This window comes from Haemaphysalis longicornis, unplaced genomic scaffold, assembly GCF_048455015.1.
Source record: "Haemaphysalis longicornis isolate Haplotype H1 unplaced genomic scaffold, Haemaphysalis longicornis Haplotype H1 scaffold_3, whole genome shotgun sequence".
Classification (NCBI taxonomy): Eukaryota; Metazoa; Arthropoda; class Arachnida; order Ixodida; family Ixodidae; genus Haemaphysalis; species Haemaphysalis longicornis.
The window spans coordinates 46,878,906-46,986,258 of NW_027526335.1; the positions used below are offsets into that span (position 1 = coordinate 46,878,906).

A 107,353-nucleotide genomic window follows, 5' to 3' on the forward strand; every position below is an offset into this window, starting at 1 on the left:
TAACACCCCTGATTTAGAATACAGCAGCATCTGGTACGCTGTTTAGGCGTTATAAGTAGACAACAAAGCTCCGGTGTAATATACTCAGTGCAATGAAGAATAAATGATTTCTTTTAGGCATGCATGGTAGTACTACTAGAAGCACAAAATATTAACCAGCTCAGCCGCTAGAATATATATGTACGTATAGTTACCAGTAACATGTTCTTATCGATGTTTATCAACCTGTCAAATTTAATGGGAAAGCAGCGAAAAGGGCGTGGGTTCAATGCTACGAAGAGGTGATTTAATTTCTCATTGACTAAAATATGCGGGTCAAGAACGGATCCGGAGACTATGCCCGTATTACAACAGTCATGTTAAAAAAAAATGCGAGAAGCGAACCTACAGCGGCCCGGAACCCCACTACTTTTCAGCAAGCCACGGGACTCATACGAACCGCGGGCTTTGCGGGAGAACTTATCGCACGTGCAGTCGCTGTACTGGACGCTTCATTTCAGTTCCGTCTCGACGGCGCTATACCACTGATTATAATTCCGTCTTAACGAAACGCTAAAGAACCAAAAAATTCCATATCTGTAATTGGACCAGGGACTGCTGTATACTGAATCGCATACATGCCAGGTTCGCCGGGGTGGCATTAGGGTGACCGGGGGCGTGAGGGAGAGAAAAATTCAGAGGCGCTCTGCGGGATGTGCTTCAGCAAGAAATCTGTGAGCTGCAGGCATTCCACTGGGATGAAGTCGCTGTAGGTGTCTTCTCTACCGAAAAATTCTTGAAGGCGATGTTGCTCTCTTTGCAGTGCAGGTTGTTGGCGTGCTTCTTCGATGCAACGTGCGTATACCCACGTCGGTTCTCCCGCTGAGTGAGATGAGAACACCCCATTTGCATTCAGTGCAGAACACATAACGCTCCCCTTTTTCCGACACCAAAATGCATCCGAACGCTGTGGTACAATGTGGAGGTATTTTATACGCTCTTTGCTCAACGCCATGGCTACGCCATGCACGGGACTCGCCGAAGTCAACAAAGCACAGAAAACTCCCGGGATGAGGGTGGAGGAAGCCTATTGCTGCTAGTGCTGCCTGCAGCAAAATCAGGGACAAGAGAGTGGAGAAAAACTGCGGTAAAATAGTCGGACTCCAGCGCCACCCCAAGCAGCTGCGTAGACGCCTCCTTAACACGGGCAACGCGGAAGCCGCCTGCACTGCCCCGGGTGTGCCGCCTGCCCTTCCCCGCCTCGTCCCCCACTGCGGAGCTTGCCGGCCTGCACCTGGCTGCGGACCTGCTGCTCGAGCGGGCAGGCCCAGACTGCAAAGCCCTCGTCCTCACGGACTCCCGGCCAGCCCTCCTGCGGCTGCAGTCGGCTGACCAACCGGCCAGCTCCAGTGGACACGTGTAGCGGTCGCTGGCGGCCAAGCTGCACGCGGTGGCCTCTCGCGGCTGCACCGTGCGGCTACACTGGCTGCCGGGGCAATGAAGCGGCCGACGCCCTGGCTAAGGGCGCCCACCAGCCAGGGACCCCCGCGCCTCCCAGGAAGTGACGGCGTTCGACGTCCCACGCCAAACCCTGGCCCGAATGGCCCTGGCCACACACCCGGACCCCCGAGTAGTTTTTGGCCAGGCCCCGCCTGTTCTGCCTGGGCGCCTAACCAGGGACGTCTGGAGCCTGCTACTCCGGATGCGCCTCAACTGTTGTGAGGTGGCTGCCCTGCTGCACCACCAACGACGCCGCGCCTCCCACGCCTGTGCCGACTGCCCCGAACCCGAGACGCTGGAGCACCTGCTCCTGTACTGCCCCCAGCACGCAGCACACAGAGCAGTGCTGCAGACTGCACTCCAGCGTCTCGGACGGCCCAGACACAACCTGCAGGACCTGCTGTTGGCGACGGGTCCTGCCAGCTCCCGTCGGGAAGTAGCCACTACCTCGCATACCTCTAAGCCACCGGATCAACCCAGCGCCTGTAGCTGAGGCTACTGAGAAAACACTCGCGCCGAACACTCGTGCCGCTGTATCCTATGTAACCCCCCCCCCCCTTTAAATGCGAATGCATTTCTTAGTCGGGGGTTGTCGTGCGTTGGCCGGCGTGCGCCTAGCAACAGCTGTGCCGCGCCTAGCAACCGGAGCATGTGGTAGCTCGGGCGGGAGTAGCGGAGGGCAAGGGGAGAGGAGGAGCGCGCTCGCGTCGCGGAGCTCGGGCGGAGTAGCGGAGAGTGAGTGGAGAGGAGGAGCGCGCTCGGGCGTGTGAGGGCGCTCGCATCGCGGAGCTCGGCGGAGAGAGCTCGCGCGCGGGGCGGGCGTGTTGCGCGGGTCTCTCTCTCCTCTCCGCGTACCCTCTCTCCGCTCGCTGCGCTCGGAAAAATATATATAAATGCAGTGGAGCGCGCGCCTCTCTCCGTGACTGCTAGCCGCAGCGCACTCATCGGTGCACCCAATGCATTCGCATTTCCGCACGATCCCCTTCGGGGAGGTGGGGGGAGTTTTTTTTTCTTTATTCTCTCTCTCTCTTTACACATCTTTTCTATAACACCCCTAACCTCCTCACTAGTCTTTTATCCCCTCTTCCCCCTCGCACTGGGTTGTGTGCAGGTGAGCTCCCTGCTGAGCTCAATAATATCCCCAGTGCTTTCCTTTCCTCTCTTCCACCAATCACTTCTCTCTCTCTCTATGCGGGCCGGTTCGACTTCTGCGCATGGCCCACTACGATTTTTAAGCTATTTTCTGATAACTATGCCGATTGTCAGGTAGCTCCGGCGCAATGTGAAGAGACTGGGAGGAAGATTTTGCCAAAAACGGGTGCGTTTTCGGGAGATTTTCGTTTCGGCCGTACAATCGTACAAAATCATAAGAATTCGGGAGTCTCCCGGGCAATTCGGATAATCGGATCGGAGGCATTAAGCATGGTGGGGACGTCGACGTTCAGTCAGCCCTGTGGGCTTTCGTGCTGTCTGGACGAAACGCTACAGTTGGATTTTGATTCCGTCTGGACGGCACTTTCGCGCTTGTTATATGGTTCCGTCGACGGAATGCTGAGTTCTTATTTGGTTTTCGTGTGGGCGGAAGGTTACCCGCAGCATTGCGCTCCGACTGGACGGAACTCTAGCATTTGTTATCGTTCCGTCTGGACGGAACTCTACAGCCACAAAAAAATGGCAAAGCTTGCACTAAGCCACGCAAGGCTTGAACCATAGCGAAGCTGGGGGATTTCTTTCTCTATGTAAACACTGCAGGACACACCACCACACATTGCATTAGGTTTTAATTGTTTATTTACATGTTCCTATATCGTCATCTTCTTCATGCATGACTAGTGGGGCCTGGATCGTTTTGTCCGCAGGCTTTCACATTTCTCAAGTGGAACGCGTCAGCATGCGCTAGAACCGGCGGCAACCCGCATCACGAACTAGGCGTCTGTAGCGCAAGCTGTCTTGTGCTCCCCCCTGGAAGTGCAGACGCACGTGAACTGCTTTCTTGGTATTTTTTGCGAACGCCGTGCACAAGACTCGACGACGCCAGGTGCTCATGAAGCGCGTGCCCACATGCGCGGTAAATGTCGAGAGTAACTATGACCGGGTGTTTTGGTGACGCCGCACACATTACGGCCAGCAACAACAGCTCTGCTCGTAATAAAAAAAAAAGTCCTAGGGCTTTCGGATTTTCACATTACGGCTTATATTTCCCCTGGCACATTCTGGCCTGATGGGAAATGAGAGAGCCAATGAGACTGCTCGAGATATGGCTCGCCGAGAGCCTCATAGGACCTCTGAAGATAGCCCGCAACCTTTCGGTTATAAGGACCGCCTCCATACTTTCGGCAATATTCTTGACCATTCCCGCCAGGATCGGGCAGTTTTTCCATCACCGCATCCATCGCTCAGTCGAAGGCATGCAGTCCTTCTCAGGCAGCTCCAAACATTATCATTCCCCACTCCACATCTCATGTCCATCATATATCCTGGCGAATATAAGGACGCTTGCCCCTTCTGTTCTGTGGAACGAGCATCACTTCACCACATCATTTGGTCATGTCCATTAATACCCGCATCACGTAGAAGAAATCATCCCATCCTTCATGCCATATCATCCTTAACAGAGTGGGAGGCTGCCATCTCTAGCCCAGCTCCCCACGTGCAAGAAGCCCTCGCCCAGTTGGCTGAAGACACCGAGCTCCCAAAACACCGGGAGCCCCGCTGTCTAGATGACTGAGTGAACAGCTCAGTGGTGAAATCACCACAACTTTTGAGCAAAATAAAGTTACTACTGCTACTACTACTACTACTACTCCCCTGGCAAGATGTCTTCCAAGCAGTGCATTTGTGTTTAGAGGTAAAGCCAGCTTTAAAGGAATCGTTGCAAGCTTGGTCTTCATAAGATGACTTTCCCACATCGAGTGTTGCACAGTGAAGCACATCCATCTTCGGAGGATCCATCTTCCATTGCACAATGTGGCTCCAACTCTCAACTGTTTAATTGAAACTATGCTAAAACAAATTACATGAGAATTAGCCACTAAGAAGACTTTTATAAAATTACAGCCAGTTTTATTTATTTTTCAAAATTACATAGTTCACAGTGAAGTTGTAATACTGTGAAATTCTCGTCTGCAGTCAATTCATGGGCTCCTACGGGATGGCAACAGACAGCCCTATGTTTGTACAGTGAAAAAAATTCCCCGCATTTCCCCGAGGGGAAGAATGTGAAAGTGCGAATGCACGAGTTGAATTTGCGCGGTTCGGTAATGTTCGCGAAAGAGAGATCACACACACACACACAACTACAAAGAAAGAAAGATGCATTTATTCACAGACACCTATTTGTGTTGTCGTTGTACTTGATTGCTAGAGCGGATCTGAGCTTTGAAATTTCGTGTCAGTACTCCTTTAAGCGGGTGCGTTAGCCCTTCTCACGCCCGATTCCTGGCCAATCCCCCACGTGGGTATGTGCCATGTCAGCGGCCAGGCAGCGCGCGCCCATCTCCCCCCGTTGCCAAGGAAGACGAGGAGATTCCTGGCCAATCCCCCACGTGGGTATGCTATGCGGACATCGCCGGTGGACGCAGGTTCAGGGTCGCTTAAGAAGTGCATCGCACTTAATAAAAGTCTAGTTTGTCAATGTTTCATACAAGTAAATTAACTAGGGAGTATGCTCAATCGCAAATTGCAAACAAACATGTGTTTCGCTTCGTGCACCCATTGGACTACGACCCGGTCAAAGCATATTGTCGCTCACGTTGAGGCTTGGCCCAAAGGTTTGCTGGTCATCCTTCTTCACACAGTGGAAAGGCACTGTATTTTTGTAACAACGCATACGGGTGCTCATCGAACGCACACCTTGTGATGGCCATCGTGTGGGAGTGAGCAATTACTGTATTTACTTGGTTTTACACGCACCTGTTTTCCATGAAAAATATGTACCGGGTGAAAACAGTGCTACCAGTTACTTATCATTATTGATGTTGCAAGGCAACCATAATCGCACGTTAGCACGAGCAATATTGAAAGGCCAACATCAACTTAACATGTGAGTTCAAGCTAGTTGGTAATTCATAGTACAAATTTCAAGAGCAAAAATTCAGACGGGACGAACGGGACAGAGACAAGCACTTGTTTCTGTCCCGTTCGTGCCCAGTCTGAAATTTTGCGCTTGAAATTCGTACGACTTCAACATCACAGCAACAAGACAAATCCAACCTAGGTTCACCGCTTCACGCAGAACAAAGGCACTTACTGCACGCAAAGTATAGCACACTACAGCAGCACATGCAGGCACAAAAACGGTGGGTGCGGGCCCATTACCTGCAAGGTTGTACCCAGGCAGCACAGAATGTCTAGAAAACGTCGTATTTATGGAGGAAACGTCAGAAAGGGATTTCAGACAGGAAAAGATGGCTTCTAGAAGTCAATCATTGCCAGGATAATATCCCTCCGACTATGACGCCTTTAAAACGTATTTCTGATAACTGCTTTTAGCAGTTCTTCCTCTAGCCTTCTTGTAGACGGCCGTAAAGTCCCGCGCTTGGGCGCGCACTGGTTTGAGAGTAATCGGGTTTGGCGCCAACGGTATGGCCTGATGTGACTCCATGGACTGGGATAACAGTGGCTTTCCTCTCTGCCTCTACCTCCTCCGCAGCGTTCGCATAAGCTTGGGCCCGCGCTGGGTTGAGAGTAATCATTTTGGCGCGAACGGTCAGTTTGCGGCTGGGCACCGATCTTCGAGCTTCTTTGTGTAGCCCTCATTTTTGTAAGTATTTGCTATTTCTGCCCTTTTCATAGGTCACATTTTGTTTCGCCCGTTGATACCGCCGCGATGTGACTCGTAAATGTTTCTGGTGCATTTGGGACAGTGATTCTGAAAAAAAACTTTATTTCCAGCCACAAGCGCCCGTTAAGTTCTCTTGATGTGTGCAGTTTCGCGATGTTGTCAAACACGAGTGTTTTATACGTAATACCGTGGTTTGTTTCAAGCGAGAAGTGTTTGGTTAAGCAGCTGCTCCTGGAATATTTTGTTCGCATTGTAACATTATTAAATGTTTTGGTTTACTAGCGCGACAACTTGTGCTCCATCTTGGCATCCTTGGTCGGAAACGCTGAGCTGCGCTTTTACCGTAATTTTTGGGAAAGGCGGCGTCAAAATTTTGCGGCATCTTTTGTGCAGTAACCCAGGAGGGCCGCAGACGAACAAGTGGGTTTGTTTCACTCCTTATGAGAGAATTCTGTCGTCCCATGCCATGACGCAGTGCCTACCTGACAGGGCGTCGTGGGTGAACGTTTAGCCAGCCGCAGCGCCTGAGATATCCGTGTTTTGATGCCGATAAAGCCAATAAACCTCTGCAAACTGCCTCCAGCACGGGTGCCTCTGCTCGAAGCGGCACTGCAATTTTACTGGCGCCTGTTTATTTTTTTTTTTTCGCAGCATGCATTTCCGCTATTAAATCTACGCAGTTTCAAATCGCGATCTGTTTCGGCACCGACCCGACTGTTGCCATCGCGACATGCCGCCCCAGCCACAGATATGATAGACGTGGTAAGCATCGCAAGATGTTAAATCCTGGTTAGAGATAAGGCTCTTCCGGCAATGTTAAATTAAAGTAGTGCAAAAATGTCGCGCGATGGTTAGTTTAGCATATTTTAAGCAAATTTTAAAATATATCAGCTTGAAACGTCAATTCTTCGGAGTAGATATTCGGCCGGCAGCTTTGCCGGCAGTATCCCGGATTAGCTTGCTGCGGTCATATGATTAGTGCCGGCATGCTGTATGAGAACGCGCTTTGCCGGCAGACAGCTGGCCAGTTTTCTTTCGCAAGCTGCCGTGGAGCGAAGAGTGCCGGTCTTCCGCGCTGTAAGCTGTTATTAGCCGGCAGCTTTCCTGACAGTTTTCTGTAGGAGCTGCCTAAATATTTGCCGGCTGCTTGCCTCAGCCGCGGCGCATCAATGTTCCGTCAGGTGAAGGGTGCAGGCATTTTACGCTGCCGGCAGCTTGGTTTAACTAAAGGTCATATTCTAGGCCCAATTTTAACGCGCTGTGGCGGCGCAAATAACCGAAATAAGCCACCCGGCCGTGCTCTCACGGCAAATAATTATTCTGACACGAAATGCCGGCGCTCTTTGCTCGCGAAGGACACTTCCGTGCCAGTACGACCGCGTGGGTTATTTCGGTCGTTTGCGCCTTCACAACGCATTTAAAATGGACCTAGAATAGGACCTTTACTTAAACCAAGGTGCCGGCAAATAATTATCCTAGCGCAAAAGGCCTGCCCCCTTCACCTGACGGAAGATCTCTGTGCCGTGGCTAAGCGAAGCAGCTGGCAAATAATTAGGCAGCTCGCGACAGAAAACTGCCGGTGAGATCGCAACCGGACAGCGGCCGAATATCGACTCCCTTAATTTTTCCAGGCATGCCAGCGTTGACCTTTTCCTTATTGTCTTAACTGTCCCTTTACAGCTGATAAAAATCTTTCATCATTATCACTCACGGGATCGCTTTTGTCTTTAATTTCAAAACTGGAGGCTAGTTCCCGCACAAGTTTGAGTAAACGCCAGTTTACCTAAATGTGAAAAACTTTAAGGCTGCCTGGTTGCAAACGAACTTAGTGCATTGTGCCTGTTTGCAGCCTTTACGATTGTACGATTCGTGAAGAGTAATGAAGTGTAGGCTGTGCCGCCATCGTGGGGAGAGAAGGAAGTGGAAGGGTTGGCTTGTGAGCCCATCTGATGACGATGATATGGGTTAGGGTGCCTGGTTGAGAACAAATTTTACTTTCTAAGGGGTATTTAGTTGGATAAAGGTGGTGCAGCCAGGTCGGGTGAGGGAAAGTGTTTGTGTGAATTCTACTGAGAGTAGTTTATTCGTGTTTGAGTAGGTTAGAATGAAGAGGGGAGGGATTGCCTAAGGGCGCGGTAATGCTGCCTGATTGATGTCTTGGAAGGTGACCAGGGGTGGAGTGTCCAAATCGCCCTCGGTAGCCTTGCAAAAACGGCCGTGGGCCTGCTGGTGGGCATAGTCGCTGCCCACCAGTGAGGAATGAGCTAGAGTCCAAAGAAAACCAATGTTCGAGTGGAGTGACCATGGCTCAGTAGCTGGAGGGCTTTTGGGACCACTTTACCCAACAAGAAGCTACAACAGGCAGCCTGGGAATCCGTGAGTATGATCGGTGACGTAGTTTGGGTGATTGCCAGAGGAACAGTGAGTTCTCGGCGACCCAGGCGGAGGGGGTGTTAAGGAAGGCGCAAGTAATGAGCTTATGTTGTGTAGTCGCCACTTCCAGGTGCCGAGACTGGGTGGGGTACTTACTTGCATCCGTTTACGCGATGTCATGGTGTTTTCCATATGCCCGTTGGTGGGCCTGGCTACGAGCGAGACATTGACCTCAGTGAAGTGTGGGATGCATGCTCTTGAGTAAAGGATAAACTTTAATGCGTTGCCGCCAGTGGTGAGGATTACTGCTCGTTAAAGTACATTAGTGGAATTTTGTTTCATTGCTGAGGCATAGCCTGCACGGTTAAGAGTTCAACTCCCTACGTCTACAGTGGCACTGAATATGCACCACTGTGTCTTTGTTTAGGTCGCGCTGGGGTAGCCGTTTAGGGTAGCCGTGAGCAGAGTTGTGCTGTCATTTATACTGATATGTTTTGACTGTTTCACTGGAGCGAGACCTAGGCCATAAAACATAAAGTAGCTGTCCCTCTCCGTACATCTGCAACTGGTCTGCATTGCGCGTCTTTGTATTGTTTTACCAATGCAGCTGACAGGAAGCTCATCATAAAGGAGCTTGCTTACGTACGGCAGCAAAATGAGCAATCTTCTGAACCGATGGTGCGAGAGGCCTCAACTGAACATGGACGACTGGAGCTTTCCCCTGAAGTGTGCTGAAGATTTAGGAAGACTGGACGACAGCCTTCAGGAAAAGGACCTCGAACGCAGCCTGGCAGGCCGTTCTAAAGGTGTTTGAAGTTCCCGCCTCACTTGCTGTTTATTTTCATATCAAGCGACTTGCAGGCTTAGGTGGCGTATCCGTTGGCCATGCTGTGGGGCTCAGTTGCGGTTCTTATTTGTAGACGAATTGACGGCGAACTTCAGCTACTCGGGCCAGAAAAACAAGGCTTGTGCCGCCTCGTCAGAGGTTAGTCAATAGGTAGTTTGGGCTGTCAAGCCTGCAGTGTTAAATGAAATAGCACCATGCTTGCTGCTTCAGCTTGCCCTGGTCCAACTTTTTATTATCTTATTGCAACTGCTTAGTTTAGTTAAATTTATCTGGTAACGTACAAGAGGCCGTAAAAAAGGGATGTTCTCTGAATTATGCGTGCGTGTACAATTCTTTCTGGGAGGCTGTGAGAGCAACTATGCAAACACGAGGAGCCATGGACGCAGAAATGAAGACTAGTCGTCATGATCCAGCTCAAGAATGCAAAGGCGCGAACGTAAGACTCACATTGACTAACACATAAGACGGTATTTTAAACGGATTACACATCTAGGCGTCTTTATTGGCTTTTTTTCTGCAGTTCATCCAGACAACCTGAACAGCTGGAGGTACGACCAGTACAGCGCAGCTAAGGAAAGTGCAAGAAATGGGAAAGGCGTCGTCGACAGAAAGGTCACAGAGGATTTGCCCCTCATCAGTGCAGAGAAGAGGACCCCATTATCTGTTGTGGTTGTTGAGGGTATTTTTTTTTCAAGCATGTATGAACCATGCCTATTGATGAAAAGTTTTGGCATTTAAGATAGGTTCACTACTACTGGTGATATTTGCTAGTCGTGCTGCACATGGCTTTTTATTTGTTTAGAAAAATTGTGCATTGTTTTCTTTTTTTTTTTTTTCAACCATGTATGAACCATGTGTATTGAAGAAAAGCTTTCGCATTCAAAGATATGTTCACTCCCGCTGGTGATGCTTTGTTAGTCATACTGCACGTGGCTTTTTATTTGGAAGGACGTATTTAACACTGCTGGCTCCAGGTGACCACTGGTATTCTGCCTAGTAATTTCGTGGTACATTTTTACAATGTGATCTATCAGATAAACGCAGTTCAATTGTTTCACTTTCCTAAGTTGGTATCATTTTTTGTAGAACAAGCGCTTGCATCTTATTGTTTCACTTTAAAAACAAGGTTAAGTCTCCTGCCACGCGCGTGGCACGAGCTGCGCCCCCCTGGCAACAGCTGCTGCCACGCAGAAGTGACGTCAAGCTAAAGTAATCACGCGACTTCCTGTGACGTCACAAAACAAACTCATTTGATCATGCCACTTTTTTGTGTTGACGACGGGTGTTCGCGTCTTGTGTCCCGATGTTCTCCGCCCGTGGTTCGAATGGCAGGCCTGACGCATCGTTACGTCCTTATCTCCCTGTACAGCAGCTGCCTCGCGGCGCTTTTTTCTTGTTGGGAGGTGTGCTTATAATTATTTAGATTGGGTATTTTTTGTGAACTTGCTGTTGCACGTCTTGGTAAGCCTAACGCATTGTTTTCTGCACGCCGCTTCGCCCCGCTTTTTACATGCTCCTAGAACTGTACTGTTGTCGTTTAATATTTTGTAAGCTTCACGTTGTTTTGCAGTTCGCGTGCTATTTGCTTTACGCGCCTGCATTTGTTGTCTACTTGTGCCTCGCTTCTTCCATGCCAAGCCTTGTGTTCTGATTCTGGAGTGGTGGCTCAATTATAAAACGTAGGGATCAGTATTTTCCATCGCGTCGCGCCGTAGCGAGCGACGTAGTGTCAGCGTGTGCACGAATCGAGTGTCGTCAGGTAGCGCACGGCATCATCGAACGCAATCCGATCTCGCATGTAGCTTCTGCAATTTTTCCCCCGGGGCAGTAGTACTGTCGCCGAGGAATGTGTCCTGACTATTCCACAGAAACGATCTGTGCACGTAGCGCTGCAGAATCCGTGCAGGGAGCGCAGTTGCACTTCCGTGGGTGGAGCCCAACTGCCCGTCCAAAGATATATCTATTCAAGATACCACTGAAACCATTCGCTGACTGGCTGGCTTCTTGTGCAAGGAGGCTCAAGCTCCAACTGTGCAAGCATGGGAGAAGTGCAGCCGATAAGATCGCCGTGTGAGCCAAGTTTGGAACTTCTGCTAATAGTCCTTTAAAAGTTTGGTGTGCATAAGGTTAACAAGTGACAATTCAGTTATTGTTCATCTATGCTCAGATTTGTTGCTTAGTACCATTGTGCTTTCAACTTAGGAAGTCTTAATGAAATGATAGGCAAGGCTTAAAATTACTGCTTGGCTTTTATTTCCCTTTCCTTCGCTCCAGTACCTTTCGCCTCCTCTAACCTGGTTAGGCAACAGAACTTCCTCCTGCGTCTGCTTTGAGTATGTATTTTGATAGGCTCGTTCCTTCTTTACTCTTGTGTTTGGCTTGGTTGGAATTGAACATAACCAGGCACAATACTTTCATTCACTCTCAGCAGGATGGGCTAATGATGATGAGAGCTTATCTCGGAGGCTTGCAGTCTTTGCACAAATTCCAAGTGGCTGTGACATCTATATGCCCATCCCAAGCACTCTGCGGAGTTCAACTTGACACTAATGCTTGTATTCGCAACTGGTGAAGCGTGCTTAAGCGTCTACTGTCAAAGCCTTTGGGGTAGTGAACAGGAAGAGTTTCCAATTGTGAGGGGACGTTTCACATTCTATTGCTTTTTAACTTCGCACTGTGTAAACTGTTTTGGAAAATTGCTCAAGTGAATTTACTTAGTGGTAAGGGGCTTTATAAAATGTCCCAACAATGATGCAAGTCTCGTCAGAAGCCAGCTGCTAGAAAACACATTCACGGGTTGTGTGTTGTGTGCCCATTAGCTGTTTCTTTTTCTTCCACAAAACGGGCACTTAAACAATCCTTTAAGCCAACAGGCGTAAAAAATAGTTCATCAAGTACAACTTCGGGGTAATGGTTGGTGTCGAGCGTGACATTGCCCACTCCCAAGAGTACTTAATTCCTTGTGCAAGAACTGGAGCCAAGGCCACGTGCGTAGATGTGAATGTCTGTCGGTGTTTGTGAAAGTTGCAGTACAGCTGGAAGGTGTATGGATCATGGGTGGCTTTAACAATAAAATGACTGCTGAACGTACTTTTGCTCTGGTATCAATGAGCAGCATGTGAGCATTGATAAGTGCTTCACTGTTGACATTTTTGTTACACAAAAGCAGGCCATGTTAAGGCCCCCTGGCAAATATTCATGAAAAACACTGGACCAAAAAGCTGCCAACACATGGAAACCATGTTGATCACGGCACCTTTCCTAGTACTTCAGTACCGTTTATCAGTGCTGTGTTTTTTCCCCCCAGCTAGTAAACTATCCCAGCGTTGCACCTTAAGCCAGAAATCAAACACTTGCTTGTCAATGACAAGTGATCTGCCAAACTTCCGTGTCTATGCAAAAAGTGAGTAGCTCTACTTTCTCTGCACTGTTTGTGCTGTGAAGTTCCATTTCTAAACAAAATGCCAGGGTTCTTCTGGAAGATGCACAGCATTAAAACCCCAACAAAAAAGGAATAAGCACGCGATACTTTCTTGCACTACACTAGAGCCCTGCGGGAAAGCCAAACCAGCAAGTGATCTTTTTCTACAAAGCGCTGCAGAGGAGCCAAGAAATGAATGAATGAATGACATTTATTAAGATGGGGGAGGCCACATGGCCGTAGTTGGGGAAGGGGAAGAAGGGAGGAGGGGGAGGTGATCACTCAATCGTTAGAGATGACTTGTTGGAGATAGATGATCAGTGATTTCTTTGTGAGGGGGATTGTAGACCCCATCTCACACTACCCTTGCCAGGCCACTCTTAATAGAAAACACACCTAGAGCATGAAAAAGATTCCTTTTTGCGGACACCAAAGCTACGCTGGAAAGCCAAAATGTGTGGTGTCTGTTAATGCAGATTAGCTGCAAGACGGGCATGTTCACGCAAAGATTTATGAACCAGGCTGGCGGGGTAACAAAATCATTGAATGAGGTTACAACAAAATGTGTTATGAAAGATGATATAATACTGTTTGCTATAAATAGCAATTAAAGGTATAAAATGGTTCTGACACCAATTAAATGACCTGTTGGAAATCATTGGCAAAACCTAGAGAGCAACATTTCATACAGCTGCAATTGAGAAATAGTAAAGCGTGGTTGGGGCCTGAATTCAGCAGGCATGCTCCAGCTGAGAATGTATAATTGCAGAGCAAAACAATTATAAAGGCCTAGGGAAAAGGTGAGCTTAGTTGAGTTTACCACCAAGGTATTTGGTAGAGAGAATAGTTACAAAAATAAAGAAGCAACATGGGAAGCTTTATTTTCCCTGATTTAAGTTTATCAGCACTGAGCTTCATGTTCTGCATGTCCCATTGAAGAATGTTACACCTGCATGCACTCGGCACATCACATTTTACGGTATAACACAGTTTACTTCGAACATAGGTAAATAAGAGAATATTGCATAAGCAGTTCATTTATACGTGAAATAGAAACAGCAGGGTTTTTAAAACGAAGCCCGGAAGTGTGCTGAATGAAAGGGACCAATGATGAGTTTATGTTGTCACTAATAACAAATTTCAACGACCTTGTCAGAAACAAACCCCTTCCATGGAGGGACTGTGTGTAATCAAGATTTTTTTGATAAAAGGTTGTAAATGCCCTGTAAATGTATGTCAAAAGGTATTTTAACGCCCTAGTCGTGGCCTGTGAGTCATCGGCGCTTTTTTCTGGTGTTTAGATGATCAAGGGCTGTTGTACGGGATCCACCTTCTCTTCTCACTTTGGTCACCATCTTTCTTAGTCACTGCATTCATGCGCTTGGTCAGGGAGCTAGCAAGCGAGGACGACAGTCGGCACCAACTATCAGCTGAGTTCCTTCAGGCTGGGACAATTGCTGGAGAGGCTAAACAATGTTTTTAAAATCCCTGAGAGCTTTCACTTTTTGTTTTGTTAAAGAACATTTAGGCAACCCTTCAACTGTCCGAAATAACAAAAATGACTATTGTGCCCGTTAAATAGTTAATCTACGCACAGTGAACGATGGCACAAAATCTATCAATGTGAACCTACCCTTTGAACCTGCTTAATATTTAGCAGAGACTCACTCCATTCATTAGCTGTTTTATGGCGCTGTGGGTGGGCTACTGGTTTCCACCTATGGAGCCTGTGGGCCGCACTAGTTTCCAGTCGTCCTGGCAAATGTTTTTGGAGACTAGCACTACCCTGCAGTGTACGAGCCATGGATTCCTTGGGTTGGCCATGTGAAATTCTAGTGAATCGTTACAAGCCACCAAAGAAAGTGAGCATGTTTATCGACCACTGTTTTGTGGCCATGAAAAGTTTCGTTCATTAATTAAAAAGACTAACAAATGAGATCAATTTTATTGCAAACTTCAAACAAATAACTGGTATTACAGAAAATGTGTAAAGCAGCTGGAGCTCCATAGCCACTTTCCAGCTATTTCTCCATGCCATCAGAGAATCTTGTTTGTGCGACTAACAGATACCGACCTATTCCACTGCAAAGAAACATAACTTGGCGATTGCAGTGGGGCCTCTAGTTCCGTTTGATCATATCACTTGAGTGTTTACGTACAGTTAACATACTGATGACTGTGTTTATAGTGCATGCACATATAACATCAATGTAGTTTGAAATTGGGATCTTTTGCACCATTTCTTTTTGTTAAATTCGCCCCATGATAGCCTTGACGTTTGCCTATCAATTACATTTGCAGCATGCTCGCTGCTTATACCTGTTTACACAAACAATCCGTAGATGCTTTCACGTTCCAGGCACATCTTAAGCTTTGACGTTGCTTATTGAGCCTGTGCAGAACCCATAGGTTTTCATATGCTGGAGTGCATGTAGGTGTATTAGACATGATGGCCGGCCAAGCGTATACCCTTCCTATTGCCGTCTCTACAGCCTCTTCTCTGACCCTATCGTCTGGGTGTGTGTCCTGAATTAACTTCCTTTGCATGAGGGACTCAGTCAAGTCTGGCCAACATAGCGTACACCACGGTACAGTGAGACGTGAAAGTTATACCAGTGCAGTGGCTATGAGATGAAGCATCTAGCTAGTCTACCTTTTGAAGGTCGCAGGTCCTAAACTGTTGTAGAATCATGTATCCTACTACGAAATATTTGGTTTCTACTAGGAAATCTTTTTAAGCGCTGAATATCACGCAATTATGATCCTTGTGGCGCATGCTCACAAGACTTTTCTGCTCATAAAACGTATCGTGGGTGTAAAACAAATTTTAAGCTACAATTTCGCCCACTAGAAAATAAGAACTTCCCGATTTTCGAGTTTTCCTTGCCAATATTTCAGAAGAGGAGATCTACTGTAGTGGTACGTACGTGGTAGATGTGTGGGGACACCAAAGATTACCTTTCCTATTCTCGGCGCAATTGTCTGTAATTGTAATGCGCACATGTGCCTAGTAAAAAACGGTTGCCGCCACTACCCTTCGTCCTCGACACTGTAAATTCTGATTATCTTTTGGCGCTGCTAAGTTGTCTTCATTTCGAGAACACACACCGCGATTTCAGGTCGCCCATTTAAGCATTCTGGACTTGCCGTGGTGGAAACTGTTGAAAGCAGATGCCGCCGCGCCGACATGCGTCGGAAGGTTCACAGAATTACGCTCGGACGGTGTCTTTTCTTGTGTGGAACGTAGCTTGTTCGAACGAGGCCAGTCGGCTGTGCGATGTCGTCTCACGTACGCTGAAACTGTACGCAGGTACCATCGGCGTACACCAAGCATAACCGGTCACAGGTCAACATTACTCGAGAGCGGCTATTTTGCTGCGGTCTGGAAAGGCTGGCTGGGTCCCCACGCAATACATAATCACAAGCAACTTTCTCACGTTTTCAGATAGTGCTTCTAACAATATGAACTCCGGTTTATCTACGTTGTCGGCCCGAGAAAATCGGAGCTTCGTCACGCTAGAGTGACTCCATGTGCGCGATACGGCAGCTGGCAGCAGCAGCAGCATCGCCGGCTGCTCCCGCAAGAACAAAAATTGTTTGTTTAGAAAAGTTTTAGCAGTTCAATGGTGCGTTATTTTGTACTGCAAATAAAAAAAATGTGTATTTCGGACTACACTACACAAAATAATGACAATTATTAATGTTATGACGTCATTATGACGTCACGCGTGGCAGCAGCCGTTGCCAGGGGGGCGTGGCTGCTGCCACGCGCGTGGCAGGAGACGCTGCCTAAAAACAAATGTACAAAGTTGTGGACCTGGTGGTACAATTTTCTTCTATTTATATTTTTTCGTGAAAGTTTTATTTGTGCTGCATACTTGCTTTAAAATAATCATACACAACTGTACAAGTTATGGACGTGATGGTGAGAGTTTCTTGCGTGTGCCTTTTTTGTGGTGTTTTATTTGTGCTTCATTCGCACCTTCCAATATCCATAAGCAAGTTCACACAGTTATGGACTTGATTTTACAAGTTTCTTTCATTGATTTCTTTTGTTTTTGTTTTCAGAGTTATGTTTGCCCTCCATTCTTTCTTTAAAAATAAGAAAGTGTAGAGTTCTGGACTTGTTGCTACAAGTTTCTTGCATTGATCTTTTTTTGTTCAATGTTTTATTTGCACAGAATTCTTTATTTCGTATGACCACTGTAATGTTTTCATATAAGATGCTTCTGGCAGCTGGAAAGGACGCTTTCACCGCATTGTGTTCTGAATTGTAACGGTATTTTTCTCCTCAGCACATTAACCCCATGGCTTGGTCTCAATAAAATGTTTGCTCGAGCCAAATGGCTTTTAATTGCGAATGCATGCAGCAAAGCCGCTGCATTCGCCCCCAGCATCACCTCCGGGGGAGGGGGGTATGGGAGGGGGGTTCATAAAGCCGTATTTAATACGTCTAAAAAGCGGCTCTAAATATCCCAAGAAAGGGATTCTTAGCATCTTTCTAAAGCCCTTTTCTAGACCAGAATTATCAGAACGTCTTCTAACCCTCTAAAATGCGGATTGAAAAGTCACACTAACAGACTTATACAGCTCTTGTAAAATCCCACTTCTAAACCGATTTTCGAGGATGTTTTAAAGAAAGTAAATAAATCGTCTAGAAATAGTAATACCCGCTGGACATTAGACGTGATTTAAGACCTTTCGAAAACGTCACGAATGCGTGATCGGATTGTCTGGGATGTTTGCAAGCCGTTTCTTTCGTCCTGAAAAATCGCGGTAGTAGAAGTCTTTAAGCTCTTTTGTGCTACCTGGGTAAGGCCTGTGGTAAGGCCATGTGCAGCCTTCGTGAAGGGCTCCGTGGGGCCTTGCTAAAGCGCTGATAGCAAGCACTCCTTCCTAAATAGCAAGTCCAAGATGGAGAGTCCAAGATGGAGAGCCCACGCTTCTCTACGCTTTCCCCCGACGAAAAAGCAAGAGCAGAAAACGTATGTAGTGCCGTGCAGTGCGCTCCCTTCTAGAGAGGCTAGCCGGCTTGTCGCTCCTCTTGCTGATCATGTTTAAATTATTTTTCCACTTGAGTTTGGAAGGGCAGCGTCCATGTGTGGTTTGCCATGGACTATGTTGTGAGTGGAAGGTGACAAGAGCTGTCCTAACGTGACACTAAATGAAACTCTTCCACCCAACAACAGCTTGTCATGTGAAGAGACAGAATTACTGCGCTTTTCCATTTTCCCGGTCGCCAAAATCTGGTGTGCATTATAATCGAGCACGTGTTAGATTTGAGTAAATATGGTACATGTTGGTTTGCACTACAGGCACAGGTGCTCTTATAAATGAACAACCGTGTTATGACGTATTCCTGGCGGTCATTTTAAGAAGTCAACACTGTGGCATTTTTTCGGAAAACCTTACTTGTATATGCAGATATATGTCCCCCAAAACGTGTAGGCCTCAATAAAGTGACTAGTCTGGTCACTACAGTGTCTCGTCTGCAGAAACGTGAATTGGCTATAGGTCGTCAAAAGTGCTCAAACAGCTGGCATCCGCACAAATTAATGCCTGCAACACCTAGCCTACATAGCCTGCTCAATTTCAAGTGGCTGCGATGCTTTCCATAGCACGTGCATCACTACAAAATAAAGCCCCAAGAAACCCTTGAGGCATGCTCAATTCCCATTAGCTGCAACGCGTTCCTAGGTGCCACATAAAAAAATAAAGCACAAAAAAAAGTGTGTGCATCAGAAATGCTGCCGGCAGTTTCAGTTGGCCTTCAGCTCCTGTGGAGGCAACGTCACAGCAGCATGGAGAGAGATTCCGCAACATGTAGTTGTAGTGAATCTGATGTTGAGGCTGTAGGCTCAGCATCAACATTGACAAAACACTCGTTGACAAACTCAGCCAAAGCGAATGCCATTTGCATAGGCATCTCGTAAAAATGTGGCAATGTATTATCTAAAACTTTTTTTGTACTTTATGGCTCCGAAGCCACAAGTAGCTCGGGCCCTTTCATGACCTGATTTCCGGCTGATGCTCATTCGGGGCCCAACTTTATGCATATGTTTTCGTTCCAAGCGACACAGTGGATGCATCACGAAATATGAGTACATAATATCATTTATTGAAGGCCAACATGCATTTTTGTAACCGCATCCCATGATGGTCAGTGAGTCAGTGCTGTGGACCACAGCAAACCAGCACTACAGCCCTACCCATTTTATGACAAAAACTTATTGTCAGCGCATTTTGCCCATCTTGGCCCCCAGTGGTCAATAAACCTTTTAAATGCAAGTATAGTGAATTTTCCGTGCGTATACAGGTTGTATTCACTGGCGTACCATGCATGCCAACAACCATGTGTGTCACCTTAGGAACCGCTTAGCAAACCGCCAGGTGGCGGGCCGCAGGCCAGTGAGGCGAATGGTGGAGGAGACGATGCAGCGGTGGACATTGAGTCACAGGCAGAGACCACCGAGTGGACGAAGCGTCGTCTCGAAAACTGGTTTGCAGTAGGGAAAAAGAGGTGTGGCGTCGTAGGCTAGGACCCGTGCGGAACATTTTTCCGAACGTTGTGCTCCGCCCGTTTCAAAGGGAACAGCCATCAAGACATCATCAACATCATCATCAACGGGGACGCGTGGCCACTATTATGGTGGCACACACATCAGGCCGTCCCACTGAGATCAGGAGCTATACCTTGTGGAGAAACATGGGGTTATTCCTTTCACTCTAAGCGACGTACCACAAGTGTTCCTCTCGGCGGCGGAATGCGCCCTCAGCTCTAACGTGCTTCCGCCATGCATATTCAATTACAGAGCCAGCGGGTATCGCGTAGTGTTGTTTTTGCCATCGGGCGCTCTCGGAGGGACTTCGTTTCGGATGCCCGTTGTCTACACGGGCTGCCGCCCTGGATTTGGATGTCGCCCGACCTCCCCAGCAACCGTCTGTTGGCCACACTCCCTTCCAGCGAACTCCGAACTGGTTGTAACTGCCGCAGACTTCGCTCGTCGTCACAGCAAGCTCGCTCGCCTCCACGCTTCACCATTCCCTTCAAGGCTTCTCATCTCCTGGATGAAGCGTGACGCCAGCCAGTAGTGTTCAAGGCATGTTGTGTGCGACGGGATCAACCACAGTGGAACTACTCTTCTCTGCTCTTTCCACGCCTTTCTAATCTTTACTTTTCTCTATTATATTCTAGCATCACTTCAAAATGTCGCTGCTGCTATTCATTTCTGCTATTCATGCCACAGCCGAGACAACGGATGCGAAGTGCTCGAGGGCAAGTAGAGCGCCATTAAATAATGCGAGTGCAATTTACTGATGATGCCACCGCCGAGAATCGGGTCGAAACACGGCAGATGATGCACGCCGGTGTTTTTCTTTTTTTTTTTCTGCACGACGCAGGCGTAAAGCGCATGCGCAGACGCACTGGCCACGGTCATGGCGGTTTTCAGTGTTGCCAACTGCAGAAATCGCCCACTAAACTTATCATTGAATGCCACCTATAGCAGTAATCTGCACTTATAGTTGTCTGTTTCATATCCTGAACTGCGCATTGTATTTGGCAACCGAAGAGACACACTTACCTCTGTGGCCTGTGGCAAAGTGAAGTATTTCTTGATTGTGTCTTGGTCAACATTTACAAGAAGACGCACACAAGCGTATAAGCAATGGATAAAACATCGTTTACTTCTGCAAAGTGCCCGTAAACAGTCTAACGACAGCACATGACACGCAAGGACATTTCCAGTGTCATCAGAGCTATGCAGAAAGCACTAAAAAGAAATGACAGGGAATGGCTGAGGGTCTGCTAACGAGGCAAGTGCTCTCAATGACACAGACCGCGTATGGCTCGTCTATTATGGCAAGTGATGGCTACACCGATAAAGCATAGATACAGTGAGCATTTGCAAACAAGTGTGCACCTTTGCTGAGTGACGGTGTTTGACCAAGGACAATGCCTGAGGAAAAGCTATACTTAGGTATTGGAAGAAACAATCGCTACGTATAAATCATTAAGCTTGTGCCAAATGGCTGTTGCTAACGGCAACAACGACACTTCCGCCGGGAGAAATAGCTCTCGCCGTATAAACTTCTCTTCTCTACACACGTAACAAAAAGTGAAAACACGCACTTTCAATCACAGTGTTCACATGTGGAGGGACTAGTGTGTTAGACATAAAGATGACATAATAAATGTGGTAGGCCAGGCCCGCAGAGACGGCGACCATAGCAGAAACCTATGTACAAAATAAAAGCACAGGCTACCACTCATTAACGCACAGTCACACTTAAGCTTGTCCTTTAAGCCCAATGTGCTGGAATATTGTTGGCACCACTCGTGTAACATCACCATTTCAAGTACAACAAATCGGAGGGCATATATTAAAGTTGAGCTTTCTTCGTTATCAGGTGAGATAGTTATTTGTTATTCAATAACAGATGAACACTTATAGGGCTATGTAATATGGTGGCCAAAGCTGGTTGTGCCGAAGTGTTAAAAAAAAAAAAACCATTATTTACTTTCTATTAGTCTCAAAACCAATCGAAATTAATAAACTCTCATAACAACTTATTTCTGATACACTAGTATTGCAAACTCAAAACCAAGGTTTCTCCACTAAAAAAATGTGGTATCAAATAATGCAAGAGAAAAATTATATTCTATGAGTACCTTCAACATTTTAAATGAAGTAAAGCAATTATATAGAACTTCCAATATCCATGTAACTATAAATAATGTTCTTGCAGATCTTAACAAGCTATGTTAGCTTATTTTAATAAACACAGGGCCTCACCCCTTTGAGTATAAAACATTCCAAATGGAGCCGTCCTCATACGCAATACGCGCCTCATTATTACAATCGTACAAGGCTCCTTAACCATCAATACAGAAGGTATTTGTACCTATGTTTGCACCCATAAATATTCTTTTCTAATCACAAGTGTCCTTCCATTCTTAAATACTAGAGGTCTATGACAGCCATGAGTCAGTCGAAGCAAAATTTGTCAGGCATGTTGATAAAAAACAACTCCTCACTACAGCGCACTAAAAACGAGGTAAAAAAAAAACATCTGCACCATCGAAAGTGCAGAGAAAAATGCACACATCTGCGCAAAACTTCGAAAAAAAATAAAGAACATGCGTATTGCACTAAAGTGTTTCTATAAATCTGGTTTGTGCCCACGCCAACCTGGCTTACGGGCACTGTCTGATATCGAAAGTGTATAGCCTTCTCTGCATTAGCCAAGAGGCTGCACTAAGGCTGCACTGTGTCTAAAAACCAGTGCAGTCACCATGTATGAGATTGAAAAGACATTACAACTTGGTGTTCTCGGGTGTGTGTGTCCCCCGAACGTCCCCTTCCCCCCGAATGTTCAACACCGAAGAAACCAAGGGAGAGACGGCTAGGACTGGACGTTGCCGAAAGTTCCTGGTGGGGGACGGTACTGCTTGGGCAGGGCCATCAGCTGCAGGCTGTTGAAGGCGTATTTACGCACGCCCACATTCTTGAATGTGTTGTGCCGTCTCGTGCCCTCACTGCGTTGAAAGCGAGACAGCGGTGAGAACGTTGCGTGCGCCTAAACCGAACACTGCAGCAGCTGCCCTCGTAGAACTGCTTGTTGGAAAACTTTGGCACAGTTCCTCATCTGACGCAACACTGAATTTATTAAAGACGATAGTCTGTCTTGGGCTACTTGAACGGGAAAATTTTGGTCTGTCTGTCTGTCACTCGATTCAGCCAGCAGGCCAAAGTGAAATAGATGCTGCGCAATAGTCTTATATACTCACGGCCAAATCTAAACGTCTAAGTCCGGTGGCAATGTTGATACTTGTCAACATTGTTGAACAAGAACAAGACGTTGTGCAAATATAAGGCAGAAAATGAATACATGAGTGATATTTGCAGTGTTCCTTTATTAAAACATTCATGGATGCTTGTTTTTTGCAATAACAAATGAAATAATACATCAACGACAGAAAACAGTCACCTGCCATTGCCAGCGCTACCTCCTGGCAACATTTAAGAAATCAAACAGCAATAGCAACGAAAGGTTCCTCTAGGTGGGAACCACGTTCCGCTTGGACCACTCGTGCAGTAGGGCAACGTGGTTCTATAAATGTTGTAGTCGGGTGCCTTGATTCACGTGCGTCTCCACTGTACAGCACCGCTGCCATCGAGGCACCCGACTTGGAGCAGTGGAACGTGATAAATTTAAGTTGAACAAACATTTAGCGTGTTATCTTGGAAGGAACGAGATGGGAGAGGAACAGCATGAGAGGTGAGTGGGAATGAGAAGGGATGAATTTACTTGCATGCAGGGGCGTTAGTCAACTATCGCCTTGTGTTGACATTTGCAACGAAAAGAGCAGATACGCGCCAATTTTTTTCCCCGCATGAAACTCTGATGGTCCGTGCACATCATTTCAGCATATTGCCTTTGGCTAAGTGATTAAGTGTGATTCGCTCTTTCTTCTGCACGTACGCTTCGTTTTTATTTTTTAATTTGTGCAGTCTATATGTGGCCTGAGGCATTAGGTTATAGGTTTAAGTTGCGCACTATGCTGTCACACGAGACTGCGTGTGATAGGCATAATTTTTGTTTCAATCATATGACACACCAAAAACATGACTGTCAGGCGTTCCAAGACGGTCATATCACAGTGGTTTCACTGTGTGAAGCTACGTTAGCAAATATAGTATCAAGTTATAAATCAATTTATTTAAAGCTATAAAACATCCTTCAAACCTCCCACAAACAAAATAAGACGAGGCCAGCAGCCTGGGACAGGAGCCGATCCAGGTGCCATCATTGGGAGGTGTCCCATAATGCGGAAGGGAGGGGGGAGAAGGGTGCAACCAACCAAATGTCGTGATTTGTTCTCAGTTGCACACCAAGTGCTTTTTTCACCAACCGTGTGACCAGCTAAAAAAGACACCCTCCTAGGTGCCACACTGATACTTTTTGAAGAAAAAATTGGCTGCGGGGAGAAAGCAATTGGTACGCTCCTACAAAGGTGGCGGTTGTGTTAGCCAAAAGCACCTCTCGCCTCTAACTTTTGTTAAAACTGAGGGGTGCTTTGCTCGCCGTGAACAGCAATGGTCCCCGCCACAGTCTAAAAAACTACACGTGCCGAAAAATCGGTGTTGAGGGGTGTGAGAAGAGGGGGGTGGTTAGTGGCTTTGGGGGGGGAAATCGTCCCCCCCCCCTCAATCCGCCACTGGTCAGGGAGGGGGGAAGAAAGAGCGGGAGCCTACTTGCCTCCGCATGCAGGCCACTGCCCGGGGCACCTCTTTGGCGTCCAGGCCAAAGTCCTGCAGCAGGATCTGGCCCTGCTCCAGGGTCACACTCATGCCCGTCCGGTCCTTGGCACTCTTGCAGCTGGTGAAGCGCAGGCCCCGCATGCGACGGCACGCCTGCAACGGGAGCCGCAGGCACCACCGTCACCCCCGCTACACTACACAGCAGAGGGGTTGCACCAGTGCAACAATGAGGCTGCACTGGCACTACCATGCTTCTGCGGATCTTCATGATGTGCGTGCCAGCAGTGCTTGTACATCGTCTGGCTAATGCTCACAGACAGAGAGAACACTGCCCCTAACTGTAGGCTGTCACTGCGTTTGTAACAAGCCTATACGAAATGCAAGGCACCTTAGGAACAAAACATACTGAAAGGATTACTGAAACTGGAGCCAGGCAAGGTCCAACTGCACGAGCAGCTTTGGTTTCACCAGACTTCCACAGCAGCGTGGAAAGAAAGCCGCAACTACAATGTAAAAGGCTGAAATTCACGCCGTTTGCTTCCAAGCGCAGAAGATTCCAATGCACTACAGAAAACAATGCACAGCAAACAGCAAAGCAATCTTCTCAAATGTCCACAAACGCCTGCACACTTTAACGACTCATCGGGTACCAAAGACCTCCTTTGGATAAACAGGTGGAATGCAGCACAACAAAGGTGTGTTTGCCAGGAATCCAAACACTGAAAATCACCCACGCTTGCTGTTTAATAGCAGCCAGAGGAAGTTTATCTACGATGACTGCAAGAAAGACTGTTATCAGAGCAGCATCAAGACATTTCATGAAGGGCAGGCGTGGTGGAAAAGGGCAGGTAATGCAATCGTACCTCCATGGCCAAGTGGAGCACCTCGACGTCCTTGCTCTTACGAGCGCGGGCATGGCTCTGGAGCTGCTCGATGACATCTGCCAGGGGCACCTCCCGGGGCTGGATGCCTGAGCACGGTGCACAGGCCCCACTTGTTGGTCTCTTGACTTATCGATTCCAACCCAAAGTTTCCAAACAATTTCTAAAGTATGGTTTCTTTGGCAAGTTGGTCAAAAAATAGCACAAAAGAAGCAAAAAACACGCAAAGGTACAGGGGCACAGCGTGACTCATTTAATTCCCAATGTTCTTTGCTACTTCCGCGCTGTTTTTTTAGGGGTGTGCCAACATTCGGAACTTCTGAATACCGAAGCAAACAACATGACGTTCAATTTGGATTTGAATCAAAGAGCACCATTTGAAAATTTATGAAGCATCTTTTAGTTATTAAAGTTAGAAACTGCCTATTTGTGGGCTTTCCCGGGCTTTCCCGCAATGCGGGCTTTCATTGCGGGAAAGCCCGCATTGCGGGCATTGCGGGCTTTCCCACAATGCACCAGGGATGTGCCTCAGAATGGCAACGGGAAAGTGCTTTTTGGAAGCCCCTTGGTATCACCGGTATTGGGCCAACTCCTCACTCCTGCCTTTCCCTGAAGCTGCCCCCGTCAACACTCTCTAGATAAGAAAGCCCAGTTGCGTACTGACGTAGCCTGCAGTTTTTAAATCAAAGGATGTGCAAAGTTGAGCTTTCTTTTTTTACCTGTAATGTTCCTTCTTTTTCTATATAGGCCATTGGAAAGACAGTTATCTAGTCTAGCTTCGCACTCCTAGGAACCACGATAAAGCTTTCTTTACAGAAAGGTGTTGACACTGCGCGCTGGCAAAACTAGCTTGCTGACTGACCATGCACGCTTATGATTATGCACTTGCCTCAATTTCAGTCTAAACTCCTTTTGTAAGTTTACATTAGGCATGACATGCCGTCTGCAGAACTGAAATATAAAATACTTGGCCGCACAACACAAGTGAGTTTTGAAAGTGAAATTAACGAGTTTTTAGTACGTTTAAAGAAAGGAAAATGCGAGCAAAAGGTCGGAAAGTGGGGACGTGCAAGCCTTGAGGGCATGCCTACGAAGGTTTATGAATCGGGCCAATTTTTTTATGCCTTGCGATGCCCCAACGGCGAATATTTTTTTGGAGCTGCCATGAAGGTCCATTACATTTCTTTTTCATAAGAAAATTGTGTTAGTGGTGTAGCTAGTCAGAATATAGGGCGAAACCCTAACTACACAAACACACTAATTACACTAACACGTTACTCTAAGCACACTAACCTCAATTACACTAGCCCATGAGTTGAAAGCTACCCATATAATAAAGCTAAAAGCAACAGCATAGCTTCTGTGTGCTTGTCTTATGCTCCAGGAAAATTTCACAATCCCTTTGAAATGGGCCTTTTATTTTTATTCAGACTACGTACTGAAGCATGCATAAGAATTACAAATCACTAAATATTCGCTATGATTCAAAAATACTTGCTTCGATTCCCAACAACTCAAGAAAAATCAGCATTCACTTCATATTTACTGCGAAAAGAAAAATCACTACTTGCTTACCCCTACTATTTTTTCACCAGGGCCTCTAAATAAAACAACAGCATAAAAATCTCAATTTGTTCGAAGTAGTTGAACATCATTTGCCCAAAAAAACAAATACATGAGCACACCCGCAACAACCTACACAGCACAGTCGTTTTCCCAAACAGGCAAAACATAATGGGATTGTTATACCAATATATAGGCAACATGCAGGCTCTGTACTCATACTGATTACGCTTCCCGCAAAACATCAACTTTCCCAGGCAGCCCGCGTACAATCGTGTACGGTAACGAGGTCCCATTAGGGATGACAGCCCTTGCCACCATGCCATTTTCTCTGTGCAACATCATCCCTCTGGCCAGTGCTCCTTCGACAGAAAGCGTAACTGCCCTGGCAAGCACCGTAGTTCATTCTTAAAATATCAAAAAGGTCTTCTCCACTAATTACATATCAGGTTTAGACAAAAACTTGACCGTTCGAGGCCTACACAGAGTTGCAACATAACTGTGGAACCTTCAAAACATTTTTGGGGAGGAAAACCACATTTTACGCGGAAGTCCCGTTTTATAAGGGTGGAAACTTGGACGAGTTGGTACCGTATTTTCGCGCGTATAACCCGCACCAAAACTGCAAAAATTTCAGCGGCAAAGTAGGGGTGCAGACAATACGTGGGGTTTTTTCTTTAGTGTAGCTTCATGGTAATGCGTGTTGTGCCATGAAGCTCCTACGCAGTAACACTGACTAAGTCTTCCATGGCAGCGATTGCACAAAATGTATGTTTTGAGCAATGTTTTGCGCAAGGACAAGGAAAAAAAACAAGGACGCGCGCACTCTAACAACTGAATTTTATTAGTGAATTGTGACTTTCGCCTTGCAGACTGTGTATTCTACTTGCTGAATATTTTTTATGCCTACATAGTATGTGATATGTTGCTCAAGCAGTAGCTTTGGTGCAGACTTTCCTGTATCAAATATGCAGGTAATACGCAAGGATTTCTTTTTTCTTTTCCGGTGGGCTGAAAGTGCGGGTGCAAATTATATGCAGAGGCAGGTTATTCGCGCGAAAATACGGTATGCCATGGCTGGAAAACAGCGCGAAAAGACGAAAACACAAGAGCAAGATGGACACAAACATGGCACCTTGTTTGCATCTTTCTTCCTCTTGTGTTTCCGTCTTTTCACGCTGTTTTCCAGCCATGGCATTTTAAGGCCTAACTTGTTTAGCAGGAATATTGGTGACGGCCCTTAGGTGGTCTTTTTGCAACTGAATGACGAGTTTTGCTGTGGGAGCGACTTCCACGAAAGCACCAAAAATGTAGCACTAGTGCCACCTCTGCTAACGAACAGGTAGTTTGCCAAGAACAAATTTCCAGTCGTCTTCAGTGGCGTTCACGGAGCAAGAATAAGATAGGAGGCGAAACTAGGCTTCCTAGCGAGGCCAGATAATGTCACAAGCGCTCGTCATACCTTAAGCTAGCAGCATCTGCCGCAGGTAAAGAAACTGCGTGGCCGCCGCAATCGGCATTTCACTGCTCAGCCGCGGAATAAGTGCGGCCACTGTCACTTCGTCCATCAGGTGCCGCTACCCTCTCCTTCGCCATCGCAGCTATGAAGCTTTGCAGTCCGCCTTGCTTTACATTGTGACATTATCTGGTCGCTCGCCCGCGCTTGTTGCAATGGGCCGTTTCGCCTCCTATATATTCTTGCTCCGTGGTGACGTTGCAACGCAGTGCATTTCAAGATCACCCGGCACCTGCAAGATTGCTCCAAGTGCATCCAGTGCTGTGCAAATCAGGTTCACACAGTGCCAACCATGTCGCAGCAATTACCAACTGCTGGGAATTCTAGTTTCTCAAAGCCTCAAGCCTCAAAGTGCGATTTGCATGTGGAATGTACCCCCCATTCGAAGAGCATGCAGCCACCATGCTTTCCTTGTGTAAATTCTTACTGCGAGATCTGCGTTCTTCAGTGATGGCCCAAACGACCGATGCCACTGAAGTTGGGTTCAAAAACATATTTTTAGTTCTCAAACACAGAAACAACAACAAAAAAGAAAAAACCTATCTGAATGAGCACAGAATACAAAAGTAAACACCTGTAAAGTTATATACTACCATGCGGTAACTACATAGTATGCTATGCTGTTGTACTTTATGCCAAAAAAAAGAAAAAAGAAAACAACAATATGAGAAAGAAATAAGACCAATTGAGTGTTACTCAGCAACTGCGCTACTGCAGGAGACGGCATCTCCCATGTCCATGTAAAAAGTGTGGAACAAAAAGCAGTCAAAGATTGCATTCAGCAGGATTAATGAGCACAAGATACTGTATCTGCCCAATTATAATATGCATCTTTGTTTTTTTTTAAATAAGGCTCCAAATTCAAATGCATGTTAAATCACACTCAAAATCTGAAACAAAACCAACTTTATGCCAACAAGATAAACCGTGATGCAATGTGGCTGGCCTATAGCCATCGACACAACTGATCCTTCAAATGGCATATCCAGCAAAGTTATACAGGCGGCATTAGAGTTGGTTTTCATAATTTTGCCATTCTCCACTGATGTAGTGCATGTGGTCTGGTTTTTTCTGAGTCGTCAGAATAAATTAAAAATGGCACAACCACCATTATATGGCATCGCTTGAGGTATTATGAGGTATCAGATAAAACTGAGGTTTATGGTCCGTAGACAGTGACAAAGAGCAGACGATGGGTCTTGGGCGATGGGAAGTACACGTTTTACATCATAGTGCATGAGTTTGTGTATGTTAATTTACATTTTATAAGGCATTACAAAGGACTTAGGTGTGATTAATTACTTCATAAGTGCAGTAGAATTGAAACCAAGTGACTTTTCTTTTTTCTGGATGTCCGTCAAGATCGTGCAAATGCAGTAATAAAATATTTAGTGTAGTGCCGTATTGTCAGCTTCGAGTAGTGGTCAAGGTACAAAACTTCATCACAGTGTGCAACAAGATTGAATTAACCAGTACAGCCACAAAATTACAATAATGCAATTCGAACACACTAGAAATGTTCCATTTTTCTGGAATTTTGATATGAATGCAGCTGCTGCGAACTCAAAAGCAGTTGAAAACAAAGCTGGACAAATTCAAGTTAATCAGGAGGTAACTTAAGAGCTACAAGAGCTACAAAACATTGTAGCACTAGGAGCTGATCAATTAATTACAAAATATAAAGAGCTAACTATTACTGTCAATAAATACTATTATAATATCAGCTGATGTGATTTTTTTGCTATGCAGGCAATTACACAAGACAACTGCCAAGGTTCTGCTGTTCCTACAGTAGCAAGTGGTGTTCAAACGGTCTCACTCACTTCGCATTCTTGGCGCTTCGTTTTTTGGCATTGGAAACTTCTGGAACTGCTTGTGATATTCCTTCAGCGATGCAGCCCCATCAATGTTGATGCGTTCCTGGAAGCTCTGGTCACCGATCCTACACAGTGCAAAGAAAGGCAGGACAGCCGTAAACACGACTAAAGAACTCTTCTTTACAGTTGGGTATGATATATCATCACTAATGCATGCAATAACTAAAAAATACACAGCACCACCAAACAAGATCTCCTGTAGAAGATGGCGAAGAGAAATGTTAATGGCATCACAGAATGTTACAAATCTACAGTGGAACCCTGGTGATCTATCTCCCGGCCTTACAACCCCCCGCTTCTTTGATGGAGTGCCATGGTCCCAGCAAATTCTCCATAGAAACAATGCATTAAAACCCCCGATTATACAACGCTCGGGTGCACGTGGTCCGCTTCATATGACGGACCCTAGCGGTGATAAACTGGCATTTTTCCCACCTTTTGCACCACTTCACTGCCTCATTCCAACCTTTCTTTATACTAAACCCATGTTTGACACTGCTTGATGTGCAAAGGTCCAAAGGAAGGCCAGACCACTCGCTGAACAGGAGTTAACCTTTGATAGCCCCACGCGACAGCTGAACAGCAATGCACCAACCACGACAAGTCCAAGTCCAGGTGGCCGGGGGACCACGACTCTGAAGCTCCCATCGAGCCGATGAACAGAAAACACATACAACGCAATACCACAGCGATGACCGAACACCTGTTTTCCTTGCCCACTCAATCCAAGTTTCTTCCTTTCACGGTGCTCTCTCTCCCCCTTTCTCTGCTCTCAGCTTATCAGTGTCTTTCAAAGCCGTGTTGTTGCTCCGTTCCTTTTTGTCCTGCCTTTTTTTCATGGCCGCCCGGTACCATAGTTCATTTCGCTTGGCCTTGGCAGTTTCACACTCTCGCCTTTCCCCCTCTCAATCTGTTCGGCCGCATCAGACTCCCCAGCTTGCCTTGCGCTTGCAAGGTGCAGGGCTGGCAAGCTAGCGCCAGACGGCATGGTGGCCGCGTGGTGTGCGGCACAAGGCTGGCAGGCGGGTGCACACGCAGTGGATGGGAGTGGGGCACAAAATAGGAGTTCCTTTTTTTAAGAAACTTGGAATAGTAGCTAAAGGTTGGCAAATTATGTGAGAATGCGCTAAATATAGTAGTTATTTTAAATAAGTTCTCAGCCCACCTGCAATTTTGAGACCGCCTACTAGGCCGGCATTTACTCGTGCCCCGATCATACGACACTTTTGCGTGGTCTCTTGAAAGTCGTATTATCAGGGTTCCGCCATATATCGTATTTACTCGCGTAATGATCGCACTTTTTCTTCAAAAAAAAATTGATGCCAATTTAAGGGTGCATTCATTACGCTGGATAATTTTTTTGCAAAAAACTTTTGAGCACAAAAAACGCAAGCAAGTTGCGGGTCAAAATTTTTACAATAATGCTCATGAACATAATAAAAATAATAAATAAAAGCATAATAAAAACTCTGCCCACCGCCGCCAGCCACTTTGCAAAGTAACGCAAAATGCTGTGTTTTCATGAATTATGGAATGCACCAGAACAAGTTGGCTGCGAGGTGACAATAGGTCGACCAATAACTGCCTGCCGCTGTCACAGCGCGGGATATCAAAAGAGACATGGCTGCCGACGCAGAAAGCTGAGCGCATTTTTTTTCTTGGTCTAGAGTACATCATGTGCCTTTAGTGAAAGTTTCTTCCTCATCAATATGGAACGCATGCTTGCCAATATCGTGAATATCGGATAGTCTGCGGCGGTTACGTAGCCATGTCCGCTTTGAAAGGCAAGGAAACCAAGGTAAGCACGACCATCATCAGCTATAGTTGGCACCCATACGACATATTTCTGCGGCAAGTTCAACGTGCGTCCATTGCGCGGGAAATAAAAAAAAAATCGAACTTTGATGATAAACTTCAGGGGTGCGATCATTACGCAAGTGCGATCATTATGGGAGTAAGTATCCTTTTAAAAAAACAACATAACACCTGCAAAACAAATCATGTGCATTTTACACTAACCTCTTTCTCTTTTTTTCCCTTTCCCTTTCGTTCGCTCAGAATTAGAACAGGAATTTTGAAAGTGATTAAACCTGTAATCTTGGTCCCATCAAAATCAAGCCCTGCACAAAATTCATGGCCTCCTTCTAGGCTATAACTACAAAACAATGAGCTGCCACACAAACTATCCTTGTATAAGAAACATTTTGAAGATGCAAGGCAGATCACTACAAGTGCTGCGTACAAAGAGTGCAGCCCCATAAAGCCCAACATTTGTTTGACTGCAGTGAAGACATGTCATTTCAATCAACCCCACCACCTGTAATCCTAATTTTTAGAACCCTTAGCTATCATTATAGACAATCATATTAAGAACGGTTTGGCTTGCCACAGATTCGGTAAAGACCCGAACACAACAGCCCCATCGAACTGTTTGAGATGCACTTATTTATCTAGTTGCACCCGACTTACTTTTCGGCCAGTGTGGCTTGCTCGTTGATGCCCACGTTGAAGAACACGGGAACAACACTGAACTGAAAACGGCCTCTGTGGGGCACTCGGGCCATCACCGTCTCTGGCGTCGGTAAGAGCACCGAGAGGAAGACACTGCAAAACAGAACAGACGTGTCCCCACTGAGGCTTGGTAGGAAACTTGTCCAAGCTACAAAAGATACCCCTCATTCCCAAACCCCATTGGCAAAAGCAGCAGCACCACAGGATGTTTCATGCATTGTCCTCCAGAAATAACGCGAACATAAATTTGCAGCAAGTTTGTTTATTTCAAAGGGCAACATTTAAAAAGACACCTTCTATTTCGTCATCGTCACAAAAATGTGTTGTGGCCTCAAAGGCGGGGCCAAATGTGAAGTACGGTAACTGTCATAATATATTTGTTGCCTTCAACCAAACATTGAACATTCCAGATTTCCAATGCCACCAGGTTTGTTGAAACACCGAACTAAAGAACTCCACAGACAGCTTTAAACGAACCCAGCTAGATCAGATGCAAACTGGTGGAGTAGTGGTATGTCAAATACGCAAACAAGTAATACACCGCTCTTATGGGAATATTGAAATGTAAAAACCGGTCGCTCTACATTGGCATTACAGTGCCGAGAGTACAAATGTCAGAACAAGAAGTTATTTGGATTTTGGAGGACTGTCTTTTCCAATGAACAGCCATTTTAATTTAATCCAGTCTTAACCCTTTCAGCCCTAATTTTTTTATTCAAGCACAAAATATTTTCCTGTGTATTCTAATAAATTTTACGGCTCCTGTAACCCCCACCAAAAAAATACAGCTGGAAGTGCAAGTACCTACTGATTTAATAATGAGGCGATTAAATAGGACATCTGGAAATTAAAAATGTTATGTTGAGCAGAAAAGTGTTTTTTGTATGTTTTCCTAATTTTCTGACCTCACTAGCCTACAGATGAAAGATAAGCTTCGTAGCACGCATATTTACAGCTTTACAAGCTTGGGATTAAAACCAGGACGGGTGCTTTTTTTTTAACCTCGACTCGTAATCTTGTATTCCCTCTAGCTTTTTCTTCTTTGTAGCTTCCAGTTCCTCTAAAACGCAACAATGGCGATGTCTATCGCAAAGGTCATTTTTGAAGGACAATTCCCCAAAAACTAGAAGTTTTGGTTCAGTTCTCTAAAGGAACTTTTATTTGGTGGCGCCAACTGACACCACCGGGGCCGAAAGGTTTAATTAAGTGTCCTTTAAATTCTCCAGTAGCGCACCATGCTGGCTCAGTAAAAAAGTGTGGCCACATACCGGCTCCCCTCAACACGTGGCTTCGGGCTGCACACATTGGTGGCCGGCTCGAGCCAGAAGGCGACGCGGCGGAGGTCGTCCACAGCTACGACCATGTCTTCGAGCATGGCCATCTCGTCGCCGTGGCAACTCAAGAGTCCCGTGAACTGGGCCAGCACCCCAAAGCTGGTCAGGCAGTGCACAAACAGCGGGTCCGCCTGCTGGCACCAGAGCTTGGACATGAGGCCAGCCACCAGGGAGGTCAGCTGCAGTGGCCGAGGGGAACGACGTGCGGCTCACTGGGTGTGTTGGCGGAGCAGTGGAATGCTAGCGGCAATATGATGATACGGTCCCATAAGGGGAGTAGGATAGAACAAAACACTTTTCTAGCATTGGCGGAGCAGTGGTACGCTAGCGACAACAAGATATGGTCTCCTAAAGGGAGTATGATAGAATAAAAAGCTCCAGGGATAAAAAGCTTGCTTGAGAAGTATGTGGGACAGTTAGTTCGGTTCAGTTCACCTAAGGGGGCACATGGGTCTTTGGGACCAAAAAATTGCCCAAAAAAGCATTTTTTAGGTATCACTTTTCTCTTGATTTGCAGATTTTCCTCCAAAAATTCCGTACATGGAACAGGACCAGGTACTTATAAAAGTCATAGGGGCCCGATTTCAACAAAGAAATAATTATTTTCCCATAATTCCCCAATTTTTCCCCACGAGTGGTATTGCAGTGATACAAAATTCTCGAGAGGTACATCCCAGCATGTACTGCAGCTAGGAAGATCATTTTTTTGCACTGTGAAGCTGAACGTTTCAACCTTGCGATATGGGAAGCAGATTTTGCATTTTGTGTCTCCGTAGTTGTTTAATTAGCATTATTTTTAATTGGTTAGCAGGAGTAGTTCAAACCTAGAAGTTAGAATTGATGTAAACGTGTGTGTGATTGCAAAACAAACAAACTGCTTCCCACATTTCATTCTCCACAACTTCTGGTATCTATTGATGTCTTGCTGGTAACCTTTTGTTGAATAGTTTTTCTCCTATTGTTCTCAAGAACAATCAAGGAAAGATTTTAATTAACTTGTAAACTAGTTACCTCACATCAAAACTAACTGGTCATTTGAAATCAGCTAAAAAAACTGAACAAGACTATGAAGGTTTGTGAAAATTGGTTGGAAAGCAAAAAAAGTTTCGAAGACCAGTTCACCAAAGCTAGCTGAAATTCGTTTCATGAAAGAAAAAGTTAGGTGAGCTGGTTAGCTGAAAATTGACTTTTCTTGTCAATGCATTTCTCTTCCTTCTTTCTCTTTTACTACAATAGAAAAGGGGAAAAAAAGGCACACTGACAGATAGCTTCAGAAACAAGCATCAGGGGCGAGGCAGTGACAACCACCCGATACTAAGCAACAGGCCTATCATTTAAAGCACAATGTCTGTTCAAATGTAACAGCTCCTTTATCTAATAGAAGAGAACCTTGCGTGAAGCGGTGATTACATTTTGAGTTGGCATTAGGATGTAGGCTTATAGGAGGCACTCAGATCCGGTTCAGTTCCAGTGTGCACTGTGAAGTGATGGCAGAACAAATGACGGTGGCATTAATGGTCAGGTACCTTGCACATACTTAAAGCCATAATTAATGAGACATAATTAACGAGGCTTAATAACGGCGTCCACAATCAGTACGCACCGCATGAGAGAAGCAGATGTCTCTCCTCTGACGCACTGAGTAGCTCAGAGATGCCGATGGGTGTGGCTCCTGGAAAGACACAACACACACACACACAAAAAAAAAATTGTATGACTTGGGTAACCTGCCCCCCTGTGTTTCAGTGGCATTGCGACACTGCAGTCCTCTTGTGAAAGCACTGAGATCCCCTGAGATGCTTCCATTACTACACTTAATGATGAGAATGTCTGGCCATTTTTTAATACTACATAGTTTGTTGTTTTAATCTTTCATGTAATAATGCATTCCTTGCTATTCATATTGATCAGAGTACAGGTATATTTGAAAACTTCAAAGCATTTGACAGTAACGAATAGTGAAGTTTAGGTTGCTTAAAATGATACAAATAGGGATATGTTTAATGCATGTAAATTTGCGTGAAATTTACCATCACAGGCTTCATTACATTGAAATTACCAAAAATTTCTTTCGTTATATTAAGGCTACACATGCCCGAATTTCAACAGCCATAAAGTTTTGTAAGTTTTATTACTTACTATTATTTCAGGGTTCACGTCATATTGAAGTTCCCTGTATTGAGTTTTAACTGTACACAGTGGCCTCTGTTTAAAACCAACTAAGATGGGAGGCGCTCAGATTTAGGCTCAGGCGAGTTGGTGCACGACGACTATGAAGAGGTCGCCAAAACCCAAGAGAGAGGGAGGGCAACCCTGACGCTGAGGTGCTTCTCCATCCCCTACTCACAACACCCCACGCTTACGATTGGGGCTAGAGAATACTTCCCCAGCACTCCTTCCCTTTTATACTGCTCTCAATAGAACCCACCCAGCAGTAACCATTTAGTTCAAAGTGATGCATGCGAGAGCTATGGCATGGACAAGAGGAACACACCAAGCACTTTACAAGGCACACCCGGCAACATTTATGCTCGAAGTTCAACGCTGTGCACTGCTGCCAACTAGCTCTGCAGACTGGCCACGTGAAAGCTAAAACGTAACTGGACCTGCCCCACAAAAGCACACAGCAGGGGGAGTGGGTTGGGTCGCTGCTCCCTCACCTTGAGCGAGAGCAGGGCATAGCTGAAGCGTGCCACTTTCTGGAGGCAGGCCATGGACTGGCGCAGCTTGCGCACGCTGGGCGCCAGCTCGGCCTGCCAGGGCGAGAGGTCGCCCGGCGTGCTGCATGGGGTCAGGGGGTCCAGGAGAGGCTGCTCCGTGCTGCTGCTGCCGTCCGCCTGCTGCTGGTCGTCGCCCGCGTGTGCCAGGTGCTGCACCCGCCCCGCCATGCACATGATGCTGGCACGGATGTTCAGGTGCGTCAGCTCCTGCAGCACGGGTAGGGGACACAAGCGAAGGCGTCACAGGAGGACAGCACCATTTCATCATCCACTAGCAATATGTGGCTCTCACAGGCCTGCCTCTTCTCCCCTTCAGTGCTGCTCTTTTGAACGTCGACCCCTGGTGCCTTCATATGATTGCATTCGCAACTCTCGTTTATAACTATGCACTGCTACGGTCGCAGACCGAACAAAAAAAATTGGCCGCATGTCTGCTTGCTTAGCTGCTAATGTTGCTGAAGGCGAATACTCTCCCGCCCTCCACGCCGCATAACTGCCTCCCCTCTCTCCCTCACCTCATCATCCTCCCCTGAAAGGATGAATGCGATGGACGTTTGTTAAATTCAATTTTCCTGTGTTCCCGATGCTCCTGTGCTATCTGTTGGGATAGCGCAGTCCTTTTTTTTTCTGCTTCAAATAACACAAGCAGTCATCGTCGGTTTTAGTGTTTTCTTTTAGCTTGCCTCCCTCCGACACCATTTTTTAATGCATAGCCTCTTTTATTATTTTCTATCGAACAAACCAATCCAACATGCACTCTTGGTTAAAAGAATGCTGGCACTATCGGTTGCGTACTTACATTTTGCCTCAATTGTGCCTGAGGTTTCTTTTGCACTGAATAATGTGGGCATGTAAGAGCCATGCCAGCAGCTTTTGTACTAGTTTGGTACAGTGCTACCAATATACAGGGTGGTACGATGACCGTATTTACTCGCGTAATAAACCCACTTTTTTTCCAGAAAATTTGGCATGAAATTGGGGGGAGGGTTCATTATGCGGGAAAAAGTTTAAACAGATTTTTAAAAGTTGAAATTTCAACAATAAAGCTGCTAAATTTCATACAATAAAGCTGCTAAGAGAAGCGCTATCAGAGCCTTACCATTTCTGTAAAAACATGTAGGAAATTATGTAATTAAATTTCTTTTTTATTTACAACATGCTAGTGGCCCACTACTCGCCATGGAGCTGTCCTCAAGTCACTTGCAGCCTCACATTCGTTGTGGGCCCGCAGCGCACCATCTTCCACGCCGTCAAGGCACTCTAAAACTTTTTTTCCCACAACGGGAAACTTCTCTTCTTTGGGGCCACAAAACACACGGGGATCCCTGTTCATCGCCCAAAAACGTCTCGCACGCACTGGGTCAACACTGAAGTGCCTCCCAGTCACGCGGTTTCCATGTGCATAAACGCATGCTCCACTACCTTCAGTTTAAAACCGGCTGTGTAGCTCACGTACTAGCCCATTGAACGGCGTGCTCCAGGAGCACAAAAAAAGTAGGAACACAGCTGAACAACAAAACCACAGAGCGTAATGGCGGCATCACGGAACAGCAAGAGCAGAGGAGTGCGGAGTACGTTTCGCACTTTGTTCGCACGCCGCAACGTTTTCATGGCACAAGAAGGTCCGTTTTGTGTTCAGCAGGTGGCACTACGCAAGCGCGCAATTTTTAAATTGTGAGCCATGGCATTCGCGCCCACGTCTCCGGCTACCGTGGAGATTTATTTTTGTTGGAATGCGCTTTTTGCACTTCTGTGCGTACTCTAGCGTGATATCAGGTTGCTGCAATCGTTTACGCATCAGCAACCATGCTGAGATAAAAGCATATTCTCGCTTCATTTTCTATTCAAAGTGACAAAAAAGTAAATTCTCAAGAAGAAAAGTGGGGAAAGGGTTCCTTACGCAAGTGAATACGGTAATAGGAACACTTTAAACTTTTTTCCTGAGCGAACCACCACTTCGTTCGCACTCAAACTTCACACGTAGGTCGCATTTTGTCGTCTATTCTGTTTGACACCGGGAACAACGACGGTACTTACCTGCTCATTCTGAAAATAAAAACGATTTTCGCCTATAAGAAAACGGCGGCCGATTTGGACGTGCGAGCCAATGCAAGCTGATCTTAGAACGACGGCACCACCTGGGGTATGCAGAGCAAAACAGACGATGGAAATTCACGCTCCTTCCACGGCAGGAAGGAGCCAAATGGGGTAGCAGACGATCAGAAAATCAGAGTTACTTCGAAGAGCAGAATATGTGAAAGCAGGTGAGGAAACAAATTATTGATGATGATGAACAGTGGGAATACTTTATTGTGATTGGTATCAGCAGTTATGCAACTATTTGTGATCATCGTAAACTAGGGACAAGAGATTTTTCTGATCGTCTGCTACCTCAATTGGCTCCTTCCTACCGTGAATTCCCATCGTCCGTTTCGCTCTGCATACCCCAGGTGGCACCGCCATTCCAAGATCAGCTTGCACTGGATGCACGTTCAAATCGGCCGCCATTTTCCAATAGGCGAAAATGGTTTTTGATTATTTTCATAAATAACAGGTAAGCACCGTCGTCGTTCCCAGTGTCAAACAAAATAGACCACAAAATGCAACCTTTGTGTGAAGTTTGAGTGCGAAACGAGCAGCTAAGGAAAAATTTTTGAAGTGTTCCAATTATCGTCTTACCACCCTGTACACTTCGTGTTGAAGCACTCTGTGCCACTGGCCAGGTTGCTGAATCGAGTAATGGACAGACAAACAGACAGATAGACCAAAATATTTGTGTTGAGGCAGCCGAAAATGACTGCCACCTTTGAAAAAAAGGCAACAGGGTCAGCAGACTCACCAGTGGCTCAAACTCTTCCGAGAGACCGGAGAAGCGCGACTCCTCCGTCGAGTACATGGAGTCCGACTTGTGCAGCTGGGTCATGGGCCGGATGGCTGGGCTGCACACGTTCCCATTGATCGACGCCGCATCGTGGGGTGCCGCCTCGTCCCCGGACGATTCATCACTGGGGCAGCCTGGGTGGAAGGGGGCGATTTCTTAAAACCATCGCACGTAAAAGGTCACCAGGACAAACAACATGCAGCTGTGAAAGAAAAATATTTGTTGGGACGCTTAAGTACGCTGATGAGCCTGAATATACTTATCAAAGACTTCCTTACCGCTACATCGCATTCACATTGCCTTCTCTGCTTTCGTTTCTCGGCCGTTTGGTGCGAATTACTTCAACCACGTGACGAAGCACTTCGTCCCGTGGTCTTTCTTGTCCAAGTTTTGTTTTGCGCTGTTCCCATCATGATCCTGTACCAACAAGCCCAACTCGCAGTTCATCTGTTCTACTCACACGCCATCACAGCGCGGTGGTAAAGCACTCGGCTGGAGACCTGGGTTCGATGCCCGTGCACCTTCAATGCGTATCTTATTTACTCTTCCCTTTCAACATTATTTACACTTATCTATAAAAACAACAGCAACGATGCTAATTTGTCGCACAATGGGGCACTTAAAGGGGCTGTGAAGACAAAATACACCTTCATTTCATTTGAAAGAACCCAGCTTCAGTACCTTGCTCATCTTAATTCCAGCCATGAAAGACTGTTTTTGACCGGCAAAATGGAACGAGTATTGAAAATCTTTCAAATTTCGCGCTACCATGATGCTCGTTCATTCATTCATTCATTCATGACGTGCTATGGGCAGGATTGACGTCATATGTTCCAGCACTGAAAACAAAAACTGCACATTAGCATTCAAGTGATGCGACCAAACAGAAAGAGGCCCCACCCCGATCGGCCTAGTCATGTGTCTTAGCGGTGGTTTAGGTCAGCGGCCACCAACCGCACAAACAAGATTCTGTCACGTCATAGAAAAGTCACCAGAAAGTGGCGGCACATGTTCTCTTAAGAAAGGGGCCATGCAGACAAAATACAAGTTTGTTTTACTAAAAAGATTTTGTGTTTTATAGTGCCCCCAGCGCTTGTATGGAAGCAAACTATGCTCCATTCACTGAGAAATCAATCAATTTGAGTTAAAATTTTGATTCTCCAGTCAAATCGTGCGTTTTCGTGAAGTCTGCAATGACGTCACAAGAACCGCCCTGCAGCCGATTGCGGAGCCTTGCTTACCGTTAGTGAGCCTAGATGGTGCCACCATACTGCAAAGGGCCCTTTTCTGCCTTTGCTTCGTCTTTGGCCGTATTTGCACCTGGCTTGTTTTTGTTAAGGTAAAAAATAACTGTTTCGTGAAACATGGCGTTTCCTTGACATATATGGTCACATAAGACCCCGTTGCCTACGCCAATCGGCCAGTGTTTTCTGAGACAACCCCAAAGCGCCGCAGTGCTATGCAGCTAAAACAGGCATAGTGTGCGCAGGACCAACAGCAGTATGCATCGGTACTTTCTATGCTTACGTGTACTTTCGTAACTTCCGTAACTTCCACTGCTTAAACTACCATTCTTACTGCTGTAAGATGAATATGCATTACATTTAAGCGCAAATAGCTTCTTCAGCAAGCTTATGAGCCCTACCTAATTTGCGTTTGCTTTTGCGGGTCTCAGCCAATCACAGAGCTGGGCGTATGACATCATAGGTTCTGTTGCGGTAAATGAGCTCGTGGGTCGTATGGCCATTCCCTTTTTCCTAATTACGTAGCCTATTTGAGCAAAGTGTGCATTAAAAGCGGTGTCGGTATGATTCTAACGAGGCAATCTTTCCAATGAACCAAACTTGTGTTTTGTCTGCATGGCCCCTTTAATATCACCATTACCTGTTTAAAGTGTGCGTGTAAAGTGGTGCTGCTGTTATCGGGGAAAAACCCGCCTCCATAACGAACCCAACTTGCATTTCACCTTCGTGGCGCCTTCAAGTGCCCTTTGCCTTACAAATGGCTCACCGGACGAGGTGCACGGTGGTGCGGGGAACTCCCGTGGCAGGGAGGCCGACTTGAGCCGTGCCAGCGGTGGTGGCCGGTTGATGGGCTCCTTGCCCGTGCTGGGAAACGCGGGGGTCTTGGGGGGCGGGAGGCAGCGGGCCCCTTCCCAGATGGCCAGGGCCTCTTCCACCAGGGAGGCGTGGCACAGGCTGGTCAGCTGCTTGGCCTGCACGGATGGATGGAGAGCACGCCCACAGGTGGAGAATGAAAGAACATAAAGGGCACTCGGGCGGGGCAAAAATAATTTGGGTGGGTTGTTGCAAGGCAATTGTGGAGGATGCGCAAAACGCCCGCAACAGTGCCTGGTTGGTACAGGATGGTGATTATTGACGCAATCAAAGTTTCAAAGTTTATTCCAAAAATACAATGACGTACGATTACACAATGTAAGTATACAAAAGGAGGTCCCAAGGTAAGAAATCGAGGGCAGGAACTCCTATCTTCCCGCACTCTCTTTTTTCTCCTTCTCACCGTCTCTTGATTTTGATCGCCAAGCGCCACTAAATCTTTATTCCTCCTTTTCTTCACCTCTGGAACATACCCGCGCAGCTATGAGCCAGAGGCAAAAAAGAGGTAAAAGTAAGAGGGAGGTGCCCATGCAAGTAGGATTCACCATACCCTTGGTGCCACAGAGGGGAATTGATCCCTTCCGTCACAGTAAAAAAAAAAAACGCCACCATGTCTACAACTGGTCTCAGCTGAACAGGACCTGTTTCATCCCATTGCCCCTCTCAGAAAACACAGGTGTTCCAACTGTGTCTAATAGGTTGCAACATTAAGACATAACTGGGTTCAATTGCACTTGCCTCGGTCCAGTTGGACCTCACTGGCTATACAAGCATTCCTACCATGGCCAATAACCCCACGGCATTGGGACACAATTGGAGTCGATTAAAACTTGGCTGGAACCAACTGGGCCTCACTGATAATGCAGGCATTCTCATTGGTCCGAATTAGAGATATCAGTAGACCCCTGTGCCCCTTAAATACTGATCAAGTCTCATCCCCCGTCATGCCTGAATTTATCACAGGAAAGCTGCCTCATGCCACTAAAACTAAGCAAATTCGAGTCACAGTGAAGTCTGCTTATTTAGCAGTTAAATTATGACTGTGGTTTTACCATGTGCTCACACATACTTCACAACTAGACAGGTTATTGGAGTGTCAATGTTGTGAAAACGTAAGGAATTTTTACACATTTCATGCCCAGTGCAAATGAAGGAAGCCAGACAGGGCCTCAACAGCTGTGAGTAAGACTGTCTCCTCAAAGTTTCACCCTGATTCCATTTTTTAAAGACCTAGAACTATGGCTTCTTAAAAAGAAGCTAATTTTGCTGCAAAGCATGTACATTTGCCTGGCTCTCCCACAAACGTGTGCTTTTAGACTGGCCTTTATGCAGTGCACTAAAGCTTTGAAGCACGTGTAACAAAAGATAAAAGAATAAAACTGGCGTACAAGTGATTTTTTGGTTTGCTCTGGCTATAAGGCACCAATCAAAACCATCCCCTCCTTCACCTCTTGGTAAGGTCTCATCGCTGTCGGCAGCTTGCAAGCAGTCCGCAAAACATGTACGTTTGCGGACCAATGCTTTAGAGCCTACAGTTTTGCCCAGAACAACTCCAGCCTTCAGCAAAGGAGAGCCCCACAGCCATTTTTAAAACTTAACAATCAGTTTTCCTATTGTGCAACCAAGCCGTTCAACTGTGCCGCTGTTTGAGTGAACTCCAAAGCCGGAACCCTCCTCCTGCTCTCGTGCACTGCTGGCCACCCCCCTGCTACCTTGTCGCCGATCCTGGCGGCCGTGGCCACCATGCAGGGGGCGTCCTTGAGGTCGGCCAGCTGCATGAGCTGCTGCACGTCGGCCTCAATGTCCTCCCGGATGTGCTCGATGCTCAGCATGGCCTGCGCCGCCGTCGACAGCCGGTCGGGACCCAGCACGCACGCCTGGCCCTCCCGCCTGCAGCAGCAGCAGCAGTGTGAGCTACCATGCTGAGCCCAAGGGCATAAGCAACAATCGCATACCCAGTGCCACCCTTTATGTGATGGTCAGCCAAGTGTAGCAGGTGTGTGCAATTAATCCACCACACAGACAGAACTCTGGGTTCTAGGGGGCAGGTTAAAGTCATAGAATCAATGGCCATTGGAAATAATAGTCAGCACATTTTTTTATTTCAATCAATAATCAGCTGCACAAGTCATGTGGCCTACAACAGCCAGATTCGATATTTCTACAAAGTGGTGCAGTTCGCTCTCATCGTTAATAAGACATGCTGACCCAAGTTTTGTTATTAGCTGCTGCCGTGCGGTCTTTCAGTATGAAGATCTGTAGCCTGCAACTACTAGTTTAAAAAATTATTCAATAATTTTTCTCCAAAATCAATAGTCACATGCGGTCTAGCACAACTAATATCTGTCTGCCACATAATGGAATAGGACTAGCAAAAGTAGTGCATACGTTTCTACAGTTTCTTTCACAGCCATCTATATAAAATAACTGGAAACTAGCATACATACTGTAAAGACTCATTAAACACACTACACCTCATTATTTCTCCCTGCAACTTGCGTAGCCTTGACGGAAGTGACATGTCAATTTATAAACCACACGATAAACACACTGTTGGCAGAAACTTACATTGCCACCTTCACAACCCTGTGGAACTCGACTAGCTCACTGGGAGAAGTAGCAACTAAAAAGAAGGCTTACAATGCCACTTGAGGAATGTTTCCTTCTCTCGCAATAAGGGTACTGCGAAAATCAAAAACTCACTGCAGCGACGGGTAGGCGTTCTTGAGTTGGTTGAGGAGCCTGTGAAGACCGCCGTGCTGGAACTTCTCGGCATACGCAGTGAACGCCCCCACCGTGACAACGTCGTAGACGCACTCTGTTCCGAGGGAAGAGGCCCAAAGAGACGCAGGAGGATTGTTAGTAGCATTATGACAGCAGCAGTAGGAAATTGTTAAAAATCGGGGTTTGCTCCCCTTTGAAAGTGATTGATAAGACAAAATGTGGTGGCTATAATAAAATCCTCGCTCTCGAGAACAACAGCATGGGGTGTCAACAGTGTGCCATGCTTTTCGGCTTTGGCCATGGCCTCAGCCACAAAGCCGCAACTGCAAAGGCTGTGTCGAGTGGCAGCAAGCTGAGTTGGAGATCTTTGTGACGAACGTACATACGTACGTACAAACTTTTCCACTAGAGCAAGCATCTCATTCTGTAATAAAATATTATTCCGACTCTACCGTCAGCTGTCCTCTCTCTCTCTCTCTTTCTCTCTAATAAGCTAACAGAGTTCTCTTACGATTGTTAATTCCTGTAAACAACAAATGGGGCAAAGGCAAAATGTGCATGTCTGACAGGCAGGAGTGTCGAAACAGGGGAGTGACGAATGGGGTAGCACAGCCCCCCCGTCAAGGGACACCTCAAGACTGCTGCTGATCCCACATGGCTTCAGAAAGGTTAGGTTTATTTGCAGAAGGCAAAGTCAGACGGAAGGATAAGACAATATTCAGATAAAATCCTGGTCGCACTGTTCACTGATTGACCATTTTTCCCTTTTATGAAGGCCCCCTTTCTAAAAAAATAGTGATTTTGACGTTACCCGTCTTCAGCAGATATAAAGTTTAAAGGCCTTCGTATGACACATTTGACAAGCTAATCTTCCATCTCAAATATTCAATGCCTGCGGTATCAATCGAAGGATGGATTTTCCCTTTGTACTGGGCTCGTACACCTGTCACACTGTCCAGCAAAGCCAGCTTCACTGGACAGTGTGACCAATACCTCTTTATCCTAACCAGCTCAGATTTCTTAGGAAGCTCCAGCTCCCTGAGCGGCTTGCACCAATTGTATAATTACTCACACTCCAACAAGTTGACAGCAGAGATATTAGCAGTGTGGCGATACTATATTACAAAATACAAGTGTGTTTGTACCATACCACTGGAATTTTCCTAGTATACTGGCACAGCACACACAGCACAGCACAGGAATAATCGGTACAAAATTTACACAAACAATCCACTATGCATACACAAACTCTAATAATACTATAACACACAAGGTTCGATTTTGAATTCCCGAAGTATTAAACCGGAACACTACAAATTTATTACACTGACCTCACAAGTACATTTTAACAAATAGCATAACTTCCTTTTTTCAACTGATCTGTGTATTTAACCCTTTTGCTTTGTCAATTTTCATTGTGTAAGCCTTCATATGGAAGCATGAAGTATGGAACTATGTCCGCAGTTAGGAGGCAATTTTCATCGTGTAAGCCTTCATATGGAAGCATGAAGTATGGAAGTATGTTCGCAGTTAGGAGGCATGTATATAAATGTGCAGAGAGTGTGTATTGCTGTTGCTAATTTTTATTTTTACATATATTTATTAGTACACTGCTTTTTGCATTAGTAAATAAAAAGGCACAGAACTGTGCGTGTTACCATTGCCTTGTACAGAGGGCAGTCACCTGTGAAGTCACTAAGTGGCCTTTTAAAACTGGAGTATTTTATGCCTCACTGATGGCATCGTTAGTGCACCAAACGCACTGCAGGAGAGCCAACATTATTCAATAGATTTCACATAACAATGATGATGATGATGATAAGTGAAGGCACATCAAGCCCCTCAAGAACAAATCGCTTCCCGTATTTGGAATCGAACCCGAGTCCCTCGTGTTATGAACAAAGTCGACGTCTATCCCACTGCGCCACTGCGACACGGTTGAAGCAACCTTGGCTTTGGATTTTCGTTTTACTTCAGGTAGCATTGGAGAAAGCTTCACACTTTCGCTATCTTTGTCTTGAGAAAGGGACTTTGATTTTTTTACTGTGCTCCCCAGCATCTATGATGTTGAATGAATACTTGAGTGGGCTTGATTTCATTGGGTTTGACTGGGTTGGTGGGTTGACTGTGATTACTTATGTATACTAGTCATTGTAGTGCCACTGCACAGCCAAAAAAAAAAAATGATTATGATAATATTTAAATAATAATTATGATGATTATTGTTATTGTCATGTGCAGAGTAGCATATTTTCCGCTCCCCCAGGGGAAAAATACTTCCGACGCCACTGCTGACAAGGGAATTTTTTTTCCGTAGATGCAGGCTTCTCACAGACCAAGTCCTACATTTCAGATTCACCATTTAGCTAGCTCAAAGGGTAAAATTGCGGACAACAGCACAAAATGGCCACGTTCTCGTTCCTTTTCGTGCGGCTTTGTTTTATTCCGATCCTGCAAGGAGTCAGAAGACTGCTCACTCTTGTGGCTGGTGGTGTTGTGGACCCAGAGCCTCTGCAGGTGCATGTTGACGGGGGCAAACTGGAGGGAGCGCAGGGCCTTGGAGGCGGAGGGCTTGAAGTGGGCCCCCCGCTGCTTGGCCAGGCTCTCCAGGGCCTCCGAGTAGGCGCTGATGCGCAGCAGGTGCCGCTCCACGGCCACCAGCTGCCTCGCCTGCCACTCGGGGCTCATCTGACAAGGAGAGGATAAGAGAGAAGGGAAGGAAGGGGACTGGCATAAACAAATACCAACGCTCTCGCTGGTGCAGCTGGACATCTTAATTGCAAAGCCTTTCCTGTTTGTTAACCTCGGTCATGGAAATTTGCTGCGTGGGGGCGAGAGGAGGAGCCAAACCCAGACACTACTGCTACCCAGAAAAGAACACACACACACAAGGTAAAAATTTGAGAGATGACTACACAGGGGAACCGAGGATTTCGGAGTCAGCTGAAGTTATTATTTGCCAGAAGACCTGTAGAGTTTCATTCCTGTGAATAACTTTCAGAAACATGGTTAATTTTTTTCTGGGTCGTTAGTTGTTGACCAGAAACAAATACGGTTTGTTTTAAGCCAGCCTTCCTTGTTCGAGCTACGGGTGCGAAAACACAACTGCCGGTATGCAAGGGAGAATATAATGCGGCATTATCATGAATTGAAGAAGCAGCCCTTTCACTATTTTTTATACTCAGTACTAAAAAATATCAGGTGTTTGCAACTGGGACCTTTCAGCATTGCTTTTTTTGGATAACAAGGTAAACTCCCACTCTTTCTCAAGAGAAAATAAAGATTTGATTTGAACACCAAGTAGGTGCTGTAAAAGCCCTACACCTGTTTATATCACCTGGACTGGAGGGTTATTACCCAGTGGTTTCCCTTAACATGCACCAAAGGCTTGTACAACTGAGTATTTTTCCCCTCTAACAGAAAAACAGTTGCTGCAGCCATTAAACTCTCTCTCTCTCCCTCTCTCTCTCTCTCTCTCTCTCTCTCTCTCTCTCTCTCTCTCTCTCTCTCTCTCTCTCTCTCTCTCTCTCTCTCTCTCTCTCTCTCTCTCTCTCTCTCTCTCCCCTCCCTCCCTCCCTCCCTCCCTCCCTCCCCCCTCTCTCTCTCTCTCTCTCTCTCTCTCTCTCTCTCTCTCTCTCTCTCTCTCTCTCTCTCTCTCTCTCTCTCTCTCTCTCTCTCCCCTCCCTCCCTCCCTCCCTCCCTCCCTCTCTCCGCTATTTAAACCTCTGTTTTTTTTAATTGGGGCAGCACTTCAGTCTTTTCGGCAAAGGCTAAGATCTAAGGCCGGTATCATGATCATGGGGTGGCATACCTCTCCCAGCTGGCCGACAGTGTCCAAGAGTTGCTTTTCTTCATTTATCCACAGATTTCTGCCACCATGCGTAGAAGACAGCAGAATTCAGAGCAATTACTCCCTTCGAGAGAACAGCAAAAGACATCTGACCTGGTGCTACCTAAGTCCACGTGGAGTAAACTGGGTGCACAACAAAATACTAGCATGCGATGGATACAGTGTGTGAACCTTAGACCATTATTAACTGAAACACACATTGGGATTAAGCAACAAGAAACTTGCTATGTTCTAGTAATTACTGTTTATATTTTTACATGGTGGAAACACAATAAAAAATGTCAGGTTATGATTTTGTATTTAAGCCAGTAAAGCATTAACTTGAACGCAGCCGATAAACAAGTTCCTCCCGTACAATATATGACGCTTACTCCAATCTGGTCTTTCTTTTTGGCACGATGTCCCAATTTATGCGGCAAAATGCCAGCACATCAAATTTTTGCAGCCAGTATACAAAAAAGGAAAAAGACATCTAGTACAAAAAAACATTCAGTTCTTCCAAACATAACATGTTCAACCCATTTACAGCAATAATTTGTTTCCATATCAGACATTTCCATGTCAACAAGGTTCACTGAAATGATTCAGAAATGCAGTAAAGCTTTGTTTAACTGAATCTTATGCTCCCACATATTCACCCGTCTTTGAAAAATTAAAGAATATCAGCACTGCAAGAGAAATTAACTGCCATAAAACTGAACCTATTCAGGTGACTGATTGACAAAAAGGTCTTCTGCAGTATCTCATATCTTACAGAAATGCACATAGGGCAATGTGCATGAACTGGTCAGGTTATAATAACTATTTTCCTTACAACTAGAATAGCTTGTTAGAGGAATTAATCGAAGAAAGATGCAGGCGCTCACAGTAGGAGCTGTGGGAAGGAGAAGGAGAGCTTGCTCTCAGCCATGATCTCGTGGACCCGGAGTTCTGCTCCGAGGCCCGTGTGGAAGCGGTACGTCTTGGAGCTCAGCCCGTCAAAGATGACCCGCAGCTGAGCGTGCAGAGGAGTGCACGTGCGGCGAGGCAAGCAGGCCGGCAGTGAGTATGTTCGGCGGCGGTCGGCCTGCGAGTGCACAAAGATTTCAAATTCTGGGGGCTTCACATGCCGAAACACCTGGGCAACGAGGTGTGCCATAACGGAGTGCTCTAGATTAATTCATACCACCTGGGAATCTTCAACGAGCGTGCACTGAAGTACACAAGCCCACAACCAACTAACTGCCTTTCACAAAGGGAGATGAGGCCTGTCAAACACCTCTCCTCTACAGCGCGCCCTATTACTAAGCTGCATGCGGAGCTTTACGATGATGTGTCGCAAGTAACGGCACCGCTGTAAGGTCAAGAAAACGTTCAGTAAAGCCAGCTTGTATAGTAAACGTTTTTTTAAGCAGCTGCCCCTCAAAAATGTGTTCACCTCTGTGGTACAAAAAGTTTACGTACTCCACGACTGTTACAGCCTGAGACTTGTTCACCCACTTTGGTCGCTTCATCAGTGCAAAAATGACATAAGACATTTACTTTTAGTTTCTCATGCCCAAGTAAGAGCGATATTTGGGCTGCACCTGGTACAGCTCAAAAAATTCACTTTAGCTGCACTCCTGGATAGTCCCGACTGCGTGTGTCGCAGAAAAACACCGTCTCTTCCCTATCCCCTTCTGTTTTCCAGTAGCTGCTGCCATTCAATCCAGTCGAAGTGCTGCCTTCGTCACCTGATAGTCACTCTGTCACCTCCGTCACCCATAGTTACCTTCCTCACTAAAATCATCTTCACTTTAGCTCGACAAAACGTTACTAAAGAATGCGCGCAGCAAGAACACAGCCAGGTTATGCTGGCAGGGGTGCCAAGCGAGAACACTTGGATGAGATGAGCCCCGAAGCCATAAAATGCTGTCCCATGGCGTAAAAAAAAAAAAAAGCTTAAACAACAAAAGTTTCATCACTCCTCAAGAGGCAGAGCCAGATGGGTAGAGAGGAAGGTGTCCACAATTCAAGGCAAACGAGCAAGGAAAAGTTCTGCAGAAATGCAGAGAATTGTCTACTAATCCATAGTATTCTTATGCCATTTGTCTAGAGTGAAAGTTCTTCACAGCCAAATCTTTTTTTTTTTCCAAATTCTGTCTGAAAAATATATGTCCATTTATGCTATTCAAATGATTATACATGGAATTTTTGCCAAATCTGCGTTGTTGTGGAAATGCAGGGCGTTACACGGTTTGCCATTTTCGCTATTTTTTTTATTTTTCTTATTTTTTGGTTCTTTAAAATTCTGTTCAACCAATCGTTTCCATTTATGTTATTATAACGGTTCCAGGTGGAACTTCAGCAAAATCTGCATTATTGTGGAAACGCAGGGCGTTACACGGTCCTGGCTGTGGGGGTACTCTGCAAAGAATGCTACGCATTAAAAGCTAGCTGCAGGCACTAATTGAACCAGAACGAGGGGTGAAACTGGAAGTCACAAAAGGTTAAACTTTGGCCAAAGGGGGCTAGTTTCACCACAACCAATAATGTGGCTGGCTAAAGATTACACGCACACAACCTGGCACACGGAAGGTAGATTTATATGCCCTTACATTAGTAAGCAATTAGGTTCCCGTATAGAATAAGGTGCCGAAGGTGCTGCACTTAGCAGCTGGATACTGACTGCTGACATCCTTAGAACAGGGCAAACCTATGGATATCTGTGCTGGCTTTTTGCTGCAAGACTTGCAGTAATTTCATTGATTTCAACAAGGTGAAGTTTACCAAGGTCAACAACTCCACATGCTTCATGCTCTTAAAGCTATAACTACCCAAAATTCCACCACTGCTAAAGCTTGTGATCTGCTACAGCCTCACATGAAGAAAGTAAGTCCCTGTTATGGATTGATTGGAGCTTGTCATGGGTACAGTGAGAGCTCGCTAATTTGGATCTCAAGGGAGTAAAAAAAAATGCACCAATTATTCGAATGTCAAATTATCGAATAAATGACAAAAGCAGCACATTAGCAATTTTTTTACGGGTATTTTCACTTTGTGAGAAAGTTGGTGATGCTGGTTTGTCTTTTGGCAGATAGCCCAGTGGAAAGAACAAGTTTTCGGACGCGCGACATACCGTGGAAAGCAAGAGCATTGCATGGAGCATCATAGCAGAATTCTACCGGGGCAGCGAATGCATCTACAGCTTTCTGGCTCATCACCGCTTAACTCTTTCGTTACCACGCCTATTCAAATTGATCACCGGTGATTGATGATTTACATTGCCTATTTCGACATGCTGTAGTCATTCCTCGTACACCTAACAGGGTCAGTGGTTAGTCTAGGCACTGTACTTTTAGAATGAGTTGAAATTTTCCCTCTCCAGCGACATTGAGATTTTTGATGGAATTTTTTTCGAGCTGAAGTGCATGTGTTTTTGAGGAAGGGGGTGTGGCTGCTGCACTTGACAAAAAAGGATGCAGACCGTGGTTAGGCTGAATTACCATAATATTTTTTTGTCAAAAGGCTTCTGGCAAGTCAAGTACCAAATAATGTCGTCAGCTTTGTAATTCGACAGCATTGAGAGGTGATAATTACTTTAAAATGACACCAACTATTCACTAGTGATCTTTGGTTCAGAGAAAGGGCAGCTTTATTTTGCCAAAGCTTATTTCTGATGGTCCCCTGCATGTCTAGCAAGTGTGCCTGGCATTTTCAGTCAGTTTCAAGCAGTTTTGGTTTCGTTTTTGTGTTGCGAAATTCATATTTGGCACTACTACACAGTTACCCAACTATAAGCTAATTTGCCAAGGCGCCTCCGTTGCCCGCTACTGTTCCTCGAAACAAGCATGCTGCTCGTGCTTTCACTTTATCTACGCCTTACTTCTGCGATAACAGCTTCCGCTGAAAGTTAACACCAAGTTGTCGGGTATCAGTTCAGACGAGGAGAACGCTTCCAATTGGCCTTGAACACAACCAGCTGTTCACCGGCCAGTTTCATACGAGGGTATTTCCAGAAGTCTAGAAGAAGTCGCTGCTTAGTAGAACTGTCTATTCTGACAAAGTCTCCAACAGCCTTGTATTTGTTTCTTTTCAAAATTGTTAGGTGGCGATGCAATGTAATAGGCCTGTAGTGCTGAACTCGCTTCATAGCACGACAGCGGCTTGGTGAAAGCTTGCTGGGCACGATTCTAGAGCATTGTACCTTATTCCTGCAAGCAGGGCTACCATAGTGAGCCAGAACATGGTAATAAACCGCAAATGAAAGTTCTGACTGATAAGTGATCATCAGAACATCAACAAGCATCCACCAAAGAGTTTGGTTTTCAACTCCAAGCAGATTTTTTCGCATTGCTTGCTAGCATTCAATATTGTGCTGGTCATAATTGTTTGACGAGCTGTTTTTACATCATATGGAGGCTAATTGGAGCCTTTAATAATGTCGAACCACCAGATTTCTTCCAGAGAACCATCCAAAATAGCAAAATTTGAAATAGTGGTTGGGCTTCACCACATGGCACGGGCACCACGCGGGCTGACATTTTCATTTATATCTGATAAATTGTACCGCGCAACTAAATTTTTTTTCTTGGACGGGTTTTCGAAATGTTTACCTACAAAATATGTTCTAAATTTTTTCTACTACTGGTGGTTTATTATACACAACTCACTTTTTTTTTATTTTCTTCGACGCCTGGACAAAAATTTCGAATTTGATAATTTTTTTCGCAATCATTATTTATGAAAACATTATTAAAACTGGTGTCATTGGAAAGCACGTAGAATCATCTGCATTTTATGTCACTGCAATGTGTGCCTAACCAATATGTATAGCACAGAAAAAATGTTTCGTCAGACCCCTCAAAATTGGACAATTTCCCGCGGTAACGAAAGAGTTAACTGGCTGGCGAGCACAACGCCATCATCAATGGCAACATAGTCAGCAAGCTGAACTTCGTAGGGGAGCAGATCAACAAATGTCCTCTCATTGTCCTCCTCTTCTAATCCTGTAGACTCGGGGCTTTCACATGCTTCGGGGCAGACAAATCCACTATACTTGAAACAGAGCACCACAACTTCTGCAGGCACGTTTGCCCACACGTACACCACAATATCTATCGCACTCAAAAGTGTGACATTGCACTCAAGCTTTCGATCCACGCAGAGAAGCATGCACTCCATCGCTCGCTCCAACACGCTCAAACCCGTCCCACCCCAAAAGTGCGAGATGGGTGAGCGAAACTGGGCTCACGTCTCGAGATGGAGTTGGTATAAATTAAAAGTGGTTGGCGAGCAAATTTGCACCGAAATAATGAAGGCCCGAGGCCATGGAGGCAATGCAAATTTTTAAAGGGAGGGGGCAGGAGTGCTGAATTATCTGAACTACCAAATTAACGGGGGCCAAATTAATGAGGTTTTACTGTATATGTTTCCAGCGACAACTTCATAGAAGCTTTTTGCACCTTTCCCATGGCTCCCTCTTTGAAAAACCCTGCCATCACCTTTAGCAGTCTGCGCCCTTACCGTTGGCCAGAAGCAGTCGCCGGTGCCTTTTTTATTCGTCATGTTGAACTCAGGTTCCAGCTCCCTCGCAGTGACAGTTACAAACCCCACATTCTCGTAGGTCGGTGATCTGTTCAGAAGACAGTGAAGGAATAATGATGTGGAAGAAAAACACCCACTACCAACACACAATTCCTCCATAACGGTATATACAACAGAACCCCGTTGATACGTTCTCCGATCATACGATGTCCTGGTTACTTCACCCTCAATTTTGGACGCTAAAAATTCCTCGCAGTACTTTTTTTACCAGGCAGTACGTTTTCCCGGATTGTATGCTTCTCCCTCGCGTTATTTTGTTAAACTTATCAATGACGTTCTATACTGTACAATGCTTGTAAATATAGCACAATGTTACTAGAGTGCCACGCTACGAAATAATGTTGAACATTTTCTGTACTGAAAAAATAAAAAACTGCTACTTCAATTTCAACAGTGCACATGATGCATAAAGAGTTAAGGTAATTTTATGGGTCACATTATCTGACTGAAAATAGCATCCAACAAACATGGAAGCTAATTGTGAAAGTGAGCAAAAAGGACAAATGTGAGCACAGATTAATGTGGATTTAACTTGGTGAGCTTCCACTTACAGCAAACATACTATCCCTGCTTTTAATGAATAAATGCCAGCCCTCAAAACAAGCCACACTTCTGACAAAATAACCCTACCTTATGCCAATAACTATACTTCTAGTGAATCGAGTCAGTAATTAGCCCACTGGACATACATATAAGCATTGATGCAAAAATACTAACATTACGGCTTTGGCAAACAGACTACAAACAGTGGTGCAGCTTCCTTTTAAAGTCGAATGACCTCACCTTGCTTTTATAACAAAGCAATGGCATCATTTGGAATCCATATTCTTTGTTGGCAATTATGTGTGCTACAATGCCCCAACAGTTCAATTTCAAACAAGCACCACTATTCCTCATCTAAATGCTAAATTCACCATTGCTAAAGCTCACTTACCATTGAACTAACTGTCATTCAAAAATGACTGCCGTGCTATAACCAATACCTTATCTGCCACACACCTCTGGCAACTGATTACACAGGCATAATGCAAAATGCTCGAGCTTTTCAGCAAATGTGCCCCCAGAGGTTGCTTGAACGCAAGTGGGACTCACATGAGGGCAAGACGGAGGAAACAGCCGGGCATCTGGACTAGAGTGCCAAGGGCAAAGGTGGCTTCGCCCAGCAAAGTTTTCTGCAAGCCACAAGTACGCACACATGAGCTGCCCATGCCGTACACTTTCAAGTTTTACACGCAAAGCCCCTCCCCACAAGGGGACCATACAGTAGCCAACCGTTTTTTTGGGCTCCGAAAATTCGGACTTGCTAAATGTTTCGGACTTTCCCGAGGAACCGCCAGTTGTCCCATAGGAGTAATGACTCATGAATTTTTCGGACTGCTCTTCTATTCGGACTATTTTTCGTCCCCCTCCACATCCAAAAATATCGGTCGGCTACTGTACATGATAGGGGTGGACCAAAGTAAAATACAAAGTAGTTTTACCTATACTCACAGCACCCTAAAAGCCCCATCATCTAGCCATAAACCGGTGAAATATAAATTACAGACGACAAGAAGTCAAAACCCACAAAAGAAAAAAAGACAGAGTTCATATTCAGGTTCTGGGCTAGGATGTGTCGTACTGAAAAGCTTTGAAATAATTTAAACCATCTGAGCTTTTTGGAATACCCCTAATAATAGGTGTAAGAAGTGGCATAAGAGTCCTTTAATGCTTTAGACTTCTTATTAAATGCTTTTCTGTTGCAGCACATTTTTGTAAATTGTAGCAAACACATTTGTATTCTGCTAACGTAGCTTTCCTTCGAAGCTCTTTTGGCAGGTTTCAAATTAGCTGTGGTTAGTTTCTAAACAAACGTCAGTTGACCCACAAATGAGGACAAGAAATGAGTCAGGCTTTGGGGCAATTCCAAACTCTGTTAGCGCATTTACGAAGACTCTTCTTAACTGGCTTTTTAACATAATGTAGGAGAAAGCATTGGTCTCAAGCACATGTAATAGCACCCAGCAAAAAAAAAAAAAAATCTTTGTAGAACTGTTTGAACTTATCGGGAACTCTGCACATGAACAAAACTACTACTCCCAGAATTAAAACCATGCAATTATTTCATGGTTTAGTTTGTTCCTTCACACATAACACCCCTGCGTCCACACAACTGTTGCTGGCGTACAAAGGTCCTGATGGTTTGCACAGTACTACGGTGTACTAGAATGGACGGGCATTATTTCAAATGACTAGAATGTAGCTGGCTCCCAACACTGCAGCAAGCAATTGTGTTAGAAAGCAACAACAGACAAACCACTCACGGTAGAAGTGACTCGTTCCCTGACATCGTAAACACACAGCTTGACTTCGGTGGTTGCGCAGGCTTGCCTCTTGAGAAAACCAACCGTGGTCAGGAAGCACGGGTTGCTGCTTTTCTGCAAACAACATTCGGGGCATTGAGTGGAATGCTTTTACAATGGTTGGCTCTGTATCTCTTGCTGCCTGACTTGGTGCAACCTTTTTTATTAAACACATGTGACGCGTGTCTAGCTCCAAGTCAAAGAAACTTTTGCCGAAACTCTACTAACTGGGGAATTAACAGCTGCCATTAAACAACCACTGTCATCAGACAACTGCTGCTGCTGCAAGTATGTCTGTGCTCAGTGTACTGCAATCCACTGATGTAAGCCAATTTGTTTATGCTTTTTACTGTCCCTTAAGAAAACAGTTCAGAGGATAAAATAATGTAAAAGTGCTACTACTTACAAAAAACAGTTTTTGTCCCTACCATTCAAAAATTTTTCAAGGCTTCTCACAACAGTTACAAAAGCTTGCAGTCGCATGCTATAAGCGACACATGAAACGGAAGTAAACAAACAAGATTGCAGAAAAACTACACATACAAAAGAAAGCTTAAAAAATAGAAGAAGCAGGAATTCTACTAGGACTGACAATTCTTTTTCTTCGTTCGGGCTAATGTTCCGCAGCAAACCCAGGTTCCAATCGTTAATTGTGTCCCACTGTGGCGTCACTAGTAAAGAGAACTGTGAAGCCTAAAAAAGCCTCATCCTCAGGCATTTGGTACGAAAACAACCGAGGCAAGGGCCATAACTTCAATTACCAAGATCACTAAGACTGCAAAATGGCGTTGAAAAGCGCACGCCGTCGCATACTACACAGAAGCATGCAAAATCTGTGCCCTATTTTTGTACATGCCGAATTTCCACGCTCCCTACAGAAGGAAAAAAAAAATCCATGAGACCACATAGTATACATGCTCACAAGGTCTCCCACCTCATCATAGTGAATTCCCAATTTCTGCTCACAGTCTTCATTCAACAAAAGGTACAGATAATGTACTACTTAAATGTACCAAATAAATATTCATTTTTCGTTCCTGTTTCATACATTTGGAGCGTAATTTTCGCGCAAAAAGAAAAACTTGATTCTTTGTGGACAATACAACAAACAATACATGCCCGAAAACTCGCCCAAGGGCTGCAGAAATGCGCATAAAAAAGTATATTCAGTTAACAAACTGGCACATACCGAAGAAAAGCTGTGCAGAGAAGTACCCAGCCTCCAAGCGCAGCCTGTGCCACACAACACGTCAGCTAACGGCTAGGGGCTACCAGGAGGCGAGTGGCCAGGGGGGAACTCACCTCCACCACCTCCGTCTGAGCAAACTTGCTCCACAGTCCGTGCCGGGGCCTGCCCGTTAGCACGACGACAACCGGATTGGGCGGCTGGCCATCGGCATCACAGTGCAGGTTGTCACACGCTGCGTGCACAGGGGGCGGGGGAAAGAATGCACACGTGAACCACAAGGGCGGCTCTTTTCACATGCAGCGACACTAAGTCGACATTACTGACAAAAGCTGCACAACAATTATTACTTGCACTTTACTTACTCACTAAGCCTAATGGGTGCTTTTTGCAAGAAATGAAGGCCTTAGCTAGAAGTTAACTATGTAACCCTAAGCAGTAACTAATCATCCCTACACGCCAACCATCCAATCAGCTCAGCTGAAATGCAAAAGTGGGTAAACAGTGTTATTTTAAAACCGGACATGGGCACAATTCTCAACCCTCTCGAAGCTTTAGAGTACTATGCTGCAGGACTATTCAAGCTTTTAATGTTGAGTTTCTCACGTTAAAGCCAACACTGATGAGTTTGTCGGTTTTCGTACTTTATGTTGCTGGCCGCAACAAATGATGCCATTTTCGAGCACACAGGAGCATGAAAAATGTCGCAAAGTTAGAGCAAACACAAAAATATGGGTACAAGACTCACCAAGTCCGAGTTCTAGGAATGGCTCGTTTTGAAGAGGGTCTTTCTTGCCTGCAAAAAGCAATAACATGTAGGGGAGCTGTATAATTGCTTTTGTTTGCAGGCTCTTAGTACTTTATGTCAAATTTGTGGCGACTGACATACAGCAAGGACACGACAATATATAATTTGCACACCACACACACTAGCTACTGAATGTTGTGTTGCCCACTTCCTTTGACAACGTGGGTAGGAGATCAGGAATTGTGTAACCAGTTTAGCCCAGTTGCATGAACGCATTCAGGATAAGAGGAGATTCAGTATCAACATAAAAGTATACCAGCCGACTAAGACACTGATTGAAATGAAGCCGGGCCTATTGAAATATACATGGCCCTTGAGCACCGATAACATCACGACAAATACACTGTATGAAGCTTGCTGCATACTTCTGTTTCCAAAACAACATTATTCAAAACTAAATTTCGACTATGCTTGGACTTTGCAATACTCATTTTCATTAGGTTGGTTCTGCATGAAATGAGGAACACCAATACTGTTGCTGTCAGGGCATCCACATTTCACCGCAATTGCTTGCAAGACAGGTGTCTTGCGAACTTTTCGAAAAATAGCTCCGTGCAAAAATTACATCATTAACGGTACATGATCCAATGTCAGAGTTTTTGCAAAGCGAAATGCAGAAGTTCTTCTAACTGATTGACATGAAAGTTTGACCTAATTGGTACTCCACTCAACGAAAAGCTTATAGCACAAAAAAAAGAATGACAGCAGAAAGACACGACACGGACATGCAGAACGGGACATGGACAAGCGTTCGTCCATGTCATGTCTCTCCTTCATTCATTGCTTTTTTTTCCGTGCCACTATAAGTAGTTTTAGTATGGAACCTGTTTTTTTACCAGTGCTTTCCGTTTGTGTGAGCTTCAGGTTCTACACTGTACTTGCTGCCCTACTTTCCCAGCCAAGGGCTTTGGGTACAGACTCCCCGTTTGGGTACAGGTCCATGTAACGTACCTGACGTAGCCTCGCTATTTTCTTGGCGCTTTTCGGAGGAGGAGGAGGAGGTCCCGCGATAGAAGCCGGGGTCGGACTCCCTCTGGCGCGAGAGCAGGCGCGCCCGTAGCATCTGCACTTCCTCCCGCACCCGCTCGTAGCTTGCCTCTCGCAAAGCCCCCGTCCAGGCCTCACGTTCTGATGAACTTGGGGCCGCCATATGCATCGCCAGCTCGTCGCCTTCAAAGGCTGCGCAACGTTTCACAACACCACCTGTAGAAGCAGCAACTGGACGCAACGCCCTAACTGCCCCTTGCTTTTTTTGGTCTGCCCCAGCAAGCAGTCAAGAGACTGTGAAGGTTCCAGAATCTTGAGAAGTTTTTGTCTGCAGATGTGGACCTCACATGCTCCGAGCACTTACAGATCTGCTCTTCGTGCAAGTAAATGGTGCTAACCTTCCTTTGTCAACAGCAATCCTGTGACATGTGTGATCAAAGTAAGCATGACTCTTGTTCGTTTCGTACATTATTATTATTTTCAAGTTGCCGATTTTTTGGCCACCCCCTATCGGCTTCATGCAACTTGGCCCTCTGCCTCAAAAGGTTGGCAATCCCTGCCCTAGAGGATGAACCAGAGGAGGACGATAACAAGGAAGACATCGCAGGGCAGAAAGGTTCGCAGCTGAGGCTGACAAACATGTAACACTAACAGCACTTCAAATGTATCCTAGGTGAACAAGAAGAGCAACAAAAATTAGACGTGACACACAAGCCCGTCCTTGTACGTCGCAATCTTCGTCAAATTTTTGTTGCGCTTTGCGGTCGCCTATGATGGAGTACCAACTAGCTCACTACAGTTTGTTCAAATGCATTGGGAGTAACACGAAGGCTTGCAAAGTGAAATGCTACACCTCCAGAAGTTGGGAAGGAAGCTAATGCAATCTGCAGTCACTAAAATCACTATGAATGACTTTTTTAAACCATCCTGAGCAATTTCCTTTAGACATGCTTAACACTACTTTGATGCTGATGCATATAAAGTTGTCTAGTACTGCCTCCTCTGAGTCTTCAGAATTTTGGTAACAAGAGACCCTGGTTACAGGAGACGTGTTTTTCGAATACCTTGAGTGTCTCTTGCAATGATATTTTACTTCACCGAGCTACTGATAAGTAGAGAGGCAGGCGAAGGTATCCACACACCTGCCAAGGTTGGGTTCAAGCTACAATTGCTGTCACACCGCATTGGCCTTGACACCGAGCACGAAGTTGCATGTTAACAGAAGAGTGCAGCCCAGGCTAAATCACGAGATTTCATATAAATTCTCCTTCACTGTCCATCCTTCACTATGTTCCTTAATTTCCCCTTCCTGTCTACGTATAAATGGCAGGGAAAAAATTATTGATGAAGACTATTTAGGCCCAGAACTAAGATTTGCCCCTTCTCCCCACCTCCGAACCCCTGCTGCAACACGTATGCCTTGCCTCAGGCAAACACTTTGCTGCATCACGATTCACAACTTATCGTTACTATACAAGCATGACAACTTGTTGGTACAGTCACCATCATTCATACCAAAAAAGAATATTGACAATGATAACGACGATGAGTCAAGCATGTAACGTAGACATGAAGAAATGAATGTGCAAAAGAAGGTAAGGATTGGAATGCACAAATTCAGCTATTTGTTTCTGTGTGAGTTGAATCAATATGCAGCCCAGTTACATGTATTTATAACGAAAAATAATTTTAACACTTTCTAAACCTACCCAACCCGTGCAAATATTTTACTGTGTTCCGGTTCATATTCTTTTTGCGTTAATGTGTCATCTGTTCACGAAAGTACATGTCATGAATTTTGATGCGCAAGGACTAACCGCACAAGCAGGCAAGCTAGCACAGGAATATTCTTTTTCTGGGAGTAACAAATTGGGTCTCTGATCCATCATTCCAAGGACCTACCAAAAGGTGTGCTGTGATCAGTGCATGCTCGTCAGATAAAAGTGTTCGAGAGTTTTCCAAACAAAAATGCCAGGAGAAAAAAATCATTTTAACGATGTTATGCACATTCTCCTCCCCCTTCCCAATCACAACAGTAAAACCTCGTTTCGTTACAAGCGACACCGTTACAAGACACACTCGGCTATAAGATACTTTCGATAATAGCTTGGTTGGTTTTACCACGTTCACCATGTCAGCAACATCGCATACTAGAGTGAGAACTGCTCCATGGCAGCTGCGTGTTTTGTCTTTTTTTCGCCATATAATTTTTACAGCAACAGCAGTTCTGGACAACCTCCAAACTGCCCACAAAGTACTCTGGACAGGCGAGTAAGAGAGAGCAAACGTAGAACTGCCCCTCACAGTAGGAATGAGACAAAGAACATACAAAAGGAGTGCCCAACTCCACTCTAAGTGGGCCAAGTTGGGCTGTCACACGGACAGAACTCACCAATCGTGAAACAATAGAGGCCTCCTGTAATGGGAGCATCCTTCACAACATGCCGCTCCAGAACAATCACTCCCACCGGATCGGAACACTGCAACAAAAAAGTTCTTCCCTGAAAACCTCTCAGGCATTTTTTTACGACAAAAGCAGATGTTTATCCTGAATGAGTGGATTTCTACAACGTTTGTCACCTCGCAAAGAAAAACGACAGCCCGCTCTCATTAATTCAACACTGGCAAAACAGCTGAAGTATGATAAAAAAAAGTCAAAGTACATCGATTTATACCTTAGTGGGCACCATTAAACTTAGACGAATGACATGGTAAATGGGTGTTAAATTAACTAGAGTCAACTGCATACTCAGTACAAATGACCGCTAACTGCTAAAATTAATTTTTTGCAGCAATAAACGTCGTGGCAAACGTGCACCATCGCAACACAAAACATGAAACTGTCTAAAGAGTTGGGATAAAAGAAAGGTCCACAACATTTGGTAAACAGTCGCACGAAACTTTATGTATTAAAAAGCATGACATTAAATTACAGGCTGAAGAGACTGCAAAGTTACAATTTGCGTACTGTGCTTATATAACTGCACATAATCCAATTCACAGTTTGAAATGTCAGAAGAAAATGGTGCTCTGCCAATTCAAGAGTTTTGTGCAGCGCTGAAAAAGCCCCTTCTGCAGCACCACAATCAGTGGCACCTAGATTAGCAATTTCCCTTTTTAACACACACATGCAATGTTATCGATATAATAAGAAATGTACCCAACAGGCTGGAGGTGGCTGTTTTTGCGCTGCTAACACCAAAGAGCACATCCCTACTGCTTGCCTGCTAATGTCAACTTCAGACCTATTTTCAACAAATATATATGTGCGTTGGAACACAGCATTATTAACTGTATAAGTGGTGGTTGGCTCGTAAAGAAAAGCCAAGCTTTTCGAAAGCCAGAGAATGACGACGCTGCCTACAGGAGGCCTGTTGACACACAACGTGTAGCTATTTTAAATGATGTGCGTGACCTTTGGTTTAACTGGGGAAATCAGATCAATTTTTTGTATACTTACAGGATCTTTGGTCTTGTAGTAAAAGAAAAGGTTGCCTCTGAGTCGACACCACCGTTCTGTGTACACTGTATCAAAGAGAAATGAAGGCAGTGGTATGTATCCCATGCTGCTTTTATAAGGAGCCGTGATCAGCATTGCAATCAGGCAACACAATCAAGTCCCCATCCAAGCTTCATTGCACCATAGTGACATAACAATGCTGATATGCAAAGCAGAGATGATCCTCATTTTTCAAACGTGACACAACAAATACAACAAAACTTCATTGAGCCGCCAGACCCGGGCCTGGAAACAATTGGAACCACAGAGGCTATGTACAGGAGCTAGCTTTTACAGATGTAGCGGTAACTACGAGTAGACGTCTCATCTAACCGCAGTTATGGAACACAAATATGAATGACGCTCCCAGCTTAGAAAGCATATACTCAATTGCGTAACGTGATCATCAAGCCTTGAAATATTCTCAACCTTTGGCAGAATTGAATGACGGTGACTATATCCCGCCTAAACAAAATACCAATCACGACACTCCCTCCATAAAAACATGCCGTGCCAGGAGGCGACAATAAACGACTTCCGGACGACACTTCCTACCACAAGTGCGCAAATACACAATGCAGTGGGCTTGCGGGTAAAGTGTACATTTCTTATCGCTCTCTAGCAATATTCGCGGAATTAGGTGGGCCGACCGGACGGGGCACTTACCATCGCTGCGCCTAAACAGTCCTTCCTGGCGCTCCTTGATGAGAAGCACGCCCTCCTTTTCGAACTTGTATGACGGCTGCGATGCGACAGCGGCGATCTCTTTGGCATTGAATCTCATTGGCGACGAGACGCATCGAGTCCGGCTTAAAACAACCTGTGAGAGGTTAATACACCCGTTGCGATCACCACATGCACAGGGCACAGTCAATGCGGAGGCGGCCGCGAACAGTGAAGAAGTTAGCACGCTGGACCCTCAAAGGTGTTCGAACAAAATGCCGATCTTGTTTAAATGGCTGTACTGAGGACATCACCACAGTGACATAATTGAAACCAGCTGACTGCCTGTTGGAAGACGACCTCCTCAGCAGCAAACGTAAAACGTAACTACTTACCGCAGTTCCGATCCCTCTTCGGCGGAACTAGCGTGCGAGCGAAACATCTGCAAACGAAACCTACGCGAGCACGTAGGCTCTAAATGCGTGAAGCACTTTCGCAAACAAAAATGCGTTTCAAACAGGAACTAACGACACGGCATAGCGAAGCGAACCGCAAGCATCCGATGAGGCAGCCGGACCGGACGACCGGCATCCCGTAGATCAGCTCGAGACGTCAACAAGCTTTCGTACTCAAGAAGTAATTTTACGAGAAAAAAAAAATATTCATTCTTATAATCTTGCATATGCTTTTCTCATTTTTAGCGCGTACTTTTTTTTTCGAAAGCATCCAGCTGCGCACTATCATCATCATCATCAAATAGAAAGAGCTGTCTGCCATGCGGTATTGATGATCGCTGGTGTTCGCTGACCTGAACGGCTTGACTTTCCGCATTTCTGGTTGCGTCTGACCGCCAAATCGTGCCTGAAAAGCTTCCCGAGTATTCTCCTTTGGCGGCAGCTGCACAACTATGAATACCGAAGAAGAACTGAAAAGTTTTATTGAAGGCGAAACTGAGAAGCAACGCTACCAGTACCTCGTGCACGAGCTGACAGAGAAGTGTTGGGACGTGTGCGTTGACAAGCCAGGCTCCAAAATGGACTCGAAGACAGAGAACTGCATGCAGAACTGCGTCAACAGATTCATCGATGCTACAAACCTCATCGTCGACAGACTGGGGAAAACGTCATCATCCATGGACTCGGAGCTCGTGTCGTGAAGATGGGCGTGGAACTCGCAAGTTTTTTGTTAGTCGCGTGAAATTGACGCCCTCATAGTGAATGCATTGGGAATAAAGTCCGTGTTTTTTCTCCGCAGTTTATTTCCAGCTATAAAAACTAAAGAATTGCTCGTTCGCGCTCGGAGTTGTACACAGATTGTGTTTTTTTCCCCATCAAGTCATACAACCACAGCGATTTCTAGGTTTGCTCAGGAAAACAACCAACTTGACTAAAACCAGGTTCATAACGGGATAAGCAGTGCGACAATGTGACTGGCTCTTTTTATTTTCATTCCCATTCTCCACGGTCGCGGAGGACAATTGAGAACGAACAATGCCAGAATTCTCGTCTGACGGGGTGTTTAAGAAAATGGGAAACAAAATGTGACCTACAAGCAGAGCTTGAACACAAACGAGTGGGAACTTCCTAGAAGGGACTTTTTTTTTTTTTTAGACTTAAAAAATTCGAATTATGGAGGTGGAGCCACACTTGGGATATGAGGTGCGCTGTAGTGGAGGGTTTTGGATTATTTATAAGCACCTGGAGTTCCTTAACGTGCGTCGAAATCTCGACGCGTCTCCATCTTCATCTCCATCCTCTGAAAGCAGCCACCGCGGTCGAAACTTAATCTGCGTCCTTGGGTCTAATGTTGATGCGCCTAACGGTGCCATACCGACGAAATATAAATAGCGATGTGCAAGTTCACATCGACGCACAATAAAACATTCAACTGCTCCTGTGAAGGCACATTTGACTTTCGTGTTGTACTGATTCCTATGAAAGCGGGATCAACCACATTTTTTGTTACACTGTCCTCACAATGCGACGCATCCTAAACTGTCGCTGATGCCAGTTTTATGATCCTGTGCTCTGGCAATTTCCTTGACCATTAAATAATACTATCTTTGAACCACTACCTCCCCCTCTTGTATCTATTATTTTCTGCTGTGTACATCTCTGGTACATGATCTATTTTGCCCAAAGGCATAACCAACTACTACTAAACACGACAACTTTTAAATTATGCAATAAACTTGGATACAATTTGTTGCTTTTATCTCCAGCTCAGTGAAGTTTCTCAAGCAAGCAAACCTATTGCCTGGCAATGATTGTTTTGTTGTATTGCTAAATGGCAAGTCTAACATCACGGTGAAGTACATTTTAATAGGGCAATTGATGTGCTGTTAACATGGAAAAGCGCTATTTGGCACAGCTGTAATAAGTTCCAGCCACGCCTCAGGCTATAAACAACTTTCAGGCGTACTACAAGCAAATAAAGCTGGAATTCGAGCTTGTAAGTTCCGTATTGAAGGTCTGTAGAATAATTTAGGCCACCAGGTGACCTCTAAATGTGTGCCAAAATCTCTACAGGAAGGTGTTTTTATAGTTGCTTCCATATGTGACTCAGAACTGAGCCTACACTGTCATGCACAATGCACACCGCCCAAGCCATTACATCGTAGCAAGCAAGGACTCACTGAAGACACTCACAACTGACCTACAGATGCCATGTTTTTTATTGACTTCAAAGAGCAGCTTAACCCAAACAAGCAGTAATTCAGTTGGTCTATTCGAGTTCTCTTGTTAGAAAAATAATACACATCATTTCAGCAGCTTGCCTGACAACTAATGCTTGGGTGGTAAGGTAACGGAACTTACATGATTTACGGAAGAAACAGTAATTGGTTCTAATCCACACAGGCTAATGCAATGAACAATTCAGCTTGATTTGCAGACTGCAAAGCACTAAATTTTGCGTAACAAACAATCTGGACAGTGATCAGAGCCAATAGTATTATACCAACCAGTCCACTGCCTAGCACAAAGCAACATTAACACATGCATGCAACAATTTCCTATTGTCCAGAGATACCAGCTCGTGTGAAATCCTAGGATAATCAGTTTCTTTAAAGTAAGTTGAACTTGCTTGATATTAAAATTCTCGCTACTTCAAACAACATTCTTTGCAAAAAAAAACTGTTTCTAGGCTGATGCACAACACTGCAGTATTGCGGGAAAGTGGAAGCAAACATTGAACACATAGTGCTGCTAATGCTCAAAGAAAAAGAAATGCTTTTATTTAGACTTCCGTCCAGGTGACTGTGGGGGTCAAAATCTGTCGCAGCACCTTTTAAAACACAACGCAATCTCTCCGTGAAATGCAAAATGCACAAGAAGAAAAACGGGACCGAAAGGTGGGACAAACACAAGTGCAAAGCTCAGTCAAACCTCGCAGCCGAGGTCTTCCCGAAAGCAGCGCGGTGCTGGTGTTTCAACAGCACTCGGCCAATCTGGCCCCAACTGCACTTGGCAGCTGTTTGGTGGCAACCTTTGAATCGCATTCACAGAGAAGAAATTTTCCTAACGCGCAAGAAACTGGCCTACAGACACACAGCACATACAGTACAAGCTTTATAGAGGCACCAGCTGATATGGCAAATTATGACAAGCATAGTCTTATGTACACACAAAGCAGAACCACGCTTGCCTCGGGCAAAGCAGCAGCACAAAATTTCATGTCTGACTAGAGAAGTGGCAGCAGTGAACAGAGTCGTGGGAATTATTTGGAAGCAGAAGACGTGGACAGAAACAGGAGAGAAAAAAAAGAAGAAAACCTACTAAAACACTCGAGGCAGACAGAGCATTTTCAGAGGCACGTTACTCGCACTCCCCTCATTGTGGTTACATTAGTCCTTTCACGCTCCTATGTAAAGTAGGAAAACCTGTTTACATCGTCTCGGGAGATGCAAGAAAGATGCTGGTAGCCACGCCTTCCTTTATTGTGGCTGCAAAAACAAAAAAAGAAAAATAATAAACAATGCATAAGGGAGAAAAAGCTCATCTGGAATGTCCTCTAAACCAAAGAGCCCCCAAGGAAAGGCAAAAGGGCCTTTCATAATGCAGACAGTTCCTACCCAATTTCTATGTCTCAATAAACTACCTAGAGCTATGCATGCAGCCAGAATCAAGATGTGCTTGAACTGCATACAGCTGACCACAACAGGGCCGGCATGCCTTATCTAGTCTTGCTGCGCAGTAAGAAAAAAAGAGAGAGAAGGATACAAAAGATGGGTGTAATGAATGTAGCCTTGCCTGATATGTTGACAAAATGGAATGCTAGTAAAGACATTGCTACTGGACATCGAAGTGCAAGTGCCACACGTACACCTCTAGCTCCCATTAAAAAAAAAAAAAAAAAAATGAGCACAATTTTTCCCTGTAATTGTAGAGTTAGAGGAGTTACGAGGTGTGCAATTACAAAAACAAATTACAATACAAGGTACAGTCCTTGTTTCAGCTGAAACGCGGAATGACCAGAGAGTATAGCCCGAGCTTCCTGTGCAAGTTATCCTGACGAAACCTACAATGTCCTCCGCTTTCCCCAAGCATAATCGCTCCATTTGTAGCTGAAGAGACAACATAAGGTTGCAGAGAGTGATTTTAACATTACAGTAACAAAACACAAAATTTGGCTTCACGAACGGGTTGGCCAAGCCCACAAATTCCCTGCACATTCATGAAGCTCTCACCAGTCCCTACTGGGAACACAGTACAAATAGGAACAGCATCCCTGAAATTTCCAGGCACAAATAAAACAACAAGACTTTTCTCAGAGGAAAAAAAAAAGAAATGCAGGCTTGACTATTACACACACAAAAAAAATCTCGTGGACAATGTGTAGAGGCCTTCGTTTTCAGGCTTCACACAATTTCTAAATTTAAGGAAGTGCAAATCACGAGCAACCTCAAAGGTAGCAAACTGCGGAAGAGAGTTCTGTTTCAGGCTACACAGGCTTGTTTTCTTCTTACCACAAATATTTCTACCGACAGCAAACTTTCGTGGGAAATCTGTGTTTAGCCTGATATCTATTTTAAAGTCATCCGGGGAGCAATGAGCGGGCAAAATTGGGGGTTACCCAAGAACAAACGAGTTTACGTATATGGCACTGTGTCCGAATGATCATACAGTGGGGTTTCTTCATGTGAAAAACACCTGTGAAATAAAAATTACACGCACACCAGTCCACATATTACATCGTAGCCTTCTTCTCCAACAGATTGTGCCAACTGCTTCATGCAATCTTCCCTGCAATCAGCAGAACTCTACAAAACAAAAAGCAGCTCTTCCTTCACAATGCCCCGTTAGACAGACCCAAGCCACCTGGAGAAATTTTGACCCTTATGCCAAGGTTGTACTGGCAGCCCGTAGTTTCCCTGTTTTTGTTACTCTCAACACTGCAGCCAGATACAGCTATTACATCCATCAGTTTACAAAAAAAGCGAGGGTTTCACAGCAAAATGATACAGGGCGAGAAAACGCTGGCCCTACCAGCATGCTCTCATAAAGGATGCCTGTGAGTCGCATACCATACCAGGTAACTTCCCAGGAAGGTAACAAGCAAAGCTTAAACCTGGGACCAATTTTTCAAACATACCAAAGACCTTCTCTTCTCATCTTTAATCATCTCTTCTGCAAGGCAAGATTGAGAAGCCGCATAAGCAGCTAACTGGTGTGCTGGACTTAAACAGCAGACTGCATCTACCTGCCGAGAGCGTGTGCGTGCAGAGAGCCTGCTCACAACATCACTGTGTGGTGTCAAGACCTCTGGAATTCTGCTTGATAACCAAAGACTCTACCTTAATAGGTTGGTTGGTTGGGTGGAGCCAAATGGTTCCAGTTCATGCCTCTGCCCTGTTTCCCACTGTAGCTCATACTGACTGTTTTAGTCACGTGCCAAAGCAGCAAAACTTCTCTCTGGTCAACTTAGACAAGCACGCTGCACTCGCAATGCTAAAACTCTCCGGGGAAAAAAAAAAGAAATTTCCTCGAACCGAGTATACATGTGCACAGCTGCTGCCCTCCATAAACACAACCACCTACAAACACAATTGCAGCAAAACCAACATACGAGTTCTGGTGGCTTCTTTTCAGTCATGCACCACTCGGAACTACAAAGTTCCTCACCGGCAATTGTGACACACCTGACCAGTTGTTCAACTTGACTAAACGCTCTCCAAAGAAATAAAAAGAAAATAAAATAAAAAGGAAACCTGAGCCACTTTGTGCCAAAGGCCAATGTGTGCCATGTTCACTCCCCCCCCCCTCCTCCTCCCGACAATAGGTGGGGCGCGTTCACGACCGGGATGTGGTCAGTGCAGAGTGCAGCAGCCCAAGAAGGCCGTCACTGCTCCAGCCAGGAGGGTGAGTTGGCGTTCGGGTTCTTCACCTTGATGTTGAACTGCTTGAGGGTGGCCTCCAACGAGGCCTGGTTGCCCGAGAAGTAGGAGGACACCGCATTGTGGAACAGCAGCAGCTGCTTGTGCATCACCTTCACCTGCACACAGAGAAGAAAAGGAATGGCACAACTGGCATCGACCCTTGCCGTTCAGAGCGACCCTGCGAGCAAACAAACAACCCGGGTGGTCATCCAGGCACTCGCCTTTTCTTTGAAAAAACACGTGGCTACTTGAACTGTGCATATAGAGCAGTTTGGCTAAAACCCCAAGAAGTCGCAGGAACCCTTTAGTGCGAGCAACTAGAAGCTGTGGTTGCAAGTTCTTCACTAACTTGGCAGAACCTCCAATTAACACATGTGCAGTATGTCACCATCAAGGATGCGCATCCAGCTGACCAACAGCAATGGCACCAGTGTTTGGGGTAAGCAAGCACTCAAAGCGTGCAAACCAGCTGACAGTCTATTCTGTCAGGGCAGCAGTAGTGCCTTCAACTTATTCTTGACAAACCAAACAGCAGCTGCTGCTTCTAATTCACGACTGCCCGCCCAGTCTGGGTGAATACGCTCACTCTCCAAAATGCTGCACATACTATTTTTGCCAAACAAGGCAGTATCAGCTATACATAACCGTTCGCAGAACTGCATAATATATAGGCAAGCTTCACAGTGGCAGTAACAACAAAACACGAACAAAAATGGCAACGGAGCCGTGGCAATGGATCAAGAACGGATCCACAATGAAAAAAGGCAAAGCAGCAAATGTGGAAGTGCGCCGAAACCAAAAAAGCAAAGAAAAAGATAAAAAGGAAGTGAAGCAGAGAAGGGCAGTGATTGACCTTGGGCAGGAGGTCAAGGTCAGAGCTAACGTTTCAAGGAAACAGGACAACAACGTGCCCACCTTGCCTTATAGGAGAAGCCCGCATGAACTATAGGGGCATGAGAAAGCAAAGCAAGAACTCCTTCCACACACATACACCTTGGACACCCTCAGAATGGGCCGCTGATAGCATAACAGAGTAAGTATTTGTTGAATGGAAGTATAAAAAGAGCCACACCGTGTTTTCCCGAGATGGAACAGGTGTGTCCGGTCGACATTTCTAATTTAGACAAAAAATTTATATATTGTTCCTTGTGCACAGGGGGAAACATATCTGAAGTTGTTTTGTGAAAAAAAATTCATCCCTTCTCAAAACAATTGGCTTGGGTCAGTGACGTGTTGAGCGGCTCGCAGAAAATTTGAAACTTCTACCGCGGTAAAGCAAAAACTACCACAGCTATCGCCCTAGTTCTTTTTATGTAAAGACTTTGCATACTCTCAAATGATTTAACACATTCATGTTTGGGTTGCAGAGCGAATTTAATTTAATAAAATTTATCAAATTTGAAAAACTTTTGAAAATTGCCCAAATAAGGGGCCTTTTTCCTCTGCATCTAACCAAGCTAGGTAGTTCAAATTTTTTAGTGTTGTTCTTCTATCCTTGTTCAATCTTCGTGCCAATTTAGTTTATGTGGCCAATGGGGTTCAATTTGAAAAAAGCACTGCACTGCAGCTAGGTAACGCATTTTGGTATGTACTTTGAAAGCTAATAGAAAAAAAAAAGGCCGTCTTCGATTTTCTATCACCTACATCAAAACCATGTAGCACTATTTTTGTTGTTTTGCAGCTACAAAGCGCCATATATGGCCTCATTAGCAGTATTACGGTGACATTTTCAAGTGGTTTGTATGAAGCTTATGTCGGCAATGTAGGGCGAGAAATGGCCATTACAAAGAGCAAATCATTAAAAAAACATTGCGGTGAGCATGCCTTGTTGAGTATAAGTGTGAACAAAGTACCCAGAATTTTCGCAAGATGTAGAAAAGCATCCCAGGGGGATCATTCAAGCTAGTGCACTCACTCTTCCGGATGCATTGCTTCATACGCTACTCAGTTTTGTGTGCGCTCTGTGTAGGCCCATTTGCATACACAGAGATGGTAGGATGAGATCCGGACCTCTTGGGAGCGACCGGGGAGCATAGGCTATGCGCGAGCTGAGTACGTACTTGCAGCGTTGGAGGAAGCGCTCCAGCAGAAATAAGTACTGAAGGACGCCGGCTAACCTACCAGCTTAGTTTCAGTAAGGTATGATCTCATGCTTTCTAGCAAAACGAAAAGTATCAAACAAAACATATAACCATGACCTTGGTCGCCGTGAGCGATAACGAGACCAGGCGGCTTGAAAGAACCGCCCGAACAGTTTCTCCATGATCATCACCTGTGGTGATTCACGCACATCGACGAGCCCCACGAGGCTCAATGGTCCAACACTAGTGAGGAGCATGTGCTTTGGGCTGACTATTTTAAGTGCAGAGTACTTTAGGGGCTCGCCGTGTCGTCGTACTTTGCTGTAACGGTCGATATCAAACGACTGCCGGAATCAGGCGGTGCCGCGAGATAATGGACCCAAGTAGAGCCCGGCGTTCCGTCGTAGGGTGTCCCGCAGAGGTTTCGAAAACCAAGCGGTGTAAATAGTCACAACCGTTTGAAACTCGTGACATGCTGGTGCTTGTCATACATCTTCCGTTGTTTAGAGAAAAAAAAAAAAAAAAAAAGCTGTAGGTACATTTGACGCAAAATATATGTAATTAACTAACAGCGCCCACGTTCATTTAGTTAGGGATGCTCGTTTGGTTGGTTTTAACAATAGTAAACGAAAAAAAGTGGTAGTGCAATGCTGGCACATGCGAGAGGAAAAGCAAGCACAAAAAGAACAGAACTCCTGCTGACGCTGTTTTAGGTGGGGGGGGGGAGGGGGGCAGCACTTCAGAGGTGGGAAATTTGAATTGCTTTGGGTGGTCGCAGTGAGTGGATAATGGCGCGGTACAGCCCATTATGGTGAATCAATTTCTCCGCACTTCCATCAGCTTTCACATTGAGTGGAACGGCTTTAAATTTTTAAGAGGACATAAGAAAAAAATTGCCTCAAGAAGGAACTTGCAAGACGTGAAAGATCTGGACACTGGAACAAAAAGGTCCCATTCAGCCGATTAACCAACACATACACCTGACAGCAAAATAAGCCGGGGCACACGAGCGTGTGGCGAAATGCATTGCTGCACCATTTGACGCTGCACTCCTGGTGTCACGGCATCAATGTGTGCATGCGCTTCCTACCACGCTCGCTCGCCTGTCGTTTCCTGCACTTCAAGTGGCAAAGCATATCACATTCAGCATTTCGCGCCAGGGGTCACTTTCTTTGCTCAACATGTCTCGTTTGCACACTCTTTGGGGGCAGACAGCAAAGGTTAAGTGTGTGCTGCTGGTTCTGCCCTGATCCGACAGATAACATATATTGTCCGTCTCAATGATGAACTTCGGCTACATCTCACGTACCGTATCATTCCGCCTAAGCGACGGACCCGGAAGTCAACGGGCGCACGCGTTTTGAAAGGAGATTGCTATGAATGCGTGATATCGTCTGCCTTTTCTCGCGTAGTTTGTTTGTCATCGCTGCAGTACTTTATAAGCATATTAAATACAAAAATTCACTGAAAATGCTCGTGCTATGTTCAAAATATTCCCAGTTAACGCACTACTTGCGGCGCGCGGAGCAACATCCGGCCGGGGTGATGAGGCACAGAGGCAACTTCCGTTGCCGTTCTTAAGTTGTAACCGAGTATAGCAGGCGTGGTAGGATGTGCATGAACACATCGCTGTCTCGACACCAGCACTGCAACGTCACCCGCCGCGGTGACTCAGTGGCTAAGGCGTTGCGCTGCTGAGCACGAGGACGTGGGTTCTATTCCCGGCCGCGGCGGCCGCTGTTCTGATGGAGGCGAAAAGCAAAAACGCCCGTGTGTACGAGATTTCGGCGCACGTTAAAGATCCCCAGGTGGTCAAAATTAATCCGGAGCCCTCCACTACGGCACGCCTCATCGCCTGCATTGCGTCGGCGCGTTAAACCCTACAATCCATCAATGAGCACTGCAACGTCAGATTGCGTGGCAATGAATTTGGCCACGCGCCCCTACTTATTTTGCCATCGGGTGTACATGCTGGCCTGTATTTAAGGTCACTAGACGGCTGCCACAATGAGGTTTGACTGTATAAAATTTTCATCAAAATTAAAGATGTCAACCAGACACGCTTGTCCCATCACTCGGGAGAAGACCCCACACAGCTCCTCACACACAGTCTGGTCATCGGCCTTCCTAATGTCAAGGCACGCTTCTAAAGAGCCCTCAAGTGAGCCTAACAAGACAACGGTACCAGTGCTCCCTGGCAATCGTACAAAACCAACACGCTGACATTGGCAAACGCTGCCGTCCTTGGAACATCACTCAACTGCCACCTCCACGGTTGGGTAACTGTACGAGACATTTACAACCAAGCTCGAAGGGTTAGTAGCAAGTAGAGCAGTGCACGGGCCGCAATTTATAGGCCCGGCCTGACCCGGCCCGATAGAGACACGGCCCAGGCCCGGCCCGGGCCCGAGAAATTTATAAAAATTGAGCCCAAGCCCAATGAATTTTTAAAATCTGAGTCCGAGCCCGGCAAATTTCTAAAATATGAGCCCGAGCCCGGCCCAAGCCCGCCAGAGTGTTGTTAAATACCATTCCTAGTCCAACAGGATATCACCATGAACTTTAAGAAGTTTGCTGTTAACCTAAAAACCGTAAGCACAAAGCGAATACAACTACTTTAGATTTAAATTTCCTTTAAACTTGGACCGAACTTTGTACAACTTATCCTCACTTAGAAGCTGTATTTTTGGTAGTCATGTAACTTCATTTGCCACTTCACTTGCCAGTCTTCGAAATCAAGGCACGCCCGAGGATACCTTAAATGATTCCGAGTAAGTGGAATTTTTTATTATTGCAATTCTTCAACAGATATTGCACCTTTCGTTCTTCCATTCCTTACTGAAATTTGATCAGACGATGCATCTGGTTTCACCATTTGATTTTTGTCTTTCCCTCTAGTTACGTTGACAGCATGATTTTATCTGCACTTCTGTTCTTTCTTGCCTTTAGTCACGGCTCTAAAAAAATTGTTGCGCAAAAAAATCATGGGCTCTGCTTAGAAAATTGGTTCTTCAAACTCTGCACCCACTGCGAAATCCAGGTCACGTTTCTTCTGTTTGTTTTAGTTTGAGAGGGAGAGAGAAAATACAATCATGTTTTAGTCTGGCTGGAGTGCCCTCGTTTTCTGGCCCGCTCTCTCCCACTAAGCTGATGGGACCCAGAAGTTTATTTTATTGATGTGAAGGCTTTCCAAGTGCAATCGTCTTTTCATCATATCTTTTAACGGCGCGGTAGTGAATTAGCACTTCCTTTTTTTGTTTTCACTTTACCTGAAATATCAACAAGAAAACTTTCTCTTGCCAACAATTTAGAATTTGCGGCACAGGATAGCCGGGCCTCAGGAACTGCCCGGGCAGGATCAGACCGGCACAACTTGACAAAATTTTGGTTCAAGCCCGAGCCCAGCCCGGGCCCGAGAAAATGCGTGCTACCCAACCCGAGCCCGGCCCGGGCCCGTGCACTGCACTAGCAGCAAGTACACTTGCATTGCGGTTAGTGTTGTTAACTGTACATAGCGTTAAAAATAGCATTATGATTAACATCTCTCTTGTTCGTGACTAAATGTTAAGGGAGCTTGGTATTGTGCTTCTTTTGCCCATACCATAGTGAGCGTTTTGTTGTCAATCTGAGACTCCAGTTCCCTTTCTTCACTGCTACTGGCAGGAGCTGAACATCAAAGACCAACATCTGGTTACCAGTAGAGAATACTCTCTCGCTAAAGATACACAAAAATGGTGGCAACTAAACTGGCACCCGCAACAAGTTTTTAATGCTTTAAAAAAGCACTGACAGCTGTGATCAAGAGCCAGGGAAGTGTAGTTCACAATACACAGGAAAGGTAGGAATGCGGTGAGGCCATACAGCACCTTTTACCGAGAGGTTATTTTGTGGTAGAAGCGTTTGTTGCCTACGTAATAGCCCCAGTCAAGCACCTCCAAATGACTTTACTCAAGATGCTGGCCCAGCCGATACTGCCGAATTGCGAAGGGGCGTGGTGAAAGGGCGGTAGCATTACACAGCCCATTTTAGAAAAAAATTACAAGCCCCTCCGTCTAACGACGACGATGGTTGAAATGCGAAGCTGTCCTGCGTGCATAAATCAAATGGCAACAGGCCAAAGTCAAAGCTGCTGCAATCAAAGTCCAAGCTCAGACGACAGCAAACGAATTCCTCACAAAAAAGGTGAGCCCCCCGCCATCGTCGTCAAACCATCATCGTCGTCTAAAATCTTAACTGCCAGTCCAAAGCCAGAGTCAACTCAGCCGAAGTCCAAAGCCAATGCCTGCGCAATGAACCCAAAAGACATGCTGAGCGACCCGAATTCGAAGATGGCGCAATCGGATAGACATCAGCTTCGTAGTGTGAGGGAGCCAGGTTCCATTCCGACCTCATAAAGTGTTTTTTCCCCTGTTTCATCAGCAGCATCATGACACACACCCCCATTGTGTAAAGTTGGTTTTCCTGCAGGGCGGTTTGGTTATGACACCACCATCAGTGGGACCAAGAAAGCTTCGCTTTAAAACAACAGGTGCACCCAGATACACCCAAATAGGAGAATATCTCAGTGCACTGGTCATAGCAGGTCAAAATAGGCTCTTCTTGCGCAAGGGTACATGCAAGTGAGCCCCCACCTTGTTCTCCTCGAGGAACTTCATCTTGATGGTGACGTCGGCCTTGAGCTTCTCGTACTTGTCGCGGTGGAGGGCGAAGTTGCGCTGTGCCTCGTCCATCTTGGAGGAGATGGCCGTGGTGGCGGTGCCCTGTGGCGCCCCCTGGGTGAGCTCCTCAAGATCAGTGCGGTAGGCGTCGTACTCCAGCCGGGCACTCTCGTACTGCCGCACGGTGAGCAGGGTGTCGTCGATGGTCTTGTTGCACAGGGTGGCCAGGGAGGAGACAAAGAAGTTGAGCGCCCCGAGCAGGGTCTCCCCGTTCTTGCTCAGCGAGCGCTGCGCCTCTGCGTTGTACCGGAACTCCTCCTGCAGCGGCGGGCTGCGGTGGGCCAGCTCCTGGAACGCCTCCGCCAGGCAGCCCTGCGTCTGCACCACCTGCACAGGGGCGTGTTGCGCGGATTCCTTCCCTGCACACCACTCTTCGGACAGCAGTGTCCCTCATCCGGCTCAGAGCCCGTATGCTGTGCCTCGCAGATAATTCACCACGGGGGTCAAGAGTCCTCCCAAAATCACGTGCATAGAGTCAGCTTGGCATCTCCTCGACTCTAGGTAAACCAGCTAGGGTCTGCAAATGTTCAGTTGCCTCGTTATGTGCCAAACTTTAAGCTGCGCAATGTGTTTCGATCAAGTGGCTGCATGCAGTCCAGGCTGCTGGCATCTTGACTGATACCAAAGGGCCTGCCTACAAAGGCCAGCACCACGTAAACAAATGCATGCATTTACTTTCTTTTTTTCTTTTTTTTTTTCAAAACCATGTAAGGACTGCTGTTCTGCACAGTAAACCTGACACTCTGACCAACGCAGGCCATGAGCAATACGGCAAACGCTGCCCATTGTGGCCCCTCGTGTATCATTGCTAGCCAGCCTCTGTGCAGTGGATGTTGTGACCTTAGGTGTAAAGACAGTTTCAAAGTTACACCGCGGTGCATGCCTCCAGGTTGGACCTGTTCACAGTACTAATTCACGGCAACATACAAAACGCAAACGCTTCTATGACAGACTTCGCAGCGCAACTTACGAAGGCCTCACAATATACAATGAAGCAGCAGCCTTTAATAAACCACTAAAGACGTGCACCCTTGCCTCTGAAAGCCTCATGCCAACAACACTGCCGCAGAGGAAGACGCAGAGGACAAGACGTGTCTGGCGCACTCACCTGGTGGAAGTGCGAGGCGAGGGCCCGGGCCAAGCGGAGCACGTGCAGGTACTTGGCCTGTGTGTCCCGCAGCAGCTCAATCTGGGCTTCCAGCTCGGTGTCCACCGTCCTTGTGCCCTGCAACAGAAGGATCAGTGGGGCACCACGGCAAGGCTGTAAGGCTTGATAATTGGTGAAAGCAAAAGCTTTTCTTCATGCATTGCGACTGCCTTCCATATACGCACAAAACAGGCTGCTCTGAAGGTCTCATTGTAATTACGCCAAACACAACTTCTCAGTTACTTGAATTCCCACTCGCTGACCACACTTTGGAAAGCTCTTTGATTTAAACCGGAGTGTGATCTAAGGACTGCCAACAAACAAAAAATTACAGGGGATGGCCAGATCCTTCCGAGAACATCAAGGCAATAGCCAAGTTGGATCTTCTGTTACGGCTGAACTTTCTCTTGAACTTTGCAGCCATGCCCGTCCCCACTTGACCACCTCCCTGAACAGCACCCTACGAAGCCTGTTCCACTTGCTTGCCATCGCCAGGAGCCCCCTGTTCACCCTCATCGGTACCTTCGGGTCCATTCAATTCAGCCTGCACATCTTGAACCAGCTCACAGCGGTGCAAAGCTAGTTCCGCCATCCTGAATAATCGGCGGAACCAGACCTGCACTTTTTTCATCTGCTTCTGCACCTGCCCGGCAGAGAGTGCAGGCAAAGCCATGAACTCGTCCTGCTCCCGTCGGCGCCGCCGGTGAATCAAACGGCACGGTTCAGGTGACAAGAGCTGCACCACTGAAACGAACGGCGGAGTGCTGCAGTGCCTGAACTGAACTGGTTCACGTGGTGCAGGTGAAATCAACGGTCCCCTGACCTCTCAAGGCGGCTCGTATTGCACGTGCAGCAGCAACCTTTCTTTCCAAGCACACTCCGTTGCTCAGGGCACTCCTCCGGCGCAGTTTCCCTTTCCCAGCGTGTGATCCCCAGCTCACGGTCTGACTACTGTGTGGTTCTGTGTACCTCGCAATGATTTTCTGTACTTCCCGCAGTTGCTGAAACAGAGTTTTTGCTTAGGCTATTGCATTAAAAACACAACTGAACAAGCAGATTTTCGGCAAAAAGGACTTTATGATGCATCCCACTTTGCCTATATTTTTGTCGTGGTCGTACGAATACCTTCTGCAACAATGCTTTCGGATGTCAATGGGCAACGAAAAGGAGCAGAGGGAGACGGTGGCCCCACCTTCCCTAGCTTCTCAGAGAGCATCTGCCTTGTGCACTTGTATGTCGAGACACTCCACTGACGGAGGTAGTCAATCTTGGACTGGCCGGACTTGGTCACCCGGGAGTCGCCCCCATTCTGCACCGGACTGGGCGTCGTCAGTGGCACAGTCGTGGTCGCTGCAGCCAAGTGACACACAAAGCGGCATGACTGAGCACAACCGGCTGGAATGAATCTCCACTCAGACAACTACAAATCCTGGCATTTCTATCAGCAGCAGAAAGAACAGCTCCGTTGTAAAGCCATGAAGACACCTAAAGCTTAACATTACATTCTGCTGCTGCTGTTATAATAAAATTACACAACAAACTGCACTGCTAACACACACAGAAAATGTGATGTCAAATGTGAAAATGAAAGCTTCTCTTTGCACCTAGCTTATCAGTTTGCAAAAGAAAAAAAGAATGACAGTAGGTGTTCGCTAAAACTAATGGTGCTCTTTTTTTTTTTTTTGCTAAGTGGGTAGCTAAGAACCTATGCAAGAACATTTGGTCCATCCAACCTACAAACCAGCAGTTTTCAGTCCCTGTAACGACGTACCAAATGTGTGGCATTCGCTGCATGACTGTTAAAGAAGCTGCTTGGAACCTTACAGCACAAAGGTCAAACAAAATCAAATGCTTTCGTAAGCACTGCTGCGAACTTTGTGTCATATCTATATGTACCCTTTTTTCTTCAAGCTGAGAACAGCATTCCCACAGCCAGCCATCAAAACCCTCAGCACTCATCACTAATTTCCGGTCACGTGTCTTTCCTTCGCCCTAAACCATTTACAGAGCCACACAACTTGGTTAACTGGACAATTTCCCGCTGAAACACGCCTGCGGCATATACAAAATGAACTGAATGGGCAGTGAACAATGGGTAACAGTAAGCAGCAGCATGTACCGTGTTTCACTGCAGGGAGTCCACACCCAAGCAGGAATCCACAAGCCTCATTTTTCACTTGCAAGAGACAAAGAAAAAAGTTATCTGCTCAGTTACTCGAACAGCAAGTTCTCCTAGACGGCAAAGATCAAGCTCACGACAACACACCTCCCAAATTGAGGAAAACAACACGTCCTTTTCAGAGCATACAATACAAGTGCAAAAGCACTTCAGTAAATTATTCCCCCCCTTCCTGTATTTACTCGACCTGACACCTATGAAGCTAGGGTGTGCTATCACTGGCCATTAAATTTGTTCCTCTGCACACCCATCTTGCGCCGCACGTGAGACCAAGTATTTTGTATTTTATGGGACACATGCAATGCAATGCAGCACCTTTTCAACTATTCGCTCTACTGATAGCACCAACAAGGCCGCTTAGAAAGAAGTGGTTAAACAAGCACGTTTTCAATCCTGCCGTCACTTAGCCACTGCAATGGTGCAAAAAAGAAAAAGACACATTAGACAGTTTTAGTTGAGCGTACGCTAAGAGTTGCACGCACACGTAGGGGCAGCATAGCGCACGCAGCGAAGTTCTAGCGAAGAGACAGTTTTAGTTGACCGCACGCAGAAGTTGGTGCGTGGATAAACCAGTAGCGCCGAAATGCGCGCTTTGTGTGTCATGCAGTGCCACTGAACGCCAGATTGACGAACGAAGCATGTGGCCTCGCGCATGGTCCGCAAAGCCCGCGGCTGCCGCTTAAGTACTGCGCATACGCTCTCGCACCTCCGCAAGTTTGCTTGCGTGCGCAGAGCTGCTGCGTGCACTCAACTAAACCTGTCTATTAAGTTCACCTTTACCTACCACATCAGCCTTTATAGGGCTGCCTAAAAGTAAAAATTTTCGTCAGTCTGTCTGCCTGTTCATTAACGTTGCCTGTTATGTCAGCTGAAAATGGCCAAACAGCCACATTCCTGTTGCTCCCTCCAATCCTTTCCCATGCTCAAGCCTTCGTGTGTTTTCCCATCTCAGGCAGTCACCTGCTTGGTAGTGCCGCTTTGCGGAAACAATTAGGGTTTGTCCACCCTTTGAGAGGTGTGCTCGTGCGAGTCCATGTTTCCTGGTCTGCCCTTCCGGCTGCTTGCGAAGCTAGGGTGGTGATGTAAGGCAAAACCCCCTGCTTCCGCGCGCCACACCATGGATGAGCGGCTGAACCAGGCATCCCTGCCGTCTCCACTGGAAAGCAGGTTCGTCACTTGCCATCCGTTAACAAAAAATTGCTGCGTATCTGCTTGCTTTGCTGCAAATGAGCTGCTGGCATGGCTCAAACACATGTCCACAGTACTCAGTGCGAAGGAAAACCTCGAGCATCTTTGAAACAAAATATAGGTAGATAATTTAGAGTACCAGTGTTCTTTTAATTAGGAATACACGTTGGATCGGTTTTTACGATAACGCATGCAGGAAGACAGCCGGTCAAAAACAGTGCCAAGGAAAGGAAAGATAAAAGCAAAACACAAGATGACAGCTCAAGCTGTTCCAAGCAGAACAAAAACAAAAAATAAGTTTTTGTTCTTTAATTTTGGAGGATTAATGCTCCAAAGCATTAATTTTGATCCCCCTGGAACCTTTAATGAGTGCCGAAATCTCGACACACAGGCGTTTTCACCTCCATTTGAAAAGCTACCGCTGTGGTGAGAAAAGAGATCCGGGCTGTCCCAACTGATGATGTGCAAGAAGCGCGAAAGTGAGAAAATTTAACTGAATGAACCTTCATTGCCTTCACTATGCGGAGAGTGAGATGGAAGGGGGAGAGAATGAGGGTTGCAAAGGGTACAGAAAAGAGAGAGGGAGTTACATGGCAGGGGCGGCAGAACGCTATCGTTCTTTGAAAACATTTGCAGCGAAGCAAGCACGTACGTGGCCCATTCTTGTGCATGATCTCCATTCTCTTTTACTTGCCAGCTGGCAGCAGTCAACCCCCACAAACAGCTTGTGCTAACTTCTGGTGGAAATACTTTCGGTCTTTGGGGGGGGGGGGGCGAGGGGGGGGTAGGAAGCACACAAATGCACTTTTCTTCTACCTCCATGAAATTTATAGGTCCCAGTGTGGATTTTCACTCGTGTCTACTACATGGGCACAAGAAAAAAATTGAGTTTTCATTGCTGGATCACCCAGAATTTTGTTTTGAAAAGTCTGAAAAAGAAGGAAACTGACACCCACCCCTGCCACATCCACCCACAACAACAGTGGTTAGTGCCACAGAGTTACGAGTTCTATTCTTGAGTGTAACAAGATGTCCATCTCCGCTATTCAAGGCAAAGTGCAAGTTTGCTGTCAAAATTCGAAGCTGCACAAATTTCTTTCACACGTTTCGTTGGTGCAAGTCCGAATTAAATCCCTCTCTTGTAACCAAAAGTATCTTTACTCCGAGTCAGTTCTAACTACTTCGCCCTTGACTAAGTACAGTGACGTAACAGAGTGACAAAATGACAGACTTGAGGGAAATCAAGAGCAGCGTGTTGGAGCTGCACTCACCGGGAGGCTGTGCACTCCATGGAGAAGCGAACGAGTTTGGTGGTGCGCTACTCCTCAGCTGCTGCTGGCCAGCCCGGTGGCCCTCGGGGTGTGGCATGGCGCCACCAGAGTGCACCACGTCTCGGCTCTCGTTGAGTGGCGGCACTTCGTCCAAGGCCTTCCGCAGGTCCTCCTCAAATTCACGTCCCGAGTCCGCACTGTGGCTGGGTGACGACACTGAAGTCATCACTGCGAGCACACACCACACCTGCCTCAGCCCATCATCATCATCATAATTGCAGTCACTGCTGCCAAGGGCCCTACTCCCGACTGCACACATTCACAGTGAACTGTGAATTTGCCGGAAGTCTTTCCTGATTGGCTTTTAATTTTGGTCACGGGCTTCCGGAAGACAAAGCGGTTGTGTGTGCATTCGTCATTTTGAAATTTCACGACATTTACGGGCACCAGTTCTAAAGTTTGCCTGATTTCTCTTCACTGAAAGCGCATAATTCTTTGCCGGCAATGAAAAAGTAGACTAAATGCAGCGGACACGACAACGTACGCCTGTCTTTGCTATTCAACAACAATACGACTCGTATGTCACGCCCTCTGTGATTGGCTGAGAAGGCGTGACGTAATTTAAACAGTTGGCGCGAAAAATCACGTCACACATCGGAAACTTCAGCCTGCATAAAAGTGACGTAATGTTTTGTGACAGCTTGAAAATGGCGGCTGCTGTCGCCGTAAAATAAGGCAAAAAAGTTCACCAACCTACAACTGTCTCTACCAGTGGACAAAGCACAAGCTCACCTTAGGCTGCCGCATAAACTACTTGCAAAAACACGGCTCAAACTATGCAACATAACCACGTTTCACCTATTTCTCTACTTAACAAACAATTTTCATACTCCGGCAGGTTGCTGGTCTTTTGATTGGGCAAAATAAACTACCGGCACTGGCCAGGTTAGTTTAACCAGTTCTTGGCTCAACAATATTAGGCATAAGATTGGTAGTTTTTAAGAACCTTAGCTTGCACTGACTTAGAAAGGATATGAATACTTTGGGAGCAGTAGAGACTTGTAGTGAACAATAAACACTGGGTTTTAAACACGTAACAGCCCCCTATTAAGCAGCGTTCTTAAGAACACAGACAAAATGTCACCAAACGCTCCTATTTTGAAAGTTAACGCCACCTTACGCGCAATCCAAGGCTTCGCCACCCTTACATTTGCTTCGACAGTTAGAAGAGGTAATTTAAGCTGGGAATGTCCAGTGCACGGAAATACAAAAAGGAAAGCAGGAATAGGGCGAAATTACACGTTTTTTCAATGATACAGCAAGCCTGCCATGAATGCCGCATTGACTTTGAGCATGAGACGCCCTTTGGGCATGAGGGACAGTGCCAACAAGCCCACCTAACAAATTTCTCGGGGTACGCTTTAAGCCGATAGGCCAGTTTTTGTAGATAGCAAGCAACTAGCTTTGCATGCCCGCATATCATGTGTTCTGGAAGCGTCAACATGAAAAAAATCGCATCCAAAACGACAATCTAGCACTCTTAGAAGGATCGTCCGGCTCATTATACAATATTTAGCATGACGTGCAGACGAACCGTGCTGGCAAATTAATCGAATAAGTTAACACTTATGAAACATCTCGTGATCACGCAATCGACGGGCCTCGACTAAGCAGAGAAGATTTTGCATTCCATTTGTTTGCGGCGTCACACGCCCAGCTGCCGGTGCAGTGCATCTCGTTAATTAGGTGTCACTTTCATATACTTGAGCTCTGCAGTGAAACATCAGGCAACTCAAACAATGAGCGCCGCAAAAATCGAAACATAGCAGCTGCTTGCCTCCACAGGAGGAATGTCACGAACCTGTCATGCAAACTGCCTTGAGCCTCGGCCAACGCCACGCACCTACGGTGGGCGAACTATCATCCTCGAACTTACAAGACAGAGAGGTCGCTATTGGAGTCTGTGCAGTACCAACTGTAGTCGAACGGGAAGGTTACGACCGGCTGTTCGCACGCTCCAATGAGGCGTCGAAGTCTGCCATTCATCGGCTAATGGTTACCCCTCTGATCAATACAGGTCCCTCGAGTGTGTACCTACGAACCACGCCTAACAACTGAAACCCTGAACAGCAGAAAGCGAAGGCGATACGCTACAAGTTGTGTAGTACTCGTAAAAAATTATCGCCCATGAGTTCAATAGCTCGAACAGCGCGAAAGTCCTCCGTGGAACGGTGCCGGATCCACCCTTAGTGGCGGAGAAGAAATCATCACAGGCTGAGCGAACCCTCAGGCTTTCAAAACTTTCCGCTCTTACCTGAACGCCCAGCTGAATTCGCTCCGTGGTGCTATCCTCGCCAAATCAGCGGTCCCATCAAGGCTCGCAAAATCCAGGTGAAACAAACGGCCACTCCATTTATCCAGAAAATAAAAAAAAAAAACTTGCGGGCCGCCTGATAGGAAACGCTGGCACAACGTCACTTCCGCCCAGTACAAAAAGAAAGTTTCTAAATTCACCGTTTAGGGACGCCACAATAGCGTTAAGATACGATGTTCTTTAGCACTAAAATGTTTGTATAATACAAAAACATTGTACACTTTTTATAAAAAACAATTTTAGCTCTTTTGCTACTTTTTTTACAACTTTATTTTAAAATTTTTACTGCGTTTTGGGGTTCGAGTTCTTGATTCTAGTTCACTGTAGTTATGATTGACTCCTAAAACAGTTGATTTTACTTTTTTATTTTCTATTTTTTGGTTTTTTATTGATTCAACGACTTACTGGTTCATTCGCAAAAGCGCGCAAAACATATGGCGGTAAATTCAAACACGATCAACAAGCGAGTTAGCCATGCACTTCTTTTTCTTCACGCCGTCACGAGCGTAGGGTTGCAAACATAGCATCATTCAGGGACCAAAGTATAAGCTAAAAGCGTGACTCGTGGCTCTGTCTTTCCGCAAAAGGGCTTGCCACAAGAGCGAGCAATTGAGGTGGAAGAGTGGAATTGAGGTGCTTGATTGATTGATTGTAGGTTTCGACGCAACGCAGGCGATGAGGCGCGCCGCAGTGGAGGGCTCCGGATTAATTTCGACCACCTGGGGATCTTTAACGTGCGCCGAAATCTCGTACACACGGGTATTTTTGCTTTCTGCTTCCTTTAGAAAAGCGGCCGTCACGGCCGGGAATCGAACCCGCGACCTCGTGCTCAGCAGCGCAACGCCATAGCCACTGAGCCACCGCGGCGGGTAAGAGCCTAGGTGAACTAAGCTTCTTGCACACAAAACGTTATCACACACCGTACCAGGAGGGAAGGAAAGCTACAAACTTTCTCGCGAAGGTCCCGGTTGAATACATTCGTTCGGACCCCTTCAACACTCCGGCGCCGGCTTGTACCGGTGACAATGTGGGCCGGCACTTTCTCAACTTGGCCGCCAAGATGCTAGCCGATTGTAGCGCGAAAAATAACACGAAATGTACACGAAAAATGACATTAAGTGCTTAATGCCTGAAGTTTTAATGCCATTCATTCGCTGCTACACGCAAAAATGTAATGCCATTCACTCTAATGTCACTTTGGTTGAAGTAGTTCCGCACAACCCATTCACCTTCATGAACGCTACACTCGAACGCGATGTGCACCAAATGAAACCAACGAAACTCTCAGCACCCGAGTGTTGGCGCGGAAACGTAGCTGAACTTCGAACTGAGGCGATTATTTGTGCAGTCTTGTGGCGAAGTTTTGAAGAAGGCGGAGTTCGCTAATACAGCGGCAAAGGCCAAAACATTGTGTTACTCGTCGTGTTAAATTTTTCAGATTTGGCTACCGCTGGCAGGCGACGGCAGCTGCTGAAGCCACTTTTAGATACGGCTCACACCATTTTTAAGACAACACTCTTTCTCATAATGTTTTTTTGGCAAAAACATTTTTAACCTTTGTAAGACGTCTTTCGCTGCGTTAAAGGCATCTAAATATGTGTGAATGAATGAGCCACATGAGAGCGATCGCGAGAGCGACTTCGAAACACAGCGCCCAATACAATTATCGAAGTACACACGGCCTCGAGGTTTATTATGTGTGCACTTGCCACAAAAAAACGCGGAATAAACTTATTTCAGTAAGCAGAGAATCGTACTTTTCTAGGATGCACTGTGCCGCCGATCGCCCCTTCCTCTCGTTCTCCCCGATGATGCTTAGCGGCTTCCTCTTTGTTGATTGATGGTAGGGTTTAACGCGCCGACGCAACGCATGCGATGAGGCGCGCTGTAGTGGGGGGCTCCGGATTAACTTTGACCATCTGGGTATCTTTAACGTGCGCCGAAATCTCGTACACAAGGGCGTTTTTGCTTTTCGCCTCCATCAGAAAAGCGGCCGCCGCAGCCGAGAATCGAACACGCGACCTCGGCTTCTCCTTTGTAACTGGGTCGTGTTGCACAGCGACCTTAGTCGTAAAGCCGCTGCACAATCACCTCGCCCAAAAAAGGAAACCTTTATGGAATTTTTGGGGTAGTCTGACTTTGTTCGCATGTCTTCCCAGGTTGTTCTCTGCTCTTTTCCCACCAACATTCTTACCTTCTTTTACTAACCTCTACTGCTGTCCAATTCACCTTTCCGTTAACCTTAAAGCCAAGGGCTTCCGGAAGCTGGATGTCTTCCTGACTGAGGACTGGACGAATACCTTTGCACTCCGTTACTATATGCCGCATATTTTCTGGCTCCCTGCCGCAACCTGCGTATAAGCGTTTTAATGTGTGCTCCTAATGCCAATCGACCTACCACCCTCTGATTTACTTCTAGCCCTGATTCAACCTCTGATTTGACACACAATACTGCGTTTGAAAAGGTGAGTGCTGGTACCATTGCACCCTTCCAGATTCTTCTCACTAATTCATGTTTGTTATGTCCCCATAGTGATCTGTGCTTCATGATAGAGGCGTTTCTTTTTCCTTCAATACTTAAATGCTCCTCACGTGTTTTTAGATAGGCCTGCCCTTCGTTTATCCACATGCCCGGATATATGTATTTCGTTACCCATGCATGGTATTGTTGCTTGTTGAACGAATACCGATTCGTTACGGGCGTCGTCATTAAAAACCAGAACTCCTGACTTTGCTGTGCTAAACTCTCACCCCAGATCAGTGGCTTCTTTCCCGCATATATATCTGTGAGCTGTTGCAGACACTGTACTATGTCATCCGTATATATCAGTTCCAGGATGTGTTGTTTCACTTCCTGTTTTTTTGCGGCTATAACACAGATCGAAACCTATTTTACTGACTGCAAGCTTTTTTTCTAGTCTTGCCATGTACAACATGAACAGCAATGGCGACAGAAAACAACCCTGCTTTAAACCTCTATTTGTGACTACCGGTTCGGTGCCCGTTCGGTCCTCCCAGTTAATTTGTACCTCGCTCTCATGCATTTTAAATTTCCTGCAGCCGCTGTATAAAGTCCTGACCTAATCCCTCCTGCTCAAGTAGGCTCCATAGAAATTCTCTATCTATACTGTCGTAAGATCCCTCTATATCCAGAAATGCTATCTATAGTGGTCGCTTAAGAGCCATTGACGCCTCTATGCATTGGATTAGGACAAATAAATTGTCCTCTAAGAGCCTGTCTCGTCTGAACCCGTTTTGTAGTTCTCCCAGTGTGGCGTTCCCCAATATCCACGCTTGTAGTTGCGTTCTTATGGCTTGCATTGCCAGACTGTATGCCACTAAGGTAACTGTAATAGGCCTGTACGAGTTGGCATCAGCCCTGTTTCCTTTACCTTTATAGATCAGCTGCATCCTGCTGTTCCTCCAATCGTCCGGTACATGCTTAGTTTTTGCCACTTTTTCGATTGCTCGAATCTGTTTTGCGTTGCTTTTTAAGCCCAGTATAGGTTGACCAGCCGTACTCTTCGGCTTTTTTCCGGGTTAGTTTCTGTACGCACCTTGTTGCCCCACTCTCTAAGAGCTGTAGTCCTATCTCCGTTCTTCTGAACTTCTCTTGTATCCTTGAGCGAATGTTAAATACCGCCTCTTCCCCTTGTAAAATACCGCCTCTTCTCCCTAAGCCAAAAGTTGCGCCCCTTACGGCTCTCCTATTGGCTAGACGCTGAGGCCACTTCCGGAAGGTGAGCGATTTTTTTCTGGCGACCCAGAACCAAGCTTATGATGAGCGACTTAATCCGCGGCGAAAAGTAGTTCGTCGCTAATCACGTCGCTCCCCAAATAGCTCGCGAAATCACTCCATGTGGTTAGCGCTCCATATGGTTACCGAAAAACTAGCCACCATAGCCAGACCCGTGAATTATACTAGCGTCTTCATTCGCATTGGATTGCAAAGGAATGATGTAAGATTTTTGTTTCCCTAAATTTCAAAGGAAAAAAATATGTTTAGTTTAATTTTGCCGGAATAATAGCTGTCGAAGCACGTCTTTTTTACTTGGCTTTCCCGAAATAAATATCACTGGTGTTTTCCTTTCATGCTTTCCGCGAGTGAAATTTCGAAGGATTCTGACTGTACCGAGAATTCTTACCACCATTGTCGTTACCTTCGTAGCAAGAGTCGGCGAGAATCCATGATTCTGAAAAACAGAAAAATTCAGTCGCAAATGGAATCATAAAGAAAACTTGAAACCACAACCATGCCGTGTACGAATATTATGGAGAGAGAGAGAGAGAGAGAGAGAGAGAGAGAGAGAGAGAGAGAGAGAGAGAGAGAGAGAGAGAGAGAGAGAGAGAGAGAGAGAGAGAGAGAGAGAGAGAGAGAGAGAGAGCGTATGTGTGTGGTGGTAGAATCGGTGGTTAGCTGATGAATTTACGTAACTTCATTTTTTCTTCTTTAACGAAATTAACGCTGCTACTGCTATACTACTGCTATAACACGAAAATGGCGGGTTCGGCGCCAGGTTCTGTTCATTATCGGTTTACTAGTCACGAATCTTAACCCCTTCAGTGGCTGGTTGAGCGTGGCAGTGAGCACTATACTTAGCGTTTTAGGGGGAAAGGTTTGCTGCTAAACAGCGTTTTCCAAATGCCCTCGACCCCACGCATGCTCCGATTTCTCTTCTGCGATCACGGTTTGCCCTGAACTCTAATGTCGAAAATAATACCAGGCAACTTGGTTTTAGTCAGCGTCTGCGTGCCACTGCGTTTATAACGGCCGACTTGGCAACGTTTTATGCAGAGTGGAATCATAACTGACGCGACGCCGTTAATTATTATCAAGCTGCACGTAGCATAACCATCTCCCTTGCTGCAGAAATATTCGATCCTGATTTGTCTCAGTTCTTGCGGGTCAGGGTTGGGAGTACACGAGCGATTTGTATGGGTTTTGGTGTACGCGGGCACGAGAGGTCTAATGCTATACTGCTATTGTGTAGCCATATTGTGTTGAAAAGTTGTTTTTGCATTTATAACTATCCCACGTATGTGTGGTCTGTCACACATACTATATTCACTAAAATGTTACAAGGCATTCAACGTGGTCGTAAGTTCTTGCTTCCAACCCAATGCAAAAACCTAAAAAACCCAAAAACGATTTCACGCCAAACATTTTTTTTACACGGTGAGGTTTGCATAATTACTTTGAATTGTTGAGAAACCACGCCTCCTTGCTCGCGCATGCACGCTCAATCATCGCACAATGATCATATTTTATAGCCCATTTATAATCATCAGAGGGGACTTTAACTTCGACAGTTTGCAAGGGAGTGGTATTGAAATATGATGTACACGGTAAGAAAGGTTGCATGCCAACAGTTATACGATACAACGTCCGGGTCAGCTTCCACGGCATTAAACCACTTATTAACACGACTAATGTCCCTCTAATATTGAAAAAAAAATGTGGAATTTAAATAAGATATAATTTAAATAATGGGCAGGGGGGTCCACATAATCATACAATACAGTTAACGCATGCCCTCCGCCGAATTCAGTTTTAAATGATGCAACTGATTTATATGAACACATTCTTTACGCAACCTACAATAGCGCGTTTGAATGGAAACAGCCATTCCAACCGAGATTAAAACCGCTGGATCTATTGTTTCTTGCACTACAAAAATATAAATATGACATGCAGGAACACCGAACAGGAGGATTTTCAACGAAAGAAATTCAGCGGCTGCTGCGTTCATTGTTCCTCTGTGGCGGATCGATTTAAAGGGAGCAATTCAGCCTAACGTAGAGCAGCTTTGGGAATACAATCACGGAAATGAGTTCAACGTCATAAAATCCCAGCTTTTATAGCCACCGTAATCTGCCATTCGCTGCGGAGTCTAAGCTATACATGAACTAGAGCAGGCACTATGTCAATTAAAGGGGAAAAGGGTTTGAGAGCGCAGCGGACGACGGCACAACCACGACGGCGCCGACGGTTTCACAAAGGGAGGACGGTGGCAAATGGTTTCGCACCCTCAATGTTGTAGCTCATTATTCCAAGTTTCGCCGCGTCGGCGCCGCGGTGAGTCGAGTAGATGGGCGACGAGAGGAGCGCTAGCAGGTGACGCTTACGACTTGTTCCGGCGTCGAAGGAACGCGGCCTTCTTTCCCACGCATGGCGCCAAGTAATGTGGTACACGTAGGCAACATTCTACGAAACAGCACTTCACGTAGACGTGGTAACGACCGCGTATACGGCTCGTCTTACGCTGGGTATATATGGCGACTATGCCTCTTTTTTTCGGCACCGATTTTTTTGTGCGCAACGCTCTGGCAGAGCGTGTTTGAACACCCGTCTGCGCGCAGACGAGCAACAGCTGTTGGGTTGGCGCCCTTGTGTGCGGGGATATAACAGCGCAGCAACACACGCGGGCGTTTCGAATGAACGTGTACGTAAGTACCTATGGAGGCTGCATTGTAGATTGCATTCCTCGGACTGACGTGCATGGTCACTGCTCTTACATCCGCATCGTTTTAGGCATAATGAATTTCATCTTTAAAAGAGCAGCGAATCTGCTTTAGCAGTGAGTGCATGTGTCCTGTTCTGCTGGTGCGACTGCTGACTCGAGCTTTGGCGAGCTGTGGCCTGGACGACCAGCTTCGGCTGTCAGTGCCGTCCCCGCTCAACGCGTCTGGGACTGAGGAGCTTCGAACCAAGCCCCATCTCTTGGTCATATACAGTCGAACCTCATTATAACGAAGTAGTATCGGCACAGCAAATAAGTTCGTTATAACCGTCATTCGTTATAACAGTAGAGGTAAAAATCGGCTGTAACAAATCGACAATCTGGCTCCCCCCCAAAATAAAAACTTGATACAAAAATGCATTTCTTGAGGCTTAGAACCCACTATACACAAGGTAACCCTTACCTTTCTCCTTGTTGCATTTCGCGCTCAATGAACCGGAACATGAGTGCGTGAAATTACTACAGAACAGAGTTCACTTGAGAAAACTGAGAAAACAGGACTGCGTCCTTATTTATTTGATGAAGGATGTGATTTTCGTCTGGTGGATACTCACAGCACCGAGCAGCACGAAGTTTTCCACAGTGTCCACGAACAAAACGGCCTGTATACTTCTGCAGTTTCGGATGCCGGAGGGTTTTTCCAATTAGCTTCTCAGCCTCCTGGTCAAATATTTCTTCGTTATATCTGATATAGCGCGCGGCTCTCGCTTTCAGTTTCGTTATAAAAGAATAAGTGTCATTGAAATAAAGCGTGACCAACCAAAGTCTGTATTTAGTTCGCTATAGCCGATAATTCGCTATATCAGTGTTCGTTATAACGAGGTTCAGCTGTAGAAGAAACGTTTTTTTTTTCTCAGTCTCTCGGGCGCTGTTCATCTTTATGCCAACTTTTAGAAAATATGCGGTCTCTATTTGCCCGTTCATTTTGGTTGCGTAAATGCATAAACTCAGTGACTGTACACATTTTGTTTATTACTCAATTTTTTTGTGATACCTTACCTCCCTATCTACAAAATCCTGTCAACGGCCATGTCAGCACCAAAGCGTGAGAGAAGATTTCTAGTTCCTGGACGAATGCCACGGTGAGTAACTGTAACTGTGTGTAAGACGGGTGTAATGTATACGTGTATGAGTATTGGTGGGATAAAAAAGCACATATACAGGCTTGGCGAGAAGACCTGCTTGGGTACTATCTCTCCGCACGGGTCTTGAATGAGAGTATGCTCGTACGCATTCCTAAACTTTTCCCTTGCGGTCATAGCCAGAAATTTCTCCCAGCCCTCACGTATAGAACAATTTTGCTAATGAAGAGACACACTGTAGAACTTTATTACCTTCAACAAAGACGCTTCGGCGAGCCTCATTCACGGTCGAGTATCTGTGACACTTTGGAAGAGCCATTGATGGTCCGAGCCATTGCTGTGAATCACAGACCACAATTCACGACTCTTTCACTCTAAGAAATCTACGCAGGTGGTATTCACCACGACACCCCAAAACGACCAATCAGCGTGACCATGTCTGTCCCAGCGCAGATTCTATTCTTACACTAATGGCATGCTGGGCCTCGTCAGTCACCAAATTTGCAAATTTGACCACGCTGATTGGCCGTTTTGGGGGGTCGTGGTTAATACCACCTGCGTCGATTTTTTTAGAAAGCTGGCTTGAAGAGTAAAAAAATTCAAATTCAAATTTTTGGGGTTTAACGCACCGCAGATACACCGACCCAGCGTTGCATTTGAACACGAGTCGCGCCCTAGTAGAGTGTTCGGATTAATTTTGACTCCCTGGGCATCTTTAACGTGCGCTGAAATCTCGACACACGGGCGTTTTCGTTTTTGGCCTCCGTCTGAAGAGCAACCCCCGCGGCCGGAATCGATCCCACGTTTTGGGACTCAGCAGCACAAGGCCTTAACAACTACGCAGTGGCGCATGTTCAGTAGCGTGTTAACCTGCGAGATGTGTCCAAAGCGTAATTTGCGGGGATAACCGATAATTCTAACTTAAAGACATACTAACTATAGAAATGCTGATCATCCCCCATTAGCGCGTTTAAACAAACGTAAAATAAAAATTTGTTTCAACAAAACATCATTCGAATTCGAATAAGATTGGGGGTTGTACACGCTTGATGGGGCGAGCGTGGCGTTCTCAATGCGAGCACATCCTACATGAAAAGACAAGGCAAAATACGCTCTCACAGCTCCGAAGACTCCCACTGCTTGCCCTTTTGCTTCCCGTTGTTTATTTTTTGGACAATCGTTTCTTTATGTATATTTGTCTTTAAGCAGCCTAAAGTGCGCGCCCACGTTTATCGGCACTTACGGCAATTTTGATTTTCGCGCAAAGTTACACTAATTAATATATTACATCCATCATAAATATTCGGAAGTCACGAGGAATGTATTAGTTTGTTTTCGCCATAATTACAAGGCGGCTGCTGCTTTCCTTGTGTAACGTAGGGCCTAATTTTAGGTGGCAACATACCCACGCCTCTGTGTGGACATTTCAACACCGTTCACAGCCACATGACGTGTTGCAGCCAACGGGGACGTCAGGCTGACGCATAATCCGCGTTTGCAGCCAATAGACAGTTTTAGCATAACGGGTAGCGTCCGCTAGCGCTACGGCGGCGGTACCGGTACTCGGCTGAGCATCTGCGGATTCGTTATGGTAGGATGGATTAGTTCCGCGGGCCGGCTCTCGCCATGCCCGCGCAATAGTTCTGCTGAGCGACGACGTCCTCGCCCTCCCAGCGCGCATGCGCAGTCTGGTCCCAATAACCCGCCGCGGTAGCGTGAGCCTCCGCTAGCCGCTATGCTAAAACTCTAACAAATACTCACATTCGAAACCAATGCGTGTCGCAAGCCCTCGGGGATGTGTCAGTCCGGGGCGTATCCGCGTTCGCAGCCACCCGATAAGTGAGCTCCTTTTTGTTTGTGTTTTTGTTTTAACGCTTGAATTATGATACGCGTCGCAGCCAATAGGAATTTAGGAGTCTGCTACAGGCCGCTGACGGCGGAAAGCGCTGACGCCGTTTTTGTCGCTCAATGGCGCATGTTTCGCCTTAAAGGGAATCTGCAACACTTTTAACACGAAAGTGTTTCATTCCTGGAAACACAAATATTTCACTGACGTCATATCCATCACGATAATGACACCAGTACAAAGAAGCAAGCGGCCTGTAAAGGGTGCGCCCCTGCACATAGGGTGTTCTTGCGGGGCAGCACCCTTTAGTACTAAAGAATACGTTATGCTTAGGGTTGTCCGTTTTCGGGTTTCATATTTTAACACGAAACTGCTTTATGCCGGGACACACCAAGATTTCACTGGCGTCACATTCGTCACGGAAATGACGCCAGCACACCTTTGCCGAAGCGACCCGCCAGCAGGATGTCGCTCGCCAAGCACACCCACAAGACGCCGACCCGCAATTCACTTCAGCGGCACGCGTTCTCATGAACAGTGCAGAAGGCATGGTTTTGCAGTCAGCATCTTTAATTCATCATAGATCTTTTGCTCACAACAGCAGGGAAGAGAAAGAAATCCACAGAGAAACGCACGGCACAGTGTATTGTGAACTAAATGAGCGAGTTCGTCTCAAACATTGCGTACGACCTAGCCGCTGTGTTGTACACATGAAGCTGCCAACGAGCCTCTACAAGCTCGAGCTGCGGCGGTCGCCAACTAAGTCGACTGTTCACTGGGCAAGGCCTGCAGCTGTTTCTTGGATTTTATTTACAGGGCGGCAGTTGTGTTTTGGGCCTGAAACGCATGTTCACTTCATATAATGCTCCTCTCCACCTTTTTACACAACCGCCGTGTACACCAGGGCCGTAAACAAGAGCACAGGAGCTGATACATTGCTTCGGAGTACGCAACATCTCACCCCAATGTATACTATCTCCAACTTTAAAACATCGCCCGTATAAGTTTCGCTTTAAAGTGACTGCCATGTTACAAAACGGTCCCTCGCACACCTTCAATAAAAAAACGAAAAAAAAGGTATCGTTTCCGTTTTTACCATCGGTACATCGTTGTGTTCCCAGTGAATGACCCAAAAGGCATCAAGCACAACGGTGTGGTGAGCAAACATAAGTTTTCATACACTTCACCACGACACATAAGGTGGCTCGACACACTCAGTGAACAACTATCTCAAAAACAAAAGTTTCTGAAAAAGCAAATAAAACCGTAAGCGTTATTTGAAGACATTTCTTTTTGTGATGTTGCTATGTGACTTCTGATTAGGCGGGCGTTTAAAAAAGAATACGGAACATCCTCAATCTAAACTTTAAAATCGCAGTCTCCGATCTAAACTACTTTTAATCATCGCTGTGTGACCAGGTTACAGTCATTTTTTTCGCGCATGCGCACACAGTCATTCCTGCTCCACGGCCACTTCGTAACTTCCATTTCGATTAGTCTCCGCGTTCGGCACATGCAGCACACACCCACACAATCCACACGCACACTGTTTGACACTCGAGGGAAACACATATCGCCGGGCTACGGCCGGACACAGCTCCCCACAGCGGACAAGACACCGAGCTTCCTAGAAAGAAAGAGCGGGAAATTTCACGTGTCCTTTCGACGCCGTAACTTGAACAATGAGTTGAGCAATAAGATCAGTCGCACTCTCCGCGCCTTCCCAAATCCGACTTACGCTCACCGACGCACCCTGCATCACGCTTTTCGCGCAACGTCAGACCTCACAAACACAAAACGAAGGGTAAGGTGAATCCAAAATTTGTGCTTACAAATCACGAGCAAAGCAATTTGTCCGACTTCCCGTTTTGATGTCAGAATTAAATCAGTATATGTTTATTATGGGCGTCGGCAGACTGTTATTTTGCTCCGTTCAAACCCCGCTGTGGCGGGAGAAAAAAGAAGTGACGCAATCAGGGGGGGGCCAGGGGATCTGTCTGGTGTGTGCAATGCAGCAGACGCCCCCTTTGCACACCCTCTGTCAGCGTCCATCATGTTTAGTGTACGCTCGTTCCTTGCACAAAACTGGGCCACGTGTAATAATTAATTAATGCTGGCAGGCGGGGACAGCTGTACCCGTTTTTTTGCCAGTGCTTTTGTCAGTCCAAAGAAAAAATGTAGGCGGGAGTTCCTCTTCCGAAGAACCCGACCTGTATCTCGCATCCTCGCATATATACCAGATTGTTCGGGGCTGTCTTTGAGATCTGAATTCGTACCCCCAAACGTTCACATATCTTTACAAGAGGGAAACAACCCGTTCGGACGCGACTGCAACCACGGTGAATGTCGCGCAGCCTGCGTTCGTCCAGGGCGTCCGCCATAGCACATGTTCGCCTCTAAGCCAGCGAGCGTTCTCTAAGCGAAAATTTAATTGTAAACTGATTATGTTTTGACTCGATGTTACCTTTACAGCAAGGTCTAACACAACAATGATGTCGCAGTTTGCCCCGATAACTCCCTAACAGTCATAATCAAAATTCGGAACACGTGACCAGCTTATATACGCTTTTGGTAAATCGGAAACTTAACGTGTGCATGAAGTAAGGTGATCGACTGTAAGCATCACCTGCGGATTGCATAGGTGTTTGTAGGCGCAGCTTGTGTGCAAGGTACTGGGTTAAGATTAACACCACCTCTAAGGGAACGCATTGGTCCCCTAAACCGACATATGGAGAACCAAAACAGTACGCTCAACTCCGGAGTAGGGGGTTACCGACAGTACACAATGAGGAACAAACGGCGCAAAGGCTTGTTTAAAAGTGCATTATAGGGGAATGAATATCAGGGACTTCGGTTGACCAGGCGTTTAGGCCGCTAAAAACGTTCACATTGGCTGTGTCTCGCCCAGTAAAAAAGTTACAGGTGAACTGGTTTCAGCGTTAAACAATCACTTAACACCTTTAACAGAAAGGCCACAGTGCGCAAATTGTCGACGGATCCACTTGGAAAAATGTCCTGCTTTCTCTCGCAATAAAGCTTAGGCATTTCCCCACACCTTTAGTCATGGTTAAGAAAAATAAAAAGCGTCATCAGAAACGAACAAGAAAAGAACAAATCGACGCCCTGAACATCTCGCACCAGTGATCATCTCAGTTCGTCAGAGTCGTCGCTGGTCCGCCAGCTTCCCCGCAAGCAACGTGAGAATATCAGGAATGTGTGTGCACAAGCGTCACTTTCACAATGGGTCCCCGCTCACGTCCGTCAGGAGTCCCAACTGCCGACAGGCTTCGCATTTAACCGCGGCCTAAAGACGGCCGAACACATCCTCTGGGTAGAATACCGCATGTCACGTCATGGCGTCTACTGTCTTCTGCGGAGCCGCCGAGGTTTCATCTGCACTCCGTCGTCGGCGCTGTCTCCTGACGCACAGTTCAAACAGGCTCGTGGCGCACGGAACCACGGCACACACAGAACCACAGGAAGTTACTGGTGCGAATCATGCCGCGTCCACAGCTGGAGTTGTTCTTCTGGTCCTGGTAAACTCGAGGCCCTCAGGCCTGGCAAGCCGAGTCATCCCCCCCACAGCGGTACAGGGGCAGCGGCTGCCAGCTCAACTGTCGCCGTTGATGCAGAGCTGGCATCGCACCAGGCCGCCCTCGTCGCAGTTCAGGCACTTGAGGAAGATGACGGCCGAGGAGAAGCGGTGCCTGTGCTGCACGGACTTCTTGCTGCCCCCGCACACGGGACACGGCAGGTACTGGTAGCCGCCGCACATGGCGCACGTGCCACCCACGCTGCTCTTCTGCGCACGCCAGGGAGGGGGGGGAAAGAAAAGGGGCGGGGAGAGAACGACACCCTGTATGAGCACCAGTTTGACGAAAGGAGAGCTGCACACGTTCGCACGTGAGGGGTCTCAAAGGTCTCCCTGCTCCAATAAGCTTGCAATTAAAGATGTTCATTATCTCTCTCATGATGGTCAAGTCATTTATGAAAAGGGAAAGCTCGCGCAACACACACACATGTATGTATGTATGTATGTATGTATGTATGTATGTATGTATGTATGTATGTATGTATGTATGTATGTATGTATGTATGTATGTATGTACGTATCTATGTATGTATGTATGTATGCCTGTACGTACGTACGTATGTATGAATGTATGTATGTATGAATGTATGCATGTATGCATGTACGTACGTACGTATGTATGAATGTATGTATATATGAATGTATGCATGCATGCATGCATGCATGTATGTACGTATGTATGTATGTATGTATGTATGTATGTATGTATGTATGTATGTATGTATGTATGCATGCATGCATGCATGCATGTATGTATGTATGTATGTATGTATGTATGTATGTATGTATGTATGTATGTATGTATGTATGTATGGATGGGTGTATGTATGTATGGATGGGTGTATGTATGTATGTATGTATGTATGCATGCATGCATGCATGCATTTATGTGTGAATAGAGAGAGAATAGAAAACAAAAATGACATTCGAGTCCACCCTTTGAACCTAACATCATAGTCGAGTACCATAATTTAAACAGGTTCGTTTTAGGCCTCTCATTTATTTAGGTCTCGTGCTCCTCTCGTTATGTTTGTACAGGCCTTGGTGCTCAGGCAGTTTGCCTGGTGATGTTGCGAAAGAGTGGTGCATATTGCCGAACTGTTCCGGATGTCCAATTGCGGTGTTGCAACGCGGCGGTTGTGGAATTGTGCGAGCCAGTGACTCGCATAGTGGCTCGCGCAGTCGCCAGAAACAAGAAGCAATGCGAGCCACGCTGAGAGAAACTACGTGCCGTGCGCAAGAAGCCACGAAAACACCGTATGTACACTGTCCAGCCACAGGCTGTGGGGGCGTCGCAGTGACGCAACTGGTCGCTTGGAACGTTTGTTTCGCAGTACCACCCGTTATTAATTTATTGTGACTGCCCTAGCTCTAATGCACAGTTTTAAAGAAGGAGTGGTCCCAAACGCCTAATATTCTTGTAGAAATTTTTCTGAATATTTTTTGGGGTCTGATATATGCATTAGGTTGTCCTGTATCTGCCTGTATACAGATGTGGAAATTCGAACGTACGATTTTACTGTTCTTAATTTTATTAACGCGTACTTATGAGCATTTGTTTGCTTGCTTGGTATTTCGTACATGAAGTGTGGCTAATGTGCTTGTGTACGTGCGTGCGTTGGCATACGCGTGGTAGTGTTATTTTGTTTGTTTTTGCTTTGATGGAACTCGCTGTTACAGACAAGGGTGTTGGCCGTTTTAAAATGCGCTGCGTGCACTCGTGTACGAAAATATACCACTTACCTTGTATGGTTTGAGCATCTGTCTGAGCTGGCCTGTCTCGTTGAGACGTTCCACTGTTTCGGCTCCCTGCGATAACGACAAAAAGGGTAAAGAAAATAAGACTTTTCTGCATATTTCGTGGGCCAATACAGCTGCAGAAGGTTTTCACAAATTCCGGTTATACATTTAGCATCACAGTGACAGGGGAGAAATAGGCAGTGACAGATTCTTTTACCTCTCCTTTTACCCCACCAGATGCACTCGCCCCTACATGGAAACGCAAGTAGCGCAGCTAAAATGGAATCAGACTGCAAGCGTGCAATCGGTGGACGACGCAGGAAGTGATGTACAGTCGGCCAAATCTTTAGCGAGCGTGCGCGCGCGGCGATTTTTCTGTCGTATGAAGATATTAATCCTTTCAGACGCTATGTACACAACTGTGTACATTTCAATCCCGCATTTTTTTTACAAAAAGAAATACCGAAGCTGAAAGGTTTCACTACTTCAACATAATTTTGCATCCTTCGTCTAACAATGAAGATTTTAGGGGCATCTGGCGGCTAATAAGGTTACGGCCGTAAACGAACAAAATATCGACGCACGCGACGACTTCAGCGGCTGAGCTTTTTCAATTCGTTCTCCTTTATATTGTCACGAAGACAAGGACGATGCAGTTGTGTTGAATGAGAAACACGTTTATTGGAGCGAACTTGTGCTCCCCTAACAACTCAAAAGAATACAGAGGCGGCGAAGCAGCGGTCAACAAAGTGACTTGCACAGGCGAGTGTCGTCGAATCGAATGCCCCGGCGTCCGCGCTGCAGGCTTTTTATCTTTTGGCGCGCGTGGTTCTCGAAACGTCGATTCGCATCGAGAACATAGTAGATCCAAGAAGATTATTCTGGGCTGTTCACGTTAGATCGGAATGCTCTCCCTATCACAACAGATAACACATGCGGCACAGAAAGAAAGAATGGAACACGCGCTTCCCTTGGCGCAGAGATAACACAGACCGGCGCAGCCGGGCGGTAAAAGCAAAACACAAATAAACAAACCCAATGTATGGTTCGCGGCAATATTTATTTATTTATTCACATACCTACATTTCGCCCAGAGGGCATTACAGTGAGGGGGTAAGAACGCATTTTCACACACGAAATGCGCCAACAAAGTGCAAAGTATAAAGAATAACAAGGAACTTGCGGCCATAACAAGACTTGCGGCCCTAAAAAATATAGAAACAATTCACATCACACAAATATATACTTATGTGGAAATATTCGGCGCTACTTGACGCTCCTGAGCTCTGTGACGCTATGTAAAAATTTCTGTACATGACTGTAAAAGAAACTAAGATTGTATTGGGGTCAGTAACTTGTCAATTCATCTTACTTGGTGAGATACACAGCATATATAGAAATAACAAAAAAAAAATGTAAGGGGAAATAGCGAGTGGCGTATGAAAGGGGCAAGAAGGAACATCCTAGCAGACGATGGGCCCAGCTGAGCGCGGTTTCTGAGCATGCATTTGATCTCGACCTGTTGGCAACTTGGCTTTCGTCATACGGCGCTGACGTATGAAAAGTCGCCGCTCGCACACTCCAGTTAAAGATTTGGCCGACTGTACGTATGTATGCCAAAAAAAAAAAGTCACGCGGCCGGTCTTGAATATTTCGGCAGGTATCGTGACATATGTGTGCTGTCCCCAGAACTTCGCCGTCAGAAAACACTTAGGTAAGACCATTAGGCATCAGAAAATATTAAAAACCATTAGGCGATTTCACCGTTAGATAGCACATCTTCACTTGTACGCGTGTCTCCAGCGGTGCTGAGGACTCGTGCAAGTGTTGATCGCTACCTAACGGTGAAATTATCTAATGGCTATAGGGAGTGCAATATAATGGTGACAGGTAATCAAAGGAGCTCCTAATATTGTAATGTGAGTTAATGCGCACTTCTGAGGCGCTTCGAAGCATATTGACGACAGAGCGCACACTTTTGGCGGTATGCACACTGTTTCTGTTGCATATTCTAAATAACTACGCAGCACTTCAACGTTATTGTATAAAGTGAATAGTCTAACGTGCTATAAGCCTGGTTCGTCAGTGATAAATGCCCGTAGACAAGCGTGGAACTAAAGAAAATCCTGGGCCATATTCACTAACGAGAAACCTGGGGAGGGGCGAAGCATGCCGTGTATAAGTGTATTCCTGACGCCTTGGTGTTTTTCTCAACGGATATGAAACCGTTGGGAGGTAGAGGCATGCAGCTTTGCTGTAGAAGTCTCTTGTCTTTGAAGCACGAAGCACTCTATCGCGAGGCGTAAACGAGGGTCCCGGTGCTTCTTTTTAGTACGCGTTACATTCTAGCGCGTGGCATAAACGAGTTTACCGGTGGTTTAGTACCGTGACTACATGAAAGGACGATTACGACGACGACGACAGCGGACGCCAACAGTCCCAGCCCCTGAGGGTCTTCGCAGGTAAAAAAAATGGAATGAAGTTCGAGTGAGGACCGAATACAATCATTCTACTGAAAATAAAGCCTGCCGCATAGATGGCATGCACTCCTCCAGAAAATTCATGCTTTTATTATTTGATTTGCTTATTGGGGAAATCCTTAGTTGGGCTGGGTACCGGGGAGTACGGAATTGAACTAAAATTGGAATTAGTCTGGAGTTTGCCTATACCATGGAACTAAAATTGGAAGGAAGTTGTTCGGAATGGGACTATGGGAAGCTCGAGAAGTCCGAAGATCCACGGTCTCTTATCACGTGTCTTGTCGTTCCCGCTTATCAAGTGTATCAAGTCGTTCGTCACGTGCACGGAAGAACTGTGTGAGCGAAGGAAGGCTTAATTTACAGCGTGAGTTAGCCTGCGGGATAGCAGCCCGAGCGACCCCTACAGAAAAGCCGAAGAACCGTGTACGCGCTCGACGTCGTCGGCTATACGCGAGGCATTGCCATGCTCGCGGCCCGACATTGCGTGTATACGCTCGTGACTCCACGATTGAATACGGAGTTGTGTACACAAGGACGTCCGCGAGAGGAAAACTGTTCGCGCTGCCCGTTCTCTACGAATGCAGCAACGAAAAAAAAAAAAAAAGAAGAGAACGGCAGAGAGGAGGAAGGGCAGGGTTTTTAGACCGAGGTTGTTCTCAGGGAATTTGAGTCGTCCTTTACGAAACAAGAATGGGGAAAGCTCGCGCCTGCTTCACGCTCATTTCCGTCTCCCATAAAGCGCACGTGACAAAGATGTTACGGCGCGAGGTTTTTGAGAGTCCAACAGGCAGCCACTCGGCCGAGACTGCGGATCTCATCGTGTCTTTCTTCTTGTTTTTCGAACAGCCGTTAGCGCGATACTTCGAAGCTTGTTTACGGCCAGTGCGTACCCATATAGTCCCTTCCTGCATGCCTCGAGTCGGGGTAATCTCGCTACAAGCTCTTCCCCCTCCTCGTTTCCTCCGCTTTTACAAAGAACGCGGCTTGTAGTGTTGTCTTGCAGAGCGGGGCGCCCGAACACAATGGAGACTGAGCGACGGCGTGCAGGCGGGCACGCTGGACTTCCTGGTTTTCGGGAGCACTACCGCGAGCTACCGATATGCTCTTCTCCGCTTGCTTGCTCTCCTTTGAGCAGAGATGGCGGAGAAAGAAGAGCAACCGGAGAAGCGGGAGGGCGCGCGCAAGAACAACAAGAGACGCAGACAAAGACGCGGAGCTGGGACCGGCGAAAATAAGGAAACAAGAGGAGACGTAAAGAAAGAAGATACGAGAAAACGTTAAGAAGTAAAGGTACGAATACCATGCGCCGCTTTGAACACGCTTTCGACGCGCTGTCTTCAGAAACAGCACTTCTCTCTCTCTCTGAAGCCGGAGGCAATGATTGCCAAATGGGCCGGTTGAAAGAGAAGTTAAGTGGTTCCTCGTGGGCTCCAAATCACCCGATGGAAGAAAATTTTCGTGCTCGCTGTGTGTACGGACAAAAGCGATCATGCGGAGGCGAGGGGGGCGAATTTTCTGCCCGGCTGGATTGAGATCACCCCGTTATGATTGCTCGCGTTACATGTATTCCTACTAGCGAAATCCCGAACTTTTCCGCGGTATAGTGTTGTTTTTTGCGCCTTGGCGTATGAATGACACCTCGTTTTTTTTTTTTTTTTTTGTAAAATCTCTCGAATATCGAATTGAAATTGGTGGGCTAAGTGAAAACTTTAGCGAACGCGTGGCGAATCTTTATATCTCCTACTTCAACCCATTTTCTTTCTTCTCCCTCTCCGTGCACGCGAACGTGGACAACGAACTTGCGATACAAAAGAGGTGCTTTTCAGTGGCTGACGTGCCGCAATCAGGGGCTGGCTGTACTGTTCGCAACCATACACACAGACATGCATGCACACATACATATATACACACACATACATACATACATACATACAAACATACATGCATGCATGCATACATGCATACATAAATACATACATGCATACATACATACATACACGCATACATACATACATACATACATACACGCATACATACATACATACATACATACATACATACATACATACATACATACATACATACATACATACATACATACATACATACATACATACATAAGAACGAGAGTAACGTAGACAGAGGCATCTACGTCTGTCTCGACCTTTCACATTTCCCATGTTTATGCTGTCCTCATTTCTTTTCTGTTTAGCTCATCTCGGCGAATACCGTTTCGACTTCGATCTTGTTGACCGGGTCGGGACTGTGTGACCCTATCGCTGACCCCGGAGGTCCCTGGCGAGACCGAAGAGCAAACATGTTATTCCTGGCGACATTAGGACAAATAAATTGTCCTCTAAGTGCCTGTCTCGTCTGAATCCGTTTTGTACTTCTCCCAGTATGCCGTTCCCCTCTATACACGTAGTTGCGTTTTTATGGCTTGCACTTGCATTGCCAGCCTGTATGCCACTGAGGTAACCGTAATAGGCCTGTACGAGTTGGCATCAGCCCTGTTTCCTTTACCTTTATAGATCATCTGCATCCTGCTCTACGCCAATCACCCGGTACTTGCTTAGTTTTTGTCACTTTTTCGATTGCTCGAATCTGTTGTGCGTTGCTTTTTGGGCCCAGTAGGTTGACCGGGTCGGGACTGTGGGACCCTATCGCTGACCCCGGAGGGCCCTGGCGAGCCCGAAGAGCAAACACGTTATTCCCGGCGACATTCATCCGGGGCCAGCCGTCAGCGCGCATTTCTGTCACCAGGAAGGTACCGGCGGTATGTGGGTCAAAAGGAAGCGCGCCTGCCGTGCCATGTCTGTCTGCCGGGCGGAGTCGCACGGGCCGGCACAGAGGCAGGCGGCGCGTGCCTGCGTGGGCCTGCACGTCCTGAATAGCCGGGGAGAATGCGAAAGGAGACGACGATTCAGCCCGAGACATCCACCCCCTACAACACCCGGGATGGCTCGTTTTTGTGCTCTCGAAAAAACGAAAAAGAAAAGTGGAGTCGTTCCGCTGCTACATTGCCGCTGTAACTACCAGTATTGCATCACCCGTACTAGAGCAACGAATGAGGCTACTGAGGTAGCAATGAGAGTTTTAGCAGTCCGTCTGTTCCGTCGTGTACGTAGTCACCGTGTTGACCGGTGCCCGTCTGGACACTTGTGCATTCGTCGCGGTATCCGCGGGCCGGCCTTCGCCATGTCAGCGCATTCGCCACGGTTAAATGCGCCTCCTCGCTTTTCCTTTTCGCCATTCCGCGCGCGCAGGCGCAGTCGGGTCCCGGCCAACACGGTAACGTACACGGCAGAACAGACGGACAGCTAAAACTCTCTAATAATCCGTTTCAGTAACTCAGTGCAGCACGGTTAAATGTTGCGAGGTGAGGGGACGTGCTGACCAAGACGCGCACAAAAAGAAATCCCCAGCTAGAGACGCCACATGCTTATCCCCGGGTGATAATCTAGATTCGTGAAATTTAACGTGAATTTGCTATCCTTTTGGTCGGCTGGAAAGATTGTCACTGTGGGCAGCAAAAAAACTACGTGGGATGCTTAGAACGTTCTAAAAATGTGACAGCGAAAGCCTTGCACGTTCTGCTCAGGGATTTTATACTTTCCCCCCGCCCCCTAACACCCCCCGACCAAGAGATTCCACAACCACGAGCACCCCGCCCAGGGTTTATCCCCTCCCCCCCCCCCCCCCTCCGCTCAACACTCTCCAACACCTTTCCCCCCCCCCCCCCCCCCCCCAGAACGATTTCGACACTCCTCCAAGTCGAAATTCTGGATAAACCTCTGGTTCTGTTGTTGGACGTTCTGTTGAACTTTCACGCTGCTCTCGTCGGGCCGCTGCCGCATTTCATCCCTATCCGATTGCTCCCGGCAGCGGTTACGACCAACGGCGTTTAGAGCTGCTCTGGCCTCTTCTACCGTGGCGTACTTTCTCGGTTTTTCCCGGCAGCGACTAGGGATTGGTGCGTCGTCACCCATAGTGATGTGGAACGAAGATCTGAGGCCAGGCGGCGACTGTACAGAACGTTCGGCGGTCCGTCGCCATTTCTCAGACCCCTCCTCCGGAGCTGCTGCTTCCCTTTCCCGGCGCGCGTTCCGTAGCGCTTTCTCAGAATCATCCCCTGGCGCTGCTGTCTTTCCCTTTCCCAACGCGCCCTCTCCGGCTCGCGCTCAGATTTTCTGTACCACCGATTGTCTGTACACTTCTCTGTAGCTCACGCGTTTCATGAAACGTTGAAACCAAAGGCTTTCGTCCTAAAACCTGACAAAATGGAGAACGAATCAGCAAAAGCTTCCGGTCAAGGTGGCGAAACTTGCTATAATTTGTTTAGGCCCAAAATAGCACCCATGATGGGAGCAGATGACGTATGTGCGAATGTGGCGTAGGAACACTGTTGTTGGCGAATCTACGCCCCTTATCGACTGACGTCACTTTGTCCGCTCTCCCTATTGGCTCATGCCCAATGTAGCCTTCTTAGCACTGCTCGGAGTCCTTGAGGCAGAGTACACTTCTGTTGTGCACTATCTTTGACGTACAAGATACTATGAGTATTTTTACTCGCCTCTACTGAAAAGTGAACTCACCTAAGGTATTTTTTCTATCGTGTGGCACACTAAGATATGCGGAAAACTAAAATAACAAAGGCAGGAAAATAAAATAAAAGACAGGAGTCACAGGATTGACTCCGTAGTAATAAGCCCATCCAAATGTATATACATGGGCATGTTGGAAAAAAAAAAACAGTGCTACAAGTACGGCACACAAAGAAAAGACACGCAGGACGTTCGTCTTCCACGCGCTGGTCTATCTTCAACGTGTAAACTTATAAACTAGCCCAGCTCACCATTGTTCTGGAGTTATTAAAAAGCATTCGCCTGCGTACGTGAAGAACCAAATAGAAGGAAATGAATCAATCCTGCTCCATCGGTGGTTCTTCTATAGGGTTCCGCAGACCCTGACGCGCCAAGAGAGCATTTTGGAGGTCAGCGAACTGTTTCCTGCGTCCTTTGCGCTCAAACCGTGTAGGGATGCAAAAGTTGGCTTTGTCGCAAAGCATGCATTCTTTTGGCTTCTTTGCACCAGCACGTATAAGTAAGTTGACTTTTTTGTACGACGCCAAAGTTGTGCAAAAAAGCTATAATCACGTAAAGCCGGCATGAGGCGTGTACGAGTGGCAGCATTTGGGTTGCAAGAGCGATTAAAATATCTCGGGTATCACATCTGCAATCTTCCCACTCCCTTTCTTTATGTAGACGTCCACCGTTGTCCTTTTTTCGTCCAAAAGAAGTCCTCAGCACATTCGTGTTTACAAACATTGTGCTAGGTTTTGCAGAATGCGAAAACGCAAAGAGGGGGAAAACATTAGCGGCCCGGTGAACATGTCAGTGGAATGTCGGTACTAGTAAAGAGCTTCGTTTTCAGATAGCTCACTGGAACTATTGCCCTCGCTGCGCATAAATCTCCCAAAGGTGCTAGCTCGCAGCGCAGTGGAGCCGGATGAGTAGAACACGCCCCGGCGATCAGCCTCCGGGCAGGGCCCAACGAAAGTGTCCGGG

The 107,353-nt window shown here is 46.2% G+C and overlaps 3 protein-coding genes across 8 annotated transcripts in view; all 3 read right to left on the reverse strand.

The window, feature by feature from the left end:
* Positions 1–20,564: 20,564 nt before the first annotated feature.
* LOC144174404 (inositol polyphosphate-4-phosphatase type I A-like) lies at positions 20,565–63,798 on the reverse strand. 2 transcript variants are annotated; one of them, XM_077703088.1, is made up of 26 exons: positions 63,587–63,798; positions 63,195–63,348; positions 62,490–62,554; positions 61,422–61,509; positions 58,994–59,221; positions 57,983–58,030; positions 57,351–57,469; positions 56,010–56,123; positions 54,799–54,878; positions 53,626–53,734; positions 49,008–49,207; positions 48,103–48,160; positions 46,769–46,979; positions 44,271–44,385; positions 43,280–43,457; positions 41,461–41,665; positions 39,409–39,584; positions 36,510–36,776; positions 35,453–35,521; positions 33,784–34,028; positions 32,474–32,608; positions 29,951–30,069; positions 28,555–28,599; positions 25,031–25,137; positions 24,166–24,320; positions 20,565–22,441 (listed from the first exon to the last, which is right to left on the reverse strand). In XM_077703088.1, exons 2-26 carry the CDS (start codon positions 63,310–63,312, stop codon positions 22,309–22,311), a joined length of 3,387 nt encoding a protein of 1,128 aa, XP_077559214.1. In that variant the 5' UTR covers positions 63,313–63,348; positions 63,587–63,798; the 3' UTR covers positions 20,565–22,308. The 2 variants fall into 2 exon arrangements, with proteins under 2 accessions (XP_077559214.1, XP_077559215.1); XM_077703089.1 differs by lacking the exon at positions 28,555–28,599 and having other exon boundaries at positions 63,587–63,797.
* A 2,049-nt stretch (positions 63,799–65,847) lies between these two features.
* Positions 65,848–90,909, reverse strand: Arfip (ADP ribosylation factor interacting protein arfaptin). 5 transcript variants are annotated; one of them, XM_077703091.1, is made up of 9 exons: positions 90,553–90,822; positions 88,671–88,718; positions 82,152–82,379; positions 79,633–79,689; positions 78,706–78,863; positions 77,475–77,591; positions 76,280–76,693; positions 69,576–69,683; positions 65,848–67,134 (listed from the first exon to the last, which is right to left on the reverse strand). In XM_077703091.1, exons 1-9 carry the CDS (start codon positions 90,569–90,571, stop codon positions 67,126–67,128), a joined length of 1,158 nt encoding a protein of 385 aa, XP_077559217.1. In that variant the 5' UTR covers positions 90,572–90,822; the 3' UTR covers positions 65,848–67,125. The 5 variants fall into 5 exon arrangements, with proteins under 5 accessions (XP_077559217.1, XP_077559220.1, XP_077559216.1 ...); XM_077703094.1 differs by having other exon boundaries at positions 65,848–69,683; positions 90,788–90,909; XM_077703090.1 differs by having other exon boundaries at positions 65,848–69,683; positions 90,553–90,825.
* A 3,617-nt stretch (positions 90,910–94,526) lies between these two features.
* Positions 94,527–107,353, reverse strand: part of LOC144174407 (glutaredoxin domain-containing cysteine-rich protein CG31559-like) — a gene marked incomplete in the record, with an annotated part of 18,931 nt that continues 6,104 nt past the window's right edge. The window contains 2 exon segments of the mRNA XM_077703095.1: positions 94,527–97,776; positions 99,310–99,375. Of these exon segments, the coding sequence (XP_077559221.1) occupies positions 97,585–97,776; positions 99,310–99,375 (258 nt within the window).

Excerpts from the sequence above, each read along its gene's own strand:
- LOC144174404 (XM_077703088.1), bottom strand. The coding sequence starts at position 63,312 with ATGAGATTCAATGCCAAAGAGATCGCCGCTGTCGCATCGCAGCCGTCA. Across the intron at positions 48,161-49,007 it reads TCCTTCCCACAGCTCCTACT|AAATCTGTGGATAAATGAAG; the intron begins GTGAGCGCCTGC and ends GCATGGTGGCAG. Across the intron at positions 41,666-43,279 it reads CCGCCAGGATCGGCGACAAG|GCCAAGCAGCTGACCAGCCT; the intron begins GTAGCAGGGGGG and ends CCATCCGTGCAG.
- Arfip (XM_077703090.1), bottom strand. Across the intron at positions 78,864-79,632 it reads ACTCCCTGCAGTGAAACACG|CGACCACGACTGTGCCACTG; the intron begins GTACATGCTGCT and ends ACTTGGCTGCAG. Across the intron at positions 69,684-76,279 it reads AGTTCCTCGAGGAGAACAAG|GTGAAGGTGATGCACAAGCA; the intron begins GTGGGGGCTCAC and ends CTCTGTGTGCAG.